Raw genomic sequence first — 144,179 nt, 5'->3', positions numbered from 1 at the left:
AATAAAGTGTGTTAGGTGAAGAAGCTGGGTGTGGTGGTGTTGGGTTGGTGTGGCAACACATGGTCTGCAGTTGTGACACTGGTTGAATGTGCTGTCAAAGTCTCAGAATTTGTCTTGAATTTTTAGTTGGCGTTCAGGTAGAGGTCAATTGAAGAATTACACAGGAGTCAAAATTAAAAGATGCTCCAATCATATTGAAAAATATTCCACATTATTTGCCTGATCATAAAGATTCCAAAAAGGTATGGTTTGGATGGTCTGTAACTGAATTCTATGGAGTTATGGGATAAAAACAGCAAGAATGGTGACAAAGGTCAGTGTCGGTTTGTACAGGGGTCAAAAGTTAAAGTTGCTCCAATTTTGGTAAAAAGTGATGCAAATTACTAGTTGAGTTAACACAGTTTTAAAAAGGAATAGTTTGGACCATGTATCATCCTTACTTATCACGTTACGGGGTAACATATGTCACATGTCATAGAATCTGTTATGTGTAGGACGTGGGCGGAGAACCGACCAGCGTTTGAAGGACCCAGTATAAAATAAGCAGAGCACGGTACAAAGGATAACAGAATTTAATAACATAACAGTGAGTGCTGAATAATAACAAATAAGTGCGCGGTCTGGCGAGGTGGAATTACGGTGCGCTGCCAGCAGCACAAACGGTCCGGAGCCAGAACAGTTCGGACCCAAGGACCCCGCTGACACCCCCCAGGTGGCCGCGACCAACCGAGTCTGTGAAAGAAGAAACCATCATGTGAGTCCACCACTCCACACACAGAGAGACCACTCAAAGGTGTACATAAACAGCAAACACTTCCTGGCTTAATTACCAATCAGCTTCCCACCCTGCAGGCATGGAACACCCAGTTCAATTCTCCACTGCAGTGGAAGCTGATTAAACGACTAACATAACAGCTCAATATAATAAGGTGTGAGGGACACCACATTTACTGACTGTACTCATGTTAGTCACAAAACCTAAAGTACCTCAGGAAGTGTGCTGACGAGCGTGAGACCTCACCCCCTCCTCTTTCACAGACCATGGCATCAAACCTGGTACGGTCTCTGCATCCATGATGATGAGATGGCTCTCTAGACGACGATCTCACCCGTCTGGTCACAAGGTCGAGTCTCTGGCCAATACACACTGTGTACTCCAGACTTAAATGCAACCATGCCCCAATCCATAAAGATGCACCACAGCTGTGAGTCCTGACGAGCTGCACATGACAAGCTTCAGGTGATCAGGGTGAGGTCCTGATAACTCAGCCACACAGCCACTCAGTCCTGAACGCATGCCACCTGGAAGGAAAAACAAAAGACAGAAAACAGAAGACAAACAAAAGCCAGCCAGGCACGCCAGGCACCCCAGCCATAACAGAATCCAATAGACGTAGACCTTGTTTGACTTTAACTTTGGAGACGAAGCATTCAGCACTGTCAAAACTATTCCATTTATTAATCCTATTAGCTAAACCAATAATTTGCATCACTTTTTACCAAAATTGGAGCAACTTTCACTTTTGACCCCTGTACAAAAGGAAACTGACCTTTGTCACCATTCATTCTTGCTGTTCAGTCACATATAGTCCAAACTATACCTTTTTGGAATCTTTATGATCAGGCAAATAATGTGGAATATTTTTCAATATGATTGGAGCATCTTTTAATTTTGACCTCTGTGTAATTCTTCAACTGACCCCTACCTGACCACCGATTGAAAAGTCAAGTGGCCAATCGTTTTTTTTTTTTCAAAAGAGGAGTGTCTAAGGAGTATTTATGCCGGATTTGATGCTTTTATCACCATTTGCATGATTGTTTCAGTTAGATGCTGCACTAATGGTAGTGAAATGAACATTCAGGTCAAGGGCAACATGATGAGAGATGTCCCTTATGCAGTTCATAACAGATAAGCTCCAAAAAGAAAATGTATGACATTTTAACATGACTGCTTTTGTACCAAGATGTGTTTTGAATTTCTGCAATACTACTGTTCTTTTTAAAGTGACAGTGTTACCGTTTCATGTATTTTTTGCATGCTTTTGGTTTAAAGCTGCAAATTTAATTCTGTGAGAAAGACACAAAACTATGAAAAAATTAGCTTTTCAGTGGTGCCTTACCTGTGATGAGCATAATGCTCCAGTTTATAATTGTTTTCAATATATGAGGTGCCTTCAATAAGTTTTGAGACTTTTTTGTAGGGGCAGTTATAATCATCCCACACTTGTAATTTTGATATGTCATTACCATATGTCTAAGGAGATAAGCTACCAATTTTTGTTAGTCCAGGTTGAAAGAGACAGCTGTGGATGTTAAGCGGATCCTACTAAATCACGCTCGTCACAGCTGACTTTTTTTTGCAAAATGTAGTTGGGACAGGAGGACACTTTGGAAGAGGGATACGCTATAAAATGTTGTGTTAAGCTTGGAAAGAACACTATGCAGACTTATGAACAGCTTCAATTGCTTATGGATTAAATTGCATGGGCAGAGCATCGGTGTTTCGTTGGCACAAAAAGTTTAAGGGTGGCAGAGAGTCTGTGAGTGATGATGAGAGGTGTGGGAGGGGGAGGGAAGTCAGAACACCGGAGCTGGTGGGGAAAATTCGTACTTTTATGGATGAGGACCGTCGAGTGTCAACAGAGATGATAAGTGTAGAGTTTGAAGTCAGTGTGGGAACTGTGCACATGATTATTCATGATGAACTGAACATGGGGAAGATTTGTGCGAATTTCAGGACAATGCACCAGTCCACAACTCCATCCATGTTTCCAACTATTTGACTGAGATGGGGATCAAGACAGTTCCTCACCCTCCCTACAGTCCAGACCTTGCTCCCTGTGACTTTTGGTTGTTCCCCAAACTCAAGGAAAACCTTAGAGGCAGTCAGTTTGAAACCATTGAGGAGATGAAAGAGGCTGTGACAAGGGTCGTGGACACATTCACACCAGAGGACTTCCAGGGGGCCTTCCAAAAGTTGTTGGAACGATACAAGTGCATTGCATCTGGAGGAGAGTACTTTGAAGGGGACTAGAGTTTCGTGCTTGTCTGAGGAAAAAAGTGTCCCTTCGAAAAAAGTCTCAAAACCTATTGAAGGCACCTCGTATTTCACTTATTTAGTGTTTGTATACTGTAGTCCGTAATGCTCAAAAAGGGTGCAAGCATAAAAGTAGTTTTGCAAATGCATTCTTAAGGGAGCAGTTGCTCCAGATGTTATCAGCTTCCTATTTGTATATTTGATAAGTAATTTATGATTCTTCTGCAAGAGATCATTCCACGTAGTATCACTATCCTCATTAAAAAAATGATATAATTCAATACAGACCCCACCATTGTTCCATTGTATTGTCCCATCCTTACAAATTTGTCAACAACTTTTGAGACAAATAAGCCTTTGATCTTTTACCTCAACATGTGAAAACTGGGACCTAAAAGAAAAATTTAACATTTCTATATTTGAGAATATTTTTGAACAATGTGCTGAAATATTTCTGAACTATTTTGCAAAGACACTTGAATGTGCTCACTTTGATTTGACATCATAAAACAATGTAAAAAACTAAAAGACTAAAAGCCCATGGGAGTGAATACTTTTCATTCTTTCTGGTATTTGAGGCAGCCCACATTTGAGGAGGAGATAAGCGACTGAGGATAAACCACAGCCATGCATGCTTTTCAGAACAAAGTGCATGAAGCCAGAGAGGGGCCGTGCTGAACATTTAAAAGAAAACATGTTGTCTGTGATGTCACATACACAATGAAAGGAGGATGAGTGGATGTTTCTCTTCTCGGCCTTGTGTGATCTATCCTTTTTCATCATTGCAAGTGAGTCCTGTGGAGGAAGTGGGTCAATGGAGCTATTTTTAGTAGCTATTGCACACACTTTTTCCAAACAAGCAAAGACAAAATTTCCAGATGAAGCATCAGCCGGATGCACTGAACAAATACCGAAAGGATCAAGGTGTTCGACTTGTCGGTAAATAGAGTGCGCTGTTTATCTGGTTTCAAACTTGACTTGCCTGCAGAGATGAAAGACTGAAGCAGGGCATGGAATGAAGAGGAGGTGGGCTTTGCTGCCTTGTCTTTGATAAACTTGGGTCTTGTATGATTTGGAGCCTCCTCTGTTCTAAAGTGGGCTTCTTTTTCATCATCTCCACGTCCCGGTGCCTGTATGGCTACCTTGTTGTAATTTCTTCTTGTTTCCGTCTTTTTCGGATGTCATGTTTCATTCCAAAGGAACTGCTTGAACCTGAAATGTTTGCAGTAAGAAGTGCCACTGTGGGTGGTGAAGTGATGGAAGCGCACCAAACACAGCATCCTCGCATGCGCTTTACCAATTTCTTCTGCAATAGCGTAACAAAAGTTTATCAACTAAGCGGAGTGTGAACTGACAGTCGTGTGAGCGTATGTTGCTGTGCACAAAGCTTGTTTATTCCGCATCAACATGCAAGACTGCAAAGAAACGATGGGAATGAACAATGCAAATGAAGCAGCCGTGTTAGGATTGTACACTGTTAATAAAGGCATGGAAGCAGCACTCTCCTTGCAATCAAGCTAAATAAATCACACAAGGCTGTGCACTGCTTAACAAATGGGCAAAGGAGCACCAGTGGAGCAGAAAACAATTTTGCGGCAGAGCAGAAAATGTACTGTATTCCTACAGGCATTGCATGACAAATCTGTGAAAACTTCTAAGTAGAGGTAGAACAGAGTTTGCAGAATTCCTCAATGACTTTTTAATATTGCATAATAAATGTTTGCAGTTTAAAGGGGCCCTATCATACATCATCATTCTTTATGCCTGTTTACTGTAGAATATGGGCTCTTACCGCGTCAAAATGTACATCCTTGCTATGTTGTGTGTTTTTGACAAATTTTCAAATTTCCCACAATGCCGCAGTTGTGGACAAAACTGTCTATGGGTCCTATTTTGCTGATCTATAGTACACGCTAACTTACACAGCGTAGGTGCATTTTGAGTGTATTCAAATTTGCATTGTTGTTTTCACTGTAAGATCTGTGTGCCAAGTAAAGCACAGAAGTAAAAGGGGATGAATTTAGTAACTTATTCGTGGGTCTGTTTTGGACATAAAATGAAATACGTAAACCAATCACAGGCTTTGTTGAGGCTCCCAGTTCAAATCAGATTTATTACACATCTGATTCAAATCTAATCTTACTGACTGACTGTCCACATTATATCTATAGTGAGTGACCAGATCCGATCTGTGTGGCAATCCATATTTGCAAAAATGGGATTTGAATTGCATTCCAAACCACCTATGACTGAGGCTTGATACAGACTTGGAAAAAAAAAAAAAAAAAATTCATGCAATTTTTTTTTTTTTTTTGGCTGTTCAGACCTGCAGCATGGGGTTATATTCAAACAGCTGTACACATAAATCAGATGTTTGTCACTTGTCGTGCACTGGACAATGGCGCATTGTTGGTTCGATGGTGAACTCAAAAAAAGAGGGGGTTTTATTTTTGGCGAGGAAAGATGTTTTTGGTGGGAAAGCTTCAAAATACATTAGCAGTAGTCATCCACCACATTACAATGTCCCCTCCTACAGCACCTCTTCCTCCGACCACCTGAATTCCTTCATTTCACACCAGGCATGGACTGGTTTGTATTGGAGCAACTGCTTTATGATTTCTCATGACAACAGTGCACCATCACACATGTAGCTAAGTGAAAAAGGTGAAGGCCGAAGCTATCTAGCTTTTAAATATGCTAACCTATTTATACTGTGTCAATATTAAAAATAAAACATTTCTGTCAGATTACGAACAGTAATATGAAAACCATCAATCAATCAATCAATCAATTTTTTTTATATAGCGCCAAATCACAACAAACAGTTGCCCCAAGGCGCTTTATATTGTAAGGCAAGGCCATACAATAATTATGTAAAACCCCAACGGTCAAAACGACCCCCTGTGAGCAAGCACTTGGCTACAGTGGGAAGGAAAAACTCCCTTTTAACAGGAAGAAACCTCCAGCAGAACCAGGCTCAGGGAGGGGCAGTCTTCTGCTGGGACTGGTTGGGGCTGAGGGAGAGAACCAGGAAAAAGACATGCTGTGGAGGGGAGCAGAGATCGATCACTAATGATTAAATGCAGAGTGGTGCATACAGAGCAAAAAGAGAAAGAAACAGTGCATCATGGGAACCCCCCAGCAGTCTACGTCTATAACAGCATAACTAAGGGATGGTTCAGGGTCACCTGATCCAGCCCTAACTATAAGCTTTAGCAAAAAGGAAAGTTTTAAGCCTAATCTTAAAAGTAGAGAGGGTGTCTGTCTCCCTGATCTGAATTGGGAGCTGGTTCCACAGGAGAGGAGCCTGAAAGCTGAAGGCTCTGCCTCCCATTCTACTCTTACAAACCCTAGGAACTACAAGTAAGCCTGCAGTCTGAGAGCGAAGCGCTCTATTGGGGTGATATGGTACTACGAGGTCCCTAAGATAAGATGGGACCTGATTATTCAAAACCTTATAAGTAAGAAGAAGAATTTTAAATTCTATTCTAGAATTAACAGGAAGCCAATGAAGAGAGGCCAATATAGGTGAGATATGCTCTCTCCTTCTAGTCCCCGTCAGTACTCTAGCTGCAGCATTTTGAATTAACTGAAGGCTTTTTAGGGAACTTTTAGGACAACCTGATAATAATGAATTACAATAGTCCAGCCTAGAGGAAATAAATGCATGAATTAGTTTTTCAGCATCACTCTGAGACAAGACCTTTCTGATTTTAGAGATATTGCGTAAATGCAAAAAAGCAGTCCTACATATTTGTTTAATATGCGCTTTGAATGACATATCCTGATCAAAAATGACTCCAAGATTTCTCACAGTATTACTAGAGGTCAGGGTAATGCCATCCAGAGTAAGGATCTGGTTAGACACCATGTTTCTAAGATTTGTGGGGCCAAGTACAATAACTTCAGTTTTATCTGAGTTTAAAAGCAGGAAATTAGAGGTCATCCATGTCTTTATGTCTGTAAGACAATCCTGCAGTTTAGCTAATTGGTGTGTGTCCTCTGGCTTCATGGATAGATAAAGCTGGGTATCATCTGCGTAACAATGAAAATTTAAGCAATACCGTCTAATAATACTGCCTAAGGGAAGCATATATAAAGTGAATAAAATTGGTCCTAGCACAGAACCTTGTGGAACTCCATAATTAACTTTAGTCTGTGAAGAAGATTCCCCATTTACATGAACAAATTGTAATCTATTAGACAAATATGATTCAAACCACCGCAGCGCAGTGCCTTTAATACCTATGGCATGCTCTAATCTCTGTAATAAAATTTTATGGTCAACAGTATCAAAAGCAGCACTGAGGTCTAACAGAACAAGCACAGAGATGAGTCCACTGTCCGAGGCCATAAGAAGATCATTTGTAACCTTCACTAATGCTGTTTCTGTACTATGATGAATTCTAAAACCTGACTGAAACTCTTCAAATAGACCATTCCTCTGCAGATGATCAGTTAGCTGTTTTACAACTACCCTTTCAAGAATTTTTGAGAGAAAAGGAAGGTTGGAGATTGGCCTATAATTAGCTAAGATAGCTGGGTCAAGTGATGGCTTTTTAAGTAATGGTTTAATTACTGCCACCTTAAAAGCCTGTGGTACATAGCCAACTAACAAAGATAGATTGATCATATTTAAGATCGAAGCATTAAATAATGGTAGGGCTTCCTTGAGCAGCCTGGTAGGAATGGGGTCTAATAAACATGTTGATGGTTTGGATGAAGTAACTAATGAAAATAACTCAGACAGAACAATCGGAGAGAAAGAGTCTAACCAAATACCGGCATCACTGAAAGCAGCCAAAGATAACGATACGTCTTTGGGATGGTTATGAGTAATTTTTTCTCTAATTGTTAAAATTTTGTTAGCAAAGAAAGTCATGAAGTCATTACTAGTTAAAGTTAATGGAATACTCAGCTCAATAGAGCTCTGACTCTTTGTCAGCCTGGCTACAGTGCTGAAAAGAAACCTGGGGTTGTTCTTATTTTCTTCAATTAGTGATGAGTAGAAAGATGTCCTAGCTTTACGGAGGGCTTTTTTATAGAGCAACAGACTCTTTTTCCAGGCTAAGTGAAGATCTTCTAAATTAGTGAGACGCCATTTCCTCTCCAACTTACGGGTTATCTGCTTTAAGCTACGAGTTTGTGAGTTATACCACGGAGTCAGACACTTCTGATTTAAAGCTCTCTTTTTCAGAGGAGCTACAGCATCCAAAGTTGTCTTCAATGAGGATGTAAAACTATTGACGAGATACTCTATCTCCCTTACAGAGTTTAGGTAGCTACTCTGCACTGTGTTGTTATATGGCATTAGAGAACATAAAGAAGGAATCATATCCTTAAACCTAGTTACAGCGCTTTCTGAAATACTTCTAGTGTAATGAAACTTATTCCCTACTGCTGGGTAGTCCATCAGAGTAAATGTAAATGTTATTAAGAAATGATCAGACAGAAGGGAGTTTTCAGGGAATACTGTTAAGTCTTCTATTTCCATACCATAAGTCAGAACAAGATCTAAGATATGATTAAAGTGGTGGGTGGACTCATTTACTTTTTGAGCAAAGCCAATAGAGTCTAATAATAGATTAAATGCAGTGTTGAGGCTGTCATTCTCAGCATCTGTGTGGATGTTAAAATCGCCCACTATAATTATCTTATCTGAGCTAAGCACTAAGTCAGACAAAAGGTCTGAAAATTCACAGAGAAACTCACAGTAACGACCAGGTGGACGATAGATAATAACAAATAAAACTGGTTTTTGGGACTTCCAATTTGGATGGACAAGACTAAGAGACAAGCTTTCAAATGAATTAAAGCTCTGTCTGGGTTTTTGATTAATTAATAAGCTGGAATGGAAGATTGCTGCTAATCCTCCACCCCGGCCCGTGCTACGAGCATTCTGACAGTTAGTGTGACTCGGGGGTGTTGACTCATTTAAACTAACATATTCATCCTGCTGTAACCAGGTTTCTGTTAGGCAGAATAAATCAATATGTTGATCAATTATTATATCATTTACCAACAGGGACTTAGAAGAGAGAGACCTAATGTTTAATAGACCACATTTAACTGATTTAGTCTGTGGTGCAGTTGAAGGTGCTATATTATTTTTTCTTTTTGAATTTTTATGCTTAAATAGATTTTTGCTGGTTATTGGTAGTCTGGGAGCAGGCACCGTCTCTACGGGGATGGGGTAATGAGGGGATGGCAGGGGGAGAGAAGCTGCAGAGAGGTGTGTAAGACTACAACTCTGCTTCCTGGTCCCAACCCTGGATAATGAATCACAATGAATCACTGGTACTGGTACACGTCAGTTTCTTTTATTACTTTGAATACTTTAGTGAACACTTTAAGCACTTGATATATTTTTTGTACATTCTTTCAAAGTGATTTATATTGGTGCTCTGTTTGAGCTCCAGCACCAAACTGTTCCACAAATCAACCCGACAGACTGATATTCACATCCTTCTCTTACGGGTTCGACTTGTATTCTTTTTGAAGTTCAATTCGCCTCTCAAATTATATCCACCTTCTTTTTCCATAAATAGATTTTGTATATTTTTCGGCAGTAAATTGTTTCTGGCTTTGTACATGATTTGTGATGTTTTAAATTTGACCAAATCCATAAACTTCAAGATGTTTGATTTTACAAATAGTGGGTTGGTATGTTCTCTGTATCCCACTTTATTTATCCTTATTGCTCTTTTCTGGAGTATGCACAGTGGCTGCAGGTTGCTTTTGTAGTTGTTTCCCCATACTTCCACACAGTAAGACACAGATATGGTAACACTAATGAACAGTAGAGTATGTGTAAGGCTTTATATTTATAGTCCCGTATGTATTTTGTCCTCCCCAGAATTGCAGTGTATTTTGACAGTTTTGATCTGACGTGGCTTACGTGAAGTTTCCAGCTGATTTTGCTGTCTATGATCACTCCAAGAAATTTATTTTTGTAAACTCTTTCTATGTGTGTATTGTTTATAATCAGGTCTACTTGAACATTCATAGAATTTCTTCCAAACATCATCTTTGTTTTCTCTAAATTCAATGATTCACTTCTAAATTCAATGATTCAATTTGTTTTTGTTGAACCATAATTTTACTTCATTCATTTCTGTTGTGATCAGCTCCAAAATCTGCTGCAAGCTCTCACCAGAACAAAAATTATTTGTATCATCTGCAAACAATACAAATCACAATAACTTTGAAACATTACATATATCATTGATGTATAAAATAAACAGCTTAGGTTCTAATATTGACCCTTGTGGTACCCCACAAGTGATATTCATGTAGTGTGATTTGTGCTCACCCATTTGTACATATTCTTTCCTGTTTCTAAGGTAGCTCCTCAGCCAGCTCAACCCAATCCCTCTAATACCATACCTTTCCATTTTGACTAATAATATTTTATGATCAATCCTGCCAAAAGCTTTGCTTAAATGAAGGAATACACCCAGAGCAAGTTTTCTGTTGTCAACATAATTTGTGATTTCCCCTATTAGTTGCATGACTGCCAGTGCTGTTGATTGCCTGCTCGGAATCCATATTGATTCTCATTAAGCAAATTATGTTTTTCTATAAATATATCCTTTCTGTCATTAAAAAGTTTTTTGAGTATCTTGGAGAATTGGGAGAGCAAAGAAACTGTTATGTGGACTGCTGAAGAGGAGGTACTGCTGGCCCACCACCAGATGGCGCCCTGCCACACTGGCACTTTTTGGCCCTGAGAGGGCCGGTTGGCCTCTCTGACGTCACCAGGTGCGCTCGTTGGCTGTCAGCTCGGCCTGGATCGAGTATGCTCACAACAGCCAAGTCTCGTCATCTACCGGCCTCTCCCCATTCGAGGTCTGTTTGGGGTACCAACCCCCGTTGTTTCCGGCTGTCGAGGGAGAGGTCAAGGTGCCCTCGGTCCAGGCCCACCTCAGGAGATGCCATCGGGTGTGAAAGAAAGCCCGCTCTGCACTCCTAAAGGCCCGGATGCGGGCTAAGGATCATGCAGACTGCCGATGAGCCCCGGCCCCAGCTTATCAGCCTGGGCAGGAGGTTTGGCTGTCAACTAAACACATCCCTCTGCAAACGGACTCCCCGAAACTGACCGACCGTTACATAGGACCATTCAAGATAATCAAGGTGATCAGCCCTGCTGCAGTGAAAACTTCAACTCCCGGCATCACTACGGATTCATCCTGTCTTTCATGTGTCCCACATTAAACCACACCGCGCGTCTGACCTCTGCACCCCTGGACCGGCGCCGCCTCCTGCCCAACTCATCGATGGAGAACCGGTGTGGACAGTCAAGAAGCTCCTAGATGTTTGTCGGAGGGACCGGGGGTACCAATATCTGGTTGACTGGGAGGGGTATATCCCAGAAGAGCACTCCTGGGTGAAGAGGAGCTTCATTTTGGATCCCGCCCTCCTGGCGGATTTCTACAGAGAACACCCCGACAAGCCTGGTCGGGCGCCAGGAGGCGCCCATTGAGGGCGGGGGGGGGGTCCTGTTATGTGGGCCGCTGAAGAGGAGGTACTGCTGGCCCACCACCAGATGGCGTCCTGCCACACTGGCACTTTTTGGCCCTTAGCGCACGGGCCGATTTGCCTCTCTGACGTCACCAGGTGCGCTCGTTGGCTGTCAGCTGATTGTCATCATTCATCACCGCCATCCATAAAAGCCTGGGAAGGACACCATAACTCTGCCGAGTTATCAGCTTACCACACAGGTAAACCTACTCAGCCTCTTTGTGCCGTATGCACATTCATTGTTACTGAAGTCTTTGCAGTTGTGACTTATACTTGCAGCTTGTAGCTGAGTTTGTGGGAAGTTTGGAGGAGTTGGCATCTCCACTCCTCACTTCTGACTTACTGAGTATAACCATTGACACTGCACGTTCTCCAGTTTTCCTCTGCACTCTGGGAGTATCTGGATTTATTCCTTCAGGAGGATTTCTGTGATTTGCTGACTGTTTGCTGGGTGTACACACACCTACCTAATCTGTTTTTGCTCCTGCCAGCAGTACCGGTCCGACAGCCTCGAGCGGTGGCCACCTGGGGGACCAGGACTTGGCGGCTCTGGTGTATTGCAGGCCTCCGGCTGGCGGTGGGACTTCATGGGTTCCGGCTCTTCTCTGGCTAGGTGTCTCCTACCCTCGGTCCTGCCTACGTCTCACCATTTTGTTATTAATTGGACTCAGCATATTCATAATCTGTTTGCACTTTTGCATAATAAAGTATTTATTGGAATTCCTATTGACCACTCATTTACACCCCCTAACGTGGGTCCGTGCATTCGCTTTCCCAACAGAAACAGGCCTATTGTTTGTGAAATGGTGTCTATTTCCAGATTTAAACAATGGTATTACTTTTGCTATTTTAATTTTGTTGGGGAATTCACCAGACTGAAAAGACAGGTTGCAAATATGGGTTAGTGGCTTTGCAGTTACTTTAATAACTGCTTTTACTGTATTCATGTCTGTGCCATTCTGGTCAGTGGATGTTTTATCTTAAAAATTTCTTACTATCTCTATGATTTCTTTTTCTCATCAGCTGCTTTTAGGAAGATTGTATTTGGAATTCTATTCCCCAGACTATTAGTTCCACCCTCTGCTATCTCTGGCTCCTTGATTTTAGCCACCAATTCTGGACCTACATTTACAAAGAATTTGTTAAAACCATCAACCACATTCTCCATGTTGTCTATGGTCTTGTCATGCTCAGTGAAGTATTCTGGATAATTAGCATTTTTATGTCCATTTCCTATGATACCATTTAATACACTCCATATACCTTTCATAATATGTACAGTCAGGAAAATAAGTATTTGAACACCCTGCAATTTTGCAAATTCTCCCACTTAGAAATCATGAGGGGTCTGAAATTTTCATCTTAGGTGCATGTCCACTGTGAGAGACAATCTAAAAAAAAATTCCGGAAATCTCAATGTATGACTTTTTAATAATTTATTAGTATGTTACTACTGCAAATATGTATTTGAACACCTGTGAAAATCAATGTTAATATTTGGTACAGTAGCCTTTGTTTGCAATTACAGAGGTCAAACGTTTCCTGTAGTTCTTCACCAGGTTTTCACACACTGCAGCAGGGATTTTTGTTCACTCCTCCATACAGATCTTCTCCAGATCTTTCAGGTTTGGAGTTTCAGCTCCCTCCAAATATTTTCTATTGAGTTCAGGTCTGGAGACTGGCCAGGCCACTCCAGGACCTTGAAATGCTTCTTACGGAGCCCCTCCTTAGTTGCCCTGGTTGTGTCTTTGGGGTCATTGTCATGCTGGAAGACCCATCCATGACCCATCTTCAATGCTCTTACTGAGGGAAGGAGGCTGTTTGCCAAAAATCTCGCAATACATGACCCCATCCATCCTCCCTTCAATACGGTGCAGTCGTCCTGTCCCCTTTGCAGAAGAGCACCCCCAGAGTATGATGTTTTCACCCCCATGCTTCACGGTTGAGATGGTTTTCTTGGGGTTGTTCTCATCCTCTAAACATGGTAAGTGGAGTTGATTCCAAAAAGCTCTATTCTGGTCTCATCTGAGCACATGACCTTCTCCCATGCCTCCTCTGGATCATCCAGATGGTCACTGGTGAACTTCAAACAGACCTGGACATGTGCTGGCTTGAGCAGGGGGACCTTGCTGCCCTGCAGGATTTTAAACCATGACAGCATCATGTGTTACTAATGTAATCTTTGTGACTGTGGTCCCAGCTCTCTTCAGGTCATTGACCAGGTCCTCCCGTGTAGTTCTCAGGTTTCTCAGAATCATCCGTACCCCAAAAAGTGAGATCTTGCATGGAATCCCAGACCAAGGGAGATTGACAATCAACGTGTGTTTCTTCCATGTTCTAATAAATAATCATAACAGTTATTGTCTTCTACCAAGCTGCTTGCCTGTTGTCCTGTAGTCCATCTCAGCCTTGTGCAGGTCTACAGTTTTGTCCCTGGTATCCTTAGACAGCTCTTTGGTCTTGGCTATGGTGGACAGGTTCGAGTGTGATTGACTGTGTGAACAGGTGTCTTTTATGCAGCTTTGTCATGGACATGAACGAGCGAAGCTCCTCACATTGAACCATGTTATTTACGTCTTTCAGACTTTTTTATTTTAGCAAATGCTTCAGGGGAGCATTAGCATGGCTAAAACTTGTCAGCTTGTGTTGGGGCTCCCCCCCCCCCCGACTCCCCGCCTTTTTAAGCATTTTTTTTTATTTGCCTCTCACATTCCTAGAAGCTCCTCACCATCTAACCATGTCATTTAGGTCCTTCAGACTGTTTTTTTTTTTTTTTTTTTTTTCTCAGTAAAATGGTTCTTGGGAGCATGAGCATGGCTAAACCCTTTGAGCTTCTGGGGGAGCTCTGCCCCCTAAGACCCCCCACCTTTTTAAGATTTTTTTGGGGGGGGCTCTACACCCCCAGACCCCTGCCTTTTTTAAGCATTTTTCTGTTTTTTTGCCTTTCAGCTGACCCCCCCTAATTAAAGCCTTCTTAACCCCCTGCCACTTTAAGCATTTTTTAAATGTAGATGTAAATTAATATTCAAAGTTTTCAGCTAGTTGACAGTAGGGCTGTACAATATGGTCAAATTATCACATCTCAATATTGTCATATCAATATGATATACAATATGACTATGATTTGACACAAAGTGCAGCAACAGTGAAAATTAAACATTCTTAAACAAAACAGTAATAATAACCATACTCATTTTGCACTCATCATAAGGTTAGGATACTGTGCCCTCCAAAAGTATTGGAACACTTGGAATTTCACACATTTTAATTTGTTTATGTCATTTCAAATACAAGAAATACACAAAAATATAAATAATAAAAAATCTAAAATGATCTTCCTCAAACTCAAACTGAAATCAAATCTCTCATATTTGATAATACCTGTAAATAATAATCAGTTTTATTGCCAGTTTTCTTCAGACAAGTCAGGGGATGGAAACATGAACATTTCCAAGTCACTGAATATGTCTTGGACTTTTTTTTTTACATTAATTAAGAAATACAAAAGTTTCTTTCACCAAAACATCAAAACCAGGCTTTCACCTCAAATGTACTTTCTGTCAAATTGTAGCTGAACATTCAGGTCTTCTTTTTAAGAAAATCCTCCTCTACACCACTTCATCAGAAAGCTGGATTTTATATTTTTAATGAGTTTATATCAAGTTGTAGAGATTTGCTTTCAGTTTGAGTTGAGGAAGATAATTTTAATTAAAAAAAATGTATTTGAAATGGAATAAACAAATTAAAATGTGTGAAATACCAAGTGTTCAAATACTTTTGAGGGCAATTGAGAAACACAGAGGAGCAGCAGCTTACATCTCATATATAGTGCAGCAGATAAGAGAATATTTAGAGCGGAATCCTGCAAATGGTGATACAAACATCAAATTTGGCACAAAATATACCTTAGACATTAACTCTTTTGAATAAAATGATTGGCTACTTGAATTTTCAATAGGCCGCCAGGTAGGGGTCAACTGAAGAATTACACAGGGGTCAAACTTAAAAGATGCTCCAATCATATTGAAAATTACACCACATTATTTGCCTGATCACAAAGATTCCAAAAAGGTATAGTTTGGACAATCTGACTGAATATTATGGAGTTATGAGGTAAAAGGAGCAAGAATGGTGTCAAAGGTCAACTTCAGTTTGTACAGGGGTCAAAAGTTAAAGTTGCTCCAGTTTTGGTAAAAAATGATGCATATTATTGGTTGAGTTAATTGGGTTTTAAAATGTAACAGTTTGCATCATGTGTCATGCTTAGTTCATGTTACAGGGTAACATTACACATGTCATAGAATCCAATGGACATTGACCTTGTTTGACCTTTACTTTGGAGCCCAAGCATTCAACACTGTCAAATTCAATTTATTAAGCCTTTTAGCTCAACCAACAATTTACATAACTTTTTACCAAAATTGGAGCCACTTTAACTTTTGACCCTGTACAACCTGAAATTGACCTTTGTCACCATTCTTGCTGTTTTTACTCCATAACATTCAATCATAGATAGTCCAAACTATACCTTTTTGGAATCTTTATGATCAGACAAGCAATATGGTGTAGTTTCAATCTGATTGGAGCATTTTTAAATTTCCACCACTGTGTAATTCTTCAATTGACCCCTCCTGGCTGCCTATTGAAAATTCACGCGGCCAGTCGTCTTTTTTTTTTCCTAAGGTATATTTGTGCTTAATTTAATGCTTGTATCACCATTTGAAGGATTGTTTCAGTTATCTGTTGCACTAATAAGCCAACAGAGTATGAACCAGCTGCTGTCTGTTAGCTTAAACATGTGTATATATAAGACCCTCTGATTTAAAGGAGAAATGCTGCTTTTAACAACCTGAACCTCATTTCTGGAATAAAATACGGTCGCTTACTCACAAAATAAGTTTGGTGTCATTAGAAGTCCACAGTTCAAATGACGTGTTCAGTTCAAATCTGAGGCAAACATTTTTCTTCTTCTACTAAGGTGGATTAGAACTTTTTGTGGTACACATCACTAACTACTGGACAGGAGGAACCTAGCAGTCAGTGTGACTCACTAATTTGAAAATGCAGCTCTTTTCAACGAGACGTGTGGTGCTATGACATGTCAGTCATCTGTGTCCAATCAAATTTCAGGGGAGTCCAGTGCAACCTTGGCCTCCGCTCTAGCTCCACCCATGCCAGGAATTGTTCAACATTTGACATTTCCTGCTTCACTGTTGACTCAAAATTTGGCACTTCCTGTTTCAGTGTGAACTTGCCACTGAGTTCCTGTGAGACTCCATGTGTGACCGTAGGACCTTTGTGGCCGGGGCGGTGGTGGGATCGAACCCGGATGGCTCGCACTAAAGACCATTCCTCCAGAATTCCCCTTTGGCTACCAGGTTAGCCAAAGGGGAATTCCCCATTAGCCAAGCTAGCAGGAGCGTCTTTTCAATCACGACTCGGGACCTTCATCCCGCTACATATCTCCCCACCAATTTTGACTTCGTCCCAAAGTCACAGGTGCATTTAAGCATATTCTGTGACTACCCACATTCTGTTTGTGACGCCAGATTGTGACCATAGGACCTTTGTGGCTGGGACGGCGGTGGGATCGAACCCGGACGGCTCGCACTAAAGACCATTCCTCTACCAGGTTAGCCAAAGGGGAATTCCCCGTTAGCCAAGCTAGCAGGAACGTCTTTTCAGTAAGGACCCGGGACCTTTATCCCGCTACACATGGGTAGCGGGATGAACATGGGTTGATCTCATCTGTCAATTCAGGAAGTGTTAATCCAGGAAGTGTTTGACATTTCCTGTTTCACTGTGGATTCCAAATTTGGCACTTCCTGTTTGGGCCACAATGTACGCTGCGCAGTGCAAGGCTCATATTATATTTATATTTCTCCAATATTTTATTATAATATTCCATTTTACATATCCTCATAATCTTAGTTAACTTATTTTTATAGTTTTATACTTTACCTCTGCTTCTGCTGTTTGGAGCTTTATAAACTTCCTATATAACATTTTTTTTTTCCTTGCATGCCTTTTACCCTTTAGTAACCCTTTAGTGGCTGTTCTTGTATTTCTGGTCATTATTGTAGTTTTTGTCATTTAAAAGATCAAATACATTGAGAAATTCATCATAGGCTATATTGATATCTTTTGCCTCATGTACCATCTTCCAGTTCTGTGCAATTAAATCTTTGTTTAGAGATTGCATTGCTTCCTCTGTTTTCACTCTTTTATATTAATAATTTCTTACATCTTTCCTTTGCCTGGAACAATAATGTACCACAAAAATAGATAAATGGTCACTAATATCAGCTACCAAAAGCCCACACTTTATGTTGTTTTCCATAGTGTTTGTGAATATATTGTCAATTAAGGTGGCACAGTGTGAAATAATTCTGCTTGGCTGAGTAATGGTTGGATATAAACCCATGCTATACACTGAATTGATAAATTCCTCTGCCATGTTATGTTTTTTGGTGTTTAGGAGATTAATATTAAAATCACCGCTTGAACACACACCTTCAAGTTAATACAAAAAAGTACACTGAGATAACAGAGGAACGTAACATCTGAAATGCTTCATTGCTTGTATCCTCAGTATGTCTGAAAGGCCACATGCAAAGGTCCATAAATCTATATTTTCCTTGAAGGTGGTTCTATATAAAGTCAGAATCATTGATGTGTTTTTTCCAAATCGGTCTGTGTCAATTTATTTTGTTCCTTATTTGGTCACACATTGCTCCTGAAATATGTGCTGGTGAGAACATGCGCTGCTGTGTGAGGTCAGAGCAGGGACGGCCCATTCTCTGTTTCTTTCATTCACAATAGTGAAGGATACAAACAGTAATTTGAAAACTTTTTGTATAATATTTCTCTCAATGATGACAATGAAATGGACCAAATTAAGAAGGTTTTGATGGTGAAGAACCCAGGTGGTGTGGAGCCTTACAGGTTCGAGCCAGAACGGTCAGAAGGAGAAGATTCAGATGAGGAATCAGACCATATATAGAGCCCTATATGGGAAAGGCATTTTCTGCCACACAGTACACACTGATTAGTGTTTACGGTGGTTGTGTCCTCTTGCTGGGCCTTTGACTCAAACCAGTCAGGAAACCTCCTGCTTTCCAAAGGTGTCCACAGCAGCACGGTGAATGCTGTCCCTCAGGGTGTTCCATGCTTCTGTAGCAGAGGCTGAGGCGGCAGATGCTTTGGAAGGTTCTGGAAGGTTTCCGAGAACCTTTGCTGGTGCTCTGGTTGGGGCATCAGGGAGACATTGATGCATGCTGTTGGACCTACATGATTAAAATATGCACATTAGATCAGCCGGTCTGCTTTGTATGAGCCTGATCTCGTCAGGTCTCAGAAGACAAGCAGTGTGGGGCCTGATGAGTACTTGGATGGGAACACCAGGGGCTGTGTGTTTCTCCAGGTACAGCTGGAGTTGCGTCAGGAAGGAAGGGCATCTGGGCATAAAACTTGTGCCAAATACCAGTGTGGATCTGGCTGCATTCACTGCGGCGACCCCAAGCAAACAGGAGCAGCCAAAAGGACAACAACAAGTTGCATGTGATCACAATCTGTCCTGTACCTTTGAGGTAAATGCTGGGCATCGCATCCATCTTCAGCTTTTGGAACTTGGCTAGAGCCCCATGTCAGACTGCATCTTGTTTATACAGCTGTCCTCAGTGAAATGGCAGCTACATAAGGTAGAGATTTGTATGGGACCATCCCAGTCCTTTTGTGAACTTTTTTTCCTTTTGTGACAAATCGTACACATACGATTTGTTACTTATTCTTTGTGGACTCAGTTTTAGGCACAGTGCTTCTTCACCCAAGCACAATACAGTGATTCACCATCTGCTACTCCACATACTACCTGGATGATTCAAAATATCAAATCACTATTTCCATATGAGCCACGTAAACAGCAGAATGGCAGAGAAAAAAAATGTAAACACAAGCCAGTCTCCCGAGTTTGTGGACTGTTAATCCAGGCAGGTCCGCTTCTGTCACACGCTTGCTGACCTACTTTTCTCTGACTGCCAGTAAGTAGGGAGTGTGCGGTAATTTTAAATGCTTGGAAGTGGCCGCTCACAGCCACTTACTGCTTTTACTCAACATAAACATTCCAAATAGTTGCAAAACTCATTGATTCACAATGGATGAGTCAGTTTTCCTTTTAAGTATTGTGAAATGGAATGACAACATTACAAAGTGGTAAATGCTTTCGGGTTGCAACTTCTTCATTTATTTTTTGGAATGTTTTTCAGGCTGTAAATGCAGGAATGACATATCATCACAAAGGAAATGAAGTTGACGGCACAAAACATAAAATACAATGAAATAAAACTCAAATTCTGGCTTTTTCCTGTTTGTTTTGTTTGAATAATAATTAATTTAATAAATTTGCATTGCAAATTTCTTCTGATTTGGATTTGTAATAGTGAGCAAACCTGTGGAAGTGTCAGATATGTTCGCTGTAAGGTTGGATGGTCACAGGGAGTGAAAGTCGTGGATGTTAACACAGCTGACAGCACACTTCTTTGCTCAAAGGCAGCGGTTAAGAATAAATGTGTTCACTGCCATTCATCAGTTCTCATCCGGCTTCTGTCCTGCTGTTAGTGGCATAAAGCAAAAGCGTTGTGGCTACTTTTCCATGCAGATGTCAGCTGCACTCACGGCTGCAGCACCACACGGTCACATGATGAACCCCGTCACAGGCAGTGATGCCGGTAATCTCACCACTTTTTTTAGTAACGAGTAATCTAACGGGTTAATCTTTCCAAATCAGTAATCAGATTAAAGTTACTTCTCCATGTCACTGTGCGTTGCTATTATTTTTCATTGTGGGTCGACAGCAGCATTAAACTTGGTCTGTGGGCAGGAGGTCGGGGTTCGACTGAACTGCCCACTTTAAGCGAGCTGTGAGCTTTTCATCCACGGGTTTTTGCAGCTGCTCGACTTGTCCTCACTGATCAGCACACCTGCACTGAGCTTTACAAAGACATTTTTATACTTTTTTCCCTCCTTTATTTAGAATTCTGAGCTGAGCCACTCTGTATCGTCTAGTTAAAAACAGCTGATCCTCCGCGACTTTCCACTCAAATACACCTAAACTCTCTTTCTGAGGACCACATGATGTGAAAACGCAATAAAACTTTCTTGTAAATCTGGTCCTGTTTTCTGCATAAATAAATGTTATCCATTCTTTGTGCTCAAACACCAAAGCAGGGGCGAATCCAGATGGAATGGGGGCGTGGGGCAAGGATGTGCCCCCCTCCCCCACAACACCCCTAGATTAAAGGTCCAGTTTTGAAGCCGTTTTTTAATACAACTACTAATATTGCTTAAAATAATAATAATTTCGACAAGTAAAATGTCTAGAGAGAATTTAAATGTTAGAAAAATGTTAGAATTTAATAGTTACATTTATAAACAATGTAGGTTTGAAATTGCAAGTTTTACTGTTACAGTGCTGTCAACAGTTAAATATGAGGTCAAGAAAGAGGTCTTTATTTTACTTTTTATAAAACAAGTATTTATTTTCATTGAAGTCAAGAAAGGGTGACTATAAAGTGAGTTTTGGCAAAACAGGTATCATTGTCATGTTGACGTGGGTTGTTGTCGGCAGCTGGGGAAAGTAACTAAAAAAGTACCTAGTAATCTAACTTAGTTACTTTTACAATTGAGTAATCAGTAAGGTAACTAAGTTACTTTTTCAAGGAGTAATCAGTAATCAGTAATTGGATTACTTTTTCAAAGTAACTGTGGCAACACTGGTCACAGTGACACAGTTTGATGCCAGAGACGTGTGCCAGGAGGATGTTTCTGCTTCTGACAGCATGTGACAAAAGATGAGACAGACTCAAGATGGCAACAAACAAAAGAATGACAGAAAGGACAGCATGACGAGTGTGTTTGTGAGGAATCAGTGCATGCTTACAGACGGTGTGGTGGCTGCTCAGCAATATGTTAAACATGCTGTAATTACAACAGGAATGTGCTCCTGCTCTCCCTGTTCTGCTTGTTTTCTTTCTTTCTTCGGTCCTCTTTCTTTCTTTTTTAAATAATCATTGAAACAACACTGCCACTTAGTGGCTGGATTAGTTCCCTGTGGACAAAAGTCCTGACAAGGTTGACAAGATGCAGCTTTAGGCCCAGTGTGATATTTGTGCTGTGACAGATCTTTGACACTGCAGGGAAAAGCAGCAGGACGTCTGTCTGTATCTTCTGCTCTCATCATTTAGTGTCATGTTACCTCTTATTATGTATTCATATATGGCTTTTCAACCACGTTTTCATGTCAGCCACAATTCAAACATTATAAAATGCTCCACATTCAGTTTGCTCAAACTGTAACGTTGGACTATAGTCACATCTTTGCTGAAGTGACCTGATTGTTATCATACTATAATGTGATAAACTGTCGTTCCCACAGGCTGATCATGATCTATTGGTTGATCAGTTGGTAATACCGTCACCTGCTCAGAGCGGCCACTTGGGACGTGGCACTATTACTTGCAATAAAAGGGGCTTTTATTTGAGCAATCATTCACACTTGACTGAATTTTCACCACAAATAGACATTAGACCAAGCTGAAGGCTCCATTAAATATTGGAGGTGATCCAGATCCAGATTCTATATAGGCTTTCATGGGTTACAGCAACACTACTTCATGGATTTTCACCACTGACACATATTAGGGCATGGAAGACTCCATTAAAGTAGGTGATCCAGATCCGGATTCTGGATCAAGATTCCACTTTATATAGGCTTCAAAGGATTATGTCAAAACTGCTTCATGGATTCTAACCAAATTTGCACCACAGATAGATATTAGGGCATGGAAGACTCTACTGAACTTTGGAGGTGATGCAGATATGGATCCTGATTATGGATCAAGATTTCACTTTATTTCATATGCTTCCACATGGCTTCATACAAAATTAGGTTTCAAAAGGTCCCGGGTGTTAAATAAACTAAACTAGACTAAGGAATATAAATAAGAGCAAGAATAAAACAAAAAACTAAATAAAAAGCAAAACAGCTGTAACAAGCAGCATGACAGAATTACTGTGCAAAATACCATTGTGCAAATGTTTAGTTATTGTGCAAAACACAGGTATGCAAAAGGTCAAGGTGTTGTGAAACTAGGGTATTAACAGGTTTTTACCCACCCAATGTAATATAATTAAAGCAACCGCATCACACTGTTGATGCGGAATAAATAAAAAATAAAAAACAGCTGGTATGCTGTGGAATACATAAAAAAAAAAAAAAAACAGCTGGTACATGTGGAACAACATTGCGCCACTGCTGTGGAAAAAAAATACATGCCACCCACAGGATTTGTACCGGCACTTTACTGATTGCCAGACTGAAACTTTAGATGACCCATGGTCATAGACGTACAGTCATGAAATGACATGAATGAGAAGCAGGGCACTCTGATCATGTCCACATCTGCTGGCACGTCCTGCTAGCCCGTTGTGTGTGTCCTACCCGACATGCATGTGTAGTGGACGGTGCGCCGCAGGACTGACACTGCGTCATGTGGAACAGAGCTCACGTGGGTGATGTGACTGTCAGATCGCCTGCTGCGTATCCATTTCAACCTGGGGACAGCGCTGTCAATGTGCACGCTGTGCGTGTGCTCGCTCGCTGCAGCCCCTTGCCACAGCAATATATGTTTTTATTTATGTCCACCGTGAGGACAGCAAGCAGACACATGTGCGTTACAGTGGGCAGTTGTTAGTCCATGTCTGTCCAAACACAGTATATTGTCCAGCCATCACGTCCAGATCCACAGCTCCCCATAGCCGCTTCTTTCGGCGGCCACACCGCCTGTCAGTTTAGCGCACGCACCAACTCACTGTGTTTGCAAAGCCACACTCGTGGAGGACTTAGACAAATTTCACATCCAGCCCGACAGTGATTGTCTGCAGACTGTTGTCGTCTTAGTAGTGCGACTGGCCACACTTTTTCTTAATGCTATGCGAGCGGTGTTAGATGTGTGTGCATGCCACCTGGAATTTTGCTGACACCTGCCGTGAGAGTGGGCAGGTGATGGGCTTGCAACGGCTCTCTCTTTCAGCCACTGGTGTTTGCAAATAGTGGTGTACGAGGCGTTGGATGCAGCGAAGATTTTACATGTTTTGCATACGATTCCTGCTTCATGCACACTTAATGCGCAGTTCGACCAAATTCGCATTATGTGTGAAGGAGCCCTAAATCTGTCTTGTGTATTTTGCAGAGTTGCTGGAAGATTGAAGAAAAAAGAAGAGCAATTAGTGGCCGCTCCCCTATATGACTGGCAATGGCGTAATGTAATCTGCAACCTCACCATTAAATGACATAAAATCCGACACACTGTAGCTTTAAGTGTGCAATTTAATTGAGCTGATGTGTGTGTGCCTGTCCGTCTGTCTATCTGACAAAAATAACACGGACACGGTGAACTGATATTCACCAAACTTGGTCTGAATATTTTTTGAGCAAGTGCCACCAGATGATTAAGTTTCAGAGCACATTGGTCAAAGGCCAAGCTCACATAACCCAAAAATTCCAGGATACCTTTACAAAGATCTCTAGAGAGGAGAAGCCTATATGGATCAGATAATTATTTATTATTACATAAGTGATGTACATAGGGGTGGTGGCCAAGTGGTGAGTGTGCTTGGTTTCAATGTGGAAGGTTCCCGGCTCAAACCCCACCCCTGCCACATTTCTCCATGTAATGTGGTGTTGCTTCAGGAAGGGCATCCGGTGTAAAACTTGCCAAATCAACATGCAGATCCTCAGTGAAACAAGGGAGCAGCTGAAGGCACTTACTATTACAGAAGTGATGTCGTGATGATGTAACTAAAATGTGATATTATATCACTGTTCTCTGAAAAACACATTCTCCAAATATCTGCAACAACAACCTTAATCAACAAATTCTGGCTCATTGGTCTTGCTACTCCCATTCTTCCTATACCTCAAAATGACTCATACTCTTGCAGCGCAGTACTGTGTGTGCACAGAGGGTGTGCATTGCCTCTTTGATGGCTTTCATTGGATCTCTGTACAAATGTCCAGTCAAAAGAGAACAGTGACCTCAGTGCACTACTTCATTCAGCGTGGAATGGTAGTCATCTCTTATTTGGCTAAAATATTGAGCATTTTCCAGCTCATCAGGCTTCAACCCCCACACTCTGCTCTGAGCATTACTCACAGCCCAAGCGGGGCAAAGAGAAGCTCCCAGTGCCGGTTGGACTCAGCGGATCATGGAGGGTTGAAGTAACATCTGCTGATCGGATGTGAGATATCTCATGAGATGAAACCAGGCTTCACTGGTGTCTATCATCTCATATTGCAGTGGCAACAATAGCTACAGCTCTCCAACGCGACATAAAATAAAGCCTTTTAAGAGAAAGAGGGTCCACGCTGATCATCTGAAATGGACTTACTGCGCATTGAAAGCAAAGCAGTGTGTTTGTCTATTTTTAAAAAACACATGGTCCGCTGGACGTGGGGAATGACTATTGACCTGGCGGCCGGCTGCTGTCTCTGCTCGGTGCGAATCACAACTCCGTCCCGGCTACACTGACAAACGGCAGAAGTCCAGTCTTTCTTCTGTGTTTTGCTTTTTAATTTTCACTTTTTTGGCAACACACAACACTTCACAAACACGGTAACTTAAATAAAATACTTAAAAAAAAACCTGCGAGGCTTGCATGTTCAACCTCCCACTGAAATGCATCTGCTGAAAAGCAGAGAAAGAGGGATTTTAAAAAAATCACACAGGGACCCAGTCCACTAACCTTTATAAAAAAAAAACAAAAAACTTAAAAATAGTTAAATTTTACAAGTTGGAGAAAACAAAATAGAAAGCCACATCTCATGGCCATTACAGCAAAATGTGAACACTTTGGCACAGTGACATTGTGCCATTGCTTCGGGAGAGCCCTGGACTATTGATGTTGTTTAAAACGTAAAAGTACTTTTTATCCGATTACTCAATTAATCGCCAGAATAATCGATAGAATATGCGATTACTAAAATAATCGATAGCTGCAGACCGAGAGCAAATATGATGATGTAAACACTTTCAAACTTTTCTTGTGGGCCTTTGGCTTTACATCTTTGTGGTTCATTAAAATCAACTTGTTGATCCATCAAACATTGTTGCAAGAAAGAATCCACCACAGTGAACAGACATTCTGAACAGTGAATTGTACAGAATGTGTTGTGGTTAGTGGTCTGGCTGGGACCAGACCGTTACAGGCGATGGACTCAAACGCTGGGAGCACAGACGAGAATGGGTTGTGAATGAAAAGAGATTTATTTAAAACAAGGAATAAATGAGGAATTAAAGTGTTGAGCTGGTTAGGCTGCCTGCAGAGCTGAGACAGGGCCCGCACGTAGCGATGGAAATTTGGGAGATGCAATGTACACAGAACCAGGCTTGAGAGTTCGAGAATGAGCTGGAATCCTGGATATGGAACCAGAGCCAGGTGGAATGCACAGAGCAGAGGACAAGGAATGTTCTAGGAGTATGAGGAGAACAGAAGGTGAGTGAATACACTTGTAATACTGGAAGCCTTTAACAACACATAGTAACAACACACACACTGTAGGCGTGAAGCAGAAATGTTCACAGTTCAGGAAATAAAGTTTACTGTTTAGGAAATAAGGTTCACTGTTCAGGAATTGATCACAGTTCATGAGGTCAGGTGCTGTGTGTCTTATGACGCAGGTCCAATTAAGCAGGACCTGACTTCAGAAAGGACGTGGAAAGTTCTTAATACTTCAGCATCAGAGTTCATACAGTTCTTGGAACAGTTCTTGGAAATAGTTCTTGAATATAGCTCTTGGAAACAGTTCTTGGTCATGCACATTCACAAACAGGAGCAGGGTGAAAGTAGGATCTCACAAACTCAGAGTCATGCAGGAACTTAGCTGAACATGGCAGAGTTGTGCACTTTGAGGCTGAGAGCAGATGAGTTCCAAAGTGATATAGTGCTTGGTAGTGGCGTGGGAGCCAGGAGCAGTGTAGCATGGAGCCACTCAGGATGGCATCTGGAAACACCAAAAGATCAATGAGTTCTAAAACGGAAATTAGAGGGAGCCAGGTTACCTTGAGATGAGCTGCAGGAAGCTCAGACATCAGAGTGCATGGAAAGGACAGCATAGACAAGATCATGGATTTTGCAGAAAGATTCTGGCTTCATGGAATGGAAGAATCCGGCACTGACCGAGTTCAAAGCCAGGGTTTAATTAACCCGCTCCTGATCAGGAGCTCATGAGCGTCAGGTGCGAGGAGATGATGAGTTGCAGGTGTTCCTCAGCTCTGCAGCGTGCCACCTGGAGGGAAAACAGGTGAACAACACACAAATAGGACAGACAGAGCAAGGGCAGACCACAACAGTACTCCCCCCTCAATGGACGCCTCCTGGTGACTAAACAGAACAGGACGGAACCACCCAACCGGGAGACCAGGGGATGCTGAGGGGGAGCTGGGCGAACAACAGAGGACAAGGAGTAGAAATGGCACAAATCCCCTAGGGACAAAGGCAGAGAGCAGAAGGAGCCAGGTGACCCCCAAAGCCCACGACGGAGACACAGAGGCTGTGTGACTAAGCAGGGTCCCAGGCGGAACTTAGGAAGGAGCCAAGTGGCCCAGAGAGTCAGGAACATTCCAGGAAACACAGGAAAGAACATGTCTAGAGGTTAGATCTGCCGAAGGAATTAGGTCCAGGGTCTGGAACTACAGATGGCACTGTTAATGTTCAATTAGAGGGTGGAGTCCAAAAACAGTCCTGTTTGGAAGAATGGATGAATTCAAGGAATGGAGGACAGGCCCCTCATCAGAAATGCACTGTAGCACCCGCCAGCCAATGTCTCAACTCAGCAGGACCCCCTAACAAAAATTCACTCACGCCTAAAAGGAGGTAGAGGTGTTGGGGATAGTTTAGCCTTGCCAAGCTCCATAGGCTCGTCAGCAGGGAGACCAGAAGAGCTGGAGAGAGGAATCCCAGCAGACTGCGAGGGGAACTAACCCGCCCCGTGTCGGGGAGGAACCCAAGCAAAGACGACCTGGTCAGCCCCATAGCCTTTCTCATGCCGGTGCTCCCTCAACCAGATGTCTAAATGAATAGTCAGAGATATCAACTTGTCTAGATCCTCCAGTACGTCCCTGACTGCCAGTTCATTTCTTAGTGAATCACTAAGGAAGTCGATGGAAAATTCTGCCATGCTCCGATGCTCTTGTCTAAGAGAGCAGCCACTGACCAGAGGAGGGAGCTTTCATGGGATGATTGAAGACTAGACTAAGTTCGTGAGAGAACTCTGAAAAATTGTTTAACAAAGGAGACTCGTTGCTCCAGAGAGCCATGGCCCATGCACGCGCGTCACAGATTCATCACAAAAGCTACGCAACTATTGTTAGAGGAGTACTGCGAGGGACTGTGGGAAAAAATGAGAGAACATTGCATCAAAAAGGCTGCAACACGTTTCAACACAACCGGCATAAGGTTCAGGGTGTCAAATATATGGCTCGGGAGCCATAGTAGTGGGTGGTGAGGGTGGACTTTAATTAGAATCCGAATGGGCCCATCCGCCCTGCATTCGAGTTAAGGCTCATGTTTTCTGGCTTAAAATGTACCTTCTGTGTACAGCATGCAGACTGTCAATATGCCTCCCAAGAAGCAGGGGGGTGTTAGGTCATAAAACCCTAAGTGCTAAACGGATGAAATGTAATAGAGCTGCGGAAACATCTGCAGAGACTCTGAGAACATTATATATCCCATAGCAATGCCATGATATAACACGCTATCACCTTATCATCATATCAACATACACACAGTGCAATGCAACAAACTATAGCTTCACAAAAGTGACATGAAATATACAATGACATAGCTAAAATTCTTCTCTATTTCCCGTCTGTAGAACGGGTAACTCAGCTAGTATATATATATATATATATATATATATATATATATATATATATATATGTGTGTGTGTGTGTACACATACTCATAACAGCAAATACAAAAGGAACAAAGCACAGACTTTTGAGATTAATCAATAAACTGAAATTTCTAATCACAACAAAATAAATAATAATGTACAATGCACAATCCAAAAGAAATAATATCAAATCAATGAACTTAATTGTCTATACTGTAACAAAAGATTATATTATTTTTGTCAAGTCTTTTAAAGCAGACTAGAGTACCGCATCATTTAATATGCTCAGGACAGATGTTCCAAATGTTTACACTTTTTACAGAAACACTGATTTTTTTACAGTTCGAGTCTTTAATTGATCAAATAATAGTGTTCCTTTCAAATTATAACTGAATCCTTCATTTTAAACAGGTTTTGAAAGTGTTGAGGTAGAAGTTTATTTGTTTTATTCATGGTTTGTATTATAATATAATCAACTAAGTCCTTGAATGTCATAATATTTAAACAAATGGGTTGGTTGGCTCATGGTAAGGCTTAATACTGATAAGTCTTATGGCTTTCTTTAGCAATAAAAATATTGAATTAGAGTTTGTTTTATATGTTTCCCCAAACCTCAATACAGTATGTCATATATGGAGCCATTAATGAATAATATAAAGTAATTAGAGACTATTAAGGGAGTAAATCTTGGGCCTTATACAGAATTGCAATGGCTTTTGACATTTTGGATTTAACATAATTTATGTGTTTTCCAGCTTAATTTGTCATCAGTGATAACTCCAAGAAATTTTGTTTCAGTTACAATTTCAATTTCAGTATCATGCAAAAATACATTTCTATTTAAATTCCTGGGCTTATTTCTGAATATAATGCACTTTGTTTTACCAAGATGAAGTGATAATAAATTTAAATCAAACCATTGTTTAAATTTCTGTTTAGCTTCTGTTATATTTGCTTCTCTTCTTAAAAAGAACAAAGGTTTCAGATTTGGGTGATCTGTAATCTTGTATGGAAATAGAGCACAAGGAAAAAAAATTATTTATCTAGGATTAAGTCACTATCTTTACAGAATATCCACTAAAATGACAGTTTGTGTGTTTTGAACTGTACTTTCTACATTTTTAATGATATTTCCCAAATGCACATTTTATTGTACAAAGTTAATCGCAAATTTGAACTGATGAAAAGAAATATAGTCTCCTAATTGGTTAAAATTTAAAAATGTATTAATTACAGCAATTTATTTTATTTTATTTATAAGCATAACCCCAAGAAAACAGCTGAAAATTAGCAAAAGCTACATGTTTTATTCACATCACGTGCAAGATTTTTCTGTGATGTTGAAAGTATTGCAGCATCCCAGGGTGTGACAGTTCCCAGCATGCAACAGGACAGTTGTATGTGACGCTGTCATGTTGTTCTATGAGACATTTGTATGTGATGTTTTGTTTGTGCTATGGGAAAGCCATGTGTGCATGCCTGCGTGCATCCTAATTGGAAAGAAAATATGTTGTTTGGAGGTTGTTAGCAGGTAATTTATGGGCTGTGTTTTCATAATAAATTTCATGCTCACTGTTTCTGGCCCACTGGCTGTTATGTTGGGACCTGTGGTTTACAGTTTGCCAAAATAAGATTAAAAATGAAAGAAAAATACAGAAACCCCAACAAGTTCTGGAACAACACTGGGTGTTCAGATGGGCAAAGGCTATACCCCCAACCATTGGGCAGATAAATATAATGTCTTACCTTATTCGCCCAACTGTTGGGCAGATAAGTCATACATTGAATGTTACATGCACAACTTGGGCAGATAAATACTCATATAATGTCTTATCTTATTCACCCAACCGTGATTGTGTATTTGACACGTTTTGTGCAACTAAACAACGTTTTTTACAACACTTTTTAAGGCTCTATTGCGGCGTATGTTTGACACATTTAACGGTGTCATCTTTAATTACTGCGAAAACACCGCAATGGATGAAAACAGACAAACTTCATAAGCATTTTGAATGAAAGCCTGTTATCAATGACGAAACAGTTTTTGAACAAAATGCTGCTTGTTGGCTGTAAGATGGTGTTAGTTTGACACAGTTCCCTTGGTGTGATGAGCCAAACAGAACCACTTTAAATCACAGCTCCTCCGTGGGCTGCGAACTCTCCCACAGCCAGCGAGAAAATATCTGCCTTTTTTCCCTCCCACGTTGAAACCAGAAGTGAGCTTACAAGCGTGCTCACTGGTCATTGTGGTTGGGCGTATATGCTCGCAAATTTACTTTATTGACCCAACAGTTGAGCGTATAGCCACTCTGGTTCAGATGATAGCGTGGAACATATCATAGTGGTTGTACATTTTATGGTAAAAGCACCAACTTTTGCACAGACATTGTTTGATGTGTGTGTATATATATATATATATATATATATATATATATATCTCATACAAAATGGGAGCAAAACCAAAAGTGTTGCATTTATATTTTTGTTGAGTATATATATATATATATATATATATATATATATATATATATATATATACATATATATATATACATATATATATATATACATATACATATATATACGAGGGCTGTCAATAAAGTAACGGTCCTTTTTATTTTTTTCAAAAACTATATGGATTTCATTCATATGTTTTTACGTCAGACATGCTTGAACCCTCGTGCGCATGCGTGAGTTTTTCCACGCCTGTCGGTGACGTCATTCGCCTGTGAGCACTCCTTGTGGGAGGAGTCGTCCAGCCCCTCGTCGGAATTCCTTTGTCTGAGAAGTTGCTGAGAGACTGGCGCGTTGTTTGATCAAAATTTTTTCTAAACATGTGAGACACATCGAAGTGGACACGGTTCGAAAAATTAAGCTGGTTTTAAGTGAAAATTTTAACGGCTGATGACAGATTTTGAGGTGATTCTGTCGCTTTAAGGACTTCCCACGGTGCGAGACGTCGCTCAGCGCTCTCAGCCGCCGTCGTCAGCCTGTTCAAGCTGAAAACCTCCACATTTCAGGCTCTGTTGATCCAGGACGTCGTGAGAGAACAGAGAAGTTTCAGAAGAAGTTGGTTTCAGCATTTTATCCGGATATTCCACTGTTAAAGGAGATTTTTTTTAATGAAAGACGTGCGGAGGGGTCCGCGCGTCGGGACGCAGCCGACGCGGTGCGGCGGCACAGGAAAAACACCTCCGTGTTGATAACCATTTGTAAAATCCAGGCGGCTTTTGATGGCTTTCAGTGGAGTGAGTATATGAGAAATTGTTTAACAGCAGGACATGTTCCAACTTGTCCTTAAGGCTTCCAACAGAAGTGTTTTTCCTGTGGCTGAGCGTCGCGGCGGCTGCGTCGCGGCGGCTGCGTCCCGACGCGCGGACCCGTCCGCACGTCTTTCATTAAAAAAAATCTCCTTTAACAGTGGAATATCCGGATAAAATGCTGAAACCGACTTCTTCTGAAACTTCTCTGTTCTCTCACAACGTCCTGGATCAATAGAACCTGAAATGTGGAGGTTTTCAGCTTGAACAGGCTGACGACACTGCCTGAGAGCGCTGCGCGACGTCTCGCAACGTGGGAAGTCCTTAAAGCGACAGAATCACCTCAAAATCTCTCATCAGCCGTTAAAATTTTCATTGAAAACCAGCTTAATTTTTCGAACCGTGTCCACTTCGATGTGTCTCACAAGTTTAGAAAAAATTTTGATCAAACAAAGCGCCAGTGTCTCAGCAACTTCTCAGACAAAGGAATTCCGACGAGGGGCTGGATGACTCCTCCCACAAAGAGTGCTCACAGGCAAATGACGTCACCGACAGGTGTGGAAAAACTCACGCATGCGCACGAGGGTTCAAGCATGTCTGACGTAAAAACATATGAATGAAATCCATATAGTTTTTGAAAAAAATAAAAAGGACCGTTACTTTATTGACAGCCCTCGTATCTCTCTCTCTCTCTCTCTCTCTCTCTCTCTCTCTCTCTCTCTCTCTCTCTCTCTCTCTCTCTCTCTCTCTCTCTCTCTCTCTCTCTCTCTCTCTATATATATATCTCAAGTCTTCGAAACTTGGGTGTCATCTTTGACAAAGACATGTCTTTAGTACAGCACTGTAAACAGCTGACGAGGAACTGCTTCTTTCAACTAAGAAACATCTCTAAGCTCAGGAAAATGGTGTCACGAAATGATTTAGAGCTTATTATTCATGCCTTTGTGTCAACACGTTTAGACTATTGTAACAGTTTGTTTTCATGTCTAAACAAGAAGGAGTTGCGTCGACTGCAGTTAGTACAAAACTCTGCAGCGAGAATTCTGACACAAGCCAACAGGAGGATTCACATTTCCCCAATTTTAAAAGGAACCCCAACTATAAATACATGTTTATTCTATATGACTTGTTGTGATATTAGTAACATAACTATGGGACAAAATTTGCAAAAAATAATGTCAAGTTTTATGATATTTTAAGAAACTTTGTTTCTACGTAGGTTGCCATTATTGTTTGTAACACAATGCATTCTGGGTAGTGACGTCAAACGGGGGCAGGGCTTCCCGTGTTTACATTACAGCTAGCGGTGATTAGCAACGATGAGCTCCTCTGTTCACCCTTTTCAGTTCGAACCAGTGTGAGGAAGAGAACTTTGAAAATACTGTCAGAAATGAAGATCAGCGCTCTGATCAAGCAAGAGTTGGCCATTGTAGGTGGTGTCTGTGTGGGGGCTGCTTGCCGATGCCGACAGAGAAAGAGAGCGTCTGCTGCTCTTTCGCGTGTTTTAGTCCTATTTTCACCAGTTACTCATAGACGATTTTTCTTCTTGTGGGGAAATATGACGGGCACTGCATCTGGTTTAAGACGTTGTTTGTATCCAGAAACACCAACAAGCTCCCTCATTAGCTGAGGTCGATGAAAAGCCTCAAATGCATCTGCGATGAAGTGACGTGAGCACAGCCGCGGGTCTTTGGGCAACTGCACTCCTCCACAAGCATTCTCCCACTTTTTTCCTTAACTTTCTTTCTTTTGGAAAGCAATGAAGGCTTACCTCGCTTTCTTTGTTGCCCTTAGACTGAAAATTGCATCCAAAAGCCGCGCAATGTGGCATTTTAGAACTAGCTTTAACACAGTTTTCGCTTGCATGAAAGATTTCAGAAACCTTTCCACGTCATCACCCCCAGAATGCATTGCGCAGGCAAAAACATGGCAGCCGCGTTGTATTTAAATACGTGATAAATAAACGCTATTTTATATCATTCAAGACTTGTTTATGCACTTCTAACTATATATTATAATAGCAGACGTCAGTGTTTCAATTTTTTGACAAATTTGATGTTATAGTCGGGGTTCCTTTTAAAGGAGCTTCATTGGCTGCCAGTGTCCTACAGGATCAATTTTAAAATTTTGGTTTTAACCTTTAGAGCTCTACATAGTCAGGCGTCTTCCTATATCTGTGACCTCATCCAGCCTTATGCCCCTGCCAGGGCGCTGAGGTCTGTGGATCAAAATCTGTTGATGGTTCCACGCACCCGTTTTTCAACCAGAGGAGAGCGATCCTTCCAGGCTGTTGCTCCTAGGCTTTGGAACCGTCTCCCGCTCTCTCTGCGCTCGCTGGACTCTATTAACACTTTTAAAAGCCAACTTAAGACTTTCTTTTTTACACAAGCTTTTGCTTAGTTTTTTGGGCTGCTATGCTGTTTTTTTTGTTGTTTTTTTTAATGTTGTGGATCACCTTGTGGCTCTTGTCTTTGATATATATACATACATAAATGGCTACTTTTGTCTTTCTGTCTGTCCGGAATAGGCTCTAAAACTACAAAACGTGAACTCCCCAAAGTTACATATTCTGAACCACGATGACATGGGCTACAACCTGGTACTATTTTCAAACAAAAAAATTAATATTAAGACAACAATATTAACAATAATCTGATACATACAGTTTTGTCTTTCTGTCTGTCCGGAATAGGCTCTAAAACTACAAAGGTGAACTCCCCAAAGTTACATATTCTGACCCACCATGACATGGGCTACAACCTGGTACTATTTTCAAACAAAAAAATTAATATTAAGACAACAATATTAACAATAATCTGATACATACAGTTTTGTCTTTCTGTCTGTCCAGAATAGGCTCTAAAACTACAAAGGTGAACTCCCCAAAGTTACATATTCTGACCCACCATGACATGGGCTACAACCTGGTACTATTTTCAAACAAAAAAATTAATATGAAGACAACAATATTAACAATAATCTGATACATACGGTTGAACCATATGTACCTCAGTGGTAGTTGGGGGGGGGGGGGGGTGTCAATCCACATGAATTTTGATAAAACTTATACACAATCACTATGATATAATACTTATCAGAATACAGTCTATTCCTTCTTGGAATGAAGGTTTTCACTCTTAGCAGAGAGCTTTCAACCACAGGCTGTAAATTAAACTTTAAAAGTTTACTGGATAAAATATCAAGCTTTGTCTTTTCTTGCAATTTGTACATCTATTTCTAAACATTTGCACATTTTCTAAAAATAAAGGTGTCGAGTGTACATGATATGTATCACTTGCCTAGCATTGATCATAATGTATCAAGCAAACGCATGTTTTCTGTATCACAATGGCACTCTGCAGATCATTTGAAAAAGTGATGTAGTTCTAACTGCTGATGGGGCAGCACCCTTTCACTCAGCCAGTAAGCGGGCATAGAGCCTGTGTTCTCCAATGGCGCATTGTATATAGGCTGCTCATTATGATGTAGATATCTTAAATTAATTTTTTGTTATTTATCAACTCTTCACAACCTGCTGTCCTATTATAACAGTGCACTAGCTTTGGGGTTGATCTAATAGTTTTGGTATGTTGATGTTTCATGGCTCAAACTGTTTTTAGTGGTCAAACCTCTTTTTTTACAATTGAAAAGATTGTTTGTTCTCTAAATATACCAATGAATGCATAACTTTAAGAAATATGCAAGGCAACATTTACACCATTTAAAGATGGAATGCCTCAAAGTGTGCAAAAAGAAACCACTACTTTTGCTGATAATGTGGCTGGCCTGAATATGGCAGAACCTGCAATCTTCCACAGTTAGTTAGTCAGATGCTCCAGAGTTGGTAACCCCAATCAGCTGTATATCCACTTTCCTGACAGAAGGACATTTTTGTCCTCTTTCCATGACAAAAACTCCTGTAACAGTGAAATGTGCCGTTCATTTCCACACTAGACGCTGTGTTGATCCGGGACGTCGTCTGACTTCCACAGGAATTGCGGAAGACGTGGACATCTGCACTTTTTCGGCACATTGAGACAGATGTGCGGAATTCCTCCGCATGTCACGGTGGAGCCGCATGGCGCAAAGCAACGTCGTGATGAAGCCTCACAGGACATCTTCTGGCATGTTCAGGCTCATGCACAATTTCTTGGATAGTCACATGACTGAAAAGCCACTGAAAGCCGTCTGAAAGCCATCTGAAAGCCGTCCTGTGAGACCAACACGGAGGTGCTTTTGTCCTGCGCCATGAGCAGCTCCGTGGCGCATCCCTGCGCTTCACTTTCCATGAAAAAAAACTCCTGTAACAGTGGAATGTGCCGAAAAAGTCTTGATGTCCACGTCTTCTGCCATCTTTGTGGAAGTCAGACGATGTCCCGGATCAACAAAGCCTTCACGTTGGAAATGATCTGGTTGTTTCAGCAGGGTTTGAGCCTGTCGATCGGCGCTCGGAGTGCGCCGCACTCTCAGCCACTGTGGGCGGTCTTTAAACTGGCTGAAGCACTCCTTAATCTGTGTAATCCCCATAAAATCGTCCCTGAAAGCCATCTGAATTTTCCGAATGGTGTCCACCTGGAGGTCTCTCACAGTTTCTGGAAAAATTTGATGCAGCAAAGCTCCAAATCGTTCAGACATTTATTCGCAATAAAAATCCGATGAGAGGGGTGGACCACTGCTCACACAAAGCCTGCTCACAGGCGAATGATGCAACGGACAGGCATGAAAAAACACACATGTGCACGAACGTTCAAGCTTGGCTGATGCAATCACACGTGATTCAAATCCATATGGTTTTTGAAAAAATAAAAAAGTCATATACTTTTCTAACAAACCTCGTGTGTGTGTGTGTGTGTGTGTGTATATATATATATATATATATATATATATATATATATATATATTTGTGTGTGCGTGTGTCTTTAATATCATGCAATGCTCATTTTTCCCCATTAGCAATTGTATCAAACAGCAATGTAGCCAGTATCCTCTGTGTACGTCTGATCCTGTTAAACCTCAGAAGCTAAGTAGAGTCGGTCATGAGTCATACTTGGGTGAGAGACTGCTTAGGAGATGGGGATTGTGTGTGCTTCTCCAGGCAGAACTGGAGTTACATCAGGGAGGGAATCTGCCATAATACTTGTGCCAAATCATAATAATAAGGATCTGTACTGGCTCCATCATTGCGACCTTGCAACAAAACATGAACAATGTCAAATGTAATGCATTTTCACAAATGCTACGATGCTTCATATTCTCCCTTTCACACACAGATGTCGGGGTGCTACCATGCCAAGGTGGATATCATGGGAATTTAGAATTCCACTCATCCACTCAAAGACAACTTCCATATTTTTCCTGTCTATCTGTGAATTAAACCAATGATCCTGTGATCACAAGCCCACCTCCAAACTGCCACCTCCAGGGTGATGTCATCTAATGGAACATGGTGTGGATCTTGTTTTGGTCTCTTCATGTGTGGCTGCACAGGGAGCTGGTTTTTATTTAACAGTATCAGCAGGATGAATTCTGTTGTGTTTAAAGCTAAATTATCAGCTCACATTCAGTCAAATGCATCAAAACTCTTTCACACAGACAGCAACTGAATCAATCCAAGACGCGGGAGGTGTGGGGAGGTGATGTTCTAGTGGTTAAGCATTGGGCTTGAGACCAGAGGATCTTCAGTTCAAATCCCAGCCTGACCGGAAAATCGCAAAGGGCCCTTGGGCAAGGTGCCTAATCCCCTAGTTGCTCCCGGTGTGTAGTGAGCACCTTGTATGGCAGCACCCTCACATTGGGGTGAACGTGAGGCATTGATGTGTAAAGTGCTTTAAACGTCTAATGCAGATGGAAAAGTGCTATATAAATGCAGCCCATTTACCATTTAAGATGCCTAAAGTTGAAGATGTGGAATGTTGTTCAGTGGCCATATTCGTCGACTGATCTGAAGCCAGTTGAGCAACATTTCACATTCTGAAAACAAAATGCCTGAAGAACAATCAGGAACTGCAGACAGCTGCAGAGAAAGTCTGGCAGAGTGTCGCTACACAACATACAGAGCAACATGCACAGGGAACAGCCCAATGGCAAAAATTCTGACTTTATTTGTAATTGTTAATTTGTCCAATTACTTTTCATCACTTTATAAAGGGATGACGTCTTACACTTTGAGCTCAGGTTTGTTCATTTATTTTCTGTTTGCTCTATGCAGTAATATGACAAGAACTTTGTCATTCTGAACAATATTTCAGGATCTGACAGAGTTCATGCCAACAAACATGCTGCACAAAATGAAACAGTTTTGAAACAGACACAGCCCCTCATCTCCCATCCAAGTACTAAGGGTACTATCTCACTGGGTCGTGACTATTGGAGAGGAGTTGGAGATGCGGATTTCTGACAAAACACGTAAATTAATTACAAATTCTCAGTTAGTTAAATTGTGGTATTTGGCAAGGAATGAGTGTGACAGCTGTAGATGTGTTTGACATCAAGAGTAATGTACAGCACACGTGTGTGTGTGTGTGTGTGCGCACATTTATGGCTGTATGTAAAGCATGTAACGTGTCACCTTCCGCATGATGAAATACAGCACAGATCAAAGGCTTGAAATCAATGATAATATACAATGGTGCTTGAAAGTTTGTGAACCCTTGAGCTGTTGCGTGACTAAAATTTTTAATGACATTAAATTAAAAAAACGTAATTCAGGCTTCTTTGTGGTGCATCTAGAAAGTATTCACAGCACTTGACTTACACTTTTATGTCACAGCCTTATTCAAAAATGAAGTAAATTATTTTTTTTTCCCCCTCAAAATTCACAGCACAATGACAAAAGTTGTTTTTTTCCATGTTTGCAAATTTATCAAAAATAAAAAAAACTAAGAAATCACATGTACATAAGTATTCACACCCTTTTCTCAATACTTTGGTGTTGTATGTAGCACCTTTGGCAGCAAATACAGCTTCAAGTCTTCTTGAATATGATGCCACAAGCTTGGTGCACCTATCTTTGGACAGTTTTGTCCATTCCTCTTTGCAGCACCTCTTAAGCTTCATCAAACTGGATGGGGAGCGTTGGTGCACAGCCATTTTCAGATCTCTCCAAAGATGATCAATTGGATTCTGGTCTGGGCTCTGGTTGAACCACTCAAGGACATTCACAGAGTTGTCCTGAAGCCACTCCTTTGATATCTTGGCTGTGTGCTTAGGGTCATTGTCCTGCTGAAGGATGAACTGTCCCCCAGTCTGAGGTCAAGAGCACTCTGGAGCAGGTTTTCATCCAGGATGTCTCTGTACATTGCTGCATTCATCTTTCATTCAATCCTGACTAGTCTCCCAGTTCCTGCCGCTGAAAAACATCCAGCATGATGCTGCCATCACCATGCTTCACTGAGGGGATGGTGCCTTGTTTCCTCCAAACATAACGCCTGGCATTCACACCAGGAAGAGTACTGGTGGATCCAAACTGAGCTTATTAGGATCTCCAAACCAGCAGAAATATTTCTATACCCTTCCCCAGATTTGTGCCTCAAGACAATCCTGACTTGGGGGTCTACAGAGAATTCCTTTGTCTTCATGCTTGGTTTGTGCTCTGACATGCACCATCAACCATGGGGCACACACCCATCTATATGTAGCCAGGTGTGTGCTTTTCCAAATCATGTCCAATCAACTAAACTCCAGGTGGAGTCCAATTAAGTTGTAGAAACATCTCAAGGTAGATCAATGGAAACAGTGAGCTCAATTTTGAGCTTCATGGCAAAGGCTGTGAATACATGTGATTTCCTAGTTTTTAATTTTTTTAAATAAATTTGCTAAAATCTAAAAAAAAAAACAAAAAAAAAAAAAAAACAACTTTTTTCACTTTGTCATTATGAGGTATCATGTGTAGAAATTTGAGGGAAAAAAGTAATTTCATCCATTTTGGGTGGAAAATGTGATGCACGGTATGTCAAAATTTCTAAAAGGATGCCCTTTAAACTCACATTGAAAACTAATTTCTACAACATGACATGAACAAAATAAAAATATTTCTTGCTATTTCTGCTTCTTTATGATTACCTCAAATAAACACAAGGTTTTTTGCTACTCATTTGGGAGACGCTTTGCTTTTTGGTTGATGTCATTTGAGTTTGTTTAATTTAGCTGCCATTTGTGTTCCACTCTGCGCACTTTATCTTAGAAATCTTTAGGCTATTTACAACATCTGCATGACAGGAACAACAATGAGAGCTGATGTTTTCACTGGAATTTTGAAGAAATTCCGTTTCTTTGCAGCGTTTCTCGTGTTTGGGTGGAAGACGTCTGCTCCACTTCATTATTAACTCATCACTGATGCTCTAGGTTGATTAGATATAATTACTGGAGTGTGGAACCCAAAACAAATGAGATCTGGACTGAAAGCTTCTGGCCATGCACACAACACTAAAGACCATGAAAAATGTCCGCCTGCAGTCCGTGGGAGTAGCTAAGCAACCATACTGAATGAACGCCTTCAGACCTCAGTCGGCACGGCTTTGATGGATGCAGATTACAAGTGAATTGGTTTTTAACTTGTGACAAGGCATTGGATGAGCTCCCTGACAGAGTTGTGATTGGGATTGAGTGGCAGTGTCACATAGTATTAGCACGCACACAGAGTGACGCGGAAATGGCAATGCTATTCAAGGATTTGTGGGTGGACAACTCTGGCTTTCAGAGATCTATTCATTCCACAATTGCTTGATGATTCTATTGTCCAGGTGAATCATGAATGTCATTCACTGGTATTTTAGGAAAAGGTGTCAAGGCAAGAACATAATCCTGAGAGGGTGGGGGTGGGAGGGGAGGGATCAAAGCACACTAAACCATTATAAATAGTGTTTCATAAGACCATATACATTACACATATATCAGGTTAGCCTTGGCAACAGCAAAATGTTCTCCACACAGTTAGTTAGAACTTAAAATAAAACAAATGAATTGTGTTTCTATAGTGATTTCCCATCTGTTGCAGAAGCTCAAAGTGCTTTACCATTCATACACCACATGTTTAAACTGATGTGTGTTACCTTGTATGGTGTTCAACAACACACTAGCCTATGAGCCCAAAGCCAATTTTGACCAAATCGGTACCAGTTATGGGGACTAAGCAACATTTATAATCCAACCTCAGCATATCATGGCCTACAGAAATGGAATGTATGGCATCCCAGGGTAGCAGATTGAAGTCAATGAAGATTTACACAGGGGTCAGCATTTAAATGTGATCCAGTCACATTGTAAAGTATACCACATTATTTGTCTGATCATAAATATATTCTTAAAAGGTATTGCTTAGACTAACTATGATGGAATGTTATGGAGTTATGGCTTCAAAACACCAAAATGGTGACAAAGGACAATTTCATTTTGTCACCTTCTTCTTCTCCTTCTTTCAGCTGCTTCCGTTAGGGGTCACCACAGGAAATCAATTGTTTCCATCCCACCCTGTCCTCTGTAATGTCCACTGTCACACGAACCACTTGCATGTCCTCCCTCACCACATCCATAAACCTCCTCTTTGGCCTCCCTCTTCTCGTCCTGCCGGATGGCTCCATCCTCAACATTCTTCTCCCTATATACCCTGGGTATATAGGGAGAAGTACCCTATAGTACCCTGGTTAGGGGTACCCTTTGCACATGTCCAAACCATCTCAATCTCACCTCTCTGACTTTGTCTCTAAACCATCCCAACCTGAGCTGTCTGTTTGATATGTTCATTCTTAATCCTGTCCATTCTCATCACTCCCAAAGAGAACCACAACATCTTCAGCTCTGATTCCTGTCTTTTTGTTAGTGCCATCGTATCTAAGCTGTTCACTACTGTCTTGTAAACTTTCCCCTTCACTGTTGCTGATATTCTTCTGTCACAAATCACTCCTGCCACCTTTCTCCGCCCACTACACCCTGCCTGCACTCTCTTCTTCACCTCTCTACCACACTTTCCATTACTTTGGACGGTTGGTCCCAAGTATTTAAACTCATCTACTTTCACCACTTCTGCTCCTTGTAACTGCACTATTCCATTGGGCTCCCTCTCATTTGCACACATGTACTCAGTCTTGCTCATACTGATTTTCATTCCCCTTCTCTCCAGAGCATATGTCCACCTTTCCAGGCTACCTGCTCTCTACTCTTACTGCAGATCACAATGTCATCTGCAAACATCAGTCCATGGAGACTCCTGTCTGATCTCCTCAGTCAACCTGTCCATCACCATCACAAACAAGAAAGGACTCAGTCAGAGCTGATTCTTGGTGTAATCCTATCTCCACCTTGAATGAGTCTCTCATTCCTACTGCACATCTCACCGCTGTCACACTATCCTTGTACATGTCATGAACTTCCCTCACATACTTCATACTCCAGGCATCCTCATACAATTTCTCTTAGTCTCTATTTTCATGATAAGTCGAGGAAGAGTGGACATACACTGAACTATATGGAAAAGGATGTTACAGACAGTTCTAATCAATATATTGAAGGGAACAAATTTGACAGCTTCACAGCATTTGAGGAGAAACTCAAGACATTCCAAAAGTATGAGATGATGTGTATTTTCCAATCTTTCTAATGTTTATGTGGTTAGGGTTAGAGGATTAGAAGGTTAGTGTTAGGGGGCTTGGGTGATGGTTAGTGAGTTAGGGTGAGAGGGTCAGAGTTACGATGTCTGCTTAAATGATCTACTGTGAAAACATAGTTTAAACTGTACCACAAAAATAGCATCATCCTAACTTATAACATTTGTCACACTGAGCACCATTCTGTAAACATTTTATAACACACTGTGCAGAAAATAAGACATCATAGCCACACTTTCTACATGTTCATCATAAAATCACAAGAATATCAGGCTAGACTGTGTTGATTGTTGTTTTAAATACTAAATGATGGACAGTTTTGCGCTCAGTGGCCTGAAACACACGTCATAAAAGCTGTCTGAAGCTGACACAATTAATAACATAATGTTGACATTGTCAGAGGGATGTTTCACTTCTGTGGTCATTTAGGCTCCAGTTTGTGTGTCTGGATATTCACTGACACTACCCTTAGCAAAAAGAAGTTTATTCATGTGTACTATGAGTATACTTATTTTTTACTAAAATTGAGTAAGTATACTTGAAGGTGACTTTTTATAAACTATATTTTATATACTTAAGAATAGTATAGTGAAATATACTTGGCTTATACTGAAAAGTATAAACAAAAGTCTAAGTAGATTAATACTAAGACTTACACTTATACTTTAATACTAAAACTTATACTTAGATTTTAGTATACATTTTACGTCTTTCTGCCGCAAACTACAGATACTTATTATCAGTGGTGTCAAAAGTACACACATTTGTTACTTAAGTAGAAGTATAGATACTGCAGTTTAAAAACACTCTGGTAAAAGTTGAAGTATCAACTTGACCTCTTTACTCAAGTAAAAGTGAAAAAGTATGTGCTCCAAAACCTACTTAAAGTATAAAAGTATAAAGTAACCTTTAAAAAAAAAAAAAAAAAAAAAAAGGTAGATGCCACTATATGAATTGAAAGCTTAATTTAAAATCTGATTCGTTCTACATGTGGCCCAAGACCCAAAACCCCAAATTACCCCCCAACACCACCTGCACGAAAATGTTTCAATTCTAGAAGCTCTGAAATGCAATCTGGGACTATTCCAGACAATAAACTGGAGTGAGTGCAGCATCCATTTAGTGAGAAAAAAAAAAAAAACAACAAAAAAAAAAACAACACAACTTTTCCTTATTCAAATTCATTCCAGTAGTATTCTGCTCTTACAAGGATGCAGCAGTTTTCTAGTTTGGCAGATAGTTCAGGAGGAAATCACTGAAGAAATTAACACACTGAAAATATGGTTTGACCGAAACAAACTGTCATTAAATAAGACAGGGATGAAGTGGAGGTGTAAGAGTCACTAGGTGTTCACAGGAAACACTTATTTATGTATGTATTTATTTATGTATGTTCATTGTTAGTTGCTTTTATCAATCAATTCAATCAATCAATTTTTTTATATAGCGCCAAATCACAACAAACGTTGCCCCAAGGCGCTTTATATTGTAAGGCAAGGCCATACAATAATTATGTAAAACCCCAACAGTCAAAACGACCCCCTGTGAGCAAGAATTTGGCTACAGTGGGAAGGAAAAACTCCCTTTTAACAGGAAGAAACCTCCAGCAGAACCAGGCTCAGGGAGGGGCAGTCTTCTGCTGGGACTGGTTGGGGCTGAGGGAGAGAACCAGGAAAAAGACATGCTGTGGAGGGGAGCAGAGATCGATCACTAATGATTAAATGCAGAGTGGTGCATACAGAGCAAAAAGAGAAAGAAACAGTGCATCATGGGAACCCCCCAGCAGTCTACGTCTATAGCAGCATAACTAAGGGATGGTTCAGGGTCACCTGATCCAGCCCTAACTATAAGCTTTAGCAAAAAGGAAAGTTTTAAGCCTAATCTTAAAAGTAGAGAGGGTGTCTGTCTCCCTGATCTGAATTGGGAGCTGGTTCCACAGGAGAGGAGCCTGAAAGCTGAAGGCTCTGCCTCCCATTCTACTCTTACAAACCCTAGGAACTACAAGTAAGCCTGCAGTCTGAGAGCGAAGCGCTCTATTGGGGTGATATGGTACTACGAGGTCCCTAAGATAAGATGGGACCTGATTATTCAAAACCTTATAAGTAAGAAGAAGAATTTTAAATTCTATTCTAGAATTAACAGGAAGCCAATGAAGAGAGGCCAATATGGGTGAGATATGCTCTCTCCTTCTAGTCCCCGTCAGTACTCTAGCTGCAGCATTTTGAATTAACTGAAGGCTTTTTAGGGAACTTTTAGGACAACCTGATAATAATGAATTACAATAGTCCAGCCTAGAGGAAATAAATGCATGAATTAGTTTTTCAGCATCACTCTGAGACAAGACCTTTCTGATTTTAGAGATATTGCGTAAATGCAAAAAAGCAGTCCTACATATTTGTTTAATATGCGCTTTGAATGACATATCCTGATCAAAAATGACTCCAAGATTTCTCACAGTATTACTAGAGGTCAGGGTAATGCCATCCAGAGTAAGGATCTGGTTAGACACCATGTTTCTAAGATTTGTGGGGCCAAGTACAATAACTTCAGTTTTATCTGAGTTTAAAAGCAGGAAATTAGAGGTCATCCATGTCTTTATGTCTGTAAGACAATCCTGCAGTTTAGCTAATTGGTGTGTGTCCTCTGGCTTCATGGATAGATAAAGCTGGGTATCATCTGCGTAACAATGAAAATTTAAGCAATACCGTCTAATAATACTGCCTAAGGGAAGCATGTATAAAGTGAATAAAATTGGTCCTAGCACAGAACCTTGTGGAACTCCATAATTAACTTTAGTCTGTGAAGAAGATTCCCCATTTACATGAACAAATTGTAATCTATTAGACAAATATGATTCAAACCACCGCAGCGCAGTGCCTTTAATACCTATGGCATGCTCTAATCTCTGTAATAAAATTTTATGGTCAACAGTATCAAAAGCAGCACTGAGGTCTAACAGAACAAGCACAGAGATGAGTCCACTGTCCGAGGCCATAAGAAGATCATTTGTAACCTTCACTAATGCTGTTTCTGTACTATGATGAATTCTAAAACCTGACTGAAACTCTTCAAATAGACCATTCCTCTGCAGATGATCAGTTAGCTGTTTTACAACTACCCTTTCAAGAATTTTTGAGAGAAAAGGAAGGTTGGAGATTGGCCTATAATTAGCTAAGATAGCTGGGTCAAGTGATGGCTTTTATATTTTCTGTTGTGTTTCTATTGAGGTTCTTTTTGCCTCTTTCTCTAAAATTGTATATAATAATCATTAGATTATTGATATATAAACAAAAATAAATTTAAGAAATATTACAATTTGAAAACAAATGCACCCGAACGTGATGAGAGCTGCAATTGCTTAATGCTAACTTTTAACATTGAAAACGCCATAGACATGCTAACGCGTTAGCGTCGCTCCCGTTTTTAAGTTATAAAATACATCTATTAGCTGTTTCAGAAGACCATAACAGGTCGGTTTAACGTAGAAAAGGTAAATAATACTCACAGAAGTATGCTCTTTAGGATTTTAGCGGGGGAAAATTAAGCGAAAGAAAGAAAGAATAAACGAAGCAATAGGTCGAAGCATGCAATAGGTCGAAGCATTCAATCTGCGAACCACTGCTTCGATTGGTTCACGGTTCAAAGCAAAGCCGTGCTGCAGAAAAGTTGATTACAGGCGCACATGACGTGAAATATATATATATATATATAAATATTAAACTGAAGCCAAGAGTAACGAGGCTGTTTGTTTTAAAAATGTAAGGAATAGAAAGTACAGATACTTGTGTGAAAATGTAATGAGTAGAAGTCAGAAGTAGGCAGAAAAATAAGTAAAGGAGTAAAGTACAGATACCTAAAAAGTGTACTTAAGTACAGTAACGAAGTATTTGTACTTCGTTACTTGACACCTCTGCTTATTATGCACTTGGAGCAAGATATACTACAACCCCTGGCAAAAATTATGGAATCACCGGCCTCGGAGGATGTTCATTCAGTTGTTTAATTTTGTAGAAAAAAAGCAGATCACAGACATGACACAAAACTAAAGTCATTTCAAATGGCAACTTTCTGGCTTTAAGAAACACTATAAGAAATCAAGAAAAAAAGATTGTGGCAGTCAGTAACGGCTACTTTTTTAGACCAAGCAGAGGGAAAAAATATGGAATCACTCAATTCTGAGGAAAAAATTATGGAATCACCCTGTAAATTTTCATCCCCAAAACTAACACCTGCATCAAATCAGATCTGCTCGTTAGTCTGCATCTAAAAAGGAGTGAACACACCTTGGAGAGCTGTTGCACCAAGTGGACTGACATGAATCATGGCTCCAACATGAGAGATGTCAATTGAAACAAAGGAGAGGATTATCAAACTCTTAAAACAGAGTAAATCATCACGCAATGTTGCAAAAGATGTTGGTTGTTCACAGTCAGCTGTGTCTAAACTCTGGACCAAATACAAACAACATGGGAAGGTTGTTAAAGGCAAACATACTGGTAGACCAAGGAAGACATCAAAGCATCAAGACAGAAAACTTAAAGCAATATGTCTCAAAAATCGAAAAATGTACAACAAAACAAATGAGGAACAAATGGGAGGAAACTGGAGTCAACGTCTGTGACCGAACTGTAAGAAACCGCCTAAAGGAAATGGGATTTACATACAGAAAAGCTAAACGAAAGGCATCATTAACACCTAAACAGAAAAAAAACAAGGTTACAATGGGCTAAGGAAAAGCAATTGTGGACTGTGGATGACTGGATGAAAGTCATATTCAGTGATGAATCTCGAATCTGCATTGGGTAAGGTGATGATGCTGGAACGTTTGTTTGGTGCCATTCCAATGAGATTTATAAAGATGACTGCCTAAAGAGAACATGTAAATTTCCACAGTCATTGATGATATGGGGCTGCATGTCAGGTAAAGGCACTGGGGAGATGGCTGTCATTACATCATCAATAAATGCACAAGTTTATGTTGATATTTTGGACAATTGAAAGGATGTTTGGGGATGATGAAATAATTTTTCAAGATGATAATGCATCTTGCCATAGAGCAAAAACTGCAAAAACATTCCTTGCAAAAAGACACATAGGGTCAATGTCATGACATAGGGTCAATGTCAATGAGCAGATCTGATTTGATGCAGGTGTTAATTTGAGGGATGAAAATTTACAGGGTGATTCCATAATTTTTTCCTCAGAATTGAATGATTCCATATTTTTTCCTCTGCTTGGTCTAAAAAAGTAACTGTTACTGACTGCCACAATCTTTTTTTCTTGATTTCTTCTAGTGTTTCTTAAAGCCAGAAAGTTGCCATTTGAAATGACTTTAGTTTTGTGTCATGTCTGTGATCTGCTTTTTTTCTACAAAATTAAACAACTGAATGAACATCCTCTGAGGCCGGTGATTCCATACTTTTTGCCAGGGGTTGTAAGTCAAGTCATTGACTCAAGTAACTGAAAAGAAGTCATAAAAGTACAGATTTTTTTTCTATGTAGTTATTTATTTTTGGTTCCAAAGGTTCGCACTTTTCTTTTACCTTTTTTGACAAGGAAGGACTTTAGTTCTCAGTTGAAGATGCTATGTTTACATTTTTACAAATAAGGACTTGATCTTGGAGAGACCATTATGTTTACATTTTACATGCACTTTTTCCTTTAATTTTATCCACAAAGGAAGGACTTGATTTCATAGGTCTTTGTTTTTGAAATGTTTGAAAATATATCAAACTTGTTTTCAACATTCTGTCTTGTGATTTTTTTAAAATGCATCACACTCTTGTGTACATACAGTATGTAAACTTTAAGAATACTTTAAGGAGTATATTTTCAGTATATAAATAGTAAGCTACAAGTAATATGCCAAGCAAAATTAAAGTATAAAGAGTAAAATAGTGAAATAACCAATGTGTATACTTTTTTATTGTATACTTCAAGTATACAATAATAAAGTAAAAATAGGGATATACCAAGAGGGATATACCAAGTACATTGATAGTATATAGATGAGTGTACTTGTTGTATACTTTAAAGTGTACTTTTGCAAACTTAAAACAAACTTTAAAATATACTTTTATAAACTTGAAATGTTCCAATTTAGTTCGAAAAATTATAAAATTTGTGTTCTTTCTAGTATACTAACAGTACACGTCTGTAGTATACTTGCCATACTTATACTATACTATACTATACTTGCTATCGTTACTTTGCTCTAAGAGAGTTCTATATGCGGGCCCTGCGACAGAATGGCGTCCTGTCCAGGGTGTACCCTGCCTCACGCCCTATGACTGCTGGTTTAGGAGCCCCCTTAATTGGAGTAAGCCGGTACAGAAAATGGATGGATGGATAAAGTTGCAGAAACAGTAAGAGAAATCACTGTAGTGAAGATTTAAAAATCTTTAAACCACTGTTTTCTATTTCAATTTTTCTTTTCTTTTAACATGGTATTGAGTCTGTGAAATAAATGAACCTCTGGTCGACAAAATGTTCTTAACACCTTTCACATAATAAAAATCCTGACTGTGGATTATTGAACGGAGGCGCAGTCAGGCTGCGCACATTTTGCGCAACGTCTCTTAGTCGTTGTCCGGAACAGGAAGTTTTACACCTGTCGTGGCTGTACGCTTTTGTTGTGATTCTTCCACATCTTAACGTGAGTAAAGGTCCTCCTGAGCGCTACGAGGAGCATCTTCGGGCTCCGTCCTGACAAAGTTTAAAGACTTTAAAGAGAGGAGAGAGAGGAAGTTTGGCGGTGAGCGCCTCCGCCTCAGTTTGTATTTCCTCTGCTTTCTCTCACTACGCTTTGTTAAATTGTTTCACATTTTAGATTGAAGACTCAATTAAATAATGAATTCATGTTTTGGACGATATATCCGACGAAAGGCTTAAAACGACGGTAAATCAGCCGCATTTAGCGACTGCGCAGCTCCAACGCACAACAACTCGTTCGAAAAGGACGAACCAGCTGATCCCACTAATAACTTTGTTCTATAGTCGTAACAAAAATAATCTGTTTCAGACTGCTTGAAGTATTATATTTTAATGACCTCTATATTCACTTTACAGAAAGAATTTAATGTACACATTTCCACTGCGGTTGACTTGAACAGTTTTTATTTCCAACAATGAGGAAATTGCCAACATTTAATACATTTATTAAATTTAATAATTTTATTAAATTAAAATGTAATAAATTTATTACATTTAATAATTGTATTAAGTTAAAATGTAATAAATTTATGACATTTAATAATTTTATTAAATTAAATTTAGTATTTTTTTAGATTCTTAATAGCCAGAACCTCATTGTACCATGTTGAGTCAAATGTAATATGGTCAGTACATTACATGATTCATTTGAAGTTCATCATGAACAATTTTGCAAACTTATGACTAAGTTCTCATGTGCAAAGGTTAACATTCACAGAATACATACTCTTTGGGTTTCAAAAGAGTGTTTTGAGGCCTTGTCAAACCAGCACGACAGACAGCAGGCCACTAAAGTCCTAGGGGGTGCGACGATTTACCCAAACTGACTCCAACAACGGACCCAGACTGACCCAAATATGACTAAATGAAGTACTTTTATCCGGAGTCGGGTCGCAAGAGCGGAAGAAAATGGATGGATGGATGGATGAAGTACTTTTATTTATTTTTGGAAATGCACTCCGTTCTCAAAACGATAGATTGAAATCAAACGGCATTCACCTTTGCAGACGTTCAGTGGGACGCACTGCTGCCTCATCAGAGCTCATAACATCAGATATCAAAGTTCAGAGTCCGTTGTATGACTCCCCCCCCCCCCCCCCCCCCCAAAAAAAAAAGAAAAAAAAATTGCCAGAACTCTCAAATGTACTTGAACCTCCCTTGTTTATTGTTTTGGCATTCTGAAGAGGCAGCGGGAGGGAGGTAAATTAATATAATAAACATACTCAGGCCCAGGACAGCTTCAATGAAAGTGCTATATCCGCACACTCGCGAAACATAACTCAAATTTTTGCCAACAAATCACCAAAGTAGCCTCATGTCAAAAAGGTTTAGGGTCAGCCAATACTCTGCTTCGCTTTTATAATCTGAGGAGATATACTAGCAAGATTCAGATAGTGCTATTTTAAGTACATTTTAGATTGTTAGCTTTGTATTCATTTAGCTGTTTGCATAGCTTTGCATTAATTTATGTTCAGTTAGCTGTTTTTCAGTGTTTCAGATTCCCTTAGCTTTATATACACTTATCTGTTTTCATAGTCATAAATGTTTTGATTCTGATTGTTTACTTGGCTATTTACATTGTGTTAAATTAGTCAGTTTTATTTTCACTCAGTTCTAGATTGTTTCAGGTTTTTCTTTTTTTTTTTAGCTTTTCCCAGGTGCTACTCCTCTGCTTCGCTTTTATAATCTAAGAAGCTATACAGTAGTAATAAATGAAGACATTTCATTAACCAAATGATACCATCCTAATTATATATCTCTGAAAATAAATGCTCACATCTTTATTGCGAATAGCCATGATAATCTTACAAAGTCACATTATGAAATATGCAATATATACATAACTTATGTACAACAATGAATTTTTGAACCCACTCCCAACAGGGTGTGTGACCACAGGAACAAGCCACACCCTGGCGGTCCTCCTCATTACGAGGTAAACTTGACTTTCTCTGGGCACAGTGGTGGGTCTTGTATTTACACAGCGCTCCTGACCTGGCTTTTTGCCCGATGTAGGGGTCAGTGGCATACTGAAGGCACCATCTGTTGAGTGCACATGGGATCTTATGGTGATAGGCTTTCTCAAGACTTTATTTTTTGGGACTCTGTCAGAGAAGACCAGTCTTTTGGGTCCATAACATAGCTTGCAAATGGTCCAGAATGTCTGTATGCCCCTCTTGAAGCAATGGCCCTACGAACATCCGTGTGCTGTGCTGCGACAATGGTCTCCAACTTCTTCACCAAATCCACCAAAGATTGCATTTTCCAGCCTGTGTCTTGCTTCATTAGTGATTCTGAATTGTTGTTGGTCCAATTTCTTGTGGTATTCTTGTTGTGGATTTTGGTAGTCACCTGGTCATGTAATTATGGGAGAATTCTTTTTTTTTTGTATGTGGGGCAAGAACCCACTGGCGGTTTGCTCACAAAGTTCTATCACCTCATCTTGTCTTGTCTGAAATATGATGGAATTGTCTGCGTTGATTACTCCTTATTAATAGTTGTTGCTTTGTCAACTGTCACACTGTCTGTGGGACACTTTGTTGGTAATGGTGGAAGATTCACCTCATACAGGGAGAGCAACATTTCCTCTTGTTTGGCAGCATCTTTGTAGTTCTCTCCCTCGACCAATACCTCAATGCGTCTCAGGGTTGTTGCCGTCACTTGTGTGGGCGCATGCCTTGCAGACGAAGGATAATACATCTTCACTCCATGCTGACACACCATTCTGGGACAATCCAGTGCAAGATCTTTAAAGTATGTTATTATTGTTATTAAAATTGTTTTCATTATTATTGGTGGTAGTAGTAGTAGTAGTAGTAGTAGTAGTAACTATTCCAAGCATGGCACTTTTGGATAATAGATTCATGACTGTTATAACCTATGTATAATTCCAGAGTAAGATATTTACAATAACGGATTTTCTTATTAATATCCAACATTAAACGGATCATAAATTTGACACAATATTAATATAAATAATAATAATAATAATAATAATAATAATATATATATATATATATATATATATATATATATATATATATATATATATATATATAAAAATACTAAAAATAATCATTACCTGTGAATCCAACTAGTGCACTGTGAAAATTCAATCCTGTCTTTCTCTACTTTGTTTTTACAGATTCCACACTTGAATATTGGGTCAGGAATTTTAGACTTTGACCATTTTCTTCTTTGTGACATCCTGATAGATAATATTTTATCAAACTTGATGAACTGTCTAACTTCAGAATGGAGTGATCTGTAAATGGATCATTTGAAAACTACCCGGTCCTAATATAGAACAGATAGCTAGAAGGTCATTTCTCGTATCATAAATTGTATGGCGGTAAAAAAGATGCACACTCTGCGGTGGCATTCTATGTGGGCTCTATACAGCCGTGGCAGAAGTTACATTTGTGAATGCGTCTCTGTGATTAAAAACAAGCTCACCCTGTCATAGGGTAAGCTTGTTAACTGTTAGTAATCAGATAACTGTAAGAATCTGATCTCTTGCATTTACATACACTTCAGTAGTCTGATAATCACAAAAACGTGGCTTACATAATTTCAGAGAAAAGAGAAATGGTAGGTCTTGAAAAAAAATAGACCGCTTTCTCTCCCTCTCTCCCTTTCTCTCTCTCCCTCCCGCTGTCTCTTCAGAATGCCCAAGGGATGTTAATGTACGTTTATGAGTCCTGGAAAAAAATTTTTTGGGGGGGGCGGGCTGCATACAATGGACCCTGAACTTTGATATCGGATGTTACAAGCCCTGACGAGGCAGCAGTGCGTCCCGCTGTACGACGGCAACGGTGTATGCTGTTTGTTTTCAATGTGCTTTCACATTTCCGAATAAATAAATAAATAGATATATAAATAAAAGTACTTCATTTAGTCATATTTAGGTCAGTTTGGGTCCGTTGTTGGAGTCAGTTTGGGTAAATCGTTGCACCCGTCCCAGCCACTCATGACAACCATTGCTTTCAACCTGCTGGAGCGAAGTTAAATGTGAGCTGGGTGTCAGGTGTATCTGGGTTTTCAGTCAACTTCCAGAGTGATGATTTGTCCATGGACACACAGCACCTGGCCAAGATGTCATATGTTTGTATGATCGGCATTGGTGGGCTGGTAGTGTCAGAGATTATTCAGAGGCAAGCAGTGACATCCAGGTGCAGTTCCTGCACCCGCACGGCCCAGCGCAAAGTTTTAACTGGCCACACACAGAGGACGTTTGCTGAGTACCTGTTCAACATGTTAGAACCAAGATGCCAGCACCCACAACTGCCACAGGAAGCACATATCATCTGAATGAGGAATATGCAAAATTGTTTACGATGAATTTGACATGAGTCATTTAATATGCACTGTGCTGACAATATTTCAATTAATGTTTGGACAGAATGATTATGTTGTGGATGTAATGTATTTTGATAAATAAATCCATATACAAGTTTGATTCCATTCCCAGATATATATGATACTATAATCTCAGAGGACCCATCGGATGATAATCTATGTTCCTAAATATTGAAGGTCTTTAGGGCCCCTTCACACATAGTCCGAATTTGGTTGAATTTAGTGTGTGCGTTAAAAACTGACAGGAGTTGTGGCTGTGACAGAAGCAACTGTGGGGAACTATCATTCTGGATATCCCAGCTGGACAGTAGTGTGTTTGGACGGACATGGACTAACAACTGACCACTGTGATGCGCATGTGTCTGTTTGCTATCATTAAGTGGACATAAATAAAAACATATATCACTGTGGCAAGGAGCTGCAGCAAGCGGACGCGCATGGTGCACACATGGACAGACTGCTCCCAGGTTAAAATGAACTGTCAGATCATAACACGCAGGAAGCAAGCTGACCGTCACGTCACCCACATGAGCTCTGTTCCACATGACGTGGTGTCCTGCGGCGCGCCATCCACAAGACACGTGTGTTGGCAGGACACGCACGCGTAGCTGGCTGGAAATGTGCCAGAAGATGTGGACATGAATGAGATGAGCGAACTGCTTCTCATTCATGTCATTTCATGACTGTACATCAGTGACCATGGGCCATCTACAGAGGAATAGACGGATCATACTTGTGTTGCCCACTTGATGAGAGGTATTTAATATAATGCGATGTTTGTATATGGTGCGCCGTTTTTATTCATTTATTCCTTTTTTTTCTTCTTCTTCTTCTTGTTCTCCCCCACATAAGTGGTGCGATGTGGTCCCACAGGTACCAGCTGGTATTTATTTTTTATTTATTCCACAAATGAAAAAAATGACATATTTTACAAAAGCACATTTGTCAACACACGACACACCTCACATTAACGTGTTGGTTGACATAGAATGAATGAGTCAACCAATCAGTGTTAGCAGAGGCACATTTTACCCATAATCCCTTTGGCATCTGTCTGTGTTTGTTACAAAACTTCAGAATTAGTGCATTATTCAACATTAAAAGATATATGTTATATTTTAACTTTGTACAAATGACAGAATTGACATTAATGGAGTTATTCTATCAGTATTAATTTTATTTATAAACCAAACCATAAGTCAGCACTGCTTCATTTTCCAAGCCCTACACCTCACGGCAACGCTGTTATTGAGTAGAGAGTTGAGCTTTGCTGCTCCTGTCAACTGCTTCTCTGCTGGACGCCATGTAATAAACAGAAGCTTCCAGCAGTGGGCAGGATGCACAAAGACATAAGTGCTAACTCATTGTTTGGGTCTGTAGTTGCCTTTGATGCTACCAGAAGCAATCATGGTGTTAAAACTCTAAATCAGCTTGTTAGTAGTTGCGAGTGTACCGGAGACAATACTGGAAGTTATCGGTTATCTGTAACTTACCATACATTTTTGGGTGGTTTATCGGTTTAGCTTTATAAAAGATAACTTTTCAGTTAGCTCATTATCTGTTATCGAAGCTAATGTTTTGGTTAGCTGTGCCCACCACTGATTATATTGATCTTGACGTACAGCGCAGCTGGCTGCAAGAGCTCAGCTCAGAGGCTATGGACTTACATTTGTCTCATTTATACCTGAAAGGAAATGTCTGGGGGTCTGAAAGGGGTCTGGTTAGGTTTAAAACTCCAGCTTTTGTGACTTCGGATCATTCTTCTCGACAAGAGTCAAGACAGAAGTCAGACCACCAGAGCAAGAATTTTAGCTGAGGAATCTTCTGCGATTTGAAGCGAAACGTCCTCGCGTCAAGCAACCCAGTCCAGTCGAAGATTCAAGCTTCTCTACTATGGAAACCACCTGGACAACTGAGAGCCTACACAGAAACAAAAACTGAAAGGAAATTGTTGGGAAAGTGTCAGTACACGGACCCACAACAGGGGGCGCAAATGAACGGACAATGGAGAAAGTCAAATAACAAGGCTTTACTGTTGTGAACGTGCACAACGAATACAACCAATCACGAAATGGACAACAGTCAATTCACAAAAGTGTCGTGTGGGCAGGCTCGAAGATAGGAGACGCCTCTCCAAGGTAAGACCCGAACCACACGGCTTCCTCCGCCACAGGACCCCGGAAATACTGGAGCCGCCAAGTCCCGAACTCCCAGGTGGCCACTGCCTCCGCGTGTCGGACCTGGTACTGCTGGCGAGGAACAAAGAACAGTTAGATGGGGGCGCGTTTGCACCCAAGACTCCGAACAGCAGGGAAGTTACCTCCACCTCTCGTTGGAACAGTACTCCACAAGCTATACACTAATCCAAAAGGATACACTCCGTCAGCTTTGATACGTTACCTCGTAGGTAGAAACGATATCTCGGCAATGAGGTGGAGGTGCCGTCCTGCTGATATACCCCACAGATGATTGCCGTCAGCTGTCTCAGGTGATGGGTGACAGCTGTCACCGTAGCTGCTCACGTGAGGCGGCGGCGCCCTCTGGTGCCTGGAGCCCGCACTCCAGGCAGGGCGCCCTCTGGTGGTGGTGGGCCAGCAGTACCTCCTCTTCAGCGGCCCACACAACAGGACCCCCCCTCAACCCGACCGGGCTTGTCCAGGTGGCGACGGTAGAAGTCGGCCAGGAGGGCCGGGTCCAGGATGAAGCTCTTCTTCACCCAGGAGCGTTCTTCGGGACCGTACCCCTCCCAGTCCACCAGATATTGAAAGCCCCGGCCCATCCGTCGGACGTCCAACAACCGGCGCACTGTCCAAGCCGGCTCGCCATCGATGATCCGGGCAGGAGGTGGTGCCGGACCGGGTGTACAGAGGGGCGAGGTGTGATGGGGCTTGAGCTTTGACACATGAAATACTGGATGGATCCGCAAACTCCGCTTTGACCTCGTCTTCGTGTACCCGGGACAAGGCATCCGATTTCTGGTTCTTGGTCCCGGGCCGGTAGGTGATGCGGAAGTCAAAACGGCCGAAGAACAGTGACCAGCGGGCTTGCCTGGGATTCAGCTGCTTGGCGGTCCTGATATATTCCAGGTTCCGGTGGTCAGTGAAAACCGTGAATGGCACGGACGTCCCCTCCAACAGGTGTCTCCACTCTTCAAGAGCCTCTTTCACCGCAAGGAGTTCTCGGTTGCCGACGTCATAGTTCCGTTCAGCCGGGGTCAACCTGCGGGAAAAATAGGCACACGGATGAAGGACCTTATCGGTCTTCCCACTCTGGGACAGCACAGCTCCTATCCCTGAGTCCGAGGCGTCCACTTCAACCACTAACTGGCGACTAGGATCGGGCTGCACCAGAACGGGTGCAGACGAGAAGCGCCGTTTCAACTCCTTGAACGCGGCCTCGCAACGATCCGACCAGGTGAAGGGGACTTTTGGTGAGGTCAGGGCTGTCAGGGGGCTAACAACCTGACTGTAGCCTTTAATGAACCTCCTGTAGAAATTCGCAAAGCCGAGGAACTGTTGCAGCTTCCTACGGCTTGTGGGTTGGGGCCAGTCTCTCACCGCAGCAACCTTGGCCGGATCAGGTGCGACGGAGTTGGGGGAGATGATGAACCCCAGGAAGGACAAAGAGGTGCGGTGAAACTCACACTTCTCGCCCTTAACAAACAGCCGGTTCTCCAATAACCGCTGCAGGACCTGACGTACATGCCGGACATGAGTCTCAGGATCCGGAGAAAAGATGAGTATATCGTCTAGATATACGAAGACGAACCGGTGCAGGAAGTCCCGCAATACGTCGTTAACCAAGGCTTGGAACGTCGCGGGGGCATTTGTGAGGCCGAACGGCATGACCAGGTACTCAAAGTGACCTAAGGGGGTGTTGAATGCCGTCTTCCACTCGTCTCCCTTCCGGATCCGAACCAGATGATACGCGTTTCTAAGATCAAGCTTGGTAAAAATCTTGGCTCCATGCAGGGGCGTGAACACCGAATCCAACAGGGTAACGGGTATCGGTTGCGAACCGTGATTTCGTTCAGCCCCCTATAATCAATGCATGGACGAAGTCCGCCATCTTTTTTACCCACGAAAAAGAAACCTGCGCCCATCGGGGAGGTGGAATTTCGGATCAACCCGGCAGCTAACGAGTCCCGGATGTAGGTCTCCATTGATTCGCGCTCAGGCCGTGAGAGGTTGTACAGTCTACTGGACGGGAACCCACTGCCTGGAACCAAATCGATGGCACAATTGTACGGACGGTGGGGGGGGAGTGTGAGCGCCAGATCCTTGCTGAACACGTCGACAAGGTCGTGGTACTCCACCGGCACCGTCCCCAGATTGGGCGGGACTCTGACCTCCTCCTTAGCTTGGGAGCCGGGAGGAACCGAGGAACCTAGACACACCCGATGGCAGGTCTCGCTCCACTGAACCACTACCCCGGACGGCCAATCAATCCGGGGATTGTGCTTCAACATCCAGGGAAAGCCTAAAACCACACGGGAAGTGGCCTGAGTCACAAAAAACTCGATCACCTCCCGGTGGTTTCCTGACACCACCAGCGTTACAGGTGGTGTCTTATGTGTGATCGGAGGGAGCAGGGAGCCATCTAGCGCTCGAACCTGCACAGGCGAGGTAAGCGCCACCAGAGGGAGCCCTATCTCCCTGGCCCATCTGCAGTCCAACAGATTCCCCTCAGAGCCCGTGTCCACCAGTGCTGGGGCCTTCAGGGTTAAATCCTCATACAGGATCGTGACTGGGAGTCGTGTAGCAATGTGGGTGTGTCCCACGTGAATGTCTCGGCCCACCCCTAGCCCAGTCTGTAGGGGCGGGCGTTGGTGTTGTAACCGCTCGGGGCAGTCTCTCACATGGTGCTCTAGTGCACCACAAACAAAACAAGCTCCATGGGCCCGTCTCCTCTGTGCAGCTGGTGCCCTAAATGTTGCCCTACTCGTGTCCATAGCTTCGTCAGTAGGGGGAGCTGTGGCCCCACGGAGCGCAGGGGCCGTGGAGCGTGGGGAAGGCGGAGCGCGGTCGGAACCGGAAGGGAGAGGGACGGCGCGTGCCCGGCCACGCCCTTCGTCTCGTTCCCGCCGACGTTCTTCTAACCGGTTGTCCAACCGTATGACAAGATCGATAAGCCCGTCTAAATCCCGCGGTTCGTCCTTAGCCACCAGGTGCTCCTTGAGAACCAAAGACAGTCCGTTTACAAAGGCGGTGCGGAGGGCAGCGTTATTCCAGCCGGATCTCGCAGCCGCGATGCGGAAGTCGACTGCATAAACAGCTGCGCTCCGGCGCCCCTGTCTCATTGACAGTAGCACGGTTGAAGCGGTCTCGCCCCTATTAGGGTGATCGAACACGGTTCTGAGCCCCCTCACAAACCCATCGTATGTCAGAAGGAGCCGTGAATTCTGCTCCCAGAGCGCTGTAGCCCAAGCGCGTGCCTCACCGCGAAGCAGGTTTATGACATAAGCTACTTTACTAGCATCGGTCGCGTACATAACGGGACGCTGTGCGAAGACGAGCGAACACTGCATCAGAAAATCCGCGCACGTCTCCACACAGCCTCCGTACGGCTCTGGAGGGCTTATGTATGCTTCCGGGGAAGGAGGGAGAGGTCGTTGAACAACCAGTGGAACGTCAACGTTACGCACAGGATCTACGGGAGGGAGAGAAGCAGCGGCGCCCGGAGGGCGCGCTTCCACCTGCGCGGCGAGAGCCTCCACCCTGCGGTTCAGGAGGACGTTCTGCTCGGTCATGAAATCCAACCGAGTCGTGAAAGCGGTGAGGATCCGCTGCAACTCACCGATTACCCCTCCCGCGGACGCCTGCGCGTCCTGTTCTTCCATTGGCCGTTCAACAGCCGGTTGACGCCCCTCGGGATCCATGACGTTGGCCGAGATATCCTGTTGGGAAAGTGTCAGTACACGGACCCACAACAGGGGGCGCAAATGAACAGACAATGGAGAAAGTCAAATAACAAGGCTTTACTGTTGTGAACGTGCACAACGAATACAACCAATCACGAAATGGACAACAGTCAATTCACAAAAGTGTCGTGTGGGCAGGCTCGAAGATAGGAGATGCCTCTCCAAGGTAAGACCCGAACCACACGGCTTCCTCCGCCACAGGACCCCGGAAATACTGGAGCCGCCAAGTCCCGAACTCCCAGGTGGCCACTGCCTCCGCGTGTCGGACCTGGTACTGCTGGCGAGGAACAAAGAACAGTTAGATGGGGGCGCGTTTGCACCCAAGACTCCGAACAGCAGGGAAGTTACCTCCACCTCTCGTTGGAACAGTACTCCACAAGCTATACACTAATCCAAAAGGATACACTCCGTCAGCTTTGATACGTTACCTCGTAGGTAGAAACGATATCTCGGCAATGAGGTGGAGGTGCCGTCCTGCTGATATACCCCACAGATGATTGCCGTCAGCTGTCTCAGGTGATGGGTGACAGCTGTCACCGTAGCTGCTCACGTGAGGCGGCGGCGCCCTCTGGTGCCTGGAGCCCGCACTCCAGGCAGGGCGCCCTCTGGTGGTGGTGGGCCAGCAGTACCTCCTCTTCAGCGGCCCACACAACAGGAAATGCTTTTGACAAAAACTGCAGATTTCGTTTATTTCTATTTATGTCCAGAGATCAAGGATCCAGTGACCAATTTCATATTTATTTACTTTAAGACACAATAAAATGTTGTTGACATAGAAAACCTGTAAAGCCTACTTTTAGTACACAGAAAATTCACAGGAGGTATTGATAAGGGAATCAATAAAGAATACAAATCGATGATGGCATCTATATCGATAAAATCGGGTGGAATGTGTCCAAGAATTCAAGTTCCTAGGACTACACATCTCTGAGGAAGTTGGCTGGACAGCCAATACCAATCATTTGGTTAAAAAGGCCCAGCAACGCCTATTTTTCCTAAGAACATTGAAAAAGAACAAGCTGCCTCCGCCTCTGTTGAAGAATTTCTACAGCTGCACCATTGAGAGCGTACTCACATATGGATGTACGGTATGGTACGCCAGCTGCATCGCATCTGAGAAGAAACAGCTTCAGTGAGTGATTAAAACAGCTCAGCGGATCATTGGTTGCCCGCTCCCATCCCTGGCTGAGATTTACTCAAAACGCCTTCTCGGATGGGCCACAAAGATCACGAATGATCCCTACCATCCGGGACACTCCCTCTTCTCCATCCTCCCGTCTGGCAGGCTCCGGGTTATCCGAGCCCGCACAAACAGACTGAAGGACAGCTTTTTCCCACTGGCTGTGAAAAGACTTTTAGAAGAATATTGACTACTTGTATCGCACTGGGGTTACACTGCACTGTTTTATTATTGCACTGGATATTCCCTCCACTGTTTTATTCTTTAAAATATGTATTTAATATTCATTATCTTATTTATACTGAGTTTTTAACAGACTATATATTTTATATGTGATAGTCTATTGTATATTGTAATTTGTCTGTGAGGGAGCTGCTGCACAGGGGTGTTGCCGAACGACATTTCATTGTGTTTTTTATACAATGACAATAAAGCTTATTCAGCTTAAAATCTTATCAATACCCATCCCTAAACATGTCCCAATCACTCATATTTGATAGTGAGGTGCAGACTGGCATTCGCCATCACATGACAAAGTTTGATATGGATTGTGGATTTTGTGGAAATTTGAATTTAATATTGAAAAGCCCATTTTGTATACATTTTGCATTATATCTCAATCAAAAGTGCCACTATCACTCTTTTTGTGACAGTGAGGTGCAAACTGGCACTCTCAGTGAATAGACTAAATTTGATTCGCATCTGATTTGTGTTGCAGATTTAGCGGCTGTTTGATTTTAACATTGAAAAGCACTTTTGATCTATAGTTCGTATTGTATTTTAGTTTATGAAAAGCCACTTCTAACAAGACTTTGACCTTGAAAATTTTTTCAAAGGCAAAAATTTGTGAAATTGGAAACTAGGTTTGAGCACTACAAGCGCGGCGCTCTAGTTGAAACCTTGTCTCTTCAAGTGTTCTTGGTTCGGCTGCACACATTTGTTCAGTGGTGAAATGTAAACGTGGCACCTTCTGTAGCACTGTTGTATTATGGGACTTTTCTCTGAACTGTCAATCCATGCGCTCATACATGTGCAAGTTCAGATCACAACCATCAAGCAGGAAGTGGTAGGAGAAAAAAGGAAAGAAGAAATTTTTTTTTGTTGAGTTTTGATTGAAATTATTTTCTTTTGATGTAAGGCAATAGAGAGTGTGGCGTGTACATGTTGGCAAACATACTGTATCTAAAAAATAGTTTTGAAATTGATCATAAATCTTTTTCTGAAGGAAAGGTAAAACATTTTTATATAGTTCAGGTAGAATGTTGGAAAGTAATACAAAGGGAATGTTGATGTAGGAAAAGTTGATGTTTTTACTGATTGAAATATCCTTTGTGGTTGAAATAATGATCCTCACATTGTTGTCAATCACAGTTGTCGAGATAAATGGCGGCGCCTGAGAAGGGCGAAGTGGTTGTTGCAGAGGAGTACATCAGCCCTTCAGGTGATCAAGAGGACCCTCACCATGCTGCCATTCCTGCACCCACGGCGGAGCGCCCTGCACCCGCAGATGAGCATTCTGCTCCAATCATCATGGCTTTCTCCCAGGACACCCGAAGGCAGTCACCTGTGAATCAATTCAGGCTCAAGAAGTTCTTTGTCTTGAGGGTAAAGACTTTCATATTTCCAGTTGCAGTAACAAGTGGCAAGTACATAACTGTAATTTATGGTGCCAAGAAGCAGTGAAATACCTTATATCTCAGTATGCACACATTTAAAAAAGCAAGCATGACATACATTCCCACATCATCAGAATGTGACCAAATAACAGAATTTTCTCATCTTTTTAATTGAGAAAAATATGAAAATGCTGTTTTTTGGACAGATGGCATAGTGGCTTCATGCTTAGCACTGTTACTTCACAGCAAGAAAGTCATGGGCTCACTTCCCACCTGAGATTTTCTGTGTGGAGTTTCATGTTCTCCCCGTGTTCATGTGGGTGACCTCCAGCTTCCTTCCACAAAGACATGCACGTTTGGCAGATTGGAGACTTTAAATTGGCTGTAGGTGCAGGTGTGAATGTCTGTTTGTTTGTCTGTATGTGGCCCTGCGATGGAATGGCGTCCTGTCCAGGGTCTACCCTGCCTCTCGTGCTATGACTGCTGGGATAGGCTCCAGCCACCCAGTGATCCTTAATTGAAGTAAGCGGGATCATGTGCAAATGATTTACATATTTAAATAGGGGAGGTGATGGCCTTGCTGCCTTTCTCCTCCCGTGTTCTCTCTCTCTCTGTCTGTCTCTCTTTCTCACGCACACAGCTGACAGAAATGGGAAATCCAGAATGATGCCAAACGGGAGCAATAATACTTGACTGCAATAAACCAGGAGAGGAGAACCCCTGGTCACCAAACAAAAAAGCATTAAAACAACCAAGAAAAACAGTGGACAGCTTGTCAAACACACACCGTCTTGAAACTCCCCTAATATGCAATAAAAACTCAGTGATTTATATTGGAACATGTCAGTTTTTTAACACTTAAAATTTGTACTGGTATTATTGTGGCTGATTGTGACATGCAGTTTTGGGTGATTTTTCCCTAAATTAAACTTTCCACTTGTCTTGAGTTACGGAACTGTGCTTGGTATCCAAAATAAACTGGTATGTTATAGGTGCCTGGACTTGTACCCAACATAAAATTAACTTAATACTGACCAGCAGAACATTTTTTATGCTTATTTTTCCATGCAGTGTTATTTTGATACCCTAAGTGAATTTCAGCACTGATGTATATTCTAGCCCGTTTTCGCAAGAAAGTTGGTGTCGTATGTGAATTTAGTGCATATGAATGAATGAATCAATTTATTCATTCATTCATATTTTTTATTACTACACTGATGAACTATTCATAATAAAATTGTTTGTCAGTGGAGTGTTTCCAGTAATAGTTACAGTGCATCCAGAAAGTGCAGTTGTGTTGAAAATTTACATACCCTGGCAGAATTTTTATTTTTTTATTTTTTTATTTTTTTTGCCATTTTTCGGGGAATATGAATAACACAAAAACTTTTTTTTTTCACTCATGGTTAGTGGTTGGGTGAAGTCATTTATTGTCAAACAACTGTTTGCTCTTTTGAATCATAATTACCCTGATCAAAAGTTTACATACCTCTGTTCTTAATACTGTGTTTTGCCCCCTTTAACATCAGTGACAGCTTGGAGTCTTTTGTGGTAGTTGTGGATGAGGCTCTCTGATGGTGAAGCTGCCACTGAATGTGTTGTGGATTTTATTTACATCAATTACAAAGAAATACGAAGTATAGTATAGTATACGAAGCTCCTGGGTTTTTGGCAAAATTACTTTATTCTTATATATTACTATAAATATATATATTATTATATATAATATTATATATTACTATAAATAGTAACCCGATGATGATAATAATAGCAATTATAATAATAAATTATTATTCAAATCCCATCCTGCCACTTTTCTCCATGTAGTATGGAGTTGTATCAGGAAGGGCATCTGGTGTAAAATTTCTGCATAATCAACATGCAGGTACACCTTGGATCTGCTGTGGCAACCCAGAGTGAAAACAAGGGAGCAAAAAGTCTACCAAAATGGACCTTTAAGGGGTTATGGGGTGGGGAGGAACTTTCCCACCCCAAAGACAGAAAACTGCTATATAAATGCAGTCCATTTACCATTTTCTGGATTTAAATGTCAATTATTTGTAAATCACAGCACTTTTATACAATTAAATTTGTTTTATCAAGGTCTTTACACATTTTCACTTTTTTAACCATTAAAACAGCTGATTTTCTTTGTTTGTTTTTTTTAGTGTAGGATTTTTCTTGAATTCCTTTTTATTGGGAAACTGAAATCTTTGCATTCTGCAGAGTATCAGAATGTCATTATGACCACAGTGTTGACCAGACCAAACAGGAATCACTTCAGTTTGTGTTTAAAACAGCTCTATTGTGTTGTATTGAATGGAAAGTCAGTCACACCTATGATGTTGTCAAACCGGCTCGACACAACCAGACTGACAGAACTCAGTCAGAGCAAGAATTGAATATATAACACAGGTGCTGAGTCACTGTTTTAAAATGAAGCTTTGTGTGGAGCTTCCATTGTGAAATAGAAATGATTGCCAGATTTTAGATGTACATTTTTTTCCTTTGAAAAGCTGGTTTCTGTGATTTATAATATATTTGGAAAATGAAAATTTGTCTTTATTTATTTGCATTCATTTTCCTGTGCTGAAGGCTTTTTGTCTTTTTTTTTTTTTTTGACGCACAGTAGCTGTGGCATGCTGTTGGAGTGCCGGTCCCAGCTGTGAATCGACCTCAAAGACGACCCCTTTAGCATTGTCTGCACACATTGTGATTGTCAAAATGGAATATAGAAAGTGACACCCATGCTTTTTCCTTCCCTCAGCCTGGCACTCTGGATCTGGCCATCGAAGACATTAAAGTTCTAGTGGATAAAGAAATAGATGGCAGCATTCCATGGTATCTGGCTGATGGCAGAGTAAGTTCAGACGTGCTAAATCTCACAGCTTCATGGTCATGTCAGCATGTAGTGTGGGATGTGTAAAGTCTTTACTTCATAAGCTTTTCACATAAGTGTATTGAACATTTTTAATTTGACAACAGTTTGCCTGAAGCTGGAACTGTAATATTTTACTTGTCAGCAAATCCACAGTGTTATAGTGTGAGTAGCGTGTTGCCTGTGGGGATCCACGGAGATCTTAATTGGGTAGTGTTTATAAATAGGTAGCTGACATTTTTTCAAGGGTGGTAATAAATTATGCAAAGTTTCTCTAAAAAGTTGGAATGGCGTGTGAGTCCTGAATGTTTTTGATGCATGAACGCTGTTGATATATACATGGTGTACCGCCCCCTTCTGGAATGGCACTTGAGTCCAGAATGTATTTATCAACATCCATTGTTCAGTGTTGTTAGCTAATAGCCATAGTGTATCCAAAATTATTAATCCAATCAGTGTTGTGTTGTGGCAACATTAATTCTTGACCAAAAATACATAAGCATACCAAACGGCAAATGTCAGCTCTCCCCAGTTTGTCTTTAATTGAAGTTTTAAGCATACGCACATGGAGAGCTTTTTCTCTTTTCTGCTCTCTGCTGCATGCAGGTGCTTTTATTTTTACACAGACTGTGCTGGAAGACATCAAACGCACTACAGTTCTCACTCATGGTAACAGCAACATGACACTTAACTAAACCGAGTAAACCAATTGAACTACAAAAACACAATAAGTCAGAATCACATTTATTACCAAGTAACTTCTCACATACAAGGAATTTGATTTGGTGTCACTGGTGCATAAACAACAATAACAAGAAAAGGAAAAAATACTTCTGTAAGAAGTAAAGTAGTCAAATAGAGAAACAAACAAATAGGCAAAACTATGTTCACTGTCGAATAAATATAGTGGAATGGGGCTGTGCAAAGGCATGCCGATGTACTGTACCTTCCAGTGCAGGGATGATATGATCAATCTGTACTTTGTGGGAGTGGGGGGAAGGCTGTGTACAACCCCAATTCCATTGACGTTGGGACGTTGTGTAAAAATGTAAATAAAAACAGAATACAATGATTTGCAAATCACTCTTCAACCTATATTCAATTGAATACACCACAAAGACAAAATATTTAATGTTCAAACTGATAAACTTTGTTGTTTTGTGCAAATATTTACTCATTTTGAAATGGATGCCTGTAACACATTTCAAATGGGGCAACAAAAGACTGGGAAAGTTGAATGCTCATAGAACACCTAATTGGAACAGGCCCGGCGCCAGAAAAAAAATATTTAAGGGGGTGATGAGTTTATCACAGGGAGCGCCCCCCCCCACCAAAAGTACGCACCGGAGGGTACGTGCCTCTGAGCGTGCGTAATGAAATGGGTGTGCTCCTAGAAAGCTCGTGTATTTAGGCTACACCATTGTAAGAGACTGACTGAAGCTTTCAGGCTCCTCTCCTATGGAACCAGCTCCCAATTCAGATCAGGGAGACAGACACCCTCTCTACTTTTAAGACTAGGCTTAAAACTTTCCTTTTTGCTAAAGCTTATAGTTAGGGCTGGATCAGGTGACCCTGAACCATCCCTTAGTTATGCTGCTATAGACGTAGACTGCTGGGGGGTTCCCATGATGCACTGTTCTTTCTCTTTTGCTCTGTATGCACCACTCTGCATTTAATCATTAGTGATCGATCTCTGCTCCCCTCCACAGCATGTCTTTTTCCTGGTTCTCTCCCTCAGCCCCAACCAGTCCCAGCAGAAGACTGCCCCTCCCTGAGCCTGGTTCTGCGGGAGGTTTCTTCCTGTTAAAAGGGAGTTTTTCCTTCCCACTGTAGCCACGTGCTTGCTCACAGGAGGTCGTTTTGACCGTTGGGGTTTTACATAATTATTGTATGGCCTTGCCTTACAATATAAAGCGCCTTGGGGCAACTGTTGTTGTGATTTGCGCTATATAAAAAAATGATTGAATTGATTGACTGAGTAAGAGTAAAGAGTGATGACAGTATTTTTTAATTATTTGAATGTATAGACCCTCGGTCAAGTGATCTCCTGCATACCACAAAACCAAACCAACAACTGATCTGAGAAGTGACACGAGACAGTAGATTAACCCCACATACAGCCCTCCATCACAAGCGCAAACACAGCGCAATTTGGCATGACAGTCACACAACGGGTCAAAGATAAACCTTTCATGTAGATATACAGTGGTCCCTCGTTTATCGCGGGAGTTACGTTCTAAAAATAGCCCGCAATAGGCGAAATCCACGAAGTAGACAGCTTTATTTTTTACAATTATTATAGACGTTTCAAGGCTGTAAAACCCCTCACTATACACACTTTATACACTTTTCTCAAACAGGCAAAGGAGCATCCCCAAAAGGCTCAGCCATTCACAAGCAAAGATGGGGTGAGGATCACCACTTTGTGAACAACTGCATGAAAAAAATAGTTTAAGAACAATGTTTCTCAATGTTCAATTGCAAGGAATTTAGGGATTCCATCATCTACAGTCCATATTATAATCAGAAGATTCAGAGAATCTGGAGAACTGTCTACACATAAACGGCAAGGCCGAAAACCAACATTGAATGCCCGTGACCTTCGATCCCTCAGGTGGCACTGCTTTAAAAATCGACATCATTGTGTAAAGGATCTTACCGCGTGGGCTCAGGAACACTTCAGAAAACCATTGTCAGTTAACACAGTTTGTCACTACATCTACAATTGCAAGTGAAAACTCTACCATGCAAAGCGAAAGCCATACATTCAACAACATCCAGAAATGCCCTGCCTTCTTTGGGCCCAAGCTCATTTGACATTGACAGACGCAAAGAGGAAAAGTGTGCTGTGGTCTGATGAGTCCACGTTTCAGATTGTTTTTGTAAATCACGGACGTTGTGTCCTCCAGACAAAAGAGGAAAAAGACCAATCTCTGGGGTTCATCGGCCTCTTTGACTCCACAAAAACATGGCATATATAAACATGGATATAGCAGCCACTGTCTCCAGCAGGTGAGCTCACTTATGAACTCATTCCATCTGCTAAAAATAATCAGTGAAATCAAAGAAAACCTGCACCTTCTTAGCCCTTTCTTGCATACTTTGGACACCACTGCCCTAATCTGCATCTGTGGTGAAAATTTTGTCAAAATCTGCAGTAGCTTTGATGTAATCCTGCTAATCAACACAGACAGACAAATTCACGCAGATGATTTTATTATGTCCTTGGCGAACATAATAATAATTGCAAAATGCATTAAAATGCACAGATAACACAAGAAAGTGAAAACACTTATTTACATTGTGGTTCATTGAAAAATCAAATGACAAAATAGAAGTAGTAGTAGTAATAATAATTAAAAACAATAATAATAATGGTCTGTATATGATAACAAGAACCTAAACAATTTATAAATACATTAAGACAGTAAATTGACATAAAAAATTACATAACTAACAGGAAATAATTGGGTTGAGTTCTTCCCCTAAAAACTGTTGAGGTCTAAGGTTTAAGGTTCTAAAAATATTTTGGACTTATATGCCATTCCAACTCATTATAGAAACTTTGCATAATTTATTACCACTCTTGAAATTTCAGCTCCCTATTTTATAAACACTACCCAATCTGGAGCGCGTGGATCCCCACTGTCAACGTGCTAGTTAGTTATATAATCTTTGGTAATAAGCTAAAATATGCAATAAAATTTTTGAATAACATTAACTTTGCATTTTGGAAAGATTTGAATCAAATTCCTGTGAGTAAACATTGTCTGAGCAGCTGTTCATTTTTTACTGATGCTGGTTTTTGCACTGATATATAAATATCCAGGGTGAGTCATGAGAAAGAAATGCTTAGTACTGCCAACAAATAAGAGGAAGATGGACTTGTCTTTCTTTAGAATCTTTCATGAGGAGAGAAATCATTTCATCATTCACACTATCTCACCAGTAAGGCCTAGTACCTATGTAGATTAGCACAAATACTGCCTGAAAACTCTAGAAATTAGTGTCTTCAAACCAGTGAAAATTGTAAAAAAAACAATAACACTCAGGATTGCCTTCAAATGTGCCCCCTGTGCCCCTAACCAGGGCACTGCCCTGTGACCCTGTTGGGGGCCTAAGGCAGCTCTCAGAGCCCTGTCTATTTTCAGATTTCCATGTTTTTTATTTTCAGATGCCACTCTCATGCCTGTGATAGGAACCGCAATACTTCCTTATTTTTGTTCAGTGTACTTAAGGCCCTCTCACACACAAGGAGTGTGCGTGATGTGTTAGTGGCAGCCATTGGAGTGCTATGCTTGCCAGCACTTGCTGCCAGTACCGGCGACTGCTGATGTGTGCACTGCATGTGACCACTGCATGTACGTGGTGTTTAATGTAGCATGTAAAACCTTGCTGTCATTTGCTACTTTCTGGCCCAGAGTTTTAACAACTTTGTCTCTGTTTTGCTTGTTTTCTTTTCCATTTGTGAACAACCTGGTGCTTTCCAGCCTGTCACACAGACAGTGTGTGCATGGAGTGTAAGGGGTGACTACCCGATGAGTGACGTTGAGTTGCAAGTGTTTTGAACATGACCAAAATACTCACCACACCCCAGCGAGGGCTAGCAACCATATGGTGTTGTGTGAAATGTTTGTGGTGGATATTGGCGAGTTTTACACACGTCACTAAACGGCCATGTTTCACCTGGCTGTGGCAGATAGATGATTGCCATCCAGGACTCAAGGCAGCTCCATAGTGTGGTGGATGCAGCAGCACACAACACCAGCGTATGCTCCAGACTTGACCTGATTTTGTAAAATTTGAGGAATTGCCACAGATCTTATTTCTGTGCATCTATATGTCATGTTTTTGTGGCGTGAAAGAGGCCTTTGAACCCCAGAGATTCAGCAGTTTGTAGATTCAGGTGTGTTGCAACAGTTACAGACCACAGTGTCTTTTTTCTCATGCTGTGTCACACTCAAGTATTATGGCAGACCATCCCAATTCTGGAGTTCGATCCCTTTCACACCTACACATCTTTGCGACGGGAGTGACCAGTCAAGGGTGACTCATTTCATGATCCCATAGCCTGTAGCTCCGGCCTGATGCCTCGCCAGCTCAGTGAGCCGTCTGTTTGTTCTGCAACTGCTAGGATTAATCTGGAATGTTTCACTCGGAGTCGACCAAGTGCACCCAGCTCACTGGACTATAAGAAAGAAAGTCACTGCAAGAAAAAGAAAAACAACACGCTACCGTGAATTACTTGTGTGTACAGTGGGGGGGACTGCTTTTAGTTTGTCTTTTAATCAAAAGTCCTTTGTAGGATTGTTACTGCGGTGACATTACAGAAACAGAAAACTAGCTTGTTACCATTATTATTATTATTATTTTTTGGTTTAAAATTTCAGCACATGGTCATGTTTGCGTGCATGTTTGTATGAGCTTGCTGAGGGCGTTTGTAGTTCATGAAGCTTTGGCTGCATATTGAGCATCTTTTCTATACATGTTATTAAAGTAACTCTAATTTGCTGAGGAGCACTGATGACCAAACTACACACACACACACACCACACACACACACACACACACACACACACACACACACACACACACACACACACACACACACACACACACACACACACACACACACACACACACACTCACTTTGAGTAATGTGAAATGTTACTTAGCAGTGTGGTTATTTTGTATACATGGAGACATAAATCTGTCACTTGAGTCGCAGAATTATTCCACAGGAATGGACTCTGGTTGTCACTTTCTTTCCTTTTCCCACCTTCACAGTTAGGGTCTGACTTATACTAAAGTTTTGCATGCACAAAAACGTGTACAAACAGCATAGCTCCCGCAAATACGATTTAGATCTGCCATATGTCAGATCTTGTTCTGACATGTGGCATAGAAATTGAAGACTTAACAGTATTCCCTGAAAACCCCCTGTTGTCTGATCATTTCTTAATAACATTTACATTTACTTTAATGGTCTACCCAGCAGTGGGGAATAAGTTTCATTACAGTAGATGTCTTTCTGAAAGCGCTGTAACTAGGTTTACGGATATGATTCCTTCTTTGTTATGTTCTTCAATGCCATATACCAACACAGTGCAGAGTAGCTACCTAAACTCTGTGAGTGAGATAGATTATCTCGTCAGTAGCTTTACATCCTCATTGAGCACAACTTTGGATGCTGTAGCTCCTCTGAAAAAGAGAGCCTTAAATCAGAAATGCTTGACTCCATGGTATAACCCACAAACTCGCAGCTTAAAGCAGATAACAGGTAAGCTGGAGAGGAAATGGTGTCTCACTAATTTAGAAGATCTTCATTTAGCCTGGAAAAAGAGTCTGTTGCTCTATAAAAAAGAACTCCGTAAAGCTAGGACATCTTACTATTCATCACTAATTGAAGAAAATAAGAACAACCCCAGGTTTCTTTTCAGCACTGTAGCCAGGCTGACAAAGAGTCAGAGCTCTATTGAGCCGAGTATTCCTTTAACTTTAACTAGTAATGACCTCATGACTTTCTTTGCAAATAAAATTTTAACTATTAGAGAAAAAATTATTCATAACCTCTCCGATTGTTCTGTCTGAGTTATTTTCATTAGTTACTTCCTCCAAACCATCAACATGTCTATTAGACCCCATTCCTACCAGGCTGCTCAAGGAAGCTCTACCATTATTTAATGCTTCGATCTTAAATATGATCAATGTATCTTTATTAGTTGGCTGTGTACCACAGGCTTTTAAGGTGGCAGTAATTAAACCATTACTTAAAAAGCCATCACTTGACCCAGCAATCTTACCTAATTATAGGCCAATCTCCAACGTTCCTTTTCTCTCAAAAATTCTTGAAAGTGTAGTTGTAAAACAGCTAATTGATCATCTGCAGAGGAATGTCTATTTGAAGAGTTTCAGTCAGGTTTTAGATTTCATCATAGTACAGAAACAGCATTAGTGAAGGTTACAAATGATCTTCTTATGGCCTCAGACAGTGGACTCATCTCTGTGCTTGTCCTGTTAGACCTCAGTGCAGCTTTTGATACTGTTGACCATAAACTTTTATTACAGAGATTAGAGCATGCCATAGGTATTAAAGGCACTGCGCTGCAGTGGTTTGAATCATATTTATCTAATAGATTACAATTTGTTCATGTAAATGGGGAGTCTTCTTCACAGACTAAGGTTAATTATGGAGTTCCACAAGGTTCTGTGCTAGGACCAATTTTATTCACTTTATACATGCTTCCCTTAGGTGGTATTATTAGAAAGCATTGTTTAAATTTTCATTGTTACGCAGATGATACCCAGCTTTATCTATCCATGAAGCCAGAGGACACACACCAATTAGTTAAACTGCAGGAATGTCTTTCAGACATAAAGACATGGATGACCTCTAATTTCCTGCTTTTAAATTCAGATAAAACTGAAGTTATTGTACCTGGCCCCACAAATCTTAGAAACATGGTGTCTAACCAGATCCTTACTCTGGATGGCATTACCCTGACCTCCAGTAATACTGTGAGAAATCTTGGAGTCATTTTTGATCAGGATATGTCCTTCAATGCGCATATTAAGCAAATATGTAGGACTGCTTTTTGCATTTGCGTAATATCTCTAAAATTAGAAAGGTCTTGTCTCAGAGTGATGCTGAAAAGCTAATTCATGCATTTATTTCCTCTAGGCTGGACTATTGTGATTCATTATTATCAGGTTGTCCTAAAAGCTCCCTGAAAAGCCTTCAGATAACTCAAAATGCTGCAGCTAGAGTACTGACAGGGACTAGAAGGAGAGAGCATATTTCACCCATATTGGCCTCTCTTCATTGGCTCCCTGTTAATTCCAGAATAGAAAATTAAATCAAATTAAAATTCTTCTTGTTACTTATAAGGTTTTGAATAATCAGGTCCCATCTTATCTTAGGGACCTCTTAGTACCATATCATCCCAATAGAGCACTTTGGTCTCAGACTGCAGGCTTACTTGTAGTTCTAGGGTTTGTAAGAGTAGAATGGGAGGCAGAGCCTTCAGCTTTCAGGCTCCTCTCCTGTGGAACCAGCTCCCAGTTCGGATCAGGGAGACAAACACCCTCTCTACTTTTAAGATTAAGCTTAAAACTTTCCTTTTTGAAAAAGCTTATAGTTAGGACTGGATCAGGTGACCCTGAACCATCCCTTAGTTATGCTGCTATAGACGTAGACTGCTGGGGGGTTCCCATGATGCACTGAGTGTTTCTTTCTCTTTTTGCTCTGTATGCACCACTCTGCATTTAATCATTAGTGATTGATCTCTGCTCCCCTCCACAGCATGTCTTTTTCCTGGTTCTCTCCCTCAGCCCCAACCAGTCCCAGCAGAAGACTGCCCCTCCCTGAGCCTGGTTCTGCTGGAGGTTTCTTCCTGTTAAAAGGGAGTTTTTCCTTCCCACTGTCGCCAAGTGCTTGCTCATAGGGGGTCGTTTTGACTGTTGGGGTTTTTCTGTAATTATTGTATGGCTTTTGCCTTACAATATAAAACGCCTTGGGGCAACTGTTTGTTGTGATTTGGCGCTATATAAATAAAATTGATTTGATTTGATTTGAAATAAGGGCCTGCTGATATACTAATAGTGTGCACTGAGTATTGCATCTTTCTAATGTGCAGAATAGTTAAAGCTTATTGTCCATTTAAGGCGTTTGATTTTGTGGATATGCATTGTGTGATGTGAACATGCTAATATGTGAGGTTTGCAAATGCAATTAATTTTCATTTCTTAATACATCACTTTTTTAACTGTATTTATTCATATTTGTTGCTCTGAGTTATCAAGAGGACCACATTGAAAATAAGTGTGTTTTAGACTTTATGTGTTATCCTCTGTGCTATTTGTATCTTGTACTGTATTTTACATATACAAATTTTGCCAATTAAATTCATCTATCAATCAATGAGCTTTATCAAGATAAAAGGAAATTTAGGGGGTTGTGATTGCATCTGTACATTGCATGTTTGAACCCTTGGAGAAAAAGAAGTCATCTGGTTACAGGGCGTTTTCTTATTGGGCACCTTTTTATAGACTCACTTAATTCTAGATTGAAGACTCATCTGTTTTCTGTTTCTTCCAGTTGATACTGATTTTATTGTTTTGATTTGTTCTTTTACACCTGGTTTTAATTGATGGAATTGTATTTTAACAATTTTTATTGGTTTATCAAATTTTTACTTTATTGCTGGTAGTTGTAATCAAATCCATTTTATTTTGTATTGCTTTCTATTGATGTTTTCTATTGTTGTGGTTGCCAGAATAGATGGTTGCTCAAATGAGTTTGGTGTGCTCTTTTGGACCCTCCTCTTGTAAAGCACCTTCAAACAACCTGTGTTGTGATTTGGCTCTATACAGATAAATAGAATTGATTGAATCCTGGGAAGGCAGCACAGCACCAGAAAGTTATGGGATCTCTTCCCACCTATAGCCATTCTATGTGGAGTTTGCATGTTCTCCCCATGTTCATGTGGGTTCCCTTCAGGTGCTCCAGCTTCCTCCCATGTATATAGGTGAATTGGAAATATTAAATTAACCGTGAGCGTGAATGTTTTTTTGTTTGTCTGTATTTGGCCCTGCGATAGACTGGTGTCCTGTCCAGGGTGTACCCTGCCTCACGTCCTATGACTGCTGGGATAGGCTCCAGCCCGTCCGTGACCCTTAATTGAAGAAAGCGAGTATAGAAAGTGAAGCACTCTGTTACGTGGAACTGTACATGTACAACAAAAATTGAATTTATTTATAAATTTATTTCCCTTATATAGTGCCAAATCATGACAAAGTTGCCTCAAGGCGCTTCACACAAGTAAGGTCTAACCTTATCTACCCCCAGAGCAAGCACATAGGCGACAGTGATAAGGGAAAAACTCCCTCTGATGATTTGAGGATGAAACCTCAAGCAGACCAGACTCAAAGGAGTGACCCTCTGTTTGTGTCATGCTACAGACACAATTGACAATACAAATATACAGGAAATTTTGGGCGTCCATGCTGGTGCACAGGACGTGAGGACTGCAGAAGAGGACACTTACTCCCCTCTCTGGATGGAACTTCACCTCAAACAGAGAGAAACAACAGAATCGGATGGCAGAAAGACAACAAATACAGTATAATTTGTCAGCATTATTCAACAAGAAAAACAGAAAAAATGCTAAGGTCATCGCCACCCACTAGCCTAAAGCCACGTTCACACCGGGCGCAACGCGAGCGACTGCAGCCACAGGTTGCCATGTAAACACTATGTAAGGACGCGTTTTGGCACCAAACTGCGCAGCGTGACGCGAGTGAAGCGATTTTGAGCGTTTTGTACATTTGTGGCACAATATTGCATCACGTCGCTTTCCCCTTCTCCCCAAGTTGAAAAATCTGAACTTTTTCGTCTCGTTGCCGCGACGTAGAGATGTCTGGAGTTTGACTGAGGATGTGAACATGTCCTGTATCTGGTAGCAGCCTGTGAGCAGGACTTATATCTCTTTTGTCCTTTATTTTACAATCATGACAGAGTTTTTGGAGCGAGCAGCAGCACCACAGCAGCGGGGAGCGGAGTTTCTTTCTCCTTTTATTTTACGTGCTCGCACGAGTGAATCGTCTGTGGAGATTATTTTACTTATTAACTACACAGATGTATAATAAAACAAATGGTGACTGGTTTCTAAATACAATTATGACAGTTTTTTTGGGGAAGAGCAAGCTGCAGTCCACAGCAGGCAGCAGAGTTTCTTTTTTTTTTTTTTATTGTTTACATGTGCGTGCGTGAACAGGACAGGAGGTCCTCAAGCTGGGTCCCGCAGAGGAGGAAAGACCGCTGAAAGCAGCTGTCATCCAGACGCAGCTCCTGCAGCAAATACTCCCTGTATTGGGAGCTTTCCACAACAACTCACTCGGTGTGATCAAGGTCCGTCATGTTAACTTGACTGAAAACCGGAGCCAGCGAGCGGAATGGAACCTCCTCCTATTTGATGACGCACCGGGGCGAATTTTCGCAGCAAAAGCAGACTGACACACCGGGCGAAGGAGGTGCGTCCGTCGCCTGGCGGCCCACGCGAATTTGTAGCGTCTGATTGCTCCCGGTGTGAATGCGGCATTAAGCTTCACTAAAAGACCCAGACTTTAGATAAAATTGGGGTCGCGGCCCACTCTGTTTCCTAATAAAAGCAATTTAAAAGGGTAGAAAGCATAGTAACGTACTATGCCAGTATGCTAGCCATACGAAAGGGAAAATAAGTGCGTCTTAAATCTGGACTTGAAAGTCTCTACAGAATTTGACTTTTATTAACATAGGGAGATCATTCAAATTTCAAAATTCAGATTTATTATTATACGAGGTCTGTTAGAAAAGTAACGGACCTTTTTATTATTTGCAACAACTATATGGATTTGAATCATGTGTGATTGCACCAGCCAAGCTTGAACCTTCGTTGCGCATGTGTGAGTTTTTTCACGCCTGTCGGTTGCGTCATTTGCCTGTGAGCACGCCTTGTGGGAGGAGTGATCCAGCCCACTCGGCGGATTTTCATTGTCAGGAAATTGGCTGATCGACTGCCGCTTTGCTTCATCAAAATTTTTTCAGAAAGTGTGAGAGACAGCCAGGTGGAAACCATTTGGAAAATTCAGATGGCTTTTGGTGAAGATCTTATGGGGATCACACAGATTAAGGACAATTACAACTGGATTAAAGATGGCCCACAGCGGCTGAGGGTGTGCCGCGCACTGAGCGGCGATCGACAGGCTCAAACGACCAGATCATTTCCAAAGTGAACACTTTGTTGATCCGGGACGTCGTCTGACTACCAGAGAAATGGCAAGACAGCTGGACATAACACTTTTTCGGCACATTCCACTGTTACAGGAGTTTTTGTAATGGAAAGAGGAGCGGAGAAATTCGCCACGGAGCCGCTCATGGCGCGGGATGAAAGCACCTCCCTGTTGATCTCACAGGACAAGCCCTAACATGCCCAGCTCTTGCAGCTTTCAGAAGATTCAGACAGCTTTCGGTGGCTTTTCAGTTGTGTGACTATCCGAGAAATTGTGGACGAGCTGGACATGTCCCAACACGTCCCGACGTGCGAATTCCTCCGCACGTCTTTTCATGACAAAATACTCCTGTAATAGTGGAATGTGCCGTTCATTTCCAAAGTAAACGCTTTGTTGATCCGGGACGTCCTCTGACTACCACAGAAATGGCAGAAGAGTTTGACATCAGCACTTTTTCAGCATGAAAAGATGTGCGGAGGAATTCGCGCGTCGGGACGGAGGCGCAGGGCACGGAACAAACAGCAACGCCGTGATGAAGCCTCACAGGACATGTTGTGGCATGTCCAGCTCGTCCACAATTTCTCGGATAGTCACACGACTGAAAAGCCACCGAAAGCCGTCTGAATCTTCCGAATGGCGCAAGAGCTGGGCATGTTAGGGCTTGTCCTGTGAGACCAACACGGAGGTGCTTTTCTCCCGCGCCATGAGCGGCTCCTTGGCAAATTTCTCCGCTCCTCTTTCCATTACAAAAACTCCTGTAACAGTGGAATGTGCCGAAAAAGTGCTATGTCCAGCTGTCTTGCCATTTCTCTGGTAGTCAGACGACGTCCCGGATCAACAAAGCGTTCACTTTGGAAATGATCTGGTCGTTTGAGCCTGTCGATCGCCGCTTGGTGTGCGGCGCCCTCAGCCGCTGTGGGCCGTCTTTAATCCAGTTGTAATTGTCCTTAATCTCTGTGATCCCCATAAGATCTTCACCGAAAGCAATCTGAATTTTCCAAATGGTTTCCACCTGGCTGTCTGTCACACTTTCTGAAAAAATTTTGACGAAGCAAAGCGGCAGTCGATCAGCCAATTTTCTGACAATGAAAATCCGACGAGGGGGCTGGACCACTCCTCCCACAATGCGTGCTCACAGGCGAATGACGCAACCGACAGGCATGGAAAAATTCACGCATGCGCACGAAGGTTCAAGCTTGGCTGATGCAATCACACGATTCAAATCCATATAGTTTTTGCAAAAAATAAAAAGGTCCGTTACTTTTCTAACAGACCTCGTATAGCACCAATTCGTAATGAGATCACCTCAAGCCGCTTCACACAGCATAATAAAAACAGAGAAAACTGAATTAAAAATTTAAAAAGACAAAGCCATAAAAGAACACAAGATTAAAAACACATCATAAGACAATAAAACTAATGATAAAACAAGGAAAACAAATGAGTCTTTAAACGTGATTTAAAAGTCTCCACAGTATCTGACTGTCGTATGTGTGCTGGGAGATCATTCCACAGAGCTGGGGCACGGTAGGAGTAAGCTCTGTGACCGGCATACTTTTCATTCACCCTGGGAACACATAAAAGTCCTGCACCCTGCGAACTCAGGGCCCGAGCTGGTACATAGGGGGCTTACCATGTCAGCCAGATAGGGAGGCGCAAGTCCATGAACAATTTTATAAGCTAATAACAGTACCTTAAAATCCGATCTTGAGTGACTGGAAGCCAGTGTAGGGATGCCAAAATGGGCGTAATGTGGTCAAACTTTCTGCTTTGTTTCAAATGTCAGGCAGCAGTATTTCATTCCACAAAGCAGGTGCATAATAAAAGAAAGCTCTGTGATCAGCAGACTTTTTATTCACCCTAAGGACACAAAGTAGTCCTGCGCCCTGAGAACGCAGAGCCCAGGCTGGTGCATAGGGTTTAAGTAGGTCAGGTAAGTAGGGAGGTGCTAGTCCGTGAATAATTTTCTAGGACTAGCACCTTAAATTTCTAGGACACAACCTTAAAATAAGATCTCAGGAACCCAGTGAAGAGATGCCAAAATAGGTGTAATGTGGTCAAACTTTTGATTCCTGTCAAAAGTCTGGCAGCAGCATTTCAAACCAATTGGAGATCCCTAATGCTGGACTATGGTAAACCTTAAAATAGAACATTGCAATGGTCCAACCTAGAATCAAATCAAATCAATTTTATTTATATAGCACCAAATCACAACAAACAGTTGCCCCAAGGCACTTTATATTGTAAGGCAAAAGCCATACAATAATTACAGAAAAACTCCAACGGTCAAAACAACCCCCTATGAGCAAGCACTTGGCGACAGTGGGAAGGAAAAACTCCCTTTTAACAGGAAGAAACCTCCAGCAGAACCAGGCTCAGGGAGGGGGAGAGAATCAGGAAAAAGACATGCTGTGGAAGACAGCAGAGATCAATCACTAATGATTAAATGCAGAGTGGTGCATACAGAGCAAAAAGAGAAAGAAACACTCATGGGAACCCCCCAGCAGTCTAAGTCTATAGCAGCATAACTAAGGGATGGTTCAGGGTCACCTGATCCAGCCCTAACTATAAGCTTTTTCAAAAAGGAAAGTTTTAAGCTCAATCTTAAAAGTAGAGAGGGTGTCTGTCTCCCTAATCTGAATTGGGAGCTGGTTCCACAGGAGAGGAGCCTGAAAGCTGAAGGCTCTGCCTCCCATTCTACTCTTACAAACCCTAGGAACTACAAGTAAGTCTGCAGTCTGAGAGCGAAGCACTCTATTGGGGTGATATGGTACAATGAGGTCCCTAAGATAAGATGGGACCTGATTATTCAAAACCTTATAAGTAAGAAGAAGAATTTTAAATTAGATTCTGGAGTTAACAGGGAGCCAATGAAGAGAAGCCAATATGGGTGAAATATGCTCTCTCCTTCTAGTCCCTGTCAGTACTCTAGCTGCAGCATTTTCAATTAACTGAAGGCTTTTCAGGGAACTTTTAGGACAACCTGATAATGAATTACAATAGTCCAGCCTAGAAGAAATAAATGCATGAATTAGCTTTTCAGCATCACTCTGAGACAAGACCTTTCTAATTTTAGAGATATTGCGCAAATGCAAAAAAGCAGTCCTACATATTTGCTTAATATGCGCATTGAAGGACATATCCTGATCAAAAATGACTCCAAGATTTCTCACAGTATTACTGGAGGTCAGGGTAATGCCATCCAGAGTAAGGATCTGGTTAGACACCATGTTTTTAATATTTGTGGGGCCAAGTACAATAACTTCAGTTTTATCTGAATTTAAAAGCAGGAAATTAGAGGTCATCCATGTCTTTATGTCTGAAAGACATTCCTGCAGTTTAACTAATTGGTGTGTGTCCTCTGGCTTCATGGATAGATAAAGCTGGGTATCATCTGTGTAACAATGAACATTTAAGCAATGCTTTCTAATAATACTGCCTAAGGGAAGCATGTATAAAGTGAATAAAATCGGTCCTAGCACAGAACCTTGTGGAACTCCATAATTAACTTTAGTCTGTGAAGAAGACTCCCCATTTACATGAACAAATTGTAATCTATTAGATAAATATGATTCAAACCACTGCAGCGCAGTGCCTTTAATACCTATGGCATGCTCTAATCTCTGTAATAAAATTTTATGGTCAACAGTATCAAAAGCTGCACTGAGGTCTAACAGGACAAGCACAGAGATGAGTCCACTGTCTGAGGCCATAAGAAGATCATTTGTAATCTTCACTAATGCTGTTTCTGTACTATGATGAAATCTGAAACCTGACTGAAACTCTTCAAATAGACCATTCCTCTGCAGATGATCAGTTAGCTGTTTTACAACTACCCTTTCAAGAATTTTTGAGAGAAAAGGAAGGTTGGAGATTGGCCTATAATTAGCTAAGATAGCTGGGTCAAGTGATGGCTTTTTAAGTAATGGTTTAATTACTGCCACCTTAAAAGCCTGTGGTACATAGCCAACTAATAAAGACAGATTGATCATATTTAAGATCGAAGCATTAATTAATGGTAGGGCTTCCTTCAGCATCCTGGTAGGAATGGGGTCTAACCAAATACCAGCATTACTGAAAGCAGCCGAACATAAAGATATGTCTTTGGGATGGTTATGAATAATTATAGAATAATAGAAGAAACAAATGCACAAACCCTGTATCTACAGCTAAAAAAATGATGATGAACTGTGAGCCAACAAATTTGTTTCTCTATAGAAAAAAAAACCTCGCTGATTTTCCTGCAGGTCTCTCACATGCTTATTGGCTGTTTCAGGGTGGATCACTGGAACAATGAAAAAGAATGCATCGTGCTCATCACAGACAAGTCTCTGCTTATCTGCAAATATGACTTTGTAATGTTCAACTGTGAGCAGATCCGGAGAGTCCCACTGAACATTGTGGACCGAATCACCCAGGGAACCTTCAGCTTCCCCAAATACTCTCTGCTGCGGTGAGTCCACACATTAGCTACCGTATGACCTGCAACAGAAGGCGTCAGTAAAACCTGTAGTTGTTTTCTTGTTTGCTTTTAATGCAGCTCCGCAATGGCTCTGAAGGGCTTTAAAAGTGTTGTCCATTGTCTCATTTCTGTCTGCTGTTTTTCTTTTCTTTGCGATTGTGCATATTCTGTGTAAGAACACTATTGTGACGTAAGCGAGAGGATCTGACCCTGCAGCTCATGTTAATAGCGTGGATTCTAAAAAAAGCCCAAACCCTCTCTCTGGTGTTCCGTCTCACTTTTCACTCATTTTTTCTTCATAAAGTCGCTCGACTTTAAAAATGCTCTTTGTTCAGCTCAGCTACTAATTAAAATCTAAAACCTCTACTTGGAGATTTACAAATAAATCCCTAATTATCTGCTCCATGCTCTAATTTTCTGCACAAAGGCATTTTTTTAATTTCTTTTTTAAATCAACTTTTAGTAGATGTTAAACCACTAAGTTCTGATACAAAATGTGCCTCATAACATTTTTTGGGAGAGATTCAATAGTTAAAAACTTTTAAAAAGTAATCCACAATACAGAGAAAAATGCATTACCTTAACTTCATTTGGAATGTCACAACTGAGGCTGTAATTAACCATTATTTTCAATATTGATTAACCTGCTGGTAACTTTCTTGATTAATTAAGCAGTTGTCCGTAAATGGCAATCATTGTTTCCCAAAACCCAAGATGACACCCTCAAATGTCTCATTTTTAGAGAATTTGGAAAGTTAAAAAAAGACTCAAAACATGGTTTGGAGTATCAAAACAACTAATTGATTAATTGTTGCAGCTTTTGTCGCAGGACAGTCTCACTGTAGATGGAAGTCAACGTGTGCAATAGGAGTTATTCTCATCTCTCTGAAAAATAAGTCATCCAAAGATTTCCTATCCAGTGATTCTCAATCTTTAGAGTGCTTTACATGAGAATTTCAACAAATGTCTATTTATTTTGACACCTTCTCCAAAGTGTTCATAAGCTCGAACTCATGCACACAGTATTGACTGACACTGAGCACATATTTAAGCCAGGCCCCAACCTCCAGCTGTCAACAATGAAGCCACCAGGATGAGGGAAAACTTGCAGTCCTTAACTGTCTGTTTGAGGCTGAGAAAAGGATGACAATGAGAAAAGGATTTGTGCAGGACAAACATGGACACAAATGGATATGTAAATTTGGTTGCCGTTGCTCGTACATTTCCTCAGTCTGTCACAGTGTGACAGCTGCTTAACTTTAACCAAATCCTTCACATAACAAAAAACAGACGAACATCTATGAAGGTTCAGGTTCAGGTTCAGGTGACTTTATTTGTACCCGTAGGTAGATTTGACTTGCAGCAAACAGAAAAGGGCGTCCATGTTAGTCAGACACAACAATAACAATGAAGACACTGAAAACACTAATGAATAACATATGCAAAACAAAGTGTAACACAGACACCACCGGGCACTCACAACCTTACTAAACCACTAAAACAGAAAGAAGCATCAGGAGAAACCACTAAAAGATGGTCAGCATAAAACTGATGTGCAAAGGGCAAATAAATAAATAAATAAATATATAAATATGTGCAAAACCTACTAAGATTTGTTCAAATGCCCAATTGCCGCTGGGACAAAACTACTCCTGTAGCGTTTTGTCCTACACCTTGGGACTTTAAACCTACGGCCAGAAGGCAGGAGCTGAAATTCATTAGCCAGAGGGTGCGATTTATCAATTGTGATACAGCTTGTTATCCACTGTAATTGTTTGGTGTACAGGGACTCTAAACTCATATGAGACTCACCAGTCAGCCGACTGGACCATTTAATAATCTGACCCAGTCTGTTCCTGTCCTTCAGTGTCAGACTGCCAAACCAGGCCACCAAAGAAAAAGATAAAACAGATTCAATAAAAGCACGATAAAATAGTGTTAACATGGTTTGGCCAATGTGGAAGTACAACAGTTTCCTGAGGCAGAACAAGCGCTGGTGCCCCTTCCTGCACACCACCTCACAGTTTGCCTCAAACTTCAGCGACTTATCAATAATAGTCCCAAGGTATTTATAAGTTTGCACAATTTCAACTGGTTGACCATTGATTATTGTGTTGTCAGGTGTGCTACCATGCTTCCTGAAATCAATGACCATATCTTTAGTTTTTGATGTACTGAAGATATGAGTCCTCACACCATTTAACAAAATGGTCAACTACAGGGCCGTGGATGTTCTCATTGTCCCGCAGCAGACTGACAATCACTGTGTCATCTGCGTATTTTAAAATGAACCTGTTTTTAAAAGTGCTCTGACACATACTGGTGTAAAAAATAAATAACAAAGGTGAGAGCGTACACCCTTGTGGCGAGCCAGTAGAAGAACACACTGTGTTTGAAGAGAAATCATGTTCTTGGCAAAAATTGCATCTCTGCACCTGTCACTAAATGACACAATGGGGGTCCTTAATTCATTACATTGTGATGGAAAAGGCCACTGACCGGGATAAAAATGTGACGAGTTCAGAATGAGAAGGTGTTAATGGAGAATTCCGGAACACATTAAAAATACATTTATTGTCGTTGTTGTGATGATGATGGTGATTATTGTTATTAAAATTAAGTGCTCATTATTTATGTAATCCTACCGCAGTCCTGCAAACCTTTGTCATTGATGTTTATTTATTATATATATGTCAACCCAGTCTCACGGTAGTTCGTGACAGCAATACGAAAAGAAATCAATTAATCTATGGGTTGATGGGGGGAGGGGTCAGATTAGAAATAGTAAAATAAAAAAAAATAAATAAAAATTGCGAAAAGTACCCCGTTTTCGTGATGAAGGCTCGAAAAAAAGCATGAGATTGGGATAGCAAGGTGTGTGTGTGTGTGTGTGTGTGTGTGTGTGTGTGTGTATGTATGTGTATGTCTGTATAATATATATATATAATGTAATGTGTGTGTACTTTTTTCACTCATGGTTAGTGGTTGGATGAAGCCATTTATTGTCAAGCAACTGTGTTTACTCTTTTTAAATCATAATGACAACAGAAACTAACCAAATGATGATGATTAAAGGTTTACATACCCCAGTTCTTAATACAGTGTGTTGCCCCCATTAACATCAATGACAGCTTGGAGTCTTTTGTGTTAGTTGTTGACGAGGCTCTATGATGGTAAAGCTGACACAGAATATGTCTTGGACTTTATTTACATCATTTACGAAGAAATACAAACAGTATTCTATGGTAAATCTGCATGGAGTAGACAGTTCTCAAAAACTGAGTGACTGTGCAAGAAGGAGAAGAGTGAGGAAAGCCACCAAGACACCCAGACAGTTATAGGCTTATGTAGCTGTGATTGTAGAAACTGTGCGCAGTACAAATTATGCATCACCACTCTTAGCTTCATCATCATTAGTAGCATCACCGCTCCTGCCAGGGTGAGCAAATGAGTAACAATATTGACATTAATGGATATTTGCCTGTATTTTAGTCGGGCGGCTTCGTAACAAAATATTTCTGGCCTTGGGTAGGGGTGGGGGTTCACCCCACATTAGAGGCCAGAGACCTGTGTTTGTCTACTCATCAGGAGCGACCGTAATTTTTTTACAGTGTACGTAGAGGGAAACTGTAGTACCTGTTGCACCAAAGCTGCGAGACAATGGATATGCTCCAGTTAAATGTGACAGTGGTACTGTTCCAATCTATGGATATGCAGATATTTTCAAACTCATATTGGCCAGTAAAGATGCCGACACTGATATACAAATATTGAGGCTTTTTCCTTTAATTTCATTGACGAAAACCAAATCTGTCATGGGCTAGAGTTGACAATGCACTGTATTAAATATAAATGCTGATTCATCTAAAAATAACCATTTTTCCAGTACTTTCTATTTTATTATTATTCAATACAAAACTCAGAAAGTACTCATTAGCTGTAAATTAATAAATCAGCTTATATTTTGGGTGTGTCACTTAACAGTGACAAATGATATTATTTTCAATTTTACAAAAAATAGCTACTTTTTTATTGTATTACTACTTTCCTATTTGTGTCCATATTAACAAATTAATTTATTGTCATTTAAGGTTGATGAACTTTCAGTGGCAAAGCTTTATTGAAGATGCATGCTTATCATAATTTAGGACAAATCTGTAAAGTAGCTTCCTGTATGCACATTAATGAAAATATATGCAAAATGACTATTTTCACTTCATTTGTGTTAGATTTTAATTTAATGTTTTTGTTTGGCTACCAGTCCTTTAAATTTTTCATTGTCTTGCTCTTACTGTCATGTCTACTTGTAGATAAATAACACAAAATATGATAAATACCATTTGAATGTACCCTAAATGTATCATTTAGAAATAACACATTTGTAATTATATATTTCAAATTTATATATTCGATGAAATACAGGTGCTGGTCATATAATTAGAATATCGTGAAAAAGTTGATTTATTTCAGTAATTCCATTCAAAAAGTGAAACTTGTATATTATATTCATTCATTCCACACAGACTGATATCTTTCAAGTGTTTATTTCTTTTAATTTTGACGATTATAACTGACAACTAATGAAAACCCCAAATTCAGTATCAGAAAATTAGAATGTTGTGAAAAGGTTCAATATTGTAGACACCTGGTATCACACTCTAATCAGCTAATTAACTCAAAACACCTCTCACTCTAGTTCCGTAGGCTACACAATCATGGGGAAGACTGCTGACTTGACGTCTTGCCTGGGCTAAAGACAGAAAGGACTGGACTGCTGCTGAGTGGTCCAAAGTTATGTTCTCTGATGAAAGTAAAGTTTGCATTTCCTTTGGAAATCATGGTCCCAGAGTCTGGAGGAAGAGAGAAGAGGCACAGAATTCACGTTCTTTGAGGTCCAGTGTAAAGTTTCCACAGTCAGTGATGGATTTGGGCCATGTCATCTGCTGGTGTTGGTCCACTGTGTTTTCTGAGGTCCAAGGTCAACTCAGCCATCTACAAGGAAGTTGTAGAGTACTTCATACTTCCTGCTGCTGACCAACTTTATGGAGATTTAATTTTCCAACAGGACTTGGCACCTGCACACAGTTCCAAAGCTGCCAGTACCTGATTTAAGGACCATGGTATCCCTATTCTTAATTGGCCAGCAAACTCGCCTGACCTTAACCCCATTGAAAATCTACGGGGTATTGTGAAGAGGAAGATGCGACATGCCGGACCCAACAATGCAGAAGAGCTGAAGGCCACTATCATAGCAACCTGGGCTCTCATACTACCTGAACAGTGCCACAGACTGATCGACTCCATGCCACGCCTTATTGCTGCAGTAATTCAGGCAAAAGGAGCCCCAACTACGTATTGAGTGCTGTACATGCTCATACTTTTCATGTTCATACTTTTCAGTTGGCCAACATTTCTAAAAATCCTTTTTTTATTGGTCTTAAGTAATATTCTAATTTTCTGAGATACTGAATTTGGGATATATCAGTCTGTGTATAAGGAATGAATATAATATACAAGTTTCACTTTTTGAATGGAATTACTGAAATAAATCAACTTTTTCATGATATTCTAATTATATGACCAGCACCTATAGAGACTATCTATGAGTAAAACCAGGGTTCTAGCTAGAACCATTTATCTTGTAATATTTGTAATAGTAAAATTATTTTTTAAATGTTTCTGTCAAAGTCTAAGTTAATAAAACAAAGTTGAAAAGGTTAAAAACACAATAATATTTGATGGGCATATAGCATTTGCGCTCTTCTTCAAAAATGGCACACTGTACCTTTTAATCCTGTGAAGCAGGCAGAGTTCTGTCATGACAGTTTTTTTTTTCCAACAAGTTTCAGTGGGATAGCATTATTATTATTATTTAAACAATATAACTTCAAGACCTGAAGATGGACTGATTTGATTGCCAGTTTTTCACTTTCACTGATTCACTGAGGCTCCTCCTCCCCTCTCACTCTCTCTAATCTGCCGTCTCCCCCTTGCTCTCACCGTCTGTTTTCCTTCTACCTTTTTGGAAACAGGGAGCCTTTAAACTAAAATAAACCATAAACGTCTGAGTATATTATCAGCATCTGTTGACACAGAAGTAACTCTGGATTATGAAACATTTTTCTGGAGGATTTTTCTTTCCCTTTAAGTCAGAGTGGAATGTGTCTATCCACTCTGATCTCTGCTTTCAGCATTCTGCGGCTTCACAGAGCACTGAAAGCAGCTGGCTGCTGTGGTCTTTGCTGTTTGCACTTAGATACGAAGAAAATGAGAACTATATTTATTTCTTTCATTATTTGGTAGAAATTGCAAAATAAAACAAAAGTACAACTATACAGTAGTGTTCAGAATAATAGTAGTGCTATGTGACTAAAAAGATTAATCCAGGTTTTGAGTATATTTCTTATTGTTACATGGGAAACAAGGTACCAGTAGATTCAGTCAATTCTCACAAATCCAACAAGACCAAGCATTCATGATATGCACACTATTAGTAATTATTAGTTTTAAAAAAGTAGAAAAGGGGGTGTTCACAATAATAGTAGCATCTGCTGTTGACGCTACAAACTCAAAACTATTATGTTCAAACTGCTTTTTTAGCAATCCTGTGACTCACTAATCTAGTATTTAGTTGTATAACCACAGTTTTTCATCATTTCTTCACATCTGCGAGGCATTAATTTTGTTGGTTTGGAACCAAGATTTTGCTCGTTTACTAGTGTGCTTGGGGTCATTGTCTTGTTGAAACACCCATTTCAAGGGCATGTCCTCTTCAGCATAAGGCAACATGACCTCTTCAAGTATTTTGACATATCCAAACTGATCCATGATATATATATATATATATATATATATATATATATATATATATATATATATATATATATATATATATATATATATATATATATATATATATATGCGATATATAGGCCCAACACCATAGTAGGAGAAACATGCCCATATCATGATGCTTGCACCACCATGCTTCACTGTCTTCACTGTGAACTGTGGCTTGAATTCAGAGTTTGGGGGTCGTCTCACAAACTGTCTGCGGCCCTTGGACCCAAAAAGAACAATTTTACTGTCATCAGTCCACAAAATATTCCTCCATGTCTCTTTAGGCCAGTTGATGTGTTCTTTGGCAAATTGTAACCTCTTCTGCACGTCTTTTATTTAACAGAGAGACTTTGCGGGTGATTCTTGCAAATAAATTAGCTTCACACAGGCATCTTCTAACTGTCACAGCACTTCAGGTAACTCCAGACTGTCTTTGATCATCCTGGAGCTGATCAGTGGGTGAGCCTTTGCCATTCTGGCTATTCTTCTATCCATTTTGATGGTTGTTTTCCATTTTCTTCCATGCATCTCTGGTTTTTTTGTCCATTTCAAAGCATTGGAGACCATTGTAGATGTACAGCCTATAATTTTTTGCACCTGCGTATAAGTTTCCCCTCTCCAATCAACTTTTTAATCAAACTACGCTGTTCTTGTGAACAATGTCTTGAACGTCCCATTTTCCTCAGGCTTTCAAAGAGAAAAGCATGTTCAACAGGTGCTGGCTTCATCCTTAAATAGGGGACACCTGATTCACACCTGTTTGTTCCACAAAATTGACGAACTCACTGACCGAATGCCACACTACTATTATTGTGAACACCCCCTTTTCTACTTTTTTTTTTACTAATAGCCCAATTTCATAGCCTTAAGAGTGTGCATATCATGAATGCTTGGTCTTGTTGGATTTGTGAGAATCTACTGAATCTACTGGTACCTTGTTTCCCATGTAACAATAAAAATATACTCAAAACCTGGATTAATCTTTTTAGTCACATAGCACTACTATTATTCTGAACACTACTGTATAAGCTTGAAATGCGATCGAATTGGTACATTTTTCATTTTTCAGCAACATTTCAGTTATTTTTTGGAAAATCCACAGTAGCTAGAACCCTGGGTAAACATTTCTTTTTGAGAACTTTATGCTCCTTTCTGTGACCTACAAACAGCACTATATAACCTGTCTGTGACAGTCAGCTCTGTGTTGCAGAAAATATTGAAATCAGTGCCGCACTGTGGACTTGTTCCTACAGGTCTAATGATTGGGCTTTCAGCCCATGATTAGCTTTCTTTGTTAAAAGAAAATAGCAGTAAGAGTTGTCTCTACTTTCTTTCTTCTGCTTGATTCCCATTTTCAGCTGCATACTTTATAATCTCCCATTTAAAGTCAACTGTGGTGCAGTTACAGCATTCAGTTGTCATAAATGTAGATGGTGCCACCTTGTGGCCGTAGATGATAATGCGGTATCTTTTTACATACACAGGAAGTGGCTTTCAGATATAAATCGCAGGATGAGTCAAACAACAAAAAAGAATCATGGCTTATGGTCTGGAAAATACAGTAACAATGATTTGAATTGTCAGTGAAAGCAGTGCCATTAATGTGAGGATGGCTGAAACTGTACTGTGCACGGTAAAGAATAAACAGGCCGCGTACAGAGTTAGAGTTCATGGAAGGACGCATGTGGAACAGCAGAGCTGTAAGTGGTGAGGCAGAGACGTGAGTGTACAGGGAGTGTTTTAGGGGAAGAAAGAGCGCACAGCTGTCACTTGGAGCTGTCATTTAACTGATTAGTGGCAAAATTAATGTTGTCCTTTCAACTAAACCTTTTAAAGAAGACTCCGGGGATAGCAAACCAACTAAAACTAATTTGATGAATAAAACGTAATTTCCTGTGAAGAGGTTCGAGAGCGCAGTCTTTATTGGATGCTTTATCTGTCTGCACATTACATTAAATTATACATAAAACCCTGGTGGAAGCCACCTGGGAGTCCAGCAGAAAAGAGATGGATTCAAATAAGAAAGACTCGAGCCTCAAACATTTCCTCATTCTGTCTTCGTCTCCCCATCTTACTGTCTTTCTCTCTATCTGTCCCTTAGGAAGTGTCTTCTTTTGCAGTCTAGGTCATTTTGTCTTGTTTTTGACAGAAGCTGATCTACAGTTGAGTATGATGTAAAGCGGTGTCTTCTCCAGCACCATAATAGTACATGAAACTTTTGTTTCCACATCTCACAGTGACTATGAGTGAGTACTGGCAGCTGGCAGCTTCTTTCTGTGCTGTGCTTTTCAGAGGTGGTGCATTGGGACTATGTTCAGGTGCTGCTCAGGTTCTCCACTGTGACATCTGTGCTTGTATTTCACACGGAGTCCTGTGGTTTGATGGTACATGTAAACATTGATAGATTCTGCTGTTTTTAATATGACAAAATACTACAAAGTTCCTGCCATACTTCGAAAGCAAAATACTTGCTAGTTTTCAGAGAAGTAGATCAAATCTCTTTGAAGGCTAGTGGAAAGAAACAACTACGAGGGCTGTCCATAAAGTATAGGTCCTTTTTATTTTTTCAAAAACTATATGGATTTCATTCATATGTTTTACATCAGACATGCTTGAACCCTCGTGCGCATGCGTGAGTTTTTCCACGCCTGTCGGTGACGTCATTCACCTGTGAGCACTCCTTGTGGGAGGAGTCGTCCAGCCCCTCGTCGGAATTCCTTTGTCTGAGAAGTTGCTGAGAGACTGGCGCTTTGTTTGATCAAAATTTTTTCTAAACCTGTGAGACACATCGAAGTGGACATGGTTCGAAAAATTAAGCTGGTTTTCGGTAAAAATTTTAACAGCTGATGAGAGATTTTGAGGTGATACTGTCGCTTTAAGGACTTCCCACGGTGCGAGACGTCGCGCAACGCTCTCAGGCGCCGTCGTCAGCCTGTTTCAAGCTTAAAACCTCCACATTTCAGGCTCTATTGATCCAGGACGTCGTGAGAGAACAGAGAAGTTTCAGAAGAAGTCGGTTTCAGCATTTTATCCGGATATTCCACTGTTAAAGGAGTTTTTTTTAATGAAAGACATGCGGGCGGATTGCAGCGTCGGCTCGCAGCCGCCGCGACGCTCCGCCACAGGAAAAACACCTCTGTTGGAAGCCTTAAGGACAAGTTGGAACATGTCCAGCTGTTAAACAATTTCTCATATACTCACTCCACTGAAAGCCATCAAAAGCTGCCTGGATTTTACAAATGGTTATCAACACGGAGGTGTTTTTCCTGTGCCGCCGCACCGCGTCGGCTGCGTCCCGACGCGCGGACCCATCCGCACGTCTTTCATTAAAAAAATCTCCTTTAACAGTGGAATATCCGGATAAAATGCTGAAACCAACTTCTTCTGAAACTTCTCTGTTCTCTCACGACGTCCTGGATCAATAGAGCCTGAAATGTGGAGGTTTTAAGCTTGAAACAGGCTGACGACGGCGCCTGAGAGCGTTGCGCCGACGTCTCAAACCGTGGGAAGTCCTTAAAGCGACAGTATCACCTCAAAATCTCTCATCAGCTGTTAAAAATTTTTACCGAAAACCAGCTTAATTTTTCGAACCATGTCCACTTCGATGTGTCTCACAGGTTTAGAAAAAATTTTGATCAAACAAAGCGCCAGTCTCTCAGCAACTTCTCAGACAAAGGAATTCCGACGAGGGGCTGGACGACTCCTCCCACAAGGAGTGCTCACAGACGAATGACGTCACCGACAGGCGTGGAAAAACTCACGCATGCACACGAGGGTTCAAGCATGTCTGACGTAAAAACATATGAATGAAATCCATATAGTTTTTGAAAAAAATAAAAAGGACCTATACTTTATGGACAGACCTCGTATTTATGACACAATGATCTGGTTGTGCCATAAAGGTATTAGTGTACTACAGAAACATATTGCAGAAGAACTGCAAAACACTGTATTTTCCAGAGCATAAGTCTATCTGGAGGGGCAACGCTGTGGATTAGTGGTTAGCACTGTTGCTTCACAGTGAAAACATCCCAGGTTCACTTCCAACCTGGTCCTTTCCGTGTGGAGTTTGCATGTTCTCCCCATGTTCGTCTGGGTTGCCTATGAGTGCTCTTGCTTCCTCCCTGTTCCAGACATGAAGGTTGGATTTGTGACTCTAGATTGACCGTAGTGAGAGTGTGACTGAGTTTGTCTGTCTGTATGTGTGTTGGCTCTGCAAAAGACTGGTGGCCTGTCCAAGGTGTGCCCCACCTCTTGCCTGCTTAATTGGAATGAGCGGTTACACAAAATAAAAGAATGAAAGTTGCAAGGGAGTATAAGTCAAACCTTTTTTTCTTAATGTGGAACTCACTTTTTAACAGTGCTTCCTTGGGGGTGAGTTTAACAATGGACAGGAACTCAGCAGCACTTAACATACGTACTATTACATTTCAACAATAAGCAAGATGTTCAAATAAACATCCATTGGACAACATATTGGATGTAATTTGACACAGTCTGGACAAAAAAATCATCAGCTAGACACAGATTGCTGGCCACAGCAACATGGAGAAAAGAACATTAGATGTATGCAGGAAGCCCTCAGTTTGTGGTGTGTACAATAGAGACTTTTAAATTCCAAAAAGAAGCAAAATTAACAAATAAATGTGTGATGGACAACATATGGAATGTTATTTGATGCGCTGATTTCTGGGCCACAGAGATGGAAACACTACAATAAATATGTAAGTCCATTTCATTTTTGTTATTTTTATTTTATTAATGGTGCGTGACAAACCAGGAACTGAAACAGATTCACAATGCAATGACGCAGGTCTAAAGAAAAAGACAATTTACTTAAATGATGGGGATGATCTGAATGAAGTGGAGACCAGGAGGTGAAGATACTAGAAGATGGGCCACAGGTACATGAATCCAGGTGAGCTAGTGGGGAGCGGGTAGTGGCTGTGGACTGCAAGAGAGAAAAACACAGGGATGAGCAAAATCAAAGAATAATCCAGGATCAGAGAGGAAAAAGCACAATATTGGGGAATACAATGTGAGGCCAGGTTACCACTTCCGATAACGGAAAGTGGAAAAAAAAAATCCACTACTTACACTGCAGAAAATATGGTAACAGCGTACACAATATGATGTATACATGGTATAAATTAGGGCAGTGCGGTGGCTTAATGGTTAACACTGTTGCCTCACAGCAAGAAGGTCATGGGATCGATTCCCACCTGTGGCCATTCTGCCCCCCCGACCCTTAATTGGAGTAAGCGGTTGAAGATGAGTGAGTAGCATAAATAGTGAGTGGTATAAATTGTATGAACCCTATCTGGTGCTCCACTCTGGGGGGAGCTGAGGAATAAGTTTACCCAGGGACTGTGGAAATGCTCAGTGTTGGGGATGCTGAGAGAGAGTGTCTAGGCTATATAATGACATTGTATGAAATGATGCACAGCAATGCAGTATTCATGATTTCTTTATATTGAATGGCCCACTGCCCAGTGCACCACATTTCATGCATTTTACACTACAACAGACAGCAAACTTGAGTCCAAACTTGAATATAATAGAATTCCGAAATGAATGAAATTCATTTATTCCCTCAGAATTCTACAAACAACGCCCCATAATGGCTATGTGAAAAAAGATTGTTTTTTTAAGATTGTTGCAAATTTATTAAAAATAAAAAAATCTAAGAAATCACATGTACGTAAGTATTCACAGCCTTTGCCATGAAGCTCAAAATTGAGCTCAGGTGCATCCTGTTTCCACTGATCATCCTTGATGTTTCTCCAGCTTAATTGGAGTCCACCTGGGGTATATTCAGTTGAGTGGACATGATTTGGAAAGGCACACACATGTCTACATATAAGATCCCACAGTTGGGACCTTATATGTTGTCAAAGGAATTATCTGTAAACCTCTGAGACAGCATTGTGGTGATGCACAAATCTGGGGAAGAGCACAGAAACATTTCTGCTGCTTTGAAGGTCCCAATGAGCACAGTGGCTTCCATCACCTGTAAATGGAAGAAGTTCAGATCCACCAGGACGTCTCCTAGAGGTGGCCGTCCATCTAAACTGAACCTTTGGGGTCACAGGGCCTTAGTCAGGGAGGTGACCAAGAATCCAACGGTAACTCTGTTAGAGCTCCAGCATTCCTCTGTGGAGAGAGAAGAACCTTCCAGAAGGACAACCATCTCTGCTGCAATCCACCAATCAGGCCTATATGGTAGAGTGGCCAGACGGAAGCCACTCCTTAGTAAAAGGCACATGGCAGTCTGTCTTGAGTTTGCCAAAAGGCATCTGAAGGGCTATCAGACCATGAGAAACTAAATGCTCTGGTCTGTTGAGACAAAGATTGAACTCTTTGGTATGAATGTCAGGCATCATGTTTGGAGGAAACAAGGCACCGTCCCTACAGTGAAGCATGGTGGTGGCAGCATCATGCTGCAGGGATGTTTTTCAACAGCAGGAACTGGGAGACTAGTCAGGATTGAGGAGAAAAATGAAATCAGCAATGTACAGAGACATCCTGGAGGAAAACCTGCTCCAGAGCGCTCTTAACCTCAGACTGTGGGACGGTTGATCTTTAATTGCAGGACAGTGACCCTAAGCACATAGCCAAGATATCAAAGGAGTGGCTTCATGACAACTCTGAATGTCCTTGAGTGGCCCAGCCAGAGCCCAGACGTGAATCGGATTGAACATCCAACATCCATGGGTGCTGGTGAGAAATTTTTTTTTGACTGAAATGTTTTTGGCGTTATCGGCTTGTGTGGTGAAGCGATACAACATGAGCGGCAAAGGCATAAAGTCCTCTAGGGGGCTCCAGAATTTTTCTTTTTTTAAATGGTGCATTTTAGTGTATTCTTAACACACAATTCTTACTTAGAAAAAATCTGTGTTCTCAGTTATAGCTGAACAAGATAGAATCCTAGAAACTGATCTTTTTTTCTAAGTAAAAAGTGCATCTTTGTTAGCAAGAAAAGTTGTATACCGTGTAGGCCTGAAACGATTAATCGAGTAACTGGAATAATTTGATTACAAAAAATATTCGAGGCAATTTTTTTTTGCCTTGAGGCTTTCTTTAACAGTGTAGTACATACACCACGCCTGTATGGGGCACTGTAATGCTCCCACAAAAAAATGGGGAAGAAGACAATACAGCATGGGTATCATGTAAGAGCTAATAAATGTAACAGCTGATGCTACAAGTTTACAAAGCTGCACACCGAGTAAAATAAAGCCTTTTAAAAGAAAGCGCTAATCATCTGAAACGGACTTGTTGTGCATTTAAAGTGAAGCAGTGTGTTTGTATTTAAAAAAAAAAAAACACGGTTTGGTCCACTGGCTGCTCTTCACCTCCACAGATGAAGCAAAAGGATGCGTACTTTAAGAGAATCATGTTTAACTATTCAAAAAGCCTTTATTTGGATTTGATAAGAATTTTTATCAACAGACTGCACAGTTGATATATCAGTGCAGCTTTTGTGGAAACGTAGCACTCCACAGCTGTTTTTCACTGGCTGTGTTTACCTTCAGATGCAGCCTGTCCGCAGACTGAAGGTTTCACAGACCGCCTGTGCTTATGGTTTGGGAACACTCAAAAACTCTTAACGACATGAAAAAATTAATAATTACCCAGGAAAACAGAGAGAGAGGCAACACCCTAAACTTAAAAAACATGTTTGTCTGCTTTGGTTTCACTCAGGAAATGGCACTCATCATATTGAGAAAAATCACCACATGGAATTCTTTGGTTTTATTAAAACAAACAAACAAATGGAATAAAGAAATATTAATTTTGACTTTGACCGAAAACAGTCTTAAAACAGAGTACCACCACGGCTGCATTCCCATCCAACCTGATCGAGCTTAAGAGGTGCCGCAAAGAGGAATGGACAAAAGTGCCCAAAGAGGTGCTCCAAACTTGTGGCATCATATTCAAGAAGACTTGATGCTGTAATTGCTGCCAAAGGTGCATCAACAAAGTATTGAGTAGAGGGTGTGAATACTCATGTAATGTGATTTCTTAGTTTTTTGTTTTTAATAAATTTGCAAAAGTTAATATATAATTTTTTCTTCATGTTGTCATTATGGGTTGCTGTGAGTAGAATTTTGAGGGAAAAAATGAATATACTCCATTTTGGAATAAAGCTGGCGCATAACAAAATGTGAAAAAACTGAAGCATTGTGAATACTTCCTAGATGCACTGTGTATGTTGTCAGAACAGCGCATTCACACACAGACTCCAGGTTTACTCAACAGAAGTCCATCTGTTGTTGACTAAGCCACAGATACACGCGCACAATTATGCCTTGCTGCTTGGGGGAAAAAAAATAATAATAATTTTATTACTATAACCCTTTCAAGAAGCATTACAGAGTGCTTAACATTAAAAAAACAATAGCTGTATAAAGGAATTAGTCTTACAAAGGCCTTGACTCTTCTTAGGTCGCGCTGATCCCTGGATAACTGTAGCATGACATGAATGAGAGACTCCAACGCCTCTTGGAAGGGGCGCCAGTGCAGCACAGGTTACATCACCAGCAAAGGCTGGTACCCATTTACAGCTGGGTGGACTGGGACAATGCAGATGGGGTATCTTATATAAGGACACAGTTAGCCTGAAGCACACACCTGGAATCGAACCCCTGGCCTGTATGTCGGTAGTCCAACTGCTATCCCACAGAGCCAGCTGTTCTAATTAATTACACAGTGCTTTAAAGCAACAAATCAGTAAAGACATTTAAAAGGACAAATAGAAATAGCACATGAAACAACATGAAGTAAGACAAATAAAAACTCAGTAATTTAGTGAAGAAAAATCCAGCTGGTCACAAACAGGCAGTGGCAGAATTGTCAGTTTTGTTCTCCGGCTGTATCTCTTATTATCTGTTCAACAGATGGAAGTATAAAATGAGTTTCCTTTGTGTAGGAATATTTTTTTTACCCTCACCTAAGGGTGCAAAGAACACATTGTCATGCTCTGTGTGTGTCTGGTACAATTATGTAGAAAATTTAAACGTCACCATTGCATTGACAACAAGTTTGAGTTAAATTTAGAGTTGGGATGACAAGTTATAATAGTGGACTAGTACCCAACTCTGTCAACTAATTTTCTTGAAGTCAACTAGTCAGGTAATTCAGGTAACATGACTTTTCTACCATTTGAGGCTAAACAATAATAATAATCTGCTTCAGATAGCTGTTTAAGTTGTGTATTTTTTTTTGTGGCTTCAGTGTTCACTTTACAGACATTCTTTAATGTATGCATTTCCCCTCTGGTTGATTTTATAATGGCCTCTGACTTGATTCATGATTACTTTTATTAATTACTATAATTTCTTTCAAGCAGCAGCCAGCAATCCCTTCACTTTGGGCTTTGAATCTTGTCATGTGCACAAGTATTGTAGTTGACTTAGTCTAGTACTATAGTTGTTGTTGTTTTAAATTAAAGTCAATTTGGGGGCCCTTCACACATAGTGCGGATTTGGTCGATTTGTGCAGAAAGTGCGCATGAAGCAGGAATCGTGCAAAACGTGTAATTTCGTAGATGCCTCCAACGCCTCATACACCGGTTGCTACAGCTATTTGCGCACGCCAGCAGCTAAAAGACAGAGTGTGAGCCCATTGAACCCTCTCGCAGCAGGTGCCGGCCAAATTCCAGCTGACATACACGAACATCTAACACCACTCGCTTGGCACTGAGTGCGATTGGCCACACATTTTCTAATTTTCCACACATTTTCTAAAACATGTTCCTGCTCAAATTCAAAATAAAATCCCTCATGTTCTGGGACATTCAAAATAAAATCCCCCATTTTCTGGGACATTATCCATCTGTTCATCAAATTTCATGAACATGCTCTCACAGTGTTGAGATCAGATTTCAGTTCCAGAATATATTCCAGATCACCTCTAAAACTGAATCACATGTTTCCTGGAACATTATCTATCTGCTTGCCACCTTTCATGGAAATCTGTTTATTACTCCTTGAGTTATCATGCAAACAGACAAACACCGGTAAAAACATTATCTCCTTGTTTGAGGTACTAAAACTAAAGGGGCACTCAGTAGACACAATCCTCAACCAAGATGCAGAATGTCCTTGAGTGATATTAACTTTATGAATCCTAAATTATGGAGCGAATCCCTACAAAGTCATCAGTCATGAGCTTTGTGTACGTTCTGCTTTATGCGAAGAGGCGCTTTGTTGTGTGTGCATTAATATTTATGGAAAAATTAGTTGGAGCTACCTCTGGGTGCTTGATGAATTCTGCAGACAGCTTTCTATAAACTCTGCAGTCTGCGTGGAACCAAGTCAGATCACGGGATTCCTTTGACCGCTCAGCAGTCAAGCATAAGTGTCACTGTAATATTGTGTCACATACAAGCGCTGAGGAGGTGGAGAACTAAGCAGCAGAGGTGAGGGTCTTCACCTTGGTTTGCTCATTTGACTGCAGCATGCCAGAAAAATCACACATCTTTGGCTCTACTTAATGTTCATGATGGTGCGTCTATACAGATCTGATCGTTTTGGGTTTTCTCACACTTTTACATGAGAGCACTTTGAATAATCACTAAGCCACCAGCTTCATTACAGATGACATCAAGCATCCCTGTGGAGAGTCTCATGCGGTGTCAGTCCTCTCATGTGGCTCAGTCATCTTCCAGCAGCCTCATTGATGCCAGCAGAACACGTTCAGGGAGCGCCTGTATTTTTAGTTATGTTTTCCTTGCACATTCTCTAGATGCAGTCGAGTGCTGTATGTTGTGTGTCTGTGGGGAAAAGCGTGCCTCCTTTTCAAAGTGTCTAGACAAACTAATTACTGGCAAACCGTGCTTTTCTTTTTATTCCTGCCTGGAAGAGACGGTTTGGCAGTTTGCAGAGGCCTTACTGGGGGTTGCTTCAGTAACTAATGTGAAAATGATCTCAGTGCCGCCCTCCTTCGCTTCTCATTTGACTGTTTACACTCATTTTTTCTCTCTGTGAAGGAGAGATGCCTTATTTAGTTCTCACCTTCAGATATATTTGACTCTCTAAGTTTAGTGGGGTGCGCATCCTGCAGCACCTGTCTGCGGATAACAGCATGCAAACTGAGCTTTGTTTTTCAAAGAACCCACAGTTAAGTTGGGTAAATTGGAATAGTAATGAAGCTCAAGGTCTTACTCATTGAGAAGAATGAACCAGCATAACATTGCAGCCTTGTTTAAGGAATTGAATTGTGTTACACAATGTAAACAAAGCAATTTTCTTACGTTTGACAATGTTTCTGAAAATGTTTCGGTATCGAATGTTTCAGAATCAACAATGCCACAGCCATTGCCTCTATGTTAACAGAGGCACCCAAAAGTTTGAAATGATGAGAGCGATAATCACATTCAATGCAAAAGATCACAGCTATCAAAATAACTTACATATTGTAAGTAAGTCCCTTTGACTTCTCCCTTGTTTAGCTACAGCAGTTCTGTATGGTGATTTGGCACAAGTTTTATACTGGATGCTTTTCCTGAGGAAACTCCACATTGCGTGCCAAATGGACAGATACAGCCTTGAACTGGGAGGGAAGCACACTTAACAACTTGGCCATCATCCTTGCCTTATTATTCTTATTTAAAATAATTTACGTAATGTGTAGTTTTTCAGAATAACTTGCGTAATGTATAGTGATTCAGAATAAGTATCTTGGCCCACACTTTGTGAGTCACTGTTCTACACTATTTGCTTCAGTTGGACATTTTACCAAGAAAAAAAACAAAAAGATTACTATTTTGATCTTTGAAATGATGCCTAGTTGTATTTTAGTGACAGATCAGCAATTTGGTGTGTTGTAATGCAGAACAGAAACTGATTTGTACATGTGAAAGAATTTCATTTCATTATGAAAGGCATCAGAGGGCTGAAGCATTCCTGCATGAACTGCACACTACGATATAAATGTACAAGTCAATAATCATATGTTTGTAGTGGTGGTTTTCACCATGCTCCACTTCATCATATGAAACTGTGACTTTATTTTGAAGTAATTCATAACAATCAATCAATAGCAGAAATTTTGCCGATCACGTATGCTTTAGATCAGTGGTTTTCAAAGTGTGGGAGAGTGAGTCCCCCCCCCTCAGAGAACAAATGAATGGCTCCGCCCCTTCTCACAAACACACATAAGACACAATTTCAACATCTTCGTGTGTTTCTTTTTATTCTTTTACACATCTTAAACACATTTTAAATATATTTGTGTATTTTTAAGGAACTGTCTATGCATTTACACATTTTACAGCCTGTGTAACATTTTAAACATGTTTTTAAAGAACTTTCTGTTCTTCTCTTTTGACCTTTTGCCATATTTTAAACATCTTTAAAAAAAAAACATTTAAATATCTCTGTGTTTTTAAATGTCTTTGGCATAAGTAACACATTTTAAAGTGTAGGTGACACCAAAAAATGTGCACAAATAATCATTAAAAATGATGAAATGTTGATATTTTAAAAAATCTTGAACAATAAAAGTCGATGATAAGTGCGCAGGTAAAGGATAAACTACAGCTGTCTGAAGCCTGCGTGCTGTTTCAGCCCTCAGCTGCAGCCATACTGTTGTTATGTCATCACCAGAACGGGACCTGGTGATTCAAGCCCAAATCAAAGGTAAACACTGCAGAGGTTGAGCTGTTTTCTGACGATTTTTGTATAGTGTGGAGCTTTTTTTAAAAGTCCAGTCTGAAGGTGTTTCTGAAGCAGCTGTGGGGGACACAGCATTTATGGTTTAGAGCCTTATTTAGATGACAAACTTTGGAGGAAAACCTTCAGTCTGACAACAGTGGTGATATTGGCAGAGTTCAGAACACAGAATGGTGATTATAAAAAAAACAATATAGCCAATTTCAGCATGGGTGGAGGTCATAAACTGTTTTTTGTGTGTTTGTTTGTTCTTTTTTGCCAGCTCTTTGGTCGTAATCAACTGATTAAAAAAATAGTTTTGCTATCTGTGAAATTAGAAAAGAGCGATGAGGAAATGTGGATATTTTTTATTTGTTGTTTTTTTTTCCTTAGAAACAATTTCAAATCTGAAAAATAACACGGGGGACTGAAAATATCAGCTATTTTAAAATTAAATATTGTTTTCCTTCTTGAATACGTTATTATTAAATATTAAAACCATTCACACAAGGAGTAAATATATAGTCTTCTTATCTGTCCGTTTCAGTGAGATCATCGTTAAATGTATCCACCTTTACAAAACCACATCTGAAAAATAATTGAATTCCTTCTGTCCTGGTTGAAGAAATCTCCATTAGTTGCCACTTTGGTGCCAGGTTCCAGTGCCACCTGTAATCAGTTATCGTGGCTGATCGATCCAGTGTCGTGCAGTGTTGTTAACGAGCGGCTTTGTGCTGCAAGAAAGACTCCGAGCGCCTCATAACATCTCGGGCTGCATGCAATGACATTATCCCATGATCCAGAAAACAATAAAATATCGAAGATCCTCAGTTTTGTCTCGGTGTGGAGTGCAGAAGCCAGGGACTCCATGCAAGTGCACGCTCGTTAATATAAATGTTCCACCTGCCATTTTGCCGGTGAAACTGTTCTGACACCGAAAACATGGTGCAGCTCCAACCCGAACCATGTGGCTGTCAGTAGCCTGTAAAAATACATAAATTAATGGGACAATTAAGATAATGTTCCGGAGCTGACGACACTCCCTTCTCCTTCTTGTCCAATGTCGGTACGCCGGGAAGTTCCTGGTTTTTAGTGGTGCACAGTTCAAAATCCAGAAATTTACTTCTTCAAGAACTGTGCACCAGGAAAGGACAAGTTTCAAACTGTTGTTTAATTTTAGTCTTAAATATTAATGAAAACATGGCATTACGTGTCACCTACACTTTAACATTAGGCATTTTTAGTTTCTCATCTAGTCTCAGTCTCATCTAGTCTTAGTTATTTTTTGCGCTCCCCCCTGAAGAACTCACAGTTTGAAAACCACTGCTTTAGATCTTCCATTTAGCCTTCTTGGTTGTTGAGACATACGCACAAAAAAAGGTGTTTTTCAGACCATGTTTTCCACTGACACTGCTTTTGACCAAACTACTCCAAAATCTTATCAACTGTAGATATCTATCCCAGTAATATTCCCACAAGACTGTAGGAAATCCATTCAGCAGTTTTTGACTTATCTGGTCCACACACACACACACACACACACACACACACACACACACACACACACACACACACACACACACACACTGGTGAAAACAATGCCCTGCTTTCACTGATATGCCAACATGCAGAGTAATCAAGACTATACAATCATATCAGTCCAAAAACCTGACTGCAGACAGCTTACAATTGGACTGCAGACAGCTTACAATTGAGTGAGTCGTGCACCAAAGGACATCTTTTGCCTCATTTAGTCTGTGCATGTGAGATCTTTCAATTGGTAGTTGTGTATTTTTTATAATTCTATGACTTCATAGCTCCAGCATCTTTGAAAGTTTTCCCTCACACAAAATGTGAACACTCTCTGTGAGCACATTCAATTGTATCTGAGCTTGTATTCATCTTTTGTTCCTTTTAACAGATAAGGATATATTATTGTCCTTACACTCACATCTGTCTGTTTTATTTCTTGACACTTGTACCAATGTGTATCGAGTCCACAACAGAGTATTTATAAGGTCCTTCCTCCCTTCTACCAGGGAGCATAAAGTCAAATACAGTCATCATCCTCTGACACTTTTTGGAAACTACACCTGTTGTAAACCCACATGGTGCACACGTTCAGGCAGCAGAGGGCAGTAAGTACACAGTAGCTCCTTCATCATGAGCATACAGGAGACTTGAATAGTATGTAGTCTGTGGCAGCCAAATTACACCTGAATGCAGATTTTTCTACTTAATATGACCAAACATGATAAGATGACTTCACACTGACATTCACTGTCAAGTCCAGCTCTAAATGAAATCAGTAAAAAGCACAATAGTTTGTCACACACTTCACAGAACTGCTTTGGGTCTCAGCTGAAGACCGGCAGACCTGCTTTCCATTCTGATCTCCACGAAGTAACTTTGTGAGCGTCACCTTAGTGTGATCTATTCATTAAGATCAACAGCAGTGAGGAAAAACACATGGCTTGCATTTCCTACACATCATCCGGCTTCTCCTTATGGGTCATCTTAATGTAGATGTCACAGAGTGAGCGAGGACCAAAGATATCCCATTCTCAACTTCTAACTAAATGAAGAATATGATCAATGAATTCCTAGGCTTTGGAAAATCCTCAGCACGTACCCTCTAAACTACACTGAGTGAATAAATAAAAAGAAACAGCAAATAAGAAAGCAGAGACCACAACGCTTCATTTGCGTCTGTGTGACATTATACACTCGTATATACGAGGTCTGTCAATAAAGTATAGGTCCTTTTCATTTTTTTTCATAAACTCTATGGATTTCATTCATATGTTTTTACGTCAGACATGGTTGCACCCTCGTGCACATGCGTGAGTTTTTCCACGCCTGTCGGTGACGTCATTCGCCTGTGAGCACTCCTTGTGGGAGGAGTCGTCCAGCCCCTCGTCGGAATTCCTTTGTCTGAGAAGTTGTTGAGAGACTGGCGCTTTGTTTGATCAAAATTTTTTCAAAACCTGTGAGGCACATCGAAGTGGACACGGTTCGTAAAATTCAGCTGGTTTTCAGTAAACATTTTAACGGCTGATGAGAGATTTTGAGGTGATACTGTCGCTTTAAGGACTTCCCACAGAGCGGGACGTCGCGCAGCGCTCCCAGGCACCGTCGTCAGCCTGTTTCAAGCTGAAAACCTCCACATTTCAGGCTCTATTGATCCAGGACGTCGTGAGAGAACAGAGAAGTTTCAGAAGAAGTTGGTTTCAGCATTTTATCCGGATATTCCACTGTCCGCCACAGGAAAAACACCTCTGTGTTGATAACCATTTGTAAAATCCAGGCGGCTTTTGATGGCTTTCAGTGGAGTGAGTATCTGAGAAATTGTTTAACAGCTGGGCATGTTTCAACTTGTCCTTAAGGCTTCCAACAGAGGTGTTTTTCCAGTGGCGGCGCATCGCGGCGGCTGCGAGCTGACGCTGCAATCCGTCCGCACGTCTTTCATTAAAAAAATCTCCTTTAACAGTGGAATATCCAGATAAAATGCTGAAACCGACTTCTTCTGAAACTTCTCTGTTCTCTCACGACGTCCTGGATCAATAGAGCCTGAAATGTGGAGGTTGTCAGCTTGAAACAGGCTGACGACGGCGCCTGGGAGCGCTGCGCGACGTCGCGCTCCGTGGGAACTCCTTAAAGCGACAGTATCACCTCAGAATCTCTCATCAGTCGTTAAAATTTTCACCGAAAACCAGCTGAATTTTTCGAACTGTGTCCACTTCGATGTGCCTCACAGGTTTTGAAAAAATTTTGATCAAACAAAGCGCCAGTCTCTCAACAACTTCTCACGTATGCGCACGAGGGTTCAAGCATGTCTGACGTAAAAACATATGAATGAATTCCATATAGTTTTTGAAAAAAATAAAAAGGACCTATACTTTATTGACAGACCTCGTATTATACCAGTCAAAAGTTTGGATTCATTTTCCCATTCAATTGAATGGGAAAATGTGCCTGTATGTCTGTGTTTGTGTGTGAGTGAGAGACGGAGATGTTTATTGAAATATACAGTTTTTATCCTATCTACACCAAATTTGGTGCGCTGATAGCTTGGGTCACTGAGCTCCTTATGGGCATATTTCAGATAGCTTTTATTGCACATTTAACAGAATATTCACATTTATTCTACACTGATGAGGTGATACTCATGCTGTGTCTGTAAATAGATTAATGGCCAACACATATGTGGGTAAAGAGGTGGAGTGTGACCTGGGTGAGATGAACACTCTCCATTTCCCATTTACCTCACAATGCTGAAAAGGCTAACTTTGGTTCGGGTGTTACGCTTGTTTATTAAAGCATATTTTTGTGGACTGGCCGATGACTTTCTGAATGGCTGGCATTGATGGGGTGTTAAAATTATGACCAAATAGGTTTTGTGCTTTCTCTCTTTACCACATTAAAATAAAGACCAAGGCCCCTGCTGGCTGTTGTTGGGGTTGATGTGGCTAATATGTTACAGGTGCAGGTGTCAAAAGAGGGCTCTCTGGCCACCTCTCTCGCCCACTTTGCCCTTGAAATATGACGCTTGTTGGGTTGAATTAATATAAAACCCCAAAAAACTTGATTGAGCCAATACTGATGATTTAGCTAGTGACCCATCATGTTGAAGTTGCCTGTAAGTGGGAACATGACAGTGGGTGATGCATGCGATATACTGGTGACTTGTCAAAGGTGAACCATGTGTCTCACTGAGTGAGTGCTGAAGGCAGCCCCACCCCCAAACCTACCCCCAAGCCATGCACAGATTCGGCTGGTGACGATACAGCAATTCATGCTTTGTTGAATGTTGTTTCTGGCCAAGACTGCACTATTCCTTTAAGATGCTTTTGCACAACCTCTGGTTTATCCATGAAACCAATCAGAGTGACGGCACCCTGTGGACTGTGTATGACACGAAAATAGCACACATCAGCAACAGTCTGTTTCCACTATATGCAGCATTAAAAAGCGAGTCTGAGCAAAACACAGAAGGAGTGGACTTTTGCTGAGAGGATCTTCTTTCAGAGACTGTTTATCAGTGTGGCCGGGGACGGAACTGTGACTCACAAGGTGTGAGGAGAGGCTGAAAGCCTCTCACACCGGGCAGAGAGAGACAGCAGCCGGCCATCGCGCGAATAGCCACTCCCCATGTAGAGCAGAGAGCAGCTCGTGAACCAAACTGTGTTTTTTAAAAATAGACAAACACACTGCTTCAGTTTAAGTGCACAGTAAGCTATTTCAGATTATGCATGTTTTCCACATCTACCTACTCAAGCCACACCTGATTTTAAAAGTGGTGTCCAGTTCTTGATTGGCTGAGCACACCTGATGGAGTTAATTGTCTGGGAATGGAACACGGAGCATTAGAAAACATGCAGGGCAGGGGCCCTCCAGGTACAGAGTTGGGCATAGCTGGTGTAATTGGTATGGTGGCTGCAGGAGTGCCTACCAGAGCTACTGTCAGTGAAGAGAGTGTCCTTTGCACTGCAGTTGCCTCCGAAAATTGTCTCTCAGAATTTGTCAGTACATTTAACTACCCTCACAACCGCAGACCGCTTCTTCCATGCCAGCCCTGAAGAGCCACATCCAACACATTTTAGAGTTATCTCTTACCGTGACCCATCCAAGGCAAGTCTGTAGGGTAATTTTGTTGTTTAATGATTATCTTGATACCTGCCAGGTGGATGGACTATCTTGGTAAAGGTGAAGTGCTCACTCGCACGGATTTGAACTGAATTGTCAACCAGATTTGACAGAATGAACATTGTGCAAATGAAAGAAATCTTAGACCTTGGATTTCAAGTCATTAAAAATGGGAGTGAAAACAACAACAGTATTGGCGTGCAATAGTTTTGGCTCACTGCTGTAAATTCATGTACCTTGGGAGCAGCTTTCAGCCCGTTGACTCTCTTTTTTATTCATGTGGGAACTATGTGTGCCAACAGCCTGCAGCTATGATGTCACAGCGTTTGCATCAGGACATCTAAAACACACGTGTGTTTGAGGTTGCAGAGATTGCACAAACAGCTTTTTCTTTCATAGAGTGACTAACGTCTGAGCTCAGAAAGTTATACAAAAATGGTATGTAGCTACTAAGCGCCTTTCACTCCACCCTCTGTTCAAACAGTGTTGAATGAAACCTTACAGTGGCTTTTTTTTTTTTAATTTTGGATACATGTATGGATGGCTGACAAACCTACAGGCGGTGTTGAGCAATCATACCAGATTTGTTTGTTTGCTCTGGCACAATGTAGAACACTTCTTAAGCTCAGCTTGATATTCATCTTGTGTGTTGACATACAAGTCTGCAGTGCTCGGACCACGAAGAGGAATGTTATGCTATGAAGCTCAGAATACAGTGTTTCTTTTTCCATGCGTGCGGCTTAAACAAATACTGTGGATTAACAATGGCAGAGAATAGGTTGAAAAAGGGCAAATTTAGACAGGGGTTTTGGGAAGCAGCATTTTATGCAAAGGTCTGGTCCTGCTGAGAGTCTGAGGGTACGTTCATGCACAGCTTGTTTGACCCAAACCAAAGTGGCATGTTTGAAAGCTGCCTTGTACCATATTTAAAACCAAAAGACAAAATTTGTTCCAACTAGGAGACGTGGTCTCAGTATGGATCAACCTGAACCATGGTCTGGTGCTGTTTTTGGATGTTTCTGCCTTTTCTACTAATTACAGGACATTGAGGCAGATTATCTTCACCCATTAAATTTAACTGATTATACGAGGTCTATTAGATAAGAAACCAGCACTTTTATTATTTTTTTTAACTATATGGATTTGAATGACATGCGATTACACCAATCATGCTTGAACCCTCGTGCGCATGCGTGAGTTTTTTCACGCGTGTCGGTGACGTCATTTCTCTGTGGGCAGGCCTTCAGTGAGATGTGGTCCAGCCTTCTCGGCTGAATTCCTTTGTTTCACACGCTGCTCGAGACGGCGCGCGTTGCTTTATCAAAAATTTTTCTGGACCTGTGAGGAATATCTGAGTGGACACTATTCGAGAAATTAAGCTGGTTTTCGGTGAAATGTTTTACGGCTGATGAGAGATTATGGGGTGTTTCTGTCGGTGTAAGGACTTCCCATGGAGCGGGACGTCGCGCGCTGTCGTCGGCCTGTTTCGAGCTGAAAACATCCTAATTTAAGGCTTAATTCACCCAGGACGTCGTGAGAGAACAGAGAAGATTCAGAAGAGGCCGGCATGAGGACTTTATGCAGACATTCCACTGTTTAAGGACATTTTGTAATGAAAGACGTGCGTGCATCTGTGTGCGCCACGACAGCAAAAACACCTCCGTGTTGAAAACCATTTGTAAAATTCAGGCGGCTTTTGATGGCTTTCAACAAGTGAGTAACTGAGAAATTATTTAACAGCTTGGACATGTTCCAACTTGCCCGTTAAGGTTTCCAACGGAGGTGTTTTTCCTGTCGCGACCCCCCGCAGTCGGGTCCGGCCCCGACATGTGACTCTGCCCGCACGTTCTTTCATTACAAAATGTCCGTTAACAATGGAATGTCCGAATAAACTCCTCATGCCGACTTCTTCTGAAAGTTCTCTGTTCTCTGACGACTTACTGGGTCAACAGAGCCTGAAATGTGGAAGTTTTCAACTTGAAACGGCGAGACGCTGCCGCCTCGAAGCGCAAATCGCCGTCAGGCACCGTGGGCTGTCCTTACGGCGACACTACCAGACCAAAATCTCTCATCAGCCGTTAAAATTTTTACTGAAAACCAGCTGAATTTATCGAATGGTGTCCACTCAGTTGTGCCTTACAGTTTTTAAAAATTTTTGATCAAACAAAGCAGCAGTATCTGAGCCATTCCTAAACAATGAAAAAATCGATGAGAAGGTGGGCCACTCCTCACTCAAAGACTGCCCACAGGCGAATGACGTAACCGACAGGTGTGAAAAAACTCTCGCATGCCCACGAGGGTTCAAGCATGTCTGATGTAATCACACGTGATTCAAATCCATATGGTTTTTGAAAAAAATAATAAGGTGAGATACTTTTCTAATAGACCTCGTAACCAGGTGACTGTTTGTGCTGCTGATTAAAAAAAAAAAAACTGGTTTTGTATTTCGCAGCAGCATGTGGTTAAAAATCATGGCGTTCACAGTAAATGTGTGACGCTGGTTACTGGAGTCAACCTGTATGTATTCAGGCTCATAGCAGACAAATGCTAATGTGATAATTTATCCAAATAATCAGCAGATCTACTTTTTTGTGTGTTCAAATGGAACTATACCACAAATTCACAACAAGCTGGTATCCGATGTACAAACGTCTACAATCCAACAGGGAGACACGGCAACGATACATGATGACGTCAGGACGCAAGTTCTCTAATGCAGTGTGAAAACAAATTAACCACAGCAGACGTGAACAGTGTTCAGACATTGTTCCAGACTTTGAGGTGTGAAAACGCCCAAACACACACATATATTCTGGTTTGTGTGATGGAGTTGCAGTGAAAGTTCAAACCTGAGATCTGGAACATAAACACTGTGAAAACTTCCTAGGCCTCTGGCTGGAAGGCCTGTCCCATTCTGCCTGTTTGGGCCAGTCCTCTGGCACTGATAGCTTACGTGTGGAATTTGCCAAAGCTTTTTTATATCCCCGTTTATACTCCGGAGGGGGGAAGAAGCTCTGTGCACTTACAAAGGGAAATGTGTACAAACATAACCTCCCATCCTCGCTGGCTTTTAGTGAAATCTAATCAGTCTTATGGGCTGGGCTTGGCTTCCCTGCCCAGTTTGTCTGCGCACATTTGCCTTAACGAAAGCACAAAACCTTGAACAGCAGTATTGTCATTTTGAAGGTTCTTGTGTAAACATGATGAGGTGATTGCGTTATGATGTCCCGCCCTGTAACTATGACATATCAACAGCCACACCGTTATTGTTTTTAGCCTCAGGTGTTTGATTCTGCGTGGCAGGAAACACTCTTGCACAAGCGCTGAAAAGAGTACTTGGGAATGACAGCTCATTAATGAACACAGAATGCTCTTGAGTAATTGTTGGTATTCATCCTGATTGAGTTATATTTTTATGCAACTCGACAGGTAAATTAATGTTTGCCTTCAGTAGCAGTAATCAAACGCAGCTTTATTTCCATTAGTGGTTACAGCTGATAGAATCACAAAAACAGGAAAAAAATGTCCATCCATCCATTTTTGAAACCCAATTATGCCAGTTAAGGGTACTGTTTATACAATTAATTGTTTTGCAAGTTTACTCTTGAAATTTCTCTTTGAATTTTTGGCTTTGGTTTGTCACATACCTTATTCAGAGTGTGATCTGTAAGCTGAGACAGAATGCCCACCAGTCATCAGCATTTAATAACAAATCATTACATTCTAAGTTCAACAAGACTCGTTAGAGAGCTTTAAAAAAATTTCTTTTTGCTCCACCTCTTTAGCTCCTCCATATCCCAGACTCAACTCTTCAATTACACCCGTGCGGGATTGTGCGAACAGGGTATTGTTGTCATTCTTTTGTGTCAATCCATTCATCCATCCATGTTTGAAGAACATAAATGAAAGTTTTGATCCAGTTTTGGCAAAGCTGGGTGGAATGATTAAGGGTTAGCTAAGGACAAATTTATTCGATTTTGAGAAAAATTATAATAGGCAAGATCACAGGCCAAGATCTAACTGTGGGTCAGTGTTTTAATATACAGTTAATCCAGGACGTATTCACCATCCTGCACTTTTTTCCACTTTTTTTTATGTTACAGCCTTATTCTAAAATGGATGAAATTAGTTTTTCCCTCAGTTCTACACAAAATACCCCACAATGACAATGTGAAAAAGGGTTGTTGTTTTTTTTTTTTTTAGATTTTTGCAAACTTATTAAAAAGAAAAAAAAAAAACAAATGTCCATAAGTATATTCACAGCCTTTGCCATGAAGCTCAAAATTGAGCTCAGGTTTCCACTGATCATCTTTGAGATGTTTCTACAGCTTAATTGGAGTCCACCTGGGGTAAATTCAGTTCATTTGATATGATTTGGAAAGGCACACACCTGTCTACATATAAGGTCCCACAATTGACAGTGCATGTCAGAGCACAAATCAAGCATTAAGTCAAAGGAATTGCCTGTAGACCTCAGAGACAGGATTGTCTCAAGGTACAAATCTGGGGAAGGGTACAGAAACATTTCTGCTGCTTTGGAGGTCCCAATAAGCACAGTGGCCTCCTTCATCTGTAAATGGAAGAAGTTTGGATCCACTAGGACTCTTCCCAGAGATGGCCATACGTCAAAACTGAGCAATCGGGGGAGAAGGGCCTTAGTCAAGGAGGTGATCAAGAACCCGTCACTCTGTCAGAACTTCATTATTTGTCTGTGGAGGGAGGAGAACCTTCCAGAAGTATAACCATCTCTCCAGCAATCCACTAATCAGGCCTGTATGGTAGAGTGGCCAGACGGAAGCCACTTCTTAGTAAAAGGCACATGGCAGCCTGCCTGGAGTTTGACAAAAGGCACCTGAAGGACTCTCAGACCATGAGAAACAAAATTATTTTGTCTGATGAGACAAAGATTGAACTCTTTGGCGTGAATGCCACATAGTTTTAGGCAGAAACTGAACTTTTGGGTGTCCAAAAAAAAAAAAAAAAAAATTTAGGCGCCGACCAGCATCGCACTATGCTGAAAATTTCTGAAAAAAATAGAACCTAAATGATGCATTCTGGAGAACCAAATACTATATTTTGACCTAACAAATCTGATTAGATTTTGCTTCTTTACAGTAATATACAGTGGGGCCAAAAAGTATTTAGTCAGCCCCTGATTGTTCAAGTTCCTCTACTTAGAAAGATGAGAGAGGTCTGTAATTTTCATCATAGGTACACTTCAATTATGAGAGACAAAATGAGGGAAAAAAATCCAGAAAATCACATTGTAGGATTTTTAAAGAATTTATTTGTAAATTGTGGTCGAAAATAAATATTTGGTCACCCACAAACAAGCAAGATTCCTGGCTCTCACAGACCTGTAACTTCTTCTTTGAGAAGCTCTTTTGTCCTCCACCTGTTACCTGTATTAATGACATCTGTTTGAACTCGTTATCTGTATAAAAGATACCTGTCCACAGCCTCAAACAGTCAGATTCCGAACTCAACCATGGCCAAGACCAAAGAGCTGTCGAAGGACACCAGGAAGAAAATTGTAGATGTGCACCAAGCTGGGAAGAATGAATCTACAATAGTCAAGCACTGTGAATAAATCAACTGTGGGAGCAATTGTAAGAAAGTGGAAGATATACAAGACCATTGATAATCTCTCTCAACCTGGGGTTCCATGCAGGATGTCATCCAGTGGGGTCAAAATGATCATGAGAATGGTGAACAAAAATCCCAGAACTACACGATGGGACCTGATGAGTGACCGGCAGAGAGCTGGAACCAAAGTAACAAAGGCTACACACTACGCAGAGAGGGACTCAAATCCTGCAGTGCCAGGCATGTCCCCCTCAAGCCAGTACGTGTCCAGGCCCATGTGAAGCTGGCCAGAGAGCATATGGATGATCCAGAAGAAGATTGGGAGAATATCATGTGGTCAGATGAAACCAAAATAGAACTTTTTAGTAAAAACTCAACTAGTCATTGTTATGTTTCGGACGCGGTCGGAGCACCGACCCAGCGTTTGAAAGGACCCAGCATAAAATAAGCAGAGCACAGTTCAAAAGGTAACAGAATTTAATAAACATAACAGTGAGTGAAGTGCTAAACAACTAAAAAGTCCGCGGTCTGGTGAGGTGGAAACACGGCGCGCTCTCAACAGCGCATACGGTCCGGAGCCACAGCAGTTCGGACCCAGGGACCCCGCCGACACCCCCCAGGTGGCCGCGACAAACCAAGTCTGTGAAGAAAGAAAACATGGAGGTGAGTCCAACTCCACACAGAGAGACACAACTCAAAGGTGCACGCAATCAGCAAACACTTCCTGGCTTAAATCTATACATCAGCTTCTCACCCTGCAGGCACGGAACAACTCAGTTCAAATCTCCACTGCAGCAGAAGCTGATTATACAATTAGCATAACGTGACAGCTCGATACAACAAGGTGTGAGGGACACCAAATCCACTGTCATTACTTCATAAAAGTCACCAAAACCAAATTACCTCAGGAAGTGTGCTGAAGAGCGTGAGACCTCACCCAATCCTCCTTCACAGACTGTGGCGTCAAACCTGGAGCGGTCTCTGCGTCCGTGATGGTGAGATTGTTCTCCTGACATCGATCTCACACGTCTGCTCACAAGGTCGAGTCTCTGGCAATCACACACTGTGCATTCAAGGTTTAAATGCAGCAATCTCTGATCAAGACAAAATACACCACAGCTGTGAGTCCTGATGACCTGCACGTGAAAACAAGCCTCAGGTGTTCAGGGTGAGGTCCTAATGCTCAGCCACTCAGTCCTGAATGCATACCACCTGGTGGGAGAAACAGAAAACAAAAACCAAGCCAGCCAAACACCCCAGCCCACAACAGTACCCCACCCTCACGGGAAGCCTCCCGGCGACCACACGGACCTGGGCCAGAAAAAACAAAGCCCCCCTCCAGGGACCATGGCTGGAATGTTGGCTGGGAACAAAAAACACCTCCTGCAGCTTCAGTTTCAGCTCCTTGTGCTGATGATCCAGCTGGGAAAGGCCCGTCTCCAGGAGCTGTGCGTTACTGTGCTCTGACGACAGCTCCATCATCAGCTGCTCCACCTGCAATGTTAATTTCTTCATGCAGTCATTGATCATCTCAATGTTGAGCTTCTCTAGTTCTTCCTTCAGCTGGATAATGCACGCTTCCAGCCGCCTCTTCTCTGTTAACAGGGAACTTTTTGCCGAGACTATCACTCTCATCCTGGAGCTCATCCTTTCTCACCCTGAGCCTGTCTGCAGTAGACTGCTCCGCAGCTGACACTCCAGTGCAGAGATATCCTTTGTTGACTTTAATGGTCTTGCCCTCTGTTTCATTTAGCAAACCTGTTAGAGTCTCCACCTCTGACTGCATCTTTGCGTTCATTCCTGTCGACTCTTACTTTAGTTGTTCACTTTGCATAATTTTGGCCAGGAGTTCTTGAACCTGTGCACTCAGCCAACTCCAGGAGTAATAACCACAGCCGAGGTCCCTCTGGGATCCAAAGTCACCCACGGGGGCTCCCAGCGCCTCCTAGAGGACCGTTCCATCAAACCCCAGGAGACGCTCCCCCCATGACTAACAGACCCAGCCCTCTACGGCTAGATGGACCCACAGTCCTTTCCCCCCCAGAGGACACCACAGTCACACCCTGAGGGTGGAAACTGGGGGAAAAAAAAACATACAAACAAAACAACAACCCCAACCCCACCCCCTCAGCGCAGTGGAAACTGGAAGTACGTCCAGTGTCACCAACCACGACTATACCCCAAAAGTCAACCGGGAGGAGTGGAAACAGCGGTAATGGCATACGGCACAAGACGGCGCCACCCCTCCGACTTTTAAACCAGCCACCAGCTGCGGGTATATTCCACTGCCCCAAACCTCAGCTACGCCGATGGCATACAGCTCAAAGGCGCGCTGAAGCCGGAGGTGGAACAGGGAATCAACAAAAAAACAACACCCCGAACCCCCCCCCCCCCTTCCCGGATGCAGAGGTTATATGGGAAACGCCCAGCACAACCAAACTGCACCACTCCAGCAACGCCGACAACATACGGCTCACACGGCTGGGGCCAGAGGAGAAGACAGGGAAGTAAAGAAAATAAAAAAAAATACCCCCCCCCCCCCCCCCCTCCCGGGTGCAGAGGTTACCTGGGAAATGCCCAGCATAACCAAACTGCACCACTCCAGCAACGCCGACAACATACGGCTCACACGGCTGGGGCCAGAGGAGAAGACAGGGAAGTAAAGAAAATAAAAAAAAATACCCCAACCCCCCCCCCCCCTCCCGGGTGCAGAGGTTACCTGGGAAACGCCCAGCATAACCAAACTGCACCACTCCAGCAACGCCGACAACATACGGCTCACACGGCTGGGGCCAGAGGAGAAGACAGGGAAGTAAAGAAAATAAAAAAAATACCCCTCAACCCCCCCCCCCCCCTCCCGGGTGCAGCGGTTATCTTGGAAATGCCCAGCATAACCAAACTGCACCACTCCAGCAACGCCGACAACGTACGGCTCACACGGCTGGAGCCAGAGGAGAAGAGAGGGAACAACAAAAACAAAAAAAAAAAAGAAAAAAGAAAAAACAACCCAATTACCCCCCCCAATCACCCCCCAGAGGACCGTCCCATCAAACCCTGGGAGTTGAAACCAAAAGAAATAAAAAAGAAAGACCAACAGACAAACATAAAGTCACCTGGGTCCATGCCATGCTCCAGACAGCCTGTATTTCAACTCCACCAGACCACTGACAGTGCTATAATCCACAAAAACAAATTAACCCCTGATAAAAACACCTCACACTAAAACAAGAAACAGATAATAGACCAATAAAAAAAACTAACATTGGCCTACATCGTCAAGTGCAAAGAATGGAAAAACGTATTTTCCATCCTTTGAACCTAGATGGTAATGTGACTCTGTCACCAACAGAGGGAGCCAAAGTGCCAAATAAGAAAATCCCTGTGGTAACAGAGTAAAAACCAATACACACTGCTGTAAACGACAGCAGGTTATACCAAACAGCTTAAAGTGCAAACTAAATACCACCGGGGCTGCTACAACAGGCGTCGGAGCCAGCTGCACGGGAGGAGACGGGGCTACAGCCGTAACAGCGGGGTGCGACGCGACCCAAGCTGTGAACTCCGCCATGCGCGCACCAACGCGCACAACCCGGGCGGAGAGCACCCGCAACTGATCCCGGATCAACTCCAACATCTGCTGCAGCCTTCCCGGCAAAAATACCGTCTCTGCTTCCACTGGTCCATTGTTAAATGGCCAGAGACTACTGTTATGTTTCGGACGCGGTCGGAGCACTGACCCAGCATTTGAAAGGACCCAGCATAAAATAAGCAGAGCACGGTTCAAAAGGTAACAGAATTTAATAAACATAACAGTGAGTGAAGTGCTAAACAACTAAAAAGTCTGCGGTCTGGTGAGGTGGAAACACGGCGCGCTCTCAACAGCGCAAACGGTCCGGAGCCACAGCAGTTCGGACCCAGGGACCCCGCCAACACCCCCCAGGTGGCCGCGACAAACCAAGTCTGTGAAGAAAGAAAACATGGAGGTGAGTCCAACTCCACACAGAGAGACACAACTCAAAGGTGCACGCAATCAGCAAACACTTCCTGGCTTAAGTCTATACATCAGCGTCTCACCCTGCAGGCACGGAACAACTCAGTTCAAATCTCCACTGCAGCAGAAGCTGATTAGACAATTAGCATAATGTGACAGCTCGATACAACAAGGTGTGAGGGACACCAAATCCACTGTCATTACTTCATAAAAGTCACCAAAACCAAATTACCTCAGGAAGTGCGCTGAAGAACGTGAGACCTCACCCAATCCTCCTTCACAGACTGTGGCGTCAAACCTGGAGTGGTCTCTGCGTCCGTGATGGTGAGATTGTTCTCCTGACGTCGATCTCACACGTCTGCTCACAAGGTCGAGTCTTTGGCAATCACACACTGTGCATTCAAGGTTTAAATGCAGCAATCTCTGATCAAGACAAAATACACCACAGCAGTGAGTCCCGATGACCTGCACGTGAAAACAAGCCTCAGGTGTTCAGGGTGAGGTCCTAATGCTCAGCCACTCAGTCCTGAATGCATACCACCTGGTGGGAGAAACAGAAAACAAAAACCAAGCCAGCCAAACACCCCAGCCCACAACAGTCATGTTTGGAGGAAGACGAATGCTGAGTTGCATCCCAAGAACACCATATCTACTTTGAAGCATGGGGGTGGAAACATCATGCTTTGGGGCTGTTTTTCTGCAAAAGGGACAAGACGACTGATCTGTGTTAAGAGAGATTTTAAGCTGAAACCTCCTTCCTTCAGTGAGAGCATTGAAAATGCAATGTGGCTGGGTCTTCCAGCATGACAATGATCTCAAACACACCGCTCGGGCAACGAAGGAGTGGCTCCATAAAAGGATTTCAAGGTCCTGGAGTGGCCAAGCCAGTGTCCAGACCTCAACCCCACAGAAAATTTGTGGAGGGAGTTGAAAGTCCGTGTTGCCCAGCGACAGCCCCAAAACATCACTGCTCTAGAGGAGATCTGCATGGAGGAATGGGCCAAAATACCAGCTACAGTGTGTGCAAACCTGATGAAGACTTACAGGACACGTTTGACCTCTGTCATTGCCAACAAAGATTATGTTACAAAGTATTGAGTTGAACTTTTGTTATTGACCAAATACTTATTTAAAAATAAATAATTTTAAAAAATCCTACAATGTGATTTCCTGGATTTCTTGTTTCTCATTTTGTCTCTCATCGTTGAAGTGTACCTATGATGAAAATTACAGACCTCTCTCATCTTTCTAAGTAGGAGGACTTGCACAGTCAGGGGCTGACAAAATACTTTTTGGCCCCACTGTATCTTCTTTTCTGCCTGACATTATTGTTAATGCAACCTATACCCTTTCTTGCCTTGGTTAAATGTTATCTTTTTTGTTGTTGTTGTTTTTAGGTAATGGCTTCTTTTATTTGGTGATGGTTTCGAACTTTCCATGAACCTGTACCTGTCCTGTGCCTGACTCAACTCACTCTTGTTTAAACCCCCTGTAGCTGACACATTGCTTCTTTCTGTACCCCTAAACTATGCACTTACATAGATTATGAAATCGTTTCTATTATTCTATTCTTAGTTTTTAATTGGATATTGTATGCTTATTTGTTTTCTGCAGGTTTGTAACCTAATCAGCAAGTTGATATATATCTACTTCAAACTTTCCATGGCATGTGCCACCTATAGCTAGGTCCCTAGTATGTCAGACATATTTAAATTGGTGAGAGAACAAGCATGATTGTACTTTTTGAATGTCACTACTTACATCAAAATCAACCACATTTAATAATTAAACTTTTTATTGTTCAATGAAATGAAAAACAAGACTTATTCACTGTATGTACAAATATCCTGTCTACAGTATGAAAGTGAAAAAAAAAAGAAAATGATTAAACAACTAGAAGCACTCAGAGAGTGCAAACCTCCGCCAAGGCCATAGGGTCACTGACCCTAAAGAGATTCCCTCCTAGGCACAGTGATCTATTCAATAATTCAGTGTTACAACCAAAACTATGATACATACACTTTTCTTTCCTGTATATTTGACATCCTTGACCATGAAAACATACCACTAGAACTTGGAATCACTTTTATGTCTTTATTAGTTCAAAAGTTATTGTATAAAAACGATTTTTCGGCAATGGCGGTTTTCTTCTGGATCTAGCTACATAACATTTGAAGCTACATCAAATCTGATGACACCTTACTGAATCAGTACAGATTCAGCTACAATTTGGTGTTAGTTGTGCATCTCTAGCTTCATTTGTCACCTCACACTGACACATTTTCTATTTTTCCTATATTTTTGCATATTCTGGATCACCAGATCCGGAATCCAGATCAATCATTACAAAACTTTGTTGTTTGATAGAACATTTGACTATGTTACACCCTAATTTTTTTCAAGCCTTTCTGCCTTGTTTTTGTGGAGTTAAAAACTAGAATGTCAAAATTCCCCCTATCAATGCAATGGTGAAGAATCCTTTAAAAACTTCCTGGATCCAGATCGTCATCCGGATCACCACTAAAATTTAATAACTTGTTCCTCTTGTCCTTTCCAACAAAACTCCCTTCGGCTGCTCCCTTGTTTGCACTCAGGGTCGCCACAGCAAATCCAAGGTGGATCTGCATGTTGAATTGGCACAGGTTTTACGCCGGATGCCCTTCCTGACGCAACTCCACTTCACATGGAGAAATGTGGCAGGGGTGGGATTTGAACTGGGAACCTTCTGCACTGAAACCAAACGCACTAACCACTTGTCCACCACCCCTGCTACTCCTCTTGTCATTTCCAACCACTCCACAAAATTTCATCAAAATCCATTCAAAACTTTTTGAGTTATCCTGCTGACAAACACACAGACAAACAAACAAACGCGACCGAAAACATAACCTCCTTGGCGAAGGTAATGATCAGATATTTAAAGGAACCAGATATGTAACTACCAAAAGAGATAATCACTGAATAGTTATACTAAATAAACTAGTATAATCTACAACCCCAATTCCAGTGAAGTTGGGACATTGTGTAAAATGTAAATAAAAACAGGATACAATGATTTGCGAATCCTCTTCAACCTATATTCAATTGAATACACCACAAAGACAAGATATTTCATGTTCAAACTGATAAACTTTATTGTTTTTGTGCAAATATTTGCTCATTTTGAAATGTCTACTCCATGCAGATTTACCATAGAGTGCCATACTGTTTGTATTTCTAAGCCAGAAATTCTGACAGGATATGTAAACTTTTGAGCACAACTGTAGGTGAAATGGGAACTTGAAATTGACCATAGGTGTGAGGCACGTGTGTGCGGCACGCGATGTGGTCCTGTGATAGACTGGCATCATGTCCAGCGTGTACTCCCCTTGACTGCTGGGATAGGCTCCAGCTACCTTTGACCTTTACTTGGAGTAAATGAAAATGGAAAATAAATGACTTACTCATTAACAAAAATGCTTCCAACATTTTTTTAAATTTTGATGATTATGGCCTACAGCTCCAAATATAGAAAAAACCCTCATAATATTCAAATATTTCATAAGCTCAGTCCAATACACAAGGATGAATTTTTGAACATCTGAAAACTATCTTCATTTTGTATGCAATATTAAGTTGAGGCACCAATTGTTTGAAATATTTTAGTTTTTGTGAGCGACAGAGAGAGAGAGATTAACTTTTTATGATATTTTATACGTGCCTCTGTGTGTGTGTGTGTGTATGTGTGGGTGTGGCAACATTTCTTGTTTTGTTCTATATATCCTCCAACTATAATCACCACTTTTTTAGCGTCACTAGAGCTGGTGAAGGACTAGGTCCTTGGGATGTGTATGAAGGAGTTATACACTATACGAGGTCTGTCAATAAAGTATAGGTCCTTTTTATTTTTTTCAAAAACTATATGGATTTCATTCATATGTTTTTACGTCAGACATGCTTGAACCCTCGTGCGCATGTGTGAGTTTTTCCACGCCTGTCGGTGACGTCATTCGCCTGTGAGCCCTCCTTGTGGGAGGAGTCGTCCAGCCCCTTGTCGGAATTCCTTTGTCTGAGAAGTTGCTGAGAGACTGGCGCTTTGTTTGATCAAAATTTTTTCTAAACCTGTGAGGCACATCGAAGTGGACACGGTTCGAAAAATTAAGCTGGTTTTCGGTGAAAATTTTAACGGCTGATGAGAGATTTTGAGGTGATACTGTCGCTTTAAGGACTTCCCACGGAGCGAGACGTCGCGCAGCGCTCTCAGGCGCCGTCGTCAGCCTGTTTCAAGCTGAAAACCTCCACATTTCAGGCTCTATTGATCCAGGACGTCGTGAGAGAACAGAGAAGTTTCAGAAAAAGTCGGTTTCAGCATTTTATCCGGATATTCCACTGTTAAAGGAGATTTTTTTTAATGAAAGACGTGTGGACGGGTCCGCGCATCGGGACGCAGCCGGCGCGGTGCGGCGGCACAGGAAAAACACCTCCGTGTTGATAACCATTTGTAAAATCCAGGCGGCTTTTGATGGCTTTCAGTGGAGTGAGTATATGAGAAATTGTTTAACAGCTGGACATGTTCCAACTTGTCCTTAAGGCTTCCAACGGAGGTGTTTTTCCTGTGGCGGAGCGTCGCGGCGGCTGTGAGCCGACGCTGCAATCCGCCTGCATGTCTTTCATTAAAAAATCTCCTTTAACAGTGGAATATCCAGTTAAAATGCTGAAACCGACTTCTTCTGAAACTTCTCTGTTCTCTCACGACGTCCTGGATCAATAGAGCCTGAAATGTGGAGGTTTTCAGCTTGAAACAGGCTGACGAAGGCGCCTGGGAGCGCTGCACGACGTCTCACACCGTGGGAAGTGACAGACCTCGTATATATTTGTAATATATCCCCAAACTCAGCTCCCGTAAAACCAGCATAAATCTCTTTGTGTATAGTGTGAAGTCTGTGACCAAAATTCTGTCACCAAGCTGACAAAATATGCACTAAATCTATATAGATTACTCGCCATATTTATTTAATCCATCACCACTGTACACAAGGATGATAGAAAGTCCAGGTATTGCGCACCGAAGTGAGCACCTGTGTATCGCTGTAAATGTGACATAATATGGGGTTAAAATTGTCTCAATATTTGTAAATGCACGCAGGGTGATCTACAAATAATCATTGATTTTCAAATGTGTTCAGATATCCACAAATGCAAATTTCATATTTGTAACTTGTAAATTGGTCTTTGCAAATAATGTATTTGCAAATATAAAACTTAATTTGTAAAAAAAAAAAAAATTACATTTGTAAAACTGGAAATTGTATTTGTGAATTGAGTTTCAGCATTTGTGGATCACCAATTACATGCATTCATCGCTTTCCTCTGTGACGTAATTTTGAGACATTCTTTTCGTGAAATCAACACAGATCCACAAACAAATGCCTACTGATTCACAAATACACACTCATGCACACCAGATATCCACTAGATGGCAGTGTGGTTCCATTCATTGATGTGGCAAGCTGAAAATGTATGCTCCCGGATGACTCTTTAATCGTGATTGTTACTGAGTTTTTAAAATGCTTATCGCAAAGCCTTCTTTTTTTACGACATCTTGTAAGTTTTATAAGTCCGCGGACACTGATCTGTGTGTTACAGATACAAATCAGTTTCCTCAGATCCGCATAGTTTCGAGGAGAATAAATGCCACTGAAAGCCTGGCTGTTGCGACAGTTGTCGTAAAGCGGGACTGGTGGGTTGCTGCGGTGACACTGTGTGGTTCCTATGCGAAGCTTAGCTAAATGTAGCATGTGGACATCGCAAACTTTTAGAACTTTCAAGTTTTTAAAAGAAGAATTTTGCAGCATGTCTGTGTCACGGAGCACGCACAAGGTGATTCTTTAACTACGGGCACTATTGGCCTTGTAAATGTAATTTCCACCACACCATTGCCTTACAATATAAAGCGCCTTGGGGCAACTGTTTGTTGTGATTTGGCGCTATATACATGTGCTCTGATGTCACTGTTTATCTCCATAGAAAGTACCCAAACAATCTTTCATACAAACTGTTTAAAGGGACATTACAGTGTTGTGGTGGAAATGACGGCAATAGTGTGGGACAACTACATTTTGTTTAAAAAAGTCACAACAGTTGTATGACATTGAATGCCCCAATTATGTTTAGATTATTTTACTGATGTTTTATTCAGAGATATTTTAAAACATTAGAAAAAAACGTTTCTTTACCATTCATTTTTATCATTGAAGATCAAAAGTCTGGGTGTGGGACAAGCACAAAACGGCAATATTTGCATATAATGATGCTGAAAAAAGGTGAAAAAGTCATCATAGACTACTAGAACAAAGTTCTTAACACACTTTCATTATAAAGATAACTATAAAAGTGTGAAATTTCCCCTTTTTTCTGTTTTTCGTACAATATGATTAAAGGACATAATAAGTGCCCGTAGTCTAAGAATCACCCACAAGCGCAATGCTGTTTAATACGCTTATTTGAACCACTGCGTTAAAGAGTACAACACTAACACCTCCGCCCCCCTCCCCATGATGAAATCCGCGGACACATAATTTTAAAAAATAATTGACCTTGCAGACAATATCACCACATACATACCCATCCATCAGACGCCTCCATTACGGAAATGTGAAATTAATTATTCTGAAATGTCGGTCTTCTCTCATCCGGGAGCATATAATTTCAGCCACATCAATGAATGGAACCACACTGCCATCTAGTGGATATCTGGTGTGCGTGAGTGTGTATTTGTGAATCAGTAGGCATTTGTTTGTAGATCTGTGTTGATTTCACGAAAAGAATGTTTCAAAATTACGTCACAGAGGAAAGCGATGAATGCGTGTAATTGGTGATCCACAAATGCTGAAACTCAATTCACAAATAGAATTTCCAATTTTACAAATTAAGTTTTATATTTGCAAATACAACATTATTTGCAAAGACCAATTTACAAGTTACAAATATGAAATTTGCATTTGTGGATATCTGAACACATTTGCAAATCAATGACTATTTGTAGATCACCCTGCGTGTATTTATAAATATTAATGAGACAATTTTAACCCCATAACATAACTCTCTCAAAATGCCTTTGTGCCTATTGTGGACTGTGAGACCACTTCTGGCATCAACCAAGTTGAAATTCTATCAGCAAACTGGAGATTGAGATATTAAATATTTATCAGTGCCTCACCACATTTGTTTAGTCCTTTACTGCTATACACAAGCGTGTTGGCACGAATCCTAAGACTGCTCCAGGCATGAACTAAGTTGAAATTCTGTTGTCAAATAGACAATTCTTAATTAAATATGCACAGCTCTAAGAATAGAGTCCAGGTTGGGCAGAACTTAAAACATTCATAAATCTACTCCTGCCTGCCACCTGTTGGTGTGTTGATTAAAATGTTTTACAGTGGAAATTTTTCATGTTGGAATGTTCTGCTTTAACACGCTGGCGTTTGTGCTTCTCCACGTCTGCTGTTGGTGTGTTCAGGAGAGAAGGAGTGGGGGTGCGAGTGTTCTGGGACAGACTGAGGGAGCCCTCATTTGTGTCCAGATGGAACCCCTTCACTACAGACTTCCCCTACATCACCTTCACTCACCACCCTGTGAGGAACATCAGTGACAGCTTCAATGCAAATTGTGATGTAAGTCACACAGAATGTGCTGTAGTTGTTCTTCCTTGTGTGTGGTTGCTGCGGTTTTCTGATCAAACATCGTTTTTTGTGTATTAAATGGACAATTAATTACACTGACTCAGGATTGCAACACCTTCATTAATAAGAGCATGGTGAGGTTTATTAACACGTGACTCGATTGGAGTTCAGCAATGTGGCATTTTCAGTGAAATGCTACATGCAGAGGTGCAGCACAGAGCATCGCAGCAAAAACCGTTGTGCACTGCTTAGTTGTTCCCGTGTACTGCTGCTTGATATCAGCATGCCACGCTGAAAGTTTAAGTTTGATGACTAAATAACAAACAGCTACAGACAACAATGTAGAGTACTCTGCTTAGCGGAATGTGACAGTCTCCTTTGGTTTGTGCCATGTTCTGAATCACAGACTTAAATGATGGAGGTGATGGAGAGCGATGAGATGTTCAGGTCAGGTTAAGAAATAGTGTAGTTTGTGGCAAGATGGATATCAAAGTGTTTTGTCCACCCACATAGAACTGTTGCATTTACCTTTTGGGGGGTGTAGAGTGTGGAGGGGGTTATTATTGGGGTCACTTCCCCCCAGTACCCCAGATCATTCACACCACCCAGCAAACATTTATACACTGATATGACAGTGTGAAAACATCACTTTTTGCTCACTGTGATGTTTCACAGTGGTATTGTCATGATATAGTTGTCGACTCCTAGCTACTTTGCAGCTACATTATGGAATGATGTTGTGTTGTGACAATTACAACAACACAACCAAACAATGACATAGTGCTGGTGTCGCAGACTGAACGGTCTCCCACCAGCAGGTGGCAGTCACAGCTGTGGAATTTTACTGAAAAGGTTTTGACTTGATGTGCTGCATCAGAGTTGAAGAGATTTTAATGAGTTTGTTCTTATTTGCTGAGTTACAAGATGAGAAGCATATTTTGTTTGAGTTACCATGTTAACAGCCTAGAGGGGTTGGATCTGTTCAGCCTCTAAATTTCACAGGGTATAATGTCTTGGCTTTTCCAAAGCTTTTGTTTTGTGTGTTTAATATTCCACAGATGTCTCTGCTACCTGCAGGATGGATGGATTAGGAACAGGTGAACACCAAAATGTACTAAATTAAAGAAGCAAACCATTCGAATTAGACTTGAACCTCCAAAAAGAGACCTCTGTCACCTCATCTGTATGATGGAATGTCATTCATGGTAGTTACATAGTTTAAAAATTAAGAATAACCTCTGTTGAACTCAACTGAAGAGATAATCAGATGCTGGAAGGAACACTTTGAAAGGACTCCTGCATCAGAGTGTACCGCCCTCTATAGTAGGGGCAGAGCAAAGTCACTGAGTGGCCCTGCGACAGAATGGTGTCCTGTCCAGGGTGTACCCCGCCTTGCGCTTTGTCTGCTGGGATAGGCTTCAGCCCCCCGCGATCCTTAATTTGACTAAGCGGTTGAAGGTGTGTGTGTGTGTGTGTGTGTGTGTGTGTGTGTGTGTGTGTGTGTGTGTGTGTGTGTGTGTGTGTGTGTGTGTGAAGTCACTGAGGTAGTCAAACAACTCCACAGTGGAAATGTCCTGGGGGTTGATGAGATCTGTCCAGAAATGCTGAAGGCTCTGGGTGTGGAGGGATTGTTTTGGATGAGATGTCTGATGGAACAGTGCTTAAGGAGTGGCAAACTGGGGGTGGTGGTCCCCATATTTAAAAAGGGGTACCAGAAAGTGTTGTGTGCCAATTACAGGGGCATCACACTACTCAGCCTCCCTGGTGAAGTCTGCTCCAGAGTGCTGGAAAGGAGGGATTGGCTGATAGTCGAACCTCGGTTTGAAGAGGAACAATGTGGATTCTGTCCTGGACATGGAGCAACCGACCATCTCTTCACTCTCACAAGGATCCTGGAGGGGGCCTGGGAGTATGCCCATCCAGTGTGCATGTGTTTTGTGGACTTGCAGAATACTGGATAGGAGTGTGAATAGCGTCCAACTGTCACACGGCCGCTATTTGTTGCACTGAATCACACTTAACAAACTGAATTTTCAGTTTTGCAAATGCCTTTTTTTTTTTTTTTTTTTTTTTTTACAAATGAAAAAATGACATATTTACAAATACACATTTATTAGTAAAAACTAACACACACATAACTTGTGTGTGTTGGTTTTTACAAATAAATAAACCAACCAACCAACCAACCAGCCAGTGATGAGCGGGGGCTCATTTTCTCATAATGCCTTTTGGCATCTGTGTGTGTTAATGCTCAAACCTTCAGAATAAGCACATTACTTTAAAACTAAAACATATGTGTGATATTTTTCACTTTGTATAAATGACAGAGTTGATGTTAATTCAATAAACTGTCCTGAATTAGTTTGGTTTATAAATCAAACCATAAGTCAAAATTACTTTGCTTTTTATGTTTTCCGCCACACATCTGTGCTGTTCCATGTTGAAAGTAAATGGCTCTTCCTTACAGCAGTAGGCAGGGCTCTCAAAGACAGAAGCTCTGACTCTTTGTGTTGGGTTTGTCAACACCTTTGACTTTACTCAAATGCTGGTGGTGCTTAAACTCAAAACTGGCTGGTCAGTAGCTCGAGGTCTCTGTCGTACTGTTATGACAAAAAGGGAGGCGAGTCAAAAGCGAAGCTGTCAATCTACTGGTCAGTCTTCATTCCTACTCTCAGTTATGGTCATGGAGGTTGGGTCATGACCGAAAAACGAGATCGTGGATACAAGTGGCCAAAACGGGTTTCTTCATGAAGGTGGCTGGTGTCTCCTTTAGAGATAGGGTGAGAAGCTCAGTCATCTGTGAGGAGCTCAGAGTAGAGCCACTGCTCCTTCGCATTGAGAGGAGCCAGCTGAGGTGATTCGGGCATCTAGTAAGGATGCCCCCTGGGTATCTCCCTAGGGAGGTGTTCCAGGCACGTCCAGCTGGGGGAGACCCTGTGGAAGACCCAGGACTAGGTGCAGGGAGATGATATCTCCACACTGGCCTGGGAATGCCTCGGTATGTAATATTTACCTTTTTTATGTAAAACCGACCTGTTATGGTCTTCTGAAACACTTGATAGATGTATTTTATAACTTAAAAACGGGGCCAATGCTAACACGTTAGCATGTCTATGGCATTTTATTTCATGGGAATCGATAATGGCATCGATATCGATAAAATCTTATCGAGACCCATCCCTATCCTTGCTGGAGCTGTTGCCCCGGTGACCCAGGTTCAGATAAGCAGTTTAAGATATCGATTGAAGTGATCCTTTTACAAGCATTGTGCATGTTCCAATAATGAACAAAACCTTAATGATAGCAGGTTTCTTTGATGTTTATAATAAATATTGGCATAAATTTCATGCTTAGACACATGAAACCTGTACAGCAGCATGAATCATTGCCACTGTGGGCATGTAGGGAAGCTGACACTTTCTCAGCATTAATTTGTTGAAACATTTAACACACTTTTGCCTCATTTTCTCTAAACCCCGTAGAAATATTTGTCCTGCTGACAGTCACAGTTGAACATCACTTAAAGAAACAACAGTGTATTAATCATGTGGGCACATGAGTCATCAGACTGTCAAAGAGATGACTTACTGGAATTAGGCTTCAGATATTATCCAGTAACTATCTAAAAGTTATGACCCATGAAACTGTCTGACACATAATGCAGGACACCATGAGTCATCCACCTCCACTCTTCTTCACTGGAACTTTCAGTTATGTCAGTTTGGAGAAATCAGATTCATTGTTTCAGAAAATTGATACATTGCACAATCATATAAAAGGATTGAATTGGAACCACAGTGTTTATAAATAATCTGAACAGACATGGAGCCATTGCATATGAAGCAATATAGTACATCAAGAAAGTATTCACGGGCGCTTCACTTTTTCCGTCTTTTATGTTACAGCCTTATTCCAAAATGGGCTAAATTCATTGTTTTACCTCAAAATTCTACACACAATACCCCATAATGACAACATGAAAACTTATTTAATTGTATTTATTTATTTATTAGATTTTTGCAAATTTATTAACAATAATTAAAAAAAAACTAAACTTGCATGTACATACATAATCATAGCCTTTGTCATGAAGCTCAAAATTGACCTCAGGTATGTCCTGTGTCCACTGATCATCCTTGAAATGTTTCTACAGCTTAATTGGAGTCCACCTGGGGTAAATTCAGTTGATTGTACATGATTTAGAAAGGCACACACCTGTCTACAAATAAGGTCCCACAGTTGACAGTGCATGTCAGAGGACAAACCAAGCATGAAGCCAAAGGAATTGCCTGTCGACCTCCAAGACAGGATTGTCTCGAGGCACAAATTTGGGGAAGGGTACAGAAACATTTCTGCTGCTTTGACGGTCCCAATGAGCACAGTGGCCTCCATCATCCATACATGGAAGATGTTCAGATCCACCAGGACTCTTCCTAGAGCTGTGTAACTGAGCGATGGGGCGGAAGGGCCTTAGTCAGGTAGGTGACCAAGAACCCGATGGTCACTCTTTCAGAACTCCAGCATTCTTCTGTGGACAGAGGAGAACTTTCCAGAAGGGCAACATCTTTGCAGCAATCCACCAATCAGGCTTGTATTGTAGAGTGGCCAGATGGAAGCCACTTCTTAGTAAAAGGCACATGGCAGCCTGTGTGGAGTTTGCCAAAAGGCATCTGACGGACTCTCAGACCATGGGAAACAAAATTCTTTATACAAAGTTATACATGTTACTTTAGCGTGAATGCCAGGTGTCATGTTTGGAGGAAACCATGCATCACTCATATCCTAGATAATACCATCCCTACAGTGAAACATGGTGGTGGCAGCATCATGCTGTGGGGATGTTTTTCAGCGGCAGAAACTGGGAGACTAGTCCGGATTGAGGGAAAGATGAATGCATCAAGGTACAGAGACATCCTGGATGAAAACCTGCTCCAGAGCGCTCTTGACCTCAGACTGGGATGACTGTTCATCTTTCAGCAGGACAGTGACCCTGAGCACACAGCCAAGATATCAAAGGAGTGGCTTCAGGACAACTGTGTGAATGTTCTTGAGTGGTCCAGCCAGAGCCCAGACCAGAATCTGTTTGAAATATTTCTGGGGTTTTTTTCTCTCCGTTTGAGGTGCGGCTCCATCCAGAGATGGGTGTGGTGTCTGTTTCTGTAACCCTCCCATCCTGTGCACTGGCAACATTTCCTGTATATTCATTTCGTAAATTGTTTTGTAAATTGTGTCGGTATCATGGCCCAGTGTGCCATTGTTTAGGGAGAGCCCTGTACTATTGATGTTGTTTAAAATCGCAGAAGTACTTTTTATCCAATTACTCGATTAATCACCAGAATAATCGGTAGAATACTTGATTACTAAAATAATCAATAGCTGCAGCCCTACTGTGCACCAATGCTTCCCATCCAACTTGATGGAGCTTGAGAGGTGCTGCAAAGAGAAATGGGCAAAACTGCCCAAAGACAGGTGTGCCAAGCTTGTGGCATCATTTTCATCATTGAGGCAGTAATTGCTGTCAAAAGGTGCATCAACAAAGTATTGAGCAAAGGATGTGAATACCTACAGTAGTGTTCAGAATAATAGTAGTGCTATGTGACTAAAAAGATTAATCCAGGTTTTGAGTATATTTCTTATTGTTACATGGGAAACAAGGTACCAGTTACTTCAGTAGATTCTCACAAATCCAACAAGACCAAGCATTCATGATATGCACACTCTTAAGGCTATGAAATTAGTATTAAATTATTAAATTACTATTAGTAAAAAAAAAAAGTAGAAAAGGGGGTGTTCACAATAATAGTAGCATCTGCTGTTGACGCTACAAACTCAAAACTATTATGTTCAAACTGCTTTTTTAGCAATCCTGTGAATCACTAAACTAGTATTTAGTTGTATAAAACCATAGTTTTTCATGATTTCTTCACATCTGCGAGGCATTAATTTTGTTGGTTTGGAACCAAGATTTTGCTGGTTTGCTAGTGTGCTTAGGGTCATTGTCTTGTTGAAACACCCATTTCAAGGGCATGTCCAATATATAGGCCCAACACCATAGTAGGAGAAACATGCCCATATCATGATGCTTGCACCACCATGCTTCACTGTCATCACTGTGAACTGTGGCTTGAATTCAGAGTTTGGGGGTTGTCTCACAAACTGTCTGCGGTCCTTGGACCCAAAAAGAACAGTTTTACTCTCATCAGTCCACAAAATAGTCCTCATTTCTCTTTAGGCCAGTTGATGTGTTCTTTGGCAATTTGTAACCTCTTCTGCACATCTTTTATTTAACAGAGGGACTTTGCGGGGGATTCTTGCAAATAAATTAGCTTCACACAGGCGTCTTCTAACTGTCACAGCACTTACAGGTAACTCCAGACTGTCTTTGATCATCCTGGAGCTGATCAGTGGGTGAGCCTTTGCCATTCTGGTTATTCTTCTATAAATTTTGATGGTTGTTTTCCATTTTCTTCCACGCGTCTCTGTTTTTTGGAGATCACTGTAGATGAACAGCCTATAATTTTTTGAACCTGCGTATATGTTTTCCCCTCTCCAATCAACTTTTTAATCAACCTACGCTAGTCTTCTGAACAATGTCTTGAATGCCCCATTTTCCTCAGGCTTTCAAAGAGAAAAGCATGTTCAACAGGTTCTGGCTTCATCCTTACATAGGGGACACCTGATTCACACCTGTTTGTTCCACAAAATTGACGAACTCACTGACTGAATGCCACACTACTATTATTGTGAACACCCCCTTTTCTACTTTTTTTTTTTACTAATAGCCCAATTTCATAACCTTACGAGTGTGCATATCATGAATGCTTGGTCTTGTTGGATTTGTGAGAATCTACTGAATCTACTGGTACCTTGTTTCCCATGTAACAATAAGAAATATACTCAAAACCTGGATTAATCTTTTTAGTCACATAGCACTACTATTATTCTGAACACTACTGTATGTACATGTGAATTGCTAGGGTTTTTTTATATTATTTTTATCTTCTTCTTCTTTGTCTTTCAGCTGTTCCCGTTAGGGGTCGCCACAGCAGATCAATCGTTTCCATCTCACCCTGTCCTCTGTGTCTTCCTCTGTCACACCAACCACCTGCATGTCCTCTCTCAGCACATCCATGAACCTGCTCTTTGGTCTCCCTCTTCTCCTCCTGCCTGGTGGCTCCATCCTCAGCATCCTTCTCCCTATATACCCTGGGTCCCTCCTCTGCACATGTCCAAACCATCTCAGTCTCGCCTCTCTGACTTTGTCTCCAAACCGTCCCACCTGAGCTGTCCCTCTGATATGTTCATTCCTAATCTTGTCCATTCTTGTCACTCCCAAAGAGAATCTCAACATCTTCAGCTCTGCCACCTCCAGCTCTGCCTCCTGTCTTTTTGTTAGTGCCACTGTCTCTAAACCATACAACATAGCTGGTCTCACTACTGTTTTGTAAACTTTCCCCTTCACTCTTGCTGATATTCTTCGGTCACAAATCACTCCTGCCACCTTTCTCCACCCACTCCACCCTGCCTGCACTCTCTTCTTCACCTCTCTACCACACTCTCCATTACTTTGAACAGTTGACCCCAAATATTTAAACTCATCTACTTTCACCACTTCTACTCCTTGTAACTGCACTATTCCACTGGGCTCCCTCTCATTCACACTCATGTACTCAGTCTTGCTTCTACTGACTTTCATTCCCCTTCTCTCCAAAGCATATCTCCACTTCTCCAGACTAGACTCAACTTGCTCTCTACTCTCACTACAGATCACAATGTCATCTGCAAACATCATAGTCCATGGGGACTCCTGTCTGATCTCATCCGTCAACCTGTCAATCACCACTGCAAACAAGAAAGGACTCAGAGCTGATCCTTGGTGTAATCCCACCTCCACCTTGAATGAGTCTGTCATTCTGACTGCGCATCTCACCGCTGTCACACTATTCTTGTACATGTCCTGCACTACCCTAACATACTTCTCTGCCACTCCAGACTTCCTCATACAATACCACAACTCTTCTCTTGGCACCCTATCATAAGCTTTTTCTAAGTCCACAAACACACAATGTAACTCTTTCTGTCCTTCTCTGTACTTTTCTAACAGTATTCTCAGAGCAAACATTGCATCTGTAGTGCTCTTTCTCGGCACGAAACCATATTGCTGCTCACAGATCTTCACCTGTTTTCTAAGCCTAGCTTCTACTACTCTTTCCCATAACTTCATGCTGTGGCTGATCAGCTTTATGCCTCTGTAGTTACTGCAGCTCTGCACATCACCCTTGTTCTTGAAAATAGGAACCAGCACACTTCGTCTCCACTCCTCAGGCATCCTCTCACTTTCCAAGATTTTATTAAACAATCTGGTTAGAAACTCTACTGCCATCTCTCCTAGACATTTCCATGCCTCCATTGGAATGTCATCTGGACCAACTGCCTTTCCACTATTCAAAATCTTTGATTGACAGTCAGAGACTTTTTTTTTTTTACCACTGAGCCACATCAAATTTGCAAAAAAAAAACAAACAAACAACTTTTTTCATGTTGTCATTATGGGGTATTGTGAGTAGAATTTTGATGGGAAAAATGGATTTACTCTATTTTTTAATAAGCTAAAATGATCTCAAATGCTTAAAAAGCTCAGTGGCCATACATCTTTAAGAGTCATTGTTTTGCAATCAGTATGATACAAGCAACAACCGAGAAGGTTTCATTGATGTATTCGAGATGACAAATGAAAGTGATAATTGGCATTAATTAGGTCATTCTTAAAGTGGCTTATGCAGCAACATGGACACTTAAGAGTGATAGATTCTTCATAAGACCACCATGAAGATTACTTTAGTGTTGACTTGAAACATAAGGTGAATTTTGGCGTCACTTTGAACAGCGCCTCTGATGGGTGGTAGCATTTGCAGTACTTAAGAATGGCCATTCAGTAGTCCCTTAAACCTTTTGTGCTCGATGTGACAAATAAATCTCTCTGGGCTGCTGGACTAAAAACTGATTTGCAAAAAAAAAAAAAGTGCTTCAAATTAATTTCAGACTACCTATGAGTGAAGCTTGAAACAGATTTTGGAAAAAACTGATGTCATTTGACTTTGAATGTTCAGACTGGCAGCATGAGATCAGATTAAAATCAGATATGCAGATAAATTGGATTTTTTTTTTTTTTTTCTGGCAGTCTGAACAGGCCTTGCTGTCTTCCCTCACTGGTCACTGTCTTGAATTGCCAACTCCATAAAGATTTACCACACAGTACCATACTGTTTGTATTTATTAAAGATTTATGTTAATAACATCCAAGACATATTCAGTGACTTGCAAAGAAAACTGGCTGTAAAAGTGATGATTTATATTATAAATAATCCTTATATTTAGTCTGTCCAATTGCTTATCTATAAATGGAGGGACTGTGCAGTAAAACTGTGATTCCTTTCTGATGATATTTTTGTTCAACCGTTTTAGTCCATGGGCCAAGCAGTTTTCGGTACCACTTAAGGGGAAAAAACAGCATTTAGAATCCAGCCTCAGTATATCATGGCCTACACAAACATGTATGATAGCCATCCCAGGGTGGTAGCTGTAGCCAGGTAGGGATCAATGAAGAATTACATACTAAAACTTTAAAAATGCTTCAATCATGTTGAAAACTATATCGCATTACTTGTCTAATCATAACGATTCCAAAAAGGTATAGTTTGGACTATCTATGATGGAATGTTCTGGCGTTATGGGGTCAAAACAGCAAAAATGGTGACAAAGGTCATTTTCAGTTTGTACAGGGGTCAAATATTAAAGTTGCTCCAATTTCAGTAAAAAATTATGCAAATTATTGTTTGGGTTAATAGGGTTCTAAAAAGGAATAGTTTGCATCTTCTGTCATGCTTAGTTATCATGTTACAGGGTAACATATGTCACATGTCATAGAATTCAATGGATGTTGACCTTGTATGACCTTTACTTTGGAGACAAAGCATCCAACACAGTCAAAACTATTCCATTTATTGATCCTTTTATTTCAACCAATAATTTGCATCTTTTTTGCTGAAATTGGAGCAACTTTAACTTTTGACCCCTGTACAAACTGAAATTGACCTTTGTCACCATTTTTGCTGTTTTGACCCCATAACTCCAGAACATTCCATCATAGATAGTCCAAACTATACCTTTTTGGAATTGTTATGATCAGACAAATAATGTGATATAGTTTTCAACACGATTGGAGCATTTTTAAAGTTTGACCTCTGTGTAATTCTTCATTGACCTCTACCTGGCTACAGCTACCACCCTGGGTTGGTTATCATACATTTTTGTGTAGGCCATGATACACTGAGGCTGGAGTCTAAGTGTCGTTTTTTCCCCTTAAGTGGTACCGATTAGGTCAAAATTCATGACTGGCTCATGGACTAATTGAGTTGATGTTGAAAGTTGACACTACAAGCATGTCTTTATTGTTGCATTTCAATTCCATTGTGGTGGTATATAGAGGCAAAATTCCAAAAACTGCCACTGTCCAAATACCTATGGACCTGCCGACTATCATTTGAAAAAGTCAAACGTCTGCTGCTGCTTGGAGTTTATCAGTAGATGTAACCAGTTGTATGGGTAAAGAGACGTATCCAGTTATGATTCTGATTGTGCTGCCATCTTGTCCACAGGTCATGAACTTTTTGGAACTGCTCAAGAACGCATCCCAGAAAGCTCACACAGTGAAACCTGTTCCCGGGAAGGCCAACGGTGTCATGGTTCTGAATCAGCCCATCCTCATCGAGGCGTATGTGGGCCTGATGTCTGCCATTGGGAACCAGAACAAACTGGGCTACAGCATGGCGAGAGGCAACATTGGCTTCTAAATCCAGCTTACAAAATTCACATTCAGTGCATAGATAACTGGTTTCTGACTTCACCTCTGATATCACTGGATAAATACATTTTAAAGGTTTTGCTTCCTGAAACCACATTTGAGATTATGAAGGAATATCAAACTGAAGACCAAAATAATTCAAGTAATTTTCAACTGAATCAACAATATTCTGTTAACTATAAATAGAGGCTGTTACCGAAAGAAGGAATGAATGAATGAGAAAGAAAGTGTCAGTATGCGTCCAAACAGCACCTATAAATGTGATCAGCTTTTATACCCTGTCTGACAGCATCTAACGTGGACTATAGTACATGCCCAGGCACATTTGAACTCACTAAAACTGCTTTGTGGCCAGTATATTACCTAACTTAGTACAACTGGAAATTATAAAAATAAGTTATAGCTACAAAACAATATCTGATTTAAAAAAAAATAAATAATAATTTTCAGGATCAGCAGGAAAAAATACACTCAAAAAAGTGGAAGCAAAATCTTTGTTGTTCAGTGTATTTTGTTTACACAGCTGGGAATCTATAAAGACTGGCCAAAGATTTTTGTAAGCTCGTTTAGTTCACAGTGCCACCTGGATGCTCAGGGTGTGCTCTACAAGCTTAAAGGTTCCCGTCACACTCGTACACTCAGACAAGACCATGAAGACCGCACTGCATCCTGAACATTTTGCTGACAGCAGCAGGGATGTGGTCAGAATGCAAATATGTGCCGTTTTCAAGTCCGTACATCATCTCATACCATCCTTGCCATGTTCTCACAGCATCTAACATATTACCACTAATTTTTTAACCACAGGAATGATCATGGGCGTACCACATCCAGTTCATTCTTAGAACAACCAGTTGCACTGCACTACATGTGTACCACATTTTCACTGTCCGTCCTGTCCTTAGCAGTACTACAACACATGTAGGTATGTGTATCGATAAGATTTTATCAATATCGATACCATTATCGATTCTGCTTATCGATCTGATTCCTTATCGATTCCCTTATCGATACCTGTTGTGAATTTTCTCTTGTGCTAAAAGTAGGCTTTACAGGTTTTCTATGTCAACAACTTTTTATTGAGTCTTAAAGTAAATAAATATGAAATTGGTCAATGGATCTTAAACTCTGGACATAATAAACTTTACATGAGGGATCCTTGGTCTCTGGACATAAATAGAAATAAACAAAATCTGTAGTTTTGTCAAAAGCATTTCCTTTCATACATTACCGGCATGAATGTCTTCCCATACATCTGAGCTGAGCTCTTGCAGCTGGCTGCGCTGCATGTCAGGATGTAATTCATAAAGAATGCAGGGCGTCTCATTTTGGGAGGAAAAAACGTTTCAGTCGATTGTAGTTTATTGTCTGTATTACAGCATTTGGAAAGAAGTGTCATTTTATTTAAAGTGGTAATTCATTTTGAAGTTATTAATTCCGACCATACTCTGTCTCGGCAGAAAGCCACGCAACATTTGGAGCTGTGCGAACAGAAGGGAGGACGATTCTCGTTTCTTGACCGCAACAAGACGAGTCCCAGTTAGTGACTTTAACCCCCACAAAAGTGACTCACAAATGACATATTTTAATGGCTTTGAGAGGAGTTAAGAAACAGACTTGCCGCTTCTGAAAAGGAGTGAAGCAAAAAACCAATGAAGCAGCAGGTCGGAGCACTGCTTTGTTGCTTCAAGCTTCAAAGCAGAGATGTTACAGATTACAGACTCGCTGCAATCAACGTAGAGAAATGATCATTTTCCTGGCAAACACCTCAAAAACAACAGCTGCTCTGGAGGACCGATAAGGGAATCTTTAAGTAAAAAGACTATTCGTGTCAGTGGATCAAATCATTTCTTTGCGATTCTCAAAAAGAACCAGTTCTCGATACCCACCCCTAAACAGATGCTGTGCCTTTTGATATGTTCTGCAAATTTTCTTGTGTCTGTGTGTTCAGCAATAAACTACAATCAAACGTACCCATCTCTATTTACAGGGATAAGAATTCTCTGCGGATCTACGGATTTCTGGGTCATTTCTGAGATCAGCATAAATCCATTGAGAAAAATTGGGGGGAGGGAGATGCAGCGGGGCCAGCCGTTCTTGGTAAACCTTTCCTCATATGCACGGGAAGTGCATTGCTGAAACTGTAAGCTAAAACACACAAAGTCATTGGTTACTTTTTCTACAACAGCGAACTTTCAGCCAATCAGAATCTCTGTAATATCAAAAGTCAATGAAAGTACCCAGACATGGACATTTTCATTTTCTGCAAGTTTGGGCTGTTGAGCTAAGTCTTTAACATGGCCAAAATTACCAAGAGAGAGGATGAAGACCACATTAAAGACATCAACAGTAGTGTAAAAAATTGTTTTAAGTGGACTGGTTTGGAGCGGGAGGTAGATGTGGACAGGACAAAGGCAAGATTGAGCAAGGTTGAGCTCCCCGGTAAAACAATCTGCACGTTATGTTCGGATTTTATCAAAAAAACCTTGAAAGAACACTGCAAGCCGAAGAAACGTCACCAAAGCTAATATTAAACAGACGAATGTGCATGGGTCCAGAAGAGCACAGAAGAGGCACATCGAGCCCCAAAGAACCCACAGCACCGGTAAGGGGGAGTGCTGAGCTCCTGACACCGGTCAGCGACTGAACATCCACTGCTCAGGTGCGTGTCCAAAAAATTCTATTCATGTAATTAAAAAGTGTTTACAATCACTGAAATTTTTAAGCGTGGTGCAGTTATTTATACTGTGCACATACTAAAATGAAATTCAGGGCTGCAAAACCTCTATACGGATTTTTGTAAAAAAAAAAAAAAATTAAAATTCCATGTTCCGTTTATTTTGTCATATAAAACCACTAGGTTTAAAAATATATATTATTTTATTTTGACACGAAATGCACTTTTTCTCAAAACATGACCATGTAGAGAAAAACAAACCCCTCTTCTGTGGGATATAAAGGAAGCTGGTATCCTTATTGTTGCATTGCTGCTTCAGCCTGTTATAACAGGACTAAATTCTCTCGATCAATCCAGTATCTTTCAAGTAGGAATGCCCTCAATCGGCCCTATCCCGTATTCATTTATTTGTACTTGTAATCATAAAACTTCTCTGATACTACATGACCTGATACCCCTTTACAGCAGTGTGATGTCAACCTGTCAATGTGGGATTTTCACTCACACGCTCCGTGATTTCTGGACTGTAAGACGGTACTTTTTCATATGTTTAGAACACTGTGGCTTAAACAATGATGTAGCTAATTTACGGATGTTTAAAGGCTTTCATGTAATTTACTCATAAGTCGAAATACATCCTTCAGTGTTGTCCATTGATTGGCTGAAAGCTGCAGTCCATACTGCGTAGTAACACAGAGTAAAAAATAAAGTCTTACCTGTTTCAGTGGAATTCATCATCATAATATCCTGAAGAAATCTAATCCACACATTCCCTCCTGAGTTTGGAAAACAACATCTGAAAATACTTTAATTCCCTTGTCGTGGCTGAAAAAGTTCTTCCATGACTTCAGTACGTTGCGCCAGTTCACATTTATGGTTTGTATTTGTGTATGTTATACCAGTATGTATTTAATTAAAAGTTTAAAAAATAGTGTGGAGCATGAAAGGCTGTTTAGCTCAGTGTCACACATTGTAGATAAAAACAGAAACAGGCTCACAGCTGATAACACAGAGAAGCTTCTTTTCATCAGAATTAATCTGCCCTCACATTTTCAAGAAAGGCTTTTAGTCCTCACGGACATAAAGTTATTTATGGACAGTTTCAGTTCAGTTATTGGTGGTGTATATTTTATAGTGCTAAAGTCCACAGGTTACATTTAAGTGAGATGTCTGGCAGTGTCATGTTTAAGAAACACACAATTAATGTTAAAGGACAATTTGTTGTAGTCAGAAAGTGATGCTATGTGATTTAAGTGGAATGTTTGTAAATAAAAACAAAGCTAATAATATTGGTAGCAGTTACAGTCAAAAAGTAAGGAAGAACTGATGAATAAAACATGTTTTCAAAGTCATCATAAAACTAATGGTATCATTAAGTATTTGTATCGGTACTCGGTATCGACGAGTCCCAAAATGTATGTACTTGTACTTGCACTCAGTCTGGAAAAAGTGGTATCAGTGCATCCATACTTTGAAGTTTTTAAAAAGCCAACACTTCCCCCTCTCACTTGACCTCATGGCTAAAATACAGAAACATCTTTCTGGGCTTACAATTGATTTCCTTCAGTTTTTACTCTTTAATAGATAAACCATTAAAAAATGAGATATATTTTGCCTGCATGCTGACATCATCCTGCATCAATTTTATTTTTATTTTGGTGAATTTCATAGACTGCAGTACAGCTGGTACAAAGTACATAGTGTACTTTTTAAGGATACTATGCTGTATGTGCCTGTGGGGTTTTCCTGGTGACTGACATAAGTAGTTGGGGTGCAAACTTATATGGTGTGATTTAGGAATTTATTATGGGGCAATAATTTGTAAGCATACATTTTACATGTACATATTAATAAAGTCACTGTTTTATACCACAAATGTTGTTTTGAAAGGTTTTAATCAATTTAAATGATTTACACATACTTGCATGAACTTTCAATATATTTCAGAGCTCATTGCAGGTTGAGGAAAGACACTTGAAGAATCATTTTGGCAAGTTCAGTGATATCTGTCCAATGCTATGGCATTTATAGTAAGTACATATGCTGTAGCACGAGGCAGGTGTCACTGAAAGAAGTTCTACATAGACAGATTCTTTTATTACAGTCAGGTTTCCATAGACCACAATATAAAAAATATATAATGGAAATTCATGAAATTAGTTCTCTCTAGTGGCCCCGAAATGCCTCTAAAATGCTCAAAACCTGTGGGCCCCCACCAGGGGTGCTACCCTGGACCACGCTGGGGGCCTACGGAGGCCCCTGGCCCCCTGCCGATTTTCACGTTTTTTTTTTTTCCTTTGCCCATTCTCATCACTGTATTTAGCTTTACGCTGAATATTTGCTCAGTTTGTGTGCATACAAGCGTGCATGTGTGGTGGTGCATGCTTTGTAGTAAACCTTGATTTGTACAAGGAGGTGGGAGAGGTTTTATTTATTTATTTATTTTTCCTTTGGTTGCATTTCAGCACCATGTCCTGCTATTGCCACATTTCTCCAGCAGGCACATGCAGAGCCACAACTTGAGACTACAATTTGACCTCTGACTTTCTCACCAAACCGCCCCACCTGAGCTGTCTCTCTGATATGTTCATTCCTAATGCTGTCCATCCTAATCACTCCCAAAGAGAATCACAACATCTTCAGCAATGCCAACTGTCTTTTTGTTAGTGCCACTGTCTCTAAACCGTACAACATAGCTGGTCTCACTACTGTCTTGTAAACTTTCCCCTTCACTCTTGCAGAAATTCTTTGGTCACAAATCACTTCTGCCACTTTCCCCACCCACTCCACCCTGCCTGCACTCTCTTCTTCACCTCTCTACCACACCCTCCATTACTTTGGACAGTTGACCGCAAGTATCAACTGTTGAGGAACCATTTTTTTTTCTTTTCAGTTATATGTACACAATGCCCTTGTGTACTTCATGTTATTAGACAGTTTAGTAGTCTTTACACTACTACGAGGTCTGTCCAAAAAGTATTGGACCTTTTTATTTTTTGCAAAAACCATATGGATTTGAATCACGTGTGATTGCATCAGCCAAGCTTGAACCTTCGTGCGCATGCGTGAGTTTTTTCACGCCTGTCGGTTGCATCATTCGCCTGTGGGCAGGCTTTGTGTGAGCAGGGGTCCACCCCGCTTGTCGGATTTTTATTGCAAATAAATGTCTGAACGATTTGGAGCTTTGCTACATCAATTTTTTTCCAGAAGCTGTGAGAGACCTCCAGGTGGACACCGTTCGGAAAATTAATATGGCTTTCAGGGACGATTTTGTGGGGATTACACAGATTAAGGAGTGTTACTGCCGCTTTAAGGACGGCCCACAACTGCTGAAAGTGCGCCGTGCTCCCAGCGCCGATCAACATGCTCAGACCCCGCTGAAACAACCAGATCATTTCCAACGTGAAGGCTTTGTTGATCCGGGACGTCGTCTGACTTTCACAAAAAGGCAGAAGGCGTGGACATCAGCACTTTTTCGGCACATTCCACTGTTACAGGAGTTTTTTTTATGGAAAGAAAAGCGGAGGGACGCGCCACGGAGCAGTTCATTACGCGGCACAAAACCACCTCCGTGTTGGTCTCACAGGACGGCTTTCAGGTGGATTTCAGACGGCTGTCGGTGGGTTTTCAGTCGTGTGACTAACCGAGAAATTGTGCATGAGCTGGACATGCCAAAACATGTCCTGTGAGGCTTCATCACGGCGTTGCTTTGCGCCATGCGGCTCCACCGCGACACGTGGAATTCCTCCGCTCCTCTTTCCATGACAAAAACTCCTGTAACAGTGGAATGTGCCGTTCATTTCTAAACTGGACGCTGTCTTGATCCGGTATGTCATCTGACTAGCACAGGAATTGTGAAAAGATGTGGACATCAGTACTTTTTCGGCACATTGAGACAGACGTGTGGAGGAGTTACGCGCGTCGCGGTGGAGCCGCATGACGCAAAGCAACACCGTGATGAAGCCTCACAGGACATGTTCTGGCATGTCCAGCTCATGCACAATTTCTCGGTTAGTCACACGACTAAAAACCCACCGACAGCCGTCTGAAATCCACCTGAAAGCCGTCCTGTGAGACTAACACGGAGGTGGCTTTGTGCCACGTAATGAACTGCTCCGTGGTGCGTCCCTCCGCTTTTCTTTCCATGAAAAAAACTCCTGTAACAGTGGAATGTGCCGAAAAAGTGCTGTTGTCCACTCCTTATGTCTTTTTGTGAAAGTCATACGACGTCCCGGATCAACAAAGCCTTCACGTTGGAAAAGATCTGGTGTTTCAGTGGGGTGTGAGCCTGTTGATCGGCGCTGGGAGCGCGGCGCGCTCTCAGCAGTTGTGGGCCGTCCTTAAAGCAGCAGTAACACTCCTTAATCTGTGTAATCCCCACAAAATCGTCCCTGAAAGCCATATTAATTTTCTGAACGGTGTCCACCTGGAGGTCTCTCACAGTTTCTGGAAAAAAATTGATGCAGCAAAGCTCCAAATCGTTCAGACATTTATTCGCAATAAAAATCCAACGAGAGGGGTGGACCACTGCTCCACAAAGCCTGCTCACAGGCGAATGACGCAACCGACAGGCGTGAAAAAACTCACTCATGCACACGAAGGTTCAAGCTTGGCTGATGCAATCACACGTGATTCAAATCCATATGGTTTTTGCAAAAAATAAAATAATAAATAATAATAAATAATAAAATGGTCCGATACTTTTTGGACAGACCTCGTAAATGTGCAGTTACGTGGTAAAGACAGGTAGATAAACTTGACTGGGGGAGGTCTTAAAGTCCAGAGTAGAGATCATCTCATCAGAACACTGACACTCAGAATGTAATGGCTACACACCCCACTTGAGTTTCATCCTGGGTTTAATTGTATTGTTAATTTGTCAACAGTCGTTATTATGTCCTTATTAGTTTCTTGCTGTGTTCTCATCCAAACATGTCCTCACTACGTATTTTTTGAACATGTCCAAAGTTTGAAAACACCCTCTCAGTCCATGGAGAACTCACCACATCCTTATCAGTTTCTGCTGTTCCCACTGTGTTGGACATGTTATTACTGCATCTACCCCCAGTTTTTTGTGGATTTACTGGAAATATGGCTAAGTGTGACAGAGTTTAAAGTGGATATGACACTTAAAGACAACATAGTCTTATTACATGTAACAAAGGTTATATAATTCGGTCAACCTAAGCATTTTGGGAAAATGGATGCAGTTCTCCCGTTACATACAACATTTGAACATCCCGCCACTGAAAAATGTGCACGCCCCGTGACCAGCTTCCCGCTGAGCACCAAACCTGAAATATGTCACTGCGTGTAGACCATATCGGCTTGCACGCCTGGCGGCCATTGTTTACACTTTTTTTAGCGGCAGAAACTTTGATTAAACACAGCTGTCAGGGACTTGTTTGTCGATATGCCTGACCAGTGTGTCGCAGCATATTGCACAATCACAAGGGCGAAAGGTTTTAGCCTTTTCAAGTCCAGGCAGATTGATCAAAAGCCGCGGTGTTGTGCGATGCACGAAATGTCAGGCTGCCGCTCGCACACCCGCATTTGCTCCCGACAGCAGACACTTTCCTCTACCATCTCCATGTTCTCGCACCGCTCACAGGAACACCTAAAATGTCAACCCCAAATAATATGTTCACAATAATCTTGAAATGGTTGTAAAAATATCAGTGCAGTACGTAGTAAACACGGCGGCAGCATGTTCACTGGTGTTTTTGATGATCTTTTTCAAAACTTTTGCCGTTTATTTCCTGTTCTTTAGTGAAAATAACGTAACTAAACACGGATGAATGCAATGCCAGGCACTCGAAAACGGCAAAAAACCCAAAGGTAATGACGGTGGTTCGCAAGTAGTAGCTACACTATCGCGGCTCTGGAAAAATAACAAAGGCGGTAAACAGACGCTAGAATCGAAAATGCTATAATTATAGTGTTATAAACAGCAGCAACAAAAATCAAAGCCTCCCTTACCATTCCGTATTCTGCAGCCTTTCAATATCCATCGAAATTGGCACGTCTCTTGCCTCTGCTTCGGCTCAGTCATAAGCACTGTCAGCATTATTTTCACTGCCAGAATGCTCCAGGTTTGTATGTTCGTCCGAAAGATACAGCTCCAATCCATAGGGTCTCATCACTGCTGCAACATCCTCAGGATCCGAGTCGGTCTTGATTTCCTCACAGAAATAATCCACACTTGAAGAGGAGTCAGAAAAGCTCTCGATCTCGTCATTGTCCATGCTGAGGTCTATCTGTTCCTGTTGCCAATCGAACAGACAAAGACGGGACTCTCCACGCTGTGACATCAAGGCATCACGTGACCGCTGATGGAACGCTACCAGCGCGCTTTCCAAGAAACACACTTTTGAGAAGATGTACAAAATTTATTTCTCAGTGATAATGATTAAAACCACTTTCAACTTACTGTACTGTATGTACATTTTGATATTTATATCAGTTTTACATAATTTTTTAGGTGTCATATCCACTTTAAATGACTGTGATGTGTTGGCTGTTTATTGTCATTGTGGGTGTTTGAGTACTCATAAAGGCATTTCAGCACTGCTCTTTACCAGATGATGGATGCCTGCTGATCTTACACAGCTTTGTTGTTCTTCCTCACTGATATTGTAATTCAACTCTTTCGTAATGGAGTGCTTTCTTCCTCCTCCAGAGTCTTGCTCTGTTAAAATCTCATTCCCATGCTATTCAGGCCCTTAGAGGTTCACTGGAGCATGGGGAGCACATTTGTCAGTTTATGTTTTATCACACTAAATGTATTTTTACAACACACGCTGCTGGAATTTCTCCATGGTTTGTGGGTTTATTGATGTTTTGTTGTTATTTTTCAAGACTGTCACACATACAGTAGTGTTCAGAATAATAGTAGTGCTATGTGACTAAAAAGATTAATCCAGGTTTTGAGTATATTTCTTATTGTTGCATCAGAAACAAGGTACCAGTAGATTCAGTAGATTCTCACAAATCC

The 144,179-nt window shown here is 41.2% G+C and overlaps 1 protein-coding gene across 3 annotated transcripts; it reads left to right on the top strand.

The window, feature by feature from the left end:
• Positions 1-48,941: 48,941 nt before the first annotated feature.
• Positions 48,942-134,947, top strand: tprg1 (tumor protein p63 regulated 1). 3 transcript variants are annotated; one of them, XM_034180664.1, is made up of 6 exons: positions 48,942-49,024; positions 61,911-62,144; positions 64,923-65,015; positions 81,079-81,255; positions 123,482-123,635; positions 134,303-134,947. In XM_034180664.1, exons 3-6 carry the CDS (start codon positions 64,981-64,983, stop codon positions 134,495-134,497), a joined length of 561 nt encoding a protein of 186 aa, XP_034036555.1. In that variant the 5' UTR covers positions 48,942-49,024; positions 61,911-62,144; positions 64,923-64,980; the 3' UTR covers positions 134,498-134,947. The 3 variants fall into 3 exon arrangements, with proteins under 3 accessions (XP_034036555.1, XP_034036556.1, XP_034036557.1); XM_034180665.1 differs by having other exon boundaries at positions 48,993-49,123; XM_034180666.1 differs by lacking the exon at positions 48,942-49,024 and adding an exon at positions 50,998-51,016.
• Positions 134,948-144,179: the final 9,232 nt, after the last annotated feature.

The sequence above is a fragment of the Thalassophryne amazonica genome, chromosome 10, assembly GCF_902500255.1.
Source record: "Thalassophryne amazonica chromosome 10, fThaAma1.1, whole genome shotgun sequence".
Taxonomy (NCBI): domain Eukaryota; kingdom Metazoa; phylum Chordata; class Actinopteri; order Batrachoidiformes; family Batrachoididae; genus Thalassophryne; species Thalassophryne amazonica.
This window is presented reverse-complemented; position numbering and strand designations above follow the sequence as displayed.

Bases quoted from the DNA above. Each gene is read 5' to 3' on its own strand.
- tprg1 (XM_034180664.1), top strand. From the start codon at position 64,981: ATGGCAGCATTCCATGGTATCTGGCTGATGGCAGA. The intron at 65,016-81,078 runs GTAAGTTCAGAC...TGGCTGTTTCAG, and splicing joins GGTATCTGGCTGATGGCAGA to GGTGGATCACTGGAACAATG. The intron at 81,256-123,481 runs GTGAGTCCACAC...TGGTGTGTTCAG, and splicing joins CCCAAATACTCTCTGCTGCG to GAGAGAAGGAGTGGGGGTGC.